Below are 144,179 nucleotides of genomic sequence, written 5' to 3' on the forward strand. Positions count from 1 at the left end.
GCACAGAGGAGAGCTGCTCCTCCACATCAAAAGTAGCCAGCTGAGGTGGTCGGGCATTATCTTCCACAGCAAGTCCAATATTTACTGAAGAGTTAAAATCCTGCTCTTGGACTGGTCTCACATTTTCAAGGTTTTTTTGGGTTTTTTAAAAAAATTATCAATATTGTCGTATCCCAAACAATTACCAACCTTCAACATTTTACACAGTTACAATAGACAGCTAAAAAAAAAAAAAAAAAATCCTGTTGATGTGTTTGACTTTATGTCACATATTTGATCAACAAGCTTTCACGTGTTGGGCAATGACCGCAAGAACGAAAGAAATAAAAGCACAAGATGGGATCAGAGTCTACACAGCTGACTGGTAATCTTATTGCTGAGCTCCAGTTTGCAATTGACTGGTGTGTTTGATTGCAGATGCATTTAAGAGCATCTACTGTGAGCCACAGCGGGTTGTTAATTCGGCTCAATCACTGAACAAAACGAGACAGGCACAGTTCGTCCCAGTTTACATGTTTACTTAACCATCAGGCGTTTCACGTCAGAGTTAAATGAAAGGAGGAAAATTAAGCTTGCAGCACCATCAAAAACCCAAGAACAACATGGCCCTGGAAAGGCATATTTTATTTCATTTGTCAATATACTTCAGGAAACAATATACAAAGCAATGATGTGGTCACCTTTTACTGAATGTGTGGTGCAGTTCACTTATCAATAGATAGTTATGGTGGGAGAAATAAACAGGCCTTTGCAACTGAGGACCCTGCTCTTCAACAGTGGGAAGCAAACAAACGAGAGGGGAGCAGGGCAGGGGAGGACGGGGACGTGCCAGAAAAATCGAGTGTGTGTGTCACATGCTTGTTGAAGATAATCTTGTTGGGATTAAAAAAACAAAGTGGGTTCAACAGGTGAATGAGGCTTAAGACTTTCAACAAGGCACTAGCAAATGAACCAAACCTAACACTCCAAGGAAATAACCAGTGCTCGCTTTAGTTTAACATGTTTATTACAATACATACATTTCACATTTGACCTCTTGTTACCCTGCACTAACTCAAGAGGTGCTCCACATACACACCCACCCGCCTGCCTCTGACCCGCTCGCAGTTGTGATACATCTCCTAACCTTGGGTGCTTTTGGGAAAAGAGAAAAAACCCAAACAAAAAAAACAAAAAGTGTGGATATTGTCATGATTTAGCTCTCATCACAACAACTCTTTATAAATAAACCCTTTTCTTATGTTTAATTAAAACTGCACTGCTATTAGCAACTGTACAAAGGAATGAACCAGTGATGACACCTGAATGTAAAAAACAGGAACAGAAACAGTGGGAGGGTGCGGGAGAAAAAAAAACGGAGGGGTGTGATGTCTCAGGAGGAGGTGAGGCAGGGCAGAGGCCAGGGGAGTGGAGCGGGAATGGTCCAAAGCAGCACGCCATCATGTCTTTTTTTTTTTCCCCCCCCTCACTCACTCATCACACCATCAGGCACTGTTTATTTTCAGACTGGGAAATGCAGGGCCACCAGAAAGCTGCAAAACGAATCAGTGAACCACTGGAAGCACAGACCCACACAGAGGGGATGTCTGCCACGCCTAAGTACATGTTACAGTTCACCACGAGAGGGTGGAAGGAAGAGAATCTAGACAGAGTAGATTTGAAGAAAAAAAAAAATTAAAAATTAAAATAAAACCCAAACTACATCGACGACAGTGTGTTATGCTTTATGCTAGGCTTCTGTGTAAATAAATGGCTTCAAACATCCTCCTCTGTTTCCACGCAGGTCACACATGCTCAGTGGTTCAGCGATCTATGAACTGACAAAATGAAGCTGTAAAGTCTGCTGACCAGTTAACATGAAGGAAAAGGCTAGCTAATGAATGTAGCCGCCTAGGCGTTGATTAGTCTGGATGTCAAAAGCTTTGATAGGCATGGCTTTCCATGGCTTCAATCTACAAAACATATTTACAACATAGATAATAACATCTACAAGAAATCTACACCCCCTCCCCGTCCACCCGCCAGCCACGGGTTTTTACAAAACAAAGTCTTGTAAATTGCCCTCCCCCCTTGCCCTCATCCTCCCACAACAGCTCTTCATTTCTCCCTCTTGGATTCCCAGCCCAACGGTCCAAAGCAAACCTGACTACAGCTCCTGTGTGTGTGTGTGTGTGTGTGTGTGTGTGTGTGTGTGTGTTTGTGTTTAGACTGGGCTCAAGAGAAATTGAAATTGAACAACCCGTTCTCCCTCCAGCTTCCGACTATGTGCAATGGGTCTCCCCACCCCCACCCGTCCCCACTCTTCTCCGACACCTGCTCCGACTTGCAAATCAGAAGTTCTCAGACCATAAAAGAATTCTGATTCTTCAGCTTTTCAAGTTCTTTGATTTGCTGTCTCAGAAACAGTATCCTGTGGGGAAAAGGCAGAGAACAATGAGTTATGTGCAGGTGTGTTTTACATCATTAACAGGGACTCTTCTAAAACACAGACCCTCACCTCTGCTCACGCAATGTTGCTTGTATTTCACAGACTCTGACCAAAGACCGCAGGTTTTTGAGCTCGGTGCAGTTCTCGGACATGCAGATGCTGCCCATGGTGTGAGCTTCTTCACGTAGTCTTGATGCCTGTGAGGGTTAAGATGAAAATCATTTGAACGATGCTTTCATGAAGATGTAGCCAAAACCTGTGGAAATGTTAGTGGTACAGACCTGCTTCTCTGCGTGTTCGGCGGGCCATCCCTGCACGTGTTTGATAAGGTTCTCGTTGAAGTGGGCAGCCAAGGTGGGGGTGAAGGAGCAGGAGGGTCGGGCTGCTGAGGGGGCAGGGGGAGCGGAGGCCGAGTTGGAGGCATTGCTGCTGCTGGAGGCGACGTGGTTGGGACCTGGGGAGGGACTCCTCTGACTGCTGAAGTGAGCACAGTGTTGGGGAGAATGTGAGCGATGTGCATGAACAAACTGGCCTGTGACAATCATACAGCAGTGGAGAATGCATGAGGTAGAATGCTGAACATGATAACGTGAGTTTCACAAGGTGTCTTAGTATTATAGTTACAATCGATAGATCAACATAGTACGGTGATCTAGAAGAAAGCTGGCACATTAATGGAACAATATACTGTTTGTGTGTGCAGTGTGAGATTTTCAGGCCTTTGTTTGACACTTGTGAGCAGCATGCAGGCAGCTGACTGATGTCAGGCCAGATCTATCTGGTTCTGTGCTGATTTGCAACAGCCTGATGGTCAGCTGTCCTGGAATGTGATCAAGTGTTTGCAAGGGTCCAAGTACAACAAAATTATTGTTCTGCTTGGTGTTAATGTGCACTTTAAATACGCAACACAATTAACACAAAGCACACTGACTCGAGCAAGAAACACTGTCAACAGCCTGTAATTTGAACTTGCTAACTCATAATGCTAGTACAGTAGTTCCCAAAGTGTGGGTTGGGGCCTCCTTGGTGGGCCGTGATAAAAAACAGAAGTACAGCCTGAATTCAGTCTGTCAGATTGGCCAACTCTGTTGTTGTTTTAAGGAAAAGAAGCAGCTTGACATGGCATAATAGTAACTCTACCCAAATAGGCATTTAAAGCCACTGCAATTTACTTTGGGTAATTTGTACAAAAATAGCTCTCTAGAGTGATGTGAAGCAGTACTTCTGATGGAGTGAGTGATGGATCTCCCCCCTCCTAAAAAACTGAATTCGTCCACTTGATTGCCTGATTCATGCGAGACTGAAATGAAAATATGGTTTCAAGACCCCTGAGATACATATTCTGCACAAAAATGGGATAAATGCTGAACTATATTTACTTTGCTGTGCTGCACTCTAAACTCAGTATGTTACCATGGATATACGTCAGCGTTAATTTATAACAATGTCAGATATAACAGAAGGTTTTGGATTAAGCTTAAGCCCCTTTTCCATTAGCACCAACTCGGATCTCATATTCTGACTTTTGGAATTGGATTTTGAATAATATCTGCGAGAGTCTGCATGTACAAGAGTTAAGCTCAGAGGAAAGTCATGTTCAAACCGGTTCACACTAACACTAAATACACTTCATGCAGTAATGAACACCTCCAATCAAATGACTGTTGCACAAAGTAAATCAAGACCTAGAAATGAATCAAAGAGCAACTCACTGTTCCATCAACAGCCAGCAGAGGGAGCAACAACACCACAAAATGAAAACTGAAAACAGCTTATAAGAGTGAGTGTATTTTCGCTAATGCAGAATTTCCACTCTCTGATAGCAGATGTAGATGAAATCAGTGCCCAGAGATTAATATAACTCTAACAAGATATGTCTTAATTACTTGTAACCAATTCTGCCCTCAAGAAGGGACAACCCAAGCTTCATGAACTCACGCATATTGACACCTAAACCCAAAAAACATCCCTTGTTTCTCTGAGAGCTCACCTACTCATCATTCATGTCATAATTCCAAGCAACCCCCCAAAAAGTGGGATTTATAAAATGAACTGTTGTACAGACACTCACCCTTGGCGCTGGAGGGTGCGTGGGGAAGATGTGGTCGCATCATAACTGTGCTGCTTATCGCTGGAGAGGGGCTGCTGGGATGTGGGCTGGGGGTGAGATGCCTGCTTTGCTGATGGCGTGCTTACCTAAAACGACAAGACAAACAACACGTCATTTCACTGAAACAGACTACTGATATACACAATGGCTTAATCTGAAGCATGTCCGTCTATCTCACAAACAATACATGAAACAGACTGACAGTGTCAATCGTGACTGTAGGTGGATATTTAATAAATTCAAAAGACTTTTCACACCTGTTAACATTCTTTGGAAAGCATTTCACGTTCATAATTGCAAACTATTGATTTTTTCCCCCTCCTCTGACCTTTTTTTCCCCCTTGGGAAATATTCAATATTCACTAAGCTGGGAGTTTTCAGTACCTGCCTACTATCCTACTATCTTACTTTTGGCTGTGTGATGACAGGCTGTGTGCTGAGGAGGGGCTTTAGAGGACCAGCGTTGGTCTGTGGTGTGCTGATCCTCGGAGACACATAGGACCTTGGCGATGAGGCGTCTGATGTTAATGACATTGGTGACTGGTTCGACTGCTGAGCTGCTAGACATAAACAAAACAACAAAGTCACTCTAGGGAATCAAAACAACTTCAAATACAACTTCTAAGTACCTCACAGGAAACACACAGGAAGCCGACGCAGTCATTTCACAGCACACATAAGAATACAGTGGTGGTATAGAAACACTTGTGTATGAGCTTCATTTACCTTGGTTGGATAGTTGAGCAGCTTGAGAGAGGATAGTAGTGATATTGAAAGCTGACGGTCCAGCAGTGAGGATCTTATGAAGCATAGACTGTAATGAAGCTTGTGTGACGGCAGCTGTGAGAACTACAGAGAAAAGAAAATGGACACGCGGTTAGAACTGATGACACGAGTCCTGCTACAAGAATAGTTTAGATACTGCACTGCAATAAGTCTGACAGTCAAAACTCAGATGTCTCCTATAAGCTGGTTTAGAAATTAGAAATAAAAGCAGAGCCTATCAGTTGTGTGTTTACAGTGTTTCTGGTGGGAATATGGTGGTGATCAGTGTTATTCAGCACAAGTGATCCTGTTCATTAACCGAGATCAACTCTATGCTGTGCAATATGACACAGTATGCACGTCCATATGTCTGCTGCTTTGATTGTCAACGGCATCTCTGAATAGTGAAACCCACCTGTGAGAATATAAATGCGAGGACATAACAGGCCCTCATTTATCCCTTTTTTTGTCTTAAAATATATATATATAAAAATATTTTTCTCCTGTATGTTTGTAAATGAGATGTCACACATAAGGAGAGGGAAAAATCTTAAAACTTCAGACCCACACTGCTCTCTCATCATATATAGCTCATTCACATATATTTGTAACAGAAGGTAACAGGGAAATTTGATATACATACATATAAAGTACCTTAGCCCAAGTTATTATGCTACTACAAATACACCCCACGCATAACCTGCTACCACAGACATTTGAATTATTGATCAAAAATTCTCTACACAACCTCAGAAGCCACTGACATCAAGACCAGGAAGTTTCTGACCATGCATGGAGGGTTTCACCCTAACTTCAGCACCCTGAGGCTGTATGCTAAGCTTAAGGAAGACTGGTGAGTGTCAGTACCACAGTCCAGGATGAGATAACGAACACCTACGAATACATCAGGAAGATGGCCCTAACTGCTTAGTGAATACCTCAGGCAGCAGAAACCCAAGAGAGAGGGGCAATAGGAGAACCATCATGGAAGCACAGGCCCCTGCATGGTATGTGTTACCAGCAAATAGAGGAAGTGGCTGACATCCAGAAATCCTACCAATGCCTGGACAAAGCTGGACTGAAAGACAGCACAGAGGCAATAATCATGGCAGCATGGGAACAAGCTCAGAGCACAAGATCCATAGAGGTTGGGGTCTACCACAACAGGCAAGACCCAAGGTGCCCCTGACGCAATCCAGCACATAACAACATGGTACCCCATAACCAAGTGGATGGCATAGAATATAGAAACATCTGTGCAGAGTATGGCCTGAAAGTCTGGAGGTCAAAATGGGAGACCACCCCTTAGGGTGGTTGAAAATGAGCTAAGCTAAGATCCTGTGGAACTTCCAGATACAGACGGACGAAATACTGATGGCTAACCAACCAGACGTAGTAGTGGTAGTCAAGCAGAGATGTCCGTGGTGATAGACATAGCGATACTGAATGACAGCAACATCAGGAAGAAGAAACACAAGAAGCTGGAGAAGTACCAAGGGCTCAGAGAAGAGCTTGAGAGAATGTGAAAGGTGAAGGTAACAGTGGTCCCAGTGGTAATCTGAGCACTCAGTGCAGTGACCCCCCAAAGCGAGGCAAGTAGCTCCAGAAGATCCCAGGAACAACATCCGAGATCTCTGTTCAGAAGTGCGCAGTCCTAGGAACAGCAAAGGACCCTCAAGCTCCCAGGCATCTGGTAGAGGACCCGAGCTTGAAGGATAAAGACCGCCCGCAGGGGTGAGAGGGGAATTTTTTTTATTGAAGTTCCCACTACTATGCCATGGTTTACACCATGAGCTGGTACCACAGTGACTCACACTTGTAAACATTGAAACACCATTATCTTCATCCCGACCCTGGAACCTTGGACTTGACAGAGTCTATCAAACTGAAGCAGGATGACTTCTAAGGACATCTAGCAGCCAGCATCTGGTACATTACAACACATTCTAGACTTAGAAAAGTCTGTGCTGTCGTTCCCATTTTACAATTAATGCATCTCATACCACTCTGACAGCTGAATCTTTCCTTTCAGTGTCACATGGTCAGATACCATGTTCTCATCTAGCAAACTCTTGCCGTGAGGCATTCTTCATCCAGACATCAGCTATGCAAACAGCACCACACTGACGATGTCGAGTTAGGACTCTGTGCTCAGACTGACAGGACAGATTATGACAAAGCTTCTAACAACGGTGTCAGAACAAAAGCTGATAACAGTAGTTAATAATTTCAGTGCCTTCTTGTAACCAGTGGCCATCAATCACCGTCTCTGCTGCAAGTTGAATGTAGACAAGTTGAATATGTCAAGCGGCTCTTAAATCTATTTCTTCTTACCTTCGTTGATTTTTGCCATGTCCACACTGGCATTGTTGAGCTGCAAGGCAGTCTGAAGTGCTGGGAGAAGCTGTCGAAGCAGGGTGGGGTCCTGGAGGAGCGGAGGAGCTGGGGATTGAAGGACTGGAGATACGGGTACTGTAGACGCCGACGACCCAGGTGGGCCTGATGACGGATTCAAGCTCCCAGAGCCAGATGACGACTGAGACTGGGTGGCAAGTGCTGCTGCAGGCTTTTCCACCTGGGCAGACTCTGTGGAGCAAAAAGATAAAGATGCAGTGTCAAAGGTGGAAGTCTGAAATCCATTTCCTCCAATAATTTATGGTCCAACATAAAACACAAAACCTTAAAAAAAACAACAACAACATTCATCTGAAAAAGACCTGTCTAGGAACTATCGTTCACTTTCCAGCACAGGGTGATATGCCAATAAGTGCAAACAAGCCACTGTGATTGCTTCAACATTTAACACATCCCTGCAAGTGAGACACCTGGTCAAACAGTCAGCATGTGAATGCTGCATGTGGTTTTGTTTCTGGTCTTAGTACTTTAAATCAGTGTTGTGGCATTTGATCAGGCTTTACAAGACTTTCTGCTGTTCCAGCTGGATTTTATAGATTGTGTTTGTGGAAGAACAAGCACTACGCCAACACCTTCAGAGGCCTGTGCATGACTGGTTACAGTATGACTGCCCATAAACGGGGCAACAATCTAAACAAAACTGAACCCTTATGATTCAGCTTATTTTTTGTTGGTCTGAAAACCAGAATTCAGAATCTAATTTTTGTCATTTAGTTGTTTATATTAAACGTTTCACAAAGTGAGATGTTAACTTCCTGTATGGTTGCAAACGTAGTAAAAATGATCACAATAATAATTTTAATAGCTGTCTTTTGAAAGACTACAAAGGAGAAGAAGAACTGTGACCAATGTCAGCCCTGAATGGGGCTATTGTATATTTGCATTACTAATATACAATAGGGTTGGGTGATTGGACGAATATATCGACTATCAACGATAGGCTGAGCCCATCGGCAATCGTTTTTACAAGAGTGATTTATTTATTTGCCCATGAGTAAGTTTGCTAATAATGATGGCGTTAATAGAAGCGTGCACCCAAATGCTTGTTGATGGAGTTGATGGAGCTGCAGAAGCTGGTGATAGCCTAGCATACTCAGGCAAATAGTGGACACGTACAAGTTGTGTTTGAGTACTTTGCTCGCACTATACATCTGCACAAGCGGCACACCACTTTGGTTACATCCTTAAGTTTACCTCTTTCATCCCAAATGGGCAACTTGATATTTATTTCAGTGATGTCAGCGTTAACGTGCCGTCATCGTGACTAACGCGATTAATAATTAACCCATCTGGAGAGCAGGCTGAGTCACAAAGTCCCTGAAATGCAACGCATTTCGGGCAGTTTGTCCAAAGTTTGTTCATTCTGCGCTCCAGATGGGTTGAGCGCGTTAAAAATTTTAATGGTGATGACAGCGTTAATGCTAACAGCCCTCATTTTTTGGAGAAATTAGTTGTCCATGTTTGGACTCTCGTGTTGTAAATGCGCAAATCAGTCCGTGCATGATTACATTGCTCCGCCTATCAAAAAGTCAGCGCATGCGCAAATGTATCGCCCGTCGTCGATTATTGGTTGGAAAAGTTTTACATATCGCCCAACCCTAATACACAATACTAGTAACATGGACTGCTGTAGTGAAGCATGCCACTATATGATGATTTCATGTGTTCATACAGTCCTGTTCCATAACCCTCAGGATCATTTAAGAAATTCCACATGACTGTCTACTGCACCCCACCTCAACAGTGATGGCGCACTGCGAGAGACCCTACTTAGGCAGTTCAAAAACCCGAAAACATTGAAAAAGGGAAAGTTTTTCCCTTTGCCATCAGAACGTCATGACCGAAAATGACAATGAAATGCACATTTCTGCACAGATTTGGCCTTTTAAAGGCATGGGGTCCTAAACTTTTGATCAGCTGTAAAACAGCCTGTTTCAGTTTAAGTGTTGTTTTCAATAAATTGGATGCTCAAAAAAATGTTTTGTCTCACTCTCATTTCTTCTTGTTGCATGTTGAAGCTCTACTTGGAACCTTGTTAAGATCCAACCATGCAAATATGATTTTTTTTGCCATTTTTCAAGTGGTCTTTAAGTTTTGATCAGGACTGTATTAGGGCTTGAGTAGGTTCGTTTTTGTCATTTGGCCAATTTAGTCTGCATCCTTATAAACAGGTTCAACACGCTTCAACTATAACTACCTTGTGAAGCACTAAAAGGAGACTCCGCTTTCATTTTTACAGTTTTATAAAGGTGGTGAGAGTGATATACAGACGTTCATAGACTGAAAGCTTGTGATTAGCGAGCGTAGTGCTGTGGAGACCTGCGGCTGATAAGCACCAATGTGGAAACCTCTGTTTTTGTCTGACAATTATCAGCTCACAACCCATCCAGAAGCAATGACAGGCAAGCCTAACGTCACTGTTGTTCACTTTGATCTTTTAAGCGTGTGTTATGAATGCTTGTTTGTTCATTTTTTTACAAGCTGTAAGCATCCTTCATATAATTGCTTCATTACAGCCTGTTAGTTTTTGTCCAGGTAAAGACAAAAACTTCCAGGAGGTAAATTTTTGCACTAAGCAAGTGTGTGATCACCACGCTTTAAATATAGCAGCAATTACCACCTGCTGGGTGTCTGGACGGTTAGAAAATGTTAACATATTACACAACATAACTGTGTTTCTGTAAATCAGAAAGATTTAATGAACAGATCTGTCAGGTATGTCATGTACTCCTCTGTTAAGCAGGAAGCAGTATAAGGAGCGGTTATTAGATATTCAGAAACAGGTTATTCATGATAAATGACATCCTTTTCTCAGTACACCACTTCATTACATGTTTGTTTACTTTTCAGAAGATTACTACTGACAAATGCTCAGCAACATTTTGCCTGGAACTAGCTTGTAGCAGCCTTGCTTAAATTCCTATCACAATAATAGAAGACAACCACGCTCCAGGAAATCATTTACCAGATTGTTCAAACACACAGCATCAGGACCGGCCCACTCAAATAACTATTTCCATCTACACGCAGACAAGTTTTCTGTGTCATTGAGAAATAAGCCAATAACACGGGGACAATAGGCAGACTCGGCAACAGATTGTGTGATTGTGATTTTTAAAGAACACAAAATCTCACATGATGGTGAACAAGTATTTAAAAAAACCTCTTTAAAACTTTGCGCATCTTATTCATATCTGCATTTCAAATTTAAAGTGTGCACAAACAGTCATGCAGTGGTCACGACTTTGGCCTCACAGAAGGACGTCCTGGTGTTTGTGTGTTCTCCCTATGACTGCGTGGGGTCTCACCCATAGGAGGCAACTGCTGATTTGAAACTAGCTGTAGGTATGAATGTGAGCACTAATGGTTATCTCTGCCTCTGCGTTAGACCTGTAAGAGACCAGTGAGCTTTCCTGTACCCTGCCTTTTGCGCCAGAACTGTTGTGATAGGCTCCAGCCCTCACACGAAACTGAACCGAATAAGCAGTAAAGAAAATGGATCGATGATTAGTGTGCAAAGATGAAATTATTTGGGTTCACGAGCAGCTCTAGTTGTGCAAAACAGCTTCATACAAAATAAAAACCTTCCCTGATGTTGGGTTTGGGTCTCTCTGTGAGGCAGTGTAATCAGCCAAAGACTGTTTGATGCTTCACTCTGTAACACAACTGTAGTTTATAGATGTGGCTGTAGTTCCAGCATCTCTAGCGTAAGATCTCATCACAGTCCCTGTTTTTCCAGGGCTCAAATACATATTTATCAGGGATGTGTGTGAGTAACTGACTACTCGATTTAATACTGCTGCCCCCGATACTTGGCAAGAGAAACTGCTGTCTGTTAACCTAAATACATTTTATTAATGACTGATCTTTGGATCTAAGACGTTATACAGCGACTAGCTGCAGCTGCAGGCCCAACAGATGGCAGCACCGGTGTAGCTATGATGGAAACTTGTGAGCATAAAAGATCATTTAGAAGCTAAAAAGTCAGATGGACCAGAGGGAAACAGAATATTCTGACACTGTCTCCATTCAAACAAAGCAACACATGTACACATTCAGCACAAACATGTGGACGCTAACCTGAAACAAAAGAAGGCTGCTAGAATTAGCACAGCTAGAGACCCTACAGCCATACTGCCAACTGATACTGCATAGAGTGCATAATATTTTACACGCACAATTAGGGCTGTCCGATATGACCAAAATCTCATATCCCAATAACTATATATATCACAATATTGATTTTTCTGTAAATTCAGTTAATCTCAGGCAACTCGACTTGTGTGAAGTGTTTTCTGCTGGGCGTTGTGTACCTGGAGTCATGTTTTGTGACCGATGCATGAAACTATATATTTTAGATACAAGTTGTAACAGCTGCCATTTTCTTTGTGAGTATTTATTACATGGCGTGCTGCCAGGAAAACCCTGTTCTAAAGTTTGAGTCAAAGGTTTATTTTGAGCACCTTTTTTGCTTCTCATCCGTAAACTCTCTCCATACTCTCTCACGTGATTCTTGCGTGGGTGGTAGAGAGAAAAAAATATTGCCATTAACAGTGTATTTTGCAACATCACGAAACAAACGATAGTGTATAATATGAAACAACAGATGTTTTCATATCGTCATCCGATATATTTCATCATATCGCACAGCCCTACGCACAATAGCATTTAAAATATGCATCTGTTGCTGAAAAATGTGATTATTAGAACGTGGTTCTAATGGACACTCCATCTCACTGTGCTCAATTTACTACTCATAAAATTTGGTGATTAGACTGATTTTTATCTCCCATTTCATCCACTAGTAAATTGGTTGAAATAAAGACCATTAATATTTACCAAGTGGTATTAAACGCCAAGTGCTTTGGCAACTTTTGCCATCCAAATAAAATAGAAGGATTGTACAGGATTACAATGGGAGTTCTTCGGCTCCCTCAAGAATTCCACTCAGAAAGTAGTCCCAAATCTTGTAAAAAATGCATCTCATATTATCCAGTAGGAAAACAATGGAGCGATTTTGCAGATAAATTACTAAACTCAAAGTGACTGCAGACTCGACCCAACTTGGTTGAGCAGACAGAATGTCAAAATAACAGCTATAATTAGATAAACTGAGATGTGTTCCCTTAACTTCACAGCAGAAATTAATAGCTTTGAACTCAATTAGCTTCAGCTCACTGCCACAGTACACAACGTAAAATCTCAGCAACACTGTTCAGTCATTTGGAGCCTCAGTAGCTTGGTAAAGAGTTCCTTAGCATTGATCCACCAGAGAGCACCTCAACACTATCATTACCAATGAACCAGTAATAATCTTTAAATGTATTTTATTTAGCTGTGTAGAAGGACCGTTACTGATAAACATCTGCCATGCCAAGCAAAGAAACAAACACACAAAAAGTAAACAAGGCAGTTTTGACATAGTATGATCATAAATAGCAGACCCGACTAGAACAGTGCATGATTTAATAGTGTGTGGAACACTTACTAGGTCCAGTAAAGCCAGGGGCTGCCGATGCTTGCATAGCCTCCCTTCTATAGTCCCTGTCCTTTGGGAAACTGTTGACAACAGCAGTCTTTGTTGCCTCTTTTTGCCTCTGTTCTCTATGAAACGCATACAATACAAATTAACCATGCATGCATTCTTTATGTGACAACACTGGGACAAAGTCAAAGCTTATATAATGAAATACTTTTAGCTACCTCTCCAGCCATTCTTTGGGCTTCTCCCACTGGGACACTTCTGTCCTGCAGTTGTAATAGTATTTCTTTCCAGAGGAACTGATGTGCTCTGACCAGTCATCACCAGGTTCATAAGGCTGAAAAGAAATATACATTTAGGAACATGAAGCCAATGAGACAGAATGAAAGTGTGTGTGTGTGTGTGTGTGTGTGTGTGTGTGTGTGTGTGTGGGGGTGGGGGCAGGTTCTGATGCAAGAACTTGTAATACAATCTGAAATGTACAATAGATATTGGGGTGAAAGCAGAAAGCCTAGGAAGGCTGTTTGCAGAGCAGCTTTGTAAGAAGGAGGAAGACTCATTCTAGAGACAGGTTTGGCTGTTAAGGAATCAGATTGAAAAGGGTTGCTTTTTAAAACATTGCTGTATTGTCACTGAAGTTTTTTTTTCTTCTTCATTTCCATCATTTAGAAATAACCTAACAAATTTAATCCAATATTATGAGGTAAACAGATAGAAAAGAGCAGAAACTTGAAGCTTACATATCACTCAGAGAAAAGCAAAGTAGAAATAACTTCAAATAAAAGCACAAGTTTATGAGTGTAAGAGGAGGATTACCCTGATTTATGTGTGACATGTAAGGGAACTTAGATGAAATGCAAGTACCAAAAAACAACACTATTTTTTTACACCTGTGAAATGACACATCAGCAGGTGCTGCTGCCAGGAAACAATTCAGTCTATTGCACAGGATAGACAAGACTTCGGGCCGTTATAGCTTCCTGTGTTAAGGAAGAGGCGATACTTACTGTGTCTGAGGTCTTGCTGGGGTTAGAATGCGAGTTGGAGCTATGAAGGGAACTGTGATTGTGAGAGTTTTCCTGTGGAGAATAACTGGTCCCTGCAATGAAACACAGCACAGCAGAGGGAGAGATCCATGAGTAACACACAAAAACACAAACAAAGTTCACTGGCATCACCGAGTGTTTGGATGAAGCAGACTGCGGCAAGCATCAATGTTCTCTCGGCCAACTTAACTTCCAGGTTGTACTTTAACAAGTAAGCTCCATTAATGTAACAGTATTGGTATAATTTATTCCAGCTATGTGGCCTATCAAATAATTAGAAACTTAAAAATCTGAGAATTAAGCTGCCTACTTGATACATTTGAAGACTGCCAGCACTTCAACAGGTAACAGAACAAGTACAACAATCCGATGGAAACAGTGAACCTGCTTTTGGATATGAACTCTCATCTTTACCGAGATGCTACAAGAGTGTGCATTTTGAGATAACATGCCATAACATTTTTAAACTGCTTTGGTGATATAACTATATGTCAGTGAGGCAGAACAGCAGGCAAGGTACACGTGACAGAAAGGCCTCTGGTGATCATTGTTTCTGCACATGCAGCATAAGGAGATGAATGACTCAGTGAGCATCACTCTGTATAGACTAGATTCTCTAGCGGTGGACACACAGGCATCACTACAATATGCTACTGGTGCAAAATGAAAGTTTCAGCTTATAAACTTTACTAGCTTGTAAATCATCTCTTTAATAATTTTTATTAAAAAACCTGACTAGCATCTTAGGTTTACAACCCAAGAAATAATTTGAGCATATTTCCAGGATAATTTTTGTGACATACGGCCGGTTAGACAGATCAGTCCCATCCCATACTAACACTATCCATTTAGAAATTACACCCATAGTCTCTTATTTACAGATGCTCAAAAGCAACTGGACAACTGACTGAAAAGCAGTTTGTATCATTTCACTGGACCTCTCAGGTCCAATGCAATGTGGATGCAAGCGAAGGCTGAATATCCAAAACAGACATATTAAACAGATACTGGGATCCGGTCTCAATGCCCGACCCTAGAGCAGGGCGATATAGCCAAAAATATTTATCACGATATATATTTGAAAATTTGCGATAACAATATAACTGACGATATAATTGATGCGAGACAAAATACAACTCCACAACTTTACTAGCGCAAAAAAACCCCCCAAAAAAAACCCCCCATCCATTTATTTTCACTTAAACAAGCAGCTGTTTTTTTATGTGCATTAGAGCTATGTAAAAATTAACAGTACAAAGGAAAATTCCCTGCTGAAAGTTTAACCAAAAGGCATTTCCAGTAGAAATGGGCTGACATACCCTGTGCATAACATGTATAATACCCACTGAAGTTAAAAAGCGGTGCTCTGCAACATTAAACTGCAGTGTGCCAAATAAAAAAGTCAAATACATATTTTTCGGACTATAAGGTGCACGGGATTATAGGACACATTAAGCAAAACAAAGCAGTCAGATAAATCAAACTTTATTGAACTCATTCTTCTTGCTTCGTCCACTTCTGTACCATTGATTCATTAATGCGGTTTTCTATCACAGCTGCTCTATTCCCATGTTGTTGCAGTATATTAATGACTAACCTTCTATTGTGGATGGATTATCTCAGTTGTTCTCCTGACTGAAGTTTGGTCCGTTTGCATCCTGCCATGCAATTGCATTTGTCTCTAACCATCAGGAACCTTCATGTTAACTTTTATCGAGTGGAAAGGTGTTAGCGTTCATCCTCCAGCTTCACTGTTTATGTTATGCTAGCATAGCTGTGTCGCTAGTGATCACATTATATACCACCTAGCCCAACTTCAGTAACCTTACAAACGTCACTGCTGTTTAGTTTCCCGTCTTCATTTATGTTGGAAGTGATAGCAGAGCTGTACGTTTGAATTTTTTCAGAAATCTCTCAGTCAGAACATGCTATATCATGCTTAGGTAACTAGCGAAACTAGCGAGCTAACATCCACTAACTTCCTGCTAACTTCTAACTCCGTTAAATGTAATAAATTCTGTTTTCATGGATGCCTGGATGTTAAACTTAATTGTTACACCTGGTAAAGCAGCAATGCTGATTGTTTTATTAAAGATGAAAGAATTTAGACAGTTTTTAACTCTCAGTGATGCTGCAGTGTTCGTTTGACTTTGGGACCTGAAGCGGACAGAGTTTAGGACCCAGATTACTCCCAGATTTACGAGCACCTTAGTCTGACAAATACGGCAGTAATGATGGCCGCTTGCATGTTCTACAAAAAAAAAAAAAAAAAAAAAAAAAAGTGCTTTTGTGGGTATCTGACAGACAAACACCAAACCAGTTCCACATCACTGAAGTGGCACCATTTTTACAAGCCTATCCGGTCGTTAAGTCTGAAAGTCACTAGCCGTGTCTGGGCCTAAACTCCGCTGCAGGTCCATATATCAAACGATCACTATGGCATTACTGAGAGTTGAAAAACTGTCTAAAGTCTTTCATCTTTAATAAAATGATCAGCGTTCTGCTCTACCAGGTGTAACAATTGAGTTTAACATCCAGGCATCCATGAAAATGGAATTTATGACATTTAACGGAGTTAGAAGTTAGCAGGAAGTTAGCTCGCTAGCTTCTATCTAAATACAATATAGCATGTCCTGACTGCGGGGTTTTGGAAACAAATTAAAACGTACAGCTCTGTTATCACTTCCAGCATAAATGAAGACAGAAAACTAAACAGCAGTGACGTTTGTAGGGTTACTGAAGTTGGGCTAGCTGGTATATAATGATGTGCTACGTGACCGCTAGCGACACAGCTATGTTAGCATAATATAAACAAGCTAACTTTTTCCCCACTCGATAAAAGTTAACGTGAGTGTTCTCGGTGGTCAGGAACAAATGTAATCGCATGGCAGGATGCTGTAAAAGGACCAAACTTCAGCCAGGAGAACAACTGAGATAATCCATCCATAATACGAGGTTAGTCATTCATATACTGCTGCATGGGCTGGGCTGTAGTTACTTCCTAAGGTTTTAAAAACTGAGCTTAAATAAATGATTAGCGGTAATAAAACCGAGGGAGGTCAACAGTGATCACTGACTGTGCTTTTTGAGGAGGAGCTTTTTGAGATTAAATAGAAGAAAATACAAAACATTAAACATGTTAACAACACAAAAGCCATGTTATACGCAGACTACTTTAGGCCCGGAAGTAGGATTCGTCACGTCATCACTTAACGACCGGATTCTGGTTCATCCGTCTCACTCAACGATCCACTTTCTCCCTTCTCATTCTCTGTTGCTGCCATGCTTTTTCGGCCATGTGCGGTATGAAAACAAAGGCACTGCGCATTTTACCCATATTCTATCACGATATTTCATTTTCTTATCGTTGCCTAACATTGTACCGGTATTACCGTGAACGGTATAGTATGGCCCAGCCCTACCCGACACTATACACACCCTCCTCCCACCAAAACCCCACCTGCCAAATACCTTCAAAAGTTGCCCAATTGTACTGTAAAAAAGATGATAATTAAATAAAAATTAATGCACAAGGTCAAAAACTAAGAGATATATTGACACTTTCGTTGACGAATAAAAACGAGATGAAAATGATCAGGAGAGATGAGAGCCAATCAGAATCACAATTAAGTTGTGTAGAGAGGCGGGACGAGTTAAATGAGTGAACATGTGGAGTAAGTTTCACTGGTTGAAAACAGGATATATTTCAGTCAACTGAATCAACTTTACATTTAGTCTACGATAATCTTATGATATTTAGTGAACTAAAACAAAGAATTTAGAATCCCAAATTATGACTAAACTAAATTTTCTGTCAAAATTACACTGTCGGACCAACTGAGTATCGGTTCACACGAACTCAATCTGTACCAAATTTCTGTACCAGAGCATATCTGGGTTTGAGGGAAAACAAGCGCAAGACCATGTTATATCACTCAATGTTGAGGAAATTTTTTAAATTCACCAAAGCACAGTTAATGTCTGTCACCAACGTGTAAGAGGACATCATCAGCTTTACTGACATCTTCGGGTAGTTATGTAGTTGGCTAAGGTGCAGTTTTCTTCCTCCTTGGCTCTTTCCTCCATCAAGTCAAGAAATGTCAACTCATCTGCTCGTGCAAAATGAATTTCATCCTGTGTGATCAGATGTTTGTGCATGTTGGAGCATTGGGCATTTTCCCCTCTTTGTTGTGATCAGTGATTACTTAAAAAAGTACTCCATTACACATCACTCACTGAAGAAAGTGATTCGTTTAACAACATTACAATACTTTGTTTCTCTGTAAAATGACCTGAAACCCTTCATCTCAAAATTACCATCAACCTCTGGGGCGCCTCTGTCAGTGCGCCCCAGGGTGGCTGTGGCTACAATGTAGCTTGCCATCACCAGTGTGTGAATGTGTGTGTGAATGGGTGGATGACTGGTTGTGTAGAGCGCTTTGGGGTCCTTAGGGACTAGTAAAGCGCTATACAAATACAGGCCATTTACCATCGACCAATTTAAGCCCGAGGCTACTATTTATGTATCAACACAAAGCTGGCAACCCAAGGCAAACATGAAAACCAGTCGCCACAATGATTCTACTTTGGAAGCATGAACAGGTAGAAACAGGCTGTAGCCTCACAGCTCATCCCTTTGTTAGCTGTTGAAGTTCAGTGTCTGTTTGCTAGGCTGGGGTCAGCATTTACTCAGCTTTAATTTGTGCAATAAAAGTAATGTCCATATACACGCTGTAGACTGTGCCACTATTTTGCTTCTCTTGGACAAACTGAAACAATACACAGCTATTCAGAAGAAACTGCAAATAAGGAAAACATCATACAGAATTTAAGACCGATTGTATTCCCTTACTGAAACCTCCAACATGTCAGTATGACATATCGACATATTAAAAGTGTTGACTCAATCACATCTAGCCGAACACAAAAACTGCTACAAAACAGAAACAGGAACCATAACCAAAATTTAGATTTTCTACAGGAGAGAAAAAAAAATACAAACATACTGCCCAGTGGGTTATTTTTCCTTGACTTAACACATCTCTGCGCTGTCACATCATTTCACTTAATTTGGACTGGTTCTTTCTACTAACCCTCACAATGCTAAGTAAGAAGTGTCCACAACTATTTACTCTGAGGCTGTAAAAGTTTGTGAAAGGATTCCGATACGAGTTGATGAGTCAGTGAAGCTCACCTCTGATGGATGACAGAGATACTGAGATGAGTTGAGGATCGCCAAAACTTTGCCCATCAGTAAGCATTTTAGTGAGAGTAACACTGCTATTAGCTGGTTTCAATTAAATTTTCTTTGAGGCCAACAATCCACTCATAAGATTTGCGAATGTGATTAAAGTATTTATCAGAGGCAAAGTGCGATGTTTAGGACACTCAAACACCAGCTATCATAACTTTGTTTATAACCAGCTGTTGTTGTTGTTTAACCAGCTTGTTGTCAGCTGTCCACAGATGGAAGGGTAGCATTTCTTTTCCGTTTAAAAATCAGTAACTGCGACAATGTCTGGAAATTCTGGACATTGTTTATGCATGTTTTTGTGTGTTAATAACTTTAGTTTAGGAAACAATGTTTCAGGTGGAGAGTAGGAGGAGAGCAGAGATGAAAAAGGCAGATGACACTTTAAAGCAGTTTTTAAGGCAAGTTTGTTTAGAATGTTTATCAGATTTATCTGGTATGGCGCGCTAATAATATTAGCATTTTTCATTTGAGAAACCCAAGAATTCAAAGCCTTAACATCAGCTTCACTGAGAACACACACTGTCCCTTCAAGTGTTGAGTTGCTGTTTTCTGAGTGAGTTCCTTGCCAGCTGTGAATGTAAATTTTCAGCTAGCAGGCCTTGTCTGAACGCTTTCAATTTCACATCTTTGCCTGTAGGAGACTATAATCTTACAGAGAGAGAAAAAGAGAAAGCAGACCAGGTGTTGCTGTTCAGATTGGATGTCGGTCCATCTCTGCAGTGCTCCAGGCTAGTTATTTTGCACTGATTCAAACGTAGGGCTTCACATTATTAGACTGCTGTCATTGTAGATTCTCCCACATTAGAAATGCTTTATATGCAGAAATCTAATTGGAGCACCTGTAATCCTGCACTGAATTTTTGGCTCTGTGGTTCATGATGGAGAATCTTGTTAACCCTAAACTGTCTATGCATTTGTCTTCGTCACAGTAAAGACTTCATGAAACGGCATTTTAGAAACATTTCAAATAACTGAAATTGCAGATCAAACATTGAGGGAAAGACAAGACACACAGTTTGTAGGGGTATGGATAGGGCTGGGTGATATGGCCTAAGATTCATATCGCGAAATAATTTGAAGCATGTGCGGTAACGATATATATCGCGATATATTCTTTTCTTCTGTATAACGTATTTCCCACACTATAAGGCACACTTAAAATCCTTTAATTTTCTCAAAAATCGAGAGTGTGCCTTATGTATGAATTCTGGTTGTGCTTACTGACCTCAAACCGATTTTGGCGTGCATAAATCTGTTAAAAATGTTTGATGGATTGTCAGAGCATTATGGCTGCCGTAGTGAGGAGCTTCGCGGAGTAATCTGGGTCCAAAACTCCGTCCGCTTCAGGTCCCAAAGTCAAACGAACACAGAGTTAAAAACAGTCTAAATTCTTTCATCTTTAATAAAATCATCAGCGTTGCTGCTTTACCAGGTGTAACAATTAAGTTTAACATCCAGGCATCCATGAAAACAGAATTTATTAAATTTAACAGAGTTAGAAGTTAGCAGGAAGTTAGCTCGCTAGTTTCCACCTAAACATGACATACCATGTTCTGACTGAGAGATTTTTGAAACTAATTAAAACGTACAGCTCTGCTACCACTTCCAACATAAATGAAGACAGAAAACTAAACAGCAGTGACGTTTGCAGGGTTACTGAAGTTGGACTACCTGGTATATAATGTTGTGCTACGTGATTGCTAGCGACACAGCTATGTTAGCATAACATTAGCACAGTGAAGCTGGAGGATGAACGCCAACTTTTTTCCACTCGATAAAAGTTAATGTGAGGGATTCTGGTGGTCAGAGACAAACGCAATCGCATAGCAGGATGCTATAAACGGGCCAAACTTCAGTCAGGAGAACAACTGAGATCATTCATCCACAATACGAGGTTAGTTATTAATATACTGCAACAACATGGGAATAGAGCAGCTGCGAGAGAATTCAACATTAATGAATCAATGTTATGGAAGTGGAGGAAGCGCAGTTTTTGGCTTTCCCCATATTTCAAAAGTGCTTCATCTCTTTGCTATGACTGTTGCCCGGCATAATTTGCAGATGATTATGGTTGTAGCCGCTGCGATGCTTTCGACCAAAACAGGCGTAGCTTGATGACATCATCAACATGCGCTATCGCGATAGAGCGGTATAGTCAAAATCTATATCGTTGGCCAAATTTATATCGTTTATATCATATATCGTTTATATCACCCACCCCTAGTATGGACACACTTCCTACACTTAAAAACATGCAAAATGGATCTTTGGTGCTGGAATGTAATGAAATGTGGCCAATGCCTAAAGGTCAAACAAGTTAGCAAACAGCTGTTTTCATCTGGAAAAGAAAGACACATGCTGTCCTTATATTGTGAGAGCCTATCCATCATGTGGCTGCTTGCATGCAAACTTGTGGCACTGTTACTAGTGTTCAAGTAGCATTAGTTTGCTGTAGTGACTTTTTATAGAAAAGTGACCAGGACAGCTGACACACTCCGATTCCAGAGAGGAGAGCATGTCTGAAAAGGAGCTCAAAACACCACAATACTCCACGCATGGACTCAACTGCTTGCGTGCCAGTTACTCAAAGTTTACCAAAAAAGTCCACTTTGACAAAACTGTACTGAAATAATGTTGTTAAAATTAGCAGTTGACCAAGGCGAAGAAACAAAAGCAGTTACTCCCCTCCACAAAACGTGTCCTTCAAGACTTGAATGTCTGTGCAGAGTGTGGTCTTACTCTGGTCTGAACTTTAATTGTACTCGCAGAACATCTACCTGTGAGGTTGGAAACCACGATAACCATTCATTCAATCAAATGCAACCTGCAGAGACTAATGCTCAGTGGTTAAAATTAAAGCACATAGCAACAGCTTAACAACGCGTTTATTTTAAATTTGTTTGTTCAAAAACTACCACGGCCGGATTACCCACAGTGTAAAACCTGACAGCTGCAGTTTCAATACTGAAGCACTCCGTTGTAAGAAAAACAAAAAAACAAAACAGCGCCTCACTAAGAGAAAGAGCACCTGTTTCTGGAGTAATTAAAGAGAGCAGCTTTATTTCTTTCTAAACTCATTTTATTCGCCGCTCTCACCTCCATCCCTGTCTCTGGCGCGGTGCGTGTGGACACCCTTTGCTCTACTGTGTCCCGTGCTGTCGATGTGCTTGTTTTCAGGGCTGTCAGACCTCCTGAGCATCTTGCAGGGAGGGGTGACGTCTGAAGAGTCTCGCATCTTGTCATGCCGGTGGTCCCCTCCTGGATGGCTCTTGGATGAGTATTTGAGAGTCTGTAAACACAAATCAAACGCTTTACTAAAAACCTCACACTTAAAATAGGCCTACACTTCTGTTATCACCATTAGCAGGTTTCTAAAAGCAGCCATGGTGAGCAGTGTCCTCAGCTCTTGAAAGTACTGTCATGTCATTTCATTCAGTTTGAATGATGCAGAAATTAATTAGCACGAGGAAATGCATACATATATATATATATATATATATATATATATATATATATATATAAATCGAGCAGCTTATTTATCGACTTCGTCCCTTCTATAAGCTTATATTTAACAGCCACGTTAATTGTGCCCGTATTTCTGCTCATAACAACGTATGCATGCAAACTAACACATGTTAAATGACGAAGTAAACAACATTTTATTCGACCTATGAGTATTAGCTCGCCATTTCACTTGGCTATCGCGATTTGAATTAGGTAGTGAATTCACTGGTTTGCTGTATAAATATCAAACACTTTGATATTAAGGAAGCTTAACTGGCTATATCCTTAAAATGACAGATTGCGGTCAGGCCCTAATCGGACTGGCTAGCAAGCAAGCTAACAGTAACAATCTATCATTAGCTTTCAGCTGTAATAAAACTCGCCCGTACCTTTTTCAAAACAGCCGACTTCGACGAATATGTTCACTCTGTCAAGTCTTTACTAGCAATGCTAACGTTAGGATATATTTACAGGGCTTAAATGGAGGCTTTAAGCAAACCTTTCTACTTTTTGTGTTATTTTCCGCACTGACTGGGGCCTGTTGTGCTCTCCAGAAGCCTGCACTAGAGTGTCCATTTTAATCTTATTTGCTGCTAGCAAGCTAGCAGGAGACGCTTGGCTAACAAGTACCTGATAGGGCTGAGAATCTCTTCGGTCGCACCTGCAAAGAAAAAGGAAACAGTTGTGAATTTTAAGCTTCAAATGTCAATGTTCAGAAATCGGTGAAAGCCCCGCAGCGAGTGAGGGATACAAGTTTCCACACAGTTATTTTGGTTTCAGTAAAAATGGCGGATTGTCAAAGCGTAGCTATGAGGAAAAGGAAAAAAAATGTGAATAAGTAAGGTTAAAAGGAGGTGTTTACCCATCGCCGAGTCTCGGTTGTTTCCTTGCATACATTACCATCAATGCCGTGTTAGTGTGATTGGAGTGGGATGTGAAAGACTGATAACTGCACTATGTTTTCGTGTTGATTCAGCGACCTGAAATCGCCAGTTATTTTTCAGCCTAGCTTCTGGGTATTGCAATGCTAAATCGGCTGCACTGGTCGAAAGAGCGCCCTCACTCAGTCCATCTCCCACTCTGGCTCACAGCCGTGTCTCTAACAGCCGAGCAAACGTAGCAGAGAAGCTGAGCTGAGACCGGGGTTGCCAGATAGGCCACATCCACCACTAGGAGCACGCCTTCGTGAAGTCAGAAAATGTTTACCAAGTCATGCTAATAACATTATATATGTGAGGTTTTGTTGCTCTCTGCCATGTACATATATTTGTTTTGACAGTTTTAAGCTAATACTGTTAATTTTACTTTAACATTACCGAATGTGGATATGTAAAACTTACACATAAATTATTTAACGGCGCATTAAAATCACCTCGCGTGCCAGCACTATGACGTCACTGATAAGTATTTGGAAAAATAACGAGTATATATATATATACATTAACTACAATTTTTTTTACAGACCTGGCAACCTAGCTGCAACCGCTGCAACTACACACACCCCCTTTTTATGGCAACATCCGGGCCACAAAGCGACTGGAGTCCCCTCAAAACTTGCAAAAACGTGAATCTGTGTTGCTGCATCGGAGAAATTACTATTTTCTACCCAGAATTTTGATTTAATGCACGTGGCTCTTGTGGTCCTCCATACTGAATAAACGATTGTGAATAAATATCATGTTGACAGATCTGAGACTGCCAGTGACTTGTTCTCTCCTGACATCTAGTGGTTGTACTTTGACATCGCAGGTGATATTCATCTAAGCGTCAGCAATCAATAAAACTGCACTACCTAAAACACGGTTTATGGTATACCACAAACGACTGGGAAGATTTTGAATGACTGACTTTCCTTTGTCAGATTAACAAATGAAACAGGGGCCATTTTTTTAAATTACTGTACTATTCTACTTTCAGTCGACTTTTTAAAAAATCTGTCTGTCAAAAATTTATGAAAGGAATATAGTAATGATAAAAAAAGACAAATCCAAACATAAATATATAAATCCCCAAAGGAATCGTTATGGACTATAATAAACGCGTACTACGTGAAGCCATTTCCTAACACAGAGTTTGACCAGGTTGTATTAAAGTTTCAGAGTGAGTAGCTGTCACAAGGGGGCTGCAGGAGTCCATTGTTCCCAGACAATGCAGCCCACATCATATCCCAAGCCCGAGGACAAAAGAAGCTGCAGTTAAGCATTTTGGCTCACAGTGCAAATTAATGTGGGGACAAGAGGCCACAAACAGGGGGTGTTTCTATTGTTAGCATATTTCAGGAACTTTTTCACACACGTCCAGTGTTGCGTGTGACCATGTGTATGATGTCTCTGAGCTATATTAAAATGACATTAATTAATTAATATATTTATTTACGTATGTGTTTATTTGTTTTAGGAATAAAGCAGAATTAAATCAAATCACTTCTGGCCCTTCATTGGGCAACTTGTTGCTTTCTATCTTAATATGACCGATAGGGGGAGATATCACACCACTTTTATGGCTCTAGTAGGAAAGGTACAAAAACTCACCTGAACACTAGATTCTTATGGGTTTTGATTTTCTAGTTCCGTTTTTTTCAGCTTTTTTTTTTAAATAGAAAAAACAAAACAAAAAAGTCCTACTATGATACTTGTCGATAAATGAAATACTTCACTCGTTATGATTAAACTGGCACACATAACCTTTGCCTTGGATGCACTTCTGTAAATTTCCCATCAATGTGTCCATAAACATATTTCCTCAGCGACCTGATTTTTAATTGTAATTGTGCCTCCTTGCTTACTACGGAAAGGCAAGTTTACAAGGCGTTTGCGGATGACGGACAACGAAAACAAGCCAATTAAAATGTAGACTGAATCTCTGGACACACCTCGATAAAGCACTGACCAATGAACGAGCGGATGGGGTTGCCTGGGTGGTGAAAGCTCCGCGCGGCACAGATCTCAGAGCAGCTCTGTGTTGTTGCACGCCCTCCCGCTAACGCTGTGTCTAAATATACAAACCGCTTCCAAGTCAGCCCCTTGACAGAGCACTTTACGATTCTTGGAGAGTGGCACCGTCTGCCGAGGCGTAACGTTTTGAAAGCTCAGCACACACCGCAGAGAGCGGGGATGAGTTAAGGGTCTACAAAGGAAAGAACAGACGGTTTTAAAAGTGGGAAACAAAACCAGTGAAAAGTTTTGCCCTCGAAAGAACCAGTGGAGTAGCTACACCGTGGCCATTCAACTCCGAACTCCGAGTGAGTAGAACCATCACGTTATTTATCCTCACAGCTGTCAGAACAATGAAAACAAACGAATATATTTGTATTTAAAATAAAAGCTGCCGTGAATATTGCAGTGGTTCCATGGGGGAAAAGCGTAAGGCTATAGGTAGCGAGACTAGCCGTGTAACAGTGTAATAGAGTTGCTTTGTATGCGCTAACCTAACAGCGAACTTCAGTTGTTACCAACCTACAAAATATAAAAGTAACCATCTGGGACTTGTGCCAAATTTTACACGGTAAAATTGATTAATTCGAAGGAAATGTTAACCTCGTCCCCTTCTGTCGATATCATATGCGCAGTGAAATGTGAAATTCATTCCTAATATCGCCTTTTTAGTAAATAAAATTTCACCTGACGGCTTTTCTTGGGTTTCCGCGGGGAAGTGAACGCAGCTGCGTTGCAGGGCCCACAACAATGTTTCGAAATGACAGTGATAAGTTGTTATTAGTGATAGCAACATGCACGGCTACACGTACAACCTAATGACACGACACAGGTAGTCCAGCCTGGTAAAATACACACAAACCAAGCATAAAGACAACCTTTCCACAAGCACACACACCTACAACGTAAAGCTCCTTCTCCCTCTATCCACGCCTTGTAGTGTGGACAGAGGGAATACAGAGCCCTTGTGCCCTGCGAAGTCAAGTATGGTGACACGGAGCTTGACACTGGCTGACATCGCCAAGCCTCTGACTGGGCTGCCACACCGGGAGACTCAGCACTTGGCCAGCTGCCACCGCCTCCCAGTTCAGCCACTGGTTTTGCATATTTTGAATGTGCATAATCATGATCGAGCAGGTGTATGTGTGTTTTGTCTCACACAATTCCTTCATAATCCTTATTGCTATGCCTTCATATAATTATAGCTCACACCCTTTGTGCATCTTTACTTAAGAGTGCCTGATAGTCCAGAAGTGAAAGTATCTTCCTATAATGGGATTCTTGAAGTGGCCAAAAGTCAAAGGGACCCAAGACACCAGTATAATTTGCCGAATTAAGCTGTTGTTTTCAATTCCTCTTATTCCTCTGAGTCCCTTGAAAGTTAAATTCTGCATAACCACTGACTCCAAATGTGGCTCTCATGTAAAAGAGGAAGTGCAGTGATGTTTGGAGGAAACAGTTCATTAAAAACAAAGCTGGACTTCACTGGCAAAAATCCCATTGAATTCAAGGGTTTTCCAAATTTAAATCAATGTCTAGGTGACTTAATTTCAAATAAACCTCTCACTGCTTGCTGGCAGGTAAAGTGCCTGAACTGTGTCCCATCACTCAGTAGTGATTTTGTTCGTATCCTTCTACCACATTTGTGGTGCTTTGGCTGAGAGTGAAAAGGAAAAAAAAAGACAGTAAGAGGATGACCTTCTTTTCCTCATGGTTCACTGCCACTGAGGGGACGTTCTGAAGAGCTGACATTCCTCTGTGTGGTTTATTCTACAGTTTTTTGGCCACCTATTGTGCGCTCACTAGGAATAACCCAACTTTTTTTTTTTTCTTCAAATCTTGTCTAGAAAAGGGTAAGAGGCCTTTAGTCTGCATTCCAAATGGGCAGGAAAAGTCTCTCAGGAGACTTTGTAAGTATTTTAGTCAAGTTCATTACTCAAGCTTGTTTGTGAGGTCAGCAGTCGGGCATCATGACAGAGGGTTTCATTAAATCAGGTTTGTCATGGTTAGTGGGTGGGACTCTTAGTGATGATTGAAGGGGTCAAGGTACAAATGTTTGCATCCTGGAAATTGACTGTGCAAATCCCTGCTGCCAGATGATTTTCTTTTGTTTTTTGTGCACATAGTTCTCTGGAGTGTGTATATGGGAGCAGCGGAGGTTAGGGTGGGGTCAAATGCTGTGACTCAGACGAGGCTCCGTGTAGGAGAGTTTGACCCGTGGTGGTTGCCTGAACAGGTGTCTCCGAGCTGCAGCTCTGCATAGCTCGCATTCTCAGGGTTTTGTTCCTGGCGTGGATGGTCACTGAGCTGGGGGAGGGAGATGTGGGAACTGAGAATGCTATGCATAGAAGGCTTAACTCCCAGAATTCACCCTGGCAACCTGCTGACAGAGACAAACGCTTCCTGTCCCTACACCAGCCTGGTCTATGTTGATGAGAAACCTATCAGCAGCTCAGTGCTGTGCCCACGGCCGGAGACAAAGCTGAGATTTGGTTCGGAACTGCTTGTCAGCAGGGAGGCTATTTTCTTGGGGCTTAAGGGTGGGTGGGATACAGTGGTTTAAGACTCTTAATCCAAGCATTAGTTTGGATTACTATCAGCTCTCAGAGTCATGGGAAATTGCCTTGTGTGAAGACAGTTCATTGGAGTTTGCCTGACCACTCTATGTCTGTCATGTATCTATGACTCTCTTGGGTGTCCTGTGGGAGATGCTTCAGGAGAATGGGGTACTGGGCCTGTTGTTAATGCTGCAGGTTTTTAAGTATCCCGGAATCTTGTTCACAAGTGGGGGAAAGAGTGGACAGATGGATTGGTGAAGCATCTGCATCATCTATTCAGATTTTATGAGGAGAGAGCTGAGCCTAGAGGCAAAACTGTCAATTTGATTGGTCTGTTTAATTTCATGAGCTAATGGTAGCAACTGAAAGACACTTATGCCTGCCTGGACACACACTTATAGACCTGTTATACCTGTTGTTAGGCTGTGTTGTTAGGCGCGTGTCGCCACATTTCTATAGCAGTTCTACCAGCACTGAGGGCGTGGTTACTTTCTGCAGTATTTTCATGAACACTAGGTGTCACTACTCAGACAAAACCTTCACATCAGCGCTGCTGTACAATGAGAATAAGTTAAAACTGGAAGCAGAAGTCTCATTTTTTTCAAACTATTGCAATATCGTCCTCTGTATAATCTGTGAATCCACAAGCTTCTGTACTCGTGGAGCAATAAAATGTTGGTAAAAGCAGCCGCAGAACCTACATCTGCTTACAAAAACTGAGAGGTGCACGACAGGCTAAAATGACACCAAAATCTAGCTCGCACCAGTGGATGCTGCATCACCCTTGTCGTACGGCGCCATTTGCGAAGGCAAGGCTGACAAGCTTCCCATCTGAGATAGAATCACAAGGTCAGCGTGTGAGGTGTTTCAGACATGGCCAAAGAGGAAAAAGACCCTTGGGCAGAGTCGGGATATACTTTGTCTCTCAGCTGGCTTGGAAACATCTCAGCATCCCCCGAGCAGAAGCCTGGTGTCACGGGAGAAGGAAGTCTGAGCAGCTGTGCTCATACACCAGTCTAAGCACAGCTGTAAGCATTTGACTTGGAAGAGAAACGCTGGGAAAATAAGTTTATTAAATAAGTGTTTCACAAATGTTTTCTTCTTAAACACCTCCAAGAATTGCTTATATTTAATATGAAAGGTAATAAATTAAGTCTAATTCAAGCAGTAGGCAGGTGTCTGCTAATTGTGAATGTTTGGAGTACAGTGTGCAGCTCCTCTGGCACTGAAGTGAAGCACAAGACTAAAAAATCCACAGAATCATGAGAAAGACATGGTGTTATTGTGGACTCTTTTAAAAGTCATTGTGTTTCAGCAGTACTTCCTCTTCATCAAGCGCTGTGTTCTCTTCGCTCAGGTCTTTGAGCACTGCCTTGTGGCAAACCTACTTTACAGCTGGCCATTTGCTAAACTTGGCATCATACGAAATATGAATACAAGTATGCTGTTTCACTAGCTTAATCCATTTATACAGTCTGAAGCCAGATTGATCAAAATATTTTTACACCTCGCATGTAGATTTGTCAAGGGTCTTATATAGCACATTGTCCATGATCGCACATGTTGCAACCCATGTTGTGAAATTGACAGCTGAGAAGTGATGAGATTGTTAAAGCTAGTTTCCCAGAACTAGATCAACAATTCTGACATCAGTGGAAGTGATCCTCTCTGACTCAGTCTGTTCTTACTTCATCACTGCTGTTGTTGTAATGATCCAAGCAGCATGCATACTGAGAACAGGCTATCCAATGACACATCAGTCTCTCCGTTCATTCATTCATTCATTCATTCATTCATTCATTCATTCATTCATTCATCTACCCACCCCAGCCATTCTTTCATTACACCATTCATCCATCCATCTATTTATCCATCAGTCCTACTGTCTGTCTATAGTGACCATCTTTCTGTAATCTCTGAGTTTGCAGTGGACTTGTGAGCCTTCTGCCGCTCTGCCAATCCCAGATGGATACATTAAACTGATGTGCTCGTCAGGGTCCCTGGCAGGGGTCATGGTTGATGAGCATTAGTGATGCTGTGTTCTCATGCCCCTGCCTGCCTTGCAGAGGTGTAGAGTTTCTCTCAGTACCACCTAAGCCTCTGCTGTGCTGCGGTGGAATGAGCCCACCTAGCAGATGCCAGCTATCAGACACCGACGGTCAACTGCGTCACATTCCAGCCTGTGTACATGAAACGCTGCGCTCACTGTGCAGGCATGCAGCCCTCCTTACTCACTGCGGCCCATTTTTTGATGGAGAAAACAGAGAGACTGAATGAATGACAGCACTTAGTGAAAATAAGTTAGACCCTAAACCCTAAGGGAGAATGTCAAGCCATGTGCTACTGTGTAAAGGTCTAAACATGATTAGTAGGAAAGTGATATCTTGTTGTGGGATGCTGTTTTCTTCTCATTTAGGTCATAGGCAATTAAGACATGCACGTGTTCAGCTACATCTCTAACCTAATTTGATTTACATTTAAAGCCTTTGCGCTAACAGGAATATGTACAGTAAACTCTATATGCATGGTTTTCTTTTATAATTAGTTCAAAGACAATGTTGCACAGTCATGTAAAGACATGATGCATGTCTGTAAGAACTTGTGTGCAGTCAGTGAGGGCTAGAGGCAGAAGAGGGTACCCTTAACTGATGTCAGGCTTATTTGTCAAACAGTGTTTTATTGATGAGAGTTTTCCATGCGTGGCCCCTGCTTAGTGTTACTATGCCTGTTCCGCTTATGGCAGCGCCATGAATTATTCAGTGCGCTCGGGGCAAATAGAACTAAAACAGCCTAAACTGTGCGCTTGTTGGTGGTTTAGTTAAATAATGCAGTTTATGTAACTCTCTTTAAATGTGAACTTAATGACTTTTGTGGATCTGAATAGGAAGACTTTTGTTTTTGCTATTTGACCTGAAGGCTTCAAGTTTACTCCATCAGCATGACAAGATCTTCGTCAACTGTCAGTGACGTTCATCACTGCTGTATTAATGGCCATGATATTTAGAGTGTTTGGAGCCCTTAGTTACCAAACATTTGTCCTGTGACCCATGATTTCCTTGCTCGCCTTTACCTCTAACAGCAACTTGACAGTAACTTGAGCATTTGATTTAATTAATGTAAGGGTAATGTAACACCATTTATGATGCAACACGCACATAACACACTGATGTCAGCACAGTCTTCCTTGCTTGCTGCTGTGAGAGCATCAGATAAAACAGATAACACAAGCGAACATGACTTCTTTTCCTAAAACATTGCCTTCTTTTTTTTACATGGTGAAGGGTCCTGTAGAGCAAGGACACAAAATAAAGAGATTAAGTGAACTTAATGTTAATGTATTTCCTTTTTTCTGCTACCTTGGGCTTTCTGGCAAGGAATCTGAGTTCCACTACAACTGCTCTTGTTTTCTTAGCCGCTGATCATTTATATTAAACAGCACGAGGTGAGATGGGTTGCAAAGAAGTTTGCAGACTTGCAGCCGTTGTGGAAAGGCTAAAATAACAGTTTCAATTGCATGACCTGTATGTGCTTCACCAATTGACTTGAAGAAGGGAATGAGTTAGGGTATCCATTGATGTGGGCTGCTATTGGCCTGCTAGATCTAAAGCTATTCATTCTGTAGTGGATCGGTGCATTTAAGTAAAGCATGTTTCATTTACTGATGTCACTCAAGATGTCTTCACCTTCTTGACCTTGCTGCATTGTTATCATTGATGTGATGAGTGGCAGGGGACTTAGTACTTGGGTATGCTCTCTGTGACTGTGGGTGGCATCTTGCACAGACCTCCAGAATGGTGCTGATTAGGCTAAGAGGTTTTTTCTCTTCTTTTTCTCCTGTTGCCTGTTTTCTGTCAGTTGGCAGGGACCCTTTCCAGAAAGCAATGCTGTTTTTCACGGGTACATCCCCCCTCTTTTGTGTGTGGGGTGTCTCAAGTAGTGGGAGCTGTAGTTCTCCACACTTGTTGCTGTTGTCTCCTGCCACCTACTTCTGGCTGCAGGGGTAGCAATCTCAACTACACGCCACTACATGTAAATCTTTGGAGGTGTGTGTGTGTGTGTGTGTGTGTGTGTGTGTGTGAATGCATGTTTTTGTCTCTGAGCTGGAAAGCATGTTCTCAGGCTTCTGTGTGTGTTTGTGTGTGCCTGTATCGGACAGGCATTCATTCATTCATTCATTTTTAGCCCACGAGCCCCACTCTGTGTGTGTCTACTCCCTTGTTGCTCATTGAACACAATTAGGGCAATTCGACTGTGAATAAACCCTTCACAAGAGTCTAATAGGACTATTAACTATGCAATCTTCACTCTTTGATGACCCACATGATAAAGGCTATTCAGTCTAAATGATGGCAGACAAAGGGACAAAGGGATTATAAACTATTTAAACCAGCAGGGCAGTGTGCTACGCTCTGAGCTCTGTTAGTCTTTTTTGTGAGAGAAGGTTTGGTGAGACCTGGAGAGAAAATAACCCTAATTCTTTCTCAATATAAGGATTACACAAGTGAATAGTCAATAGGAAAACCTACATGTTATACGCACCACAGTAGGACTTGGAAAAACTAAATTATTTCGCACTGAGCTTATGTGACTACAGCTGTGACTGCTACAGTGTTTTAATGACTGTTCTGGGCTGTTATGAACTGTAGCTTCCTGCATGTACAGCATGTTTCTTGTGACATTGTATGCTTCTGTTGTTTTCTGCAGTGTTGTTTGGTAAATTTGACCCATGTCCCTTTGTCAAATGTCCCTTTGTTTTCTAATACTAATACATTGTTGTTTCATGCTGCTGTTATCTAAACAGGTTTTGCCACATTGAACCTAAACTGCCTTCACATTGCATACATGATTCAAACCAGCAGGAATGACTGCCTCAGCCTAACATTTCCACCAGCTGAAATGAGGTTGGTTTTTTGGGGGTTTTTTGGGAACCATCCTAAAATGTAAACAGCTGTAAGCACTCCCTGCTGCCTGTGACACAGAACCCTCATATCAAAGCACCGCTAACTTAGCTCACCACTAATTGCTGAGTAACCTTCGACTGTATTTTCTTTTTTTTTTGCTCTGGTGAAATCAAAGTATGATATTTATAGTTTGCTTTGGATTGTCAGTTGATAACAGCAGGCGTATGGTGTTCATGGAGCACCGTGTGTTGGTGCAGTTGACTCTCTCTGGCGGCACCATAATGCAGCTGTTAGTCTATTTAGATTTGAATAGAGTTTGAATAGATGTGCAGTGTGGGGATAGGGTTTGGGTCACATGCTTGCTTTATGATAATGAAACTTGTTCAGAGAGTTTTGATTGATATTATACTACATCACTTGAGATCTCCTTAACTTGTTTCTGTATTTCAGCTTTCTATTCAGAAGTGCTTGTATAGCAGCACAGTGGTATTAAGGTAGTGAGTAGATTTGTGACCTCCCAATCAGATTGCATGCTCTTTTGAAGTAGGCTAGGTTTCTTTAAGGAGGGATGCTTGGCATTGTTAGTATTAGTTTTCTATCTGAATGCATACAGAAAAGTTTGCCTCCATTTTGAAGGGTTTTTTTTTTTCATGCTAGCAGTCAGCTAAAATTCCCCCCTCACATATTTTCTTATTAATTACAGTCTTTAATAATTCCCACCACCCAGTGACTGCCTAATGAAGTTTAGTGTCCTTTGTCAGAGGCAAGTGAAAAAATCTGCCAGTGGAACAAGTGAAAAATCTCTAGTTTTTCTATAGTTTCAAGATTTACTGTGCTTGATCCATTATTTGAGAACCTCTGCGACAACATGAAATACACATTAAAATAAAAGCATATAATTGGACATCGTACTGACCCAGGTACTGCTGGTTTTCCCTGCAAACCCAACCTTTAACAGTTGGTCATTATAATGGCTCTTTCTCTGTCCACTCAGTTTCCTCTCTTATTTCCAGGGTCGTTGGCACCAGACGGACACAAAGCAGCTCTTTATTTGTCTGTTTTCGAGTTGACTCTTCAGCTAATCTGACTGACCATCAGCAGCAGCTTCTGTCACAGGGAAAGACAGAGAAAAATCCTGAGAGACAGTGAAAGAGGGGTTGGGGTGGCATGAGGGGTGATGACTGGACCATTTGGCATCCAGTGAACAGAGGAGTATTGTGTGCCAGTGAGCCACTGTAGAACAGCTTGCTTCTTTCTTTCTTTCTTTCTTTCTTTTTTAATACAGGAGGACAGCGGTGTTAAATCTCCAAAACATCATAAGGGAATCTGCCAGGGATACATTTACCAACAATACACCTCAACCCAAGATTCTCAGAAGCAGTTGACAAGACAAGACTATGATATGCATATAAGAAAAGCTGCTTTAGTTCTCAGTTAGGTTTATGTGAAGTAGCTGTTAAAGGAGAACAAAAGAATTTACTGGAGATGTTTTGGTCACTTATTAATCTGTCGCCCCAAAGGTCAAGGCCAGTGTGGAGGAAAAGATTTTCCCTTAAACTTCATTTAGTAATGCAATTTTTTGGTGTTGACAAATAAATATGAAGCTGTAACTTGATCTCTATGAATAGACTGGACTATAGAGTTGGTATTTGATCAAGAATGAAAAAAATCGTCCTTCCTTTCTCTTGATGACCTCCAGATGCTGGCAGAGAAGGGAACTTTGTAAGTTAAGCTTCCAAAATGTTTAAACAGATGAAAGTTCGCGTTTTTAAACTGAGATACAAATCACCTAAAACTTTGTCTCTAAAATTGTTAAAAAGTGACAAAAATTGTCTTTATCTGATTAGTTAAACAGATGAACTGTTCATTTTAAGCGTATTTTGTTTAATCCAACTGACGTCCCTTTCTCTGACCTATAGGCAAAATCAGTAATGGCACTGCTATCAGTTAAAATCTTATTGATATCCATCTTAAGTATTAAAGAAATCTTTTCACAACAACCTAGACATGTGTCCTCCTTCATTAGTACCTTTAATGTATTTCAGTAGACACCCCATCACATGAGAAACCTGTGAGACAGATGCTGGAAAGGATTGTTTTAGTTTTACTGGTTTTGACTACACTTTCAGTGGTTTCAGCGAGGGCTAGGTTCTGACGCTAACAGCACTCGAATGTGTGAACGTTGTAACCACATCCAGCTGACTATGCTTCGACTTCAAAAGACCAAACTGCAGTGTGAAAAAATGCTATGACCTGTGATATTTCAGTATGTTGTTACTTACACCACTTTTGTTTATTTCCTTTCTTTATGTCCTTAACTGGAGAAGTTCATACAAGTTCCTAATGGTGCTGAAAACTGTATTAAGGGAACAGAAAGCAGTAGCTACTGATAGAGGAGAGGTGTGTAGACCATAGAGTCGATATAAAAAATGACAGGAACTACTATGACATCACCTCCTGGTTAAGAGACTCACAGCAGCTTAGTATTATCGCTGCTGGTTTTTTGGAACCAGATCTAGGGCTGGGCTATATCATACCGGTGTAATGTTTGGCAATGATAGGAAAATGAAATATTGCGATAGAACATGGGTAAAACGCACACGCACAGTGCCTTTGTTTACATACGCACATGGCGGCGACGCAGAATGAGGAGAGCGAAAGCGGATCGTTAAATGAAACGGATGAACCAGAATTGGTTTGTAAAAATGCTGCAACTTCAGTGGTGTGGAACTGGTTTAGCTTTCGTCCATCAGATACACAACAAAGCACTATTTTTGGTAGTGCATGCTAGCAGGGCGTCGTTATTACAGTGTTTTTTTGGAAAATACGGCGCACTTAAAATCGATCCTTTGATATTTCTGAAAATCGACAGTGCCCCTTATAATCCCGTGTGCCTTATGTATGAATTCTGATCGTGTTTACTGACCTCGAAACGATTTTATGTGGTACACGGCGCTGGAAAATCTGTCACATGTTTTAGTACAACTTTGCTAAGCTACGAACCCGCACAGCTTGATGGATTGTCAGAGCATTACGGCTATTGTAGGCAGGCGGCTCACGGAGTGATACATACTGTGCTTCAACATAATATTACTGTATTGTGTGTGTATAACTGCTTTTTAAGTTTTGTGGATATATACATGGTTATGCTGAGGATATGTCAGCCAATTTCCACAGGAAATGCCTTTTGGTTAAACTGTCAGCAAGGAATTTGCATTTGCACTGCAAATTTTTTATATAACTTTAATGCACATAAAAAAGATGCTTGTTTAAGTGAAAATACATTGATGGTTTTTTTTTTTGCACCAATAAAGTTGAGGAGTTATGAAGTATTTTGTCTAGTGTCAATTATATCGTCAGTTATATCGTTATTGCAAATTTTCAAATGTATATCGTGATAAATATTTTTGGTCATATCGCCCTGCTCTAACCTGATCTTACCTTATTTGGACCAGATGGTAGAAGTTAGAGGTGGGAATCACCATACATCCCACAATACGATATTATCACAATACTTAACGCACGATACAATATTATTGCAATTTTTTAAAATATTTTGTGAAATTCAGATTCTGTACATAAAGGTAAACTTTATCAATATTCATTTTATCTAATATCAAAGTCTCACACTCAGTCTCTCATTTCAGTCAGTTTTATTGTTGACAAACTGAACGGTTTGTATTACAGTCTAGTCCAACTTAACTGAATGCAACCATCTGGTACAATTATAGCTATTCTGAACTATGCAATTTATGAAAACTATGCAGCCCATTCAGAAACTGAAGAATTTGAAAGTAAATTAAAACAAAATATAATTTTACATTAAATAAAAAAGTTTTAAACTTAATTAAAATAAAACATGTCTTAAATTAAAATAAGTAAACTGTCATGTTTATTGCTGCCAAAAAAAAAGTTAAACACATTTGGACAGTGAAGGAATGTCAGGATTCTTGCTCAGAAAAAGGATCAACATGCTCTGAAGTCAGAGCATGTTCCAGTCCATAAAAACTTTTTTTGTAACAAAATATCGATTTCTGCTGTCCCTGTATCGATACATTATTAGCAAACAAAATATCACGATACTACACAGTATCGATTTTTTCTCCCACCCCTAGTAGAAGTTATTATCAGTAAAGTGTACTAAAACAAACATTAGGACATCTATTGGTGCCAATTAGGACTAAGTAACATTCATCAGTAATAACATCACTACAAGTCATAATATTTATCAAATTATTACACTAATAAAGAGTCATTAGGCACTAACATCAAACACAGTTTTGAAAAGCAGTTCAGTGACTCCATTTAGTGTAGTTGAGGCCTAGTACACAGCGATTGGCTACAGCTGCCTGTAACCCATTATTGCATGTATCTTCGCTTGATACATGACACTCCAAAGTTTTACATCTAATCAGAATCTTAGTTAGAAAACTGCACGTTTTTCATTTTCCCAGACCTTAGATAGGGCTGAGTTTTCAAAGCTTCAACAGAGCTGCTGGCATTTAGACTGCAGAGCAACATCAGTAAACACTAAGCAGTGTCTAAGCAACTGTGAAAGTGCTTTTGAGTAACTGTGTGTATGCATCACCAAGTGTATTGTGCACACTTTGGTAAATTTGCTTGCATGTTAAAGGTCACTCATCAGTTTGCTCTTTTCTTGTCAATAACATCTGTGACAGCAGTGTGTACTCTGTGTAATGCACTCTTGTTCTGCACAATAAAACGTGGGAAATTCCGGGTGCAGACACCAAGCAGGCCCTTTGCCACATCATTAAGCTTTTGACTTTCACCATTGATTCACACACATCCTCTTTCATCCCTAACAGTTCTTTTAAAGCTGGGGAAGCCTAATAACGCTTAGAAAATGCTTTAGTTCATCTATGTGATTTGAACAGACGGGAGTGTGAATGGGTGAAGTGAATGGCTCGTTGCGTAACGAGGTATTAGAACATCTAGCCTGGCCATCATCCACAGAACTAGGGATCATCACTGGTGGCACTCAGCAGTCCACCGCCTCTCTGAGGCTGTCAATGGTTTTTTAGGTTTTCATTTTTAAAACAAAAGTTTCAGCTCGATACAGTGAGGTTCTGCCATGTTCACCACCCAGGCAACTTCTTTCAGCTTTGCATTTATAGTAAAGATAACGGCCAGGTACTCCTCCACTATTCCATTATCTGGACTTTTTCAGCCAAAGGAGGTTATTTCCAAGAAAAAACTTTATCTAGAAACATTCAACATGTGTCAGAGGTTTGCAGTGATAGCAAATCCCATTTGCACTTGGAGAAATATGTGGTTAGATGGTTTGAATATGTTGGATCCAAAGTAAAGTTTTAAGGTTGTTTTTTCTCTTTGGTGTGTGCCAGCTGATACCAGCTTTAGTTGGAAACTGATTTTATTTGTTTATTTAGCATTCTCAGGGGTCTTGAACTGGGTAGTTTTCCTTCTTACTTGTGCATGACTTCCCAGTAAAGCCCAAAATGTGGTTTCACTAATACAAGGTTTGTGTGTCGAATGAGGAAAAGCAGAAAAGCAGCATACACCAGCACAGCTCAACACAATTTTAGTTGGATTTTTGAACAGAATAACCGCTGGTACCTATCAGACATCTCTGAGGAAGTTCATAGAAAGAACTAATATGCAGGTACAAAATAAACTGGCAGTTGGGTGGTCAACAGGAAATGTTATACTTTGACCAAGCAATCAGAGGCCTAAAACTATAAACATCAGACATTAGGAATCTAATTAGGAAGCAACAGCAGGAATTATACAAAGCACAGTGGGTCTCATTCAGTCGATATGCACAAATCTGAGTTTAATCTGCAGTTCATTGTTATTTTCACACCTTAATTTGTTCATATTCAACAAACTGATTTAAAACTGCCTCAGACCATGTGCAACAAGAATCTTATCTTTCATTAAAACTGACTTTCAACCTTGTTTAATGTCCTCACGTACTATCACAGATGTCCAGAATATCCCAGAATATGGATGTTTTTTAGTAACTTTCTCTTATTTGGTTGACAGATCAGGTGTCCCTTGTAGGGCTGGGTATCGTCACTGATTTCTAGAATCGATTTGATTCTGATTCACAAGGTCCCGAATCAATTCGATCCACAATTCGATTCAATTCGATTTGTATCTGGGAAATTTTGCCTCAGACAGTCAGAAATGTTATAATTAAGATCAGTACATTTACACATTTTTGTATCTATAAAAAGGAAGCTGACACTTGCAAGACTTTATCAAAGGTGTGAGCATCACAGCAGAGGCCTTTGTGTCAAAGTAGCTGAAGATAAAACACAGAAAAAGATGATGGTGGGATCTTATAAAAATATTCTGCAGTAGATCAAAAACGAAAGAAAACCATTAATCAACATATGAACATTACCGTTTCAATTTGTTCAGTAGCCCATTGAACAGCAGAAATTAGGTTTTCTTTTCGGAAGTAAGTAAAAGGAAAAAACAGCGGCCGACAGCGCTGTAAACAACAGCAGTCTTGTGCGTTGAAGTATTGTGTTCCTGCTCTCATTCACTGTTTTAGCTGTTTGGTGGTTGTTGACATTTTGTGAGGTTTCACCTGAGATTCTGGCATTTCGGGCAAAATAAATTTATATTAAAACATCGATTCAGGGTTTTAATGAATCGATATCACGTTATCCGAGCTAGAAACGATTTTAATCGATAAATCGATTATCAAAACCCACCCCTACTCCCTTGTCCACCTTGGACCTTCTTGTCCTCCTCAGACTCTGAGCCCGAGCTTTGCTTTTTATTTGGAAGCTTTGGAAAGCTGTTCCTTTTGTGGCTTCCTCCTAGGACACTATTGTCTAAATTTCTTCAGTTGGTCTTTCTCCTGCTGTCTTGCCTTAACAGGCTTCTCTCTTACAACATCACTGCCACTTTCTTTCCTTCACCTTGAGGTAAATCTGTTTGCTCATACAGTTAATTGGAGACATGAAAATGCTGATTGCACTATCCTGTTGGTTTAGAATTATGCTGATTCACTAATGCATTTGCATTTCATGAATCTGACAGTAAATTCGCATACGCACTTATTTTTTTATGCAAAATAACATCATTTCTATGCACATATTAGTGAATGAGGTCTATTGCACTGACAAAGACTGAGGAAAAACACACTTATTACACATAACAGTTAAAGGGCCAATCAGACACAAGTGAACTCAATCAAGACAGTATCAAGGACAGAAAAGGAATAAAGAAGGGAACTAAAAACACAAACGGGAAAACAAACCTTGAAAATAAAACAAGGATTAGCTAAGAGAGGGACCAGTGATGTAACCAAATTACAGTTTTCCTTCTCATTGAGAAAACACTCATAAAACTAAGCAGGACAAGAACTAAGAATTAACACAAAGGAAGAAAAACTATGGATTAGAACAGAGACCATGTTTAATTACTAAGGCCAAGACGGGTTGAATTCCCTTCAGCAGGCAGGAGAAGTGTTTACATGTTCAGTTCTATTTAACCCTCTAACCTTGTAACTGAATCTGAAAGGTAGAAAGGACCTACACCTAATTACACAATCCTCTCTGAGTTCACAGTAAAACATGCTTACAGCATGTAGAAACCTTTTGTAAAGCTTTTTTTGAAGCTTGAGAACTTTTTTCTTTTATAATTGTAGACTAAGTAACCTGTATCCACACAGCTCCGATTTCACTAACAAAGCAACAGGACGATGGGAGCCAGGCTGCGATGGAAACTGATCCCATTTTGCTAGAGTGGAGGAGGAAGTGCTGGCTGTACGTCATTGTGTGTGTGGAATGTGGAGGAGTGTGGGGATGAGAGCACTTCAGAGAGTGGGATGAAAAGGGTTGGGAGACGGGAGAAATTAATGGAGATATGTGTGTTGGATTCTCTGTGTACCTGATTAGCTGCTGACAGGTGCTGCTTAGACACTTAGAATGGCTGTCGTAGACAAAAGGGATCATTATTGTCTCTCAGCTCAGACGGCTCAGCACCGTCTGATAGATGTGACAGGACACTGAAGGAAGCTGCAGCTGATTATTTCTGATTAATTCTCACAGGAACACTGAATATATGGTCTGAATATTTAGTTCAAGCACATCAGTGAGAGAGTCAAAGTCCCCCGAACATGATGTTAGAGTTTGGTCTCTGAAAGACTTGTGGTTTTAAATGAGGTGAGTCATGTTTAGAGTTGGGGCACCACTCTGATAATCAATTGAGGCATTGTTCTCCCTGCTTATACCTCCTCTTTCATTTGCAGTAACCAAAGCCAAAATCTGTTGCGTTGCCAGGAAAAATAGAGGTCATAAACACTGCTGTTTTTCATTTATCAGTCTAATATTTTCCCGTACTGCATAACATGAATGTCGAGGAATGTGCTAGCAGGCCTTCTGATCTACCACCCTGACTTCAGCTGATGCACTGCTGCACCGATCTGTTTCCCCTGTTCACTGCCTCAGGTGAATTCTCTCACTTTCCCAGCACTAGAAGCTAAATTCTATGTGAATACCCTGTTTGTCTATCTCCTTAATCCCAACAATGTCTTTGAGTCTAGCCCATAATTGCATGTAAGAACTCGCCCGGTTTTGGTTTTGTTCTCATTCAGTTCTGAAGTACCAGCAGCAAGACAGTCATTGCAAACAGAGGCTTATGTTGAAATACATGGCGGTCTGTGGTTTCCGTTCCGCAGCTTAAAAGCTCTCGACAATATGAGGTGATACAAAAATTAGAGGTCATGGTTTCTAGAAATATATTTAATTTGGCATTGTTCGGCCATTGCCTAAAGCATGTTACTATTTCCCCCCTCCAAAAAAACGTTTCTGCTAAACCTGCACAGGCACATGTGTGAATTGATTCAACATCAACTGATACATCATGTCTGATCTTGAGTCTAATGAATCAAATGTTTTGTAGAGCCAAATAGTTATTGAGATTTTTTTCTCTCGTCCTAACTAACTGAAGCCTTTCGTTGAATTACTAAATAAATAAATTGGTACTCTCTTTCTGGCCAGACACGTGGCAGCAGTTCTGCTATCATTTTGTTTGTATTTGACAACATAAAAATGCAGAAAATGTACACTTTAGTTTTATGACTGCTAGTGAAAGTTGTTTTCTTTATAAATAACTCTCTCACTGAACTAACACAGCCAATCTCAACATGTGTGTGCTTCCTGCTCATATTGCCCTCATATTAAATCATTTTTTGCTTTTTAAAGAACTTATTTTAGCATTGTACTCAACAACAAACAAATCCTCCTAACAAAAAAAGTAACTTCAAGGGCCAAACTGCATTCACGCCAACATGCAGGCCACAAGCAGGGATGACGTGGGCTGCAAGTGACCCCTGGGTTGCGAGTTTGAGACCCCTGATCTACATTGTTGTGCCTACTACATTTATATCTCACATCACCTTATACATGAAATCTAAATTAATTTACAAAACCAGTGTTTTCCCACACATTGACTTAACTTTGATGGGCCTGCCCAAGTAAAGTGGCAAATCATGTTACTACGTGTTTTTTTTTTTTGTTTTTTTTTAATACATCTGGAGGACCATTGCCATATGCGATGATACATTCTTGGATACTTTTATTTTTGCAGTTAGTCTCGTTTTATGACTAGAAACCGGCTTTCAGGCTATTTCAGGTCGTTATTCTGTCTGCACTTAGTATCATTCATCTGCAAAAAACATCTTGTTCCATTGTAAGAAGTACCTGAACTCCACCTTCATGGACCAAAGCTGGTCGCCCCAGGATGGTAGTGCTTCATCTGCTCTAAAGTAATGCCGTCGCCAGCTAAGCAAAAATGTAAATCTGTAGGAAACTCCCAACTATCACAGCCAAAATCTGTGATGGTCTCTATCAGCCTGAGACATCAGAGCAAAGATTTAGTGAGACAGTAAGCCTTGGCGCCCCCATGCACTCACCCCCCATGCACACATGCTGTATTAAACCGCAGGTTGACCTGTGTGTGTTGGTAATTTGGAAGGTGCTGATTGCTGACACTCCATTATGGCTGCTGTCACTCTGCCAGGGGATAGCTATGGTGATACTCCCATTCTCACAGCCAGTGTCTGTGTGAGACGCCGCCCTGCAGTAGAAAAAGCTGCATTTGCAGTCTCCAAGGTTAAGCTTCTGCTCGTGGATATTTTATGACACAGCACAATTGATTCTATAGATCTGTGCCATCTGCTCATGTCTGATGCCTTGGTGATGATATCGTTTTGAAAACGTGATCTGCTGGAAGGATTGGACTCACGTGGTGGCACACACAGTAGCATTGTAGGTGAGTTGTTTTTTTTTTGTTTTTGTTTTTGCATTGTCTGTCTACAGTGCATTTTCATTTCCCACGTTATACTAAGAGCGAGTTGCTTGTTGCCCTGGTGGTACTACCCTGATCGTGGCAGCCTGGCTGACAGTTGTTTTGCTGCCCCCAGAGGAGCAGCTTTGGTGTAATACAGTATTTTCTGCCACCAAAGCTTCCCACACACCATCTCACCACCTTTGTCCATCTGCTCGATCAGACTTTCTCCATCTGGTATGAAATAAAGCAGAGTCAACCTCAGCAGGGTTACTGCTGTGTACGACATGTCATGTTTTCTGGTTCTGTATCCACCATTTAGGGACAACCAAACACAATCTTAGTGTACTGAACTTGTGGGCTATGTTGTCTCCAGGTTAACGACATCCATCAGTCTCCGAGGTACATTTTACTTGCATGCCTTTTTAGTCTAAACGAATTACAGTCCGGATCCAAAGTTTCCCATTTTTTGGAAAAATGGCAAATAATCATATTTAGCATGGTGGGAACTTAACAAGGTTCCAAGTAGAGCTTCAACATTCAACAAGAAGAAATGAGAGTGAGACAAAACATTTTTTTGAGCATGCAATTTATTGAAAACAACGCTTAAACTGAAGCAGGCTCTTTTACAGCTGATCAAAAGTTTAGGACCACACCTCAAAAAAACCCTGTAAACCCCCCAAAACAGAAATCAAAGTTCCAAACATGAACTCAGTAATGAGTAGCTGCACCGTTATTGTTGATCACTTTAAAAATTTGTTGCGGCATGCTTGACGCAAGCATTTCCATGAGGTGTGGGAACATTTCTGCAAGTGGTGAAGACGGCCGCACGTAGGGGATCTACTGTCTACCATGTTTCAAGTGGTCTTAAACTTTTGATTGGGACTGCAAGCGGGCATAAAAAGCTAGGATTTTCAGCAAATAAAATGATTTTAATCTTCTTAAAATGAACTGTGACTGGATGTCCACGTTTGGAAACTACATCTTGAAATATGACAGTTCATCGTGCATATTCAAAGGCTGAAGTGGTTAACACAGAAAAGGGTGGAACAGCTTGCTATTTTAAGATAATATTAGCAATATTTATATAATAACAGCAGAAACCCTTCCTATGGGTAGTTTTTTACCAGGATGCAAGAGTTTTTAAAAATTTTTATTCTGTATTTAATGGCGACATGAAGAAAATTCCAGCTGTGATTCAAATTTTGTTAAGTTATCAATGGCAATGTACGCTGACATGGGAAACACAAACAGAGCATGCAATATCACATTCACAGGGGGATGATGAAGATGAAAATAAGAACAATTGGGATTTATTATGGATGTTTTTTAAAGATGTAAACGTTATTAATCGCTGTATGTGTGACGATGTTCGTGCAAAGTTTCATTGAGATTGGTCTGCCCGTTAAGGGGGAGAAGATACTGACCAATAGGTGATAGTGATCTAATAACTGTATTGGATATTGATTTGACTCTGAGATGAAAAATTGCCTCAGATATCACTGTTAAGTCTTGTCACATGAGACACATCAGCAGCAGCACATTGGCTGCTAGCAAGAGAGCTAATGTAGCAAAGTGACAGCAGCATGGACGTATTTAATTCCAGCTACACCAACAGCTTTTTGTCTGTTTATTTGTTTTAGTGTAAACTCTCTCCCCCTCCTGCATTCACTCACTTTCACTCTCAGTATGCTTGTTGTAACGCTTGTTTGGAAGCTTTTACTGCACTTGCATGTTGTCGCCAACTCCATTAATGGTATTTCACTTCGCCTGCCTCTTGTCAACTCCGCTCCACACACAACGTGTGCATGTGCAGTAAAAAAGGAGCAAAAAGAATAACAGAGGAGAAAAGGGGACACCATAAATAACAGCCTGTGACCCTCACATTAATACCAATTCAGTAAGTTTACTAAATTTAAAGTTGAGGCTGGACGACCTCAAAGATTATGGAACGATTCTCAGTCTCTTCCTCACAGTGGGAATTGCAGTTTGGGATCAAGGCTTTGTATAAACACAATTAGCATTATTGTGAATTGATTTATTCTTGTATCATGAAAGTTCATCTACCAGATGTAGGATGTGTCCTAACAGTTTGTTATAAAGATTGGGTGTTTATGCACCGGGCTTGTGTTAAATTATGAACGTGAGGGGAAAGTGATTCAGTGTACAGCCGCACATCTAAATCCTTTCCTGTCTTATTGGTGATGATCCGGTTCTCTCAGCAGGCTAGTTTTCCCAGCTTGTCTCTCAACATGCATTGTCACGATGACTTGATAATGATGTTGTTAGACACACGTGCACACACGCGCACGCTTGACAGATGTTCTCACATTTCATTGTTCAATGTGGGAACAGTGTAGAGTTTCACCTGATGAGGCAAAGAAACATAGCAGAGCTTAGCTGATAAAGTCATGCTTCATTGCCTACAGTCTCCATATTGAGTTTTGCTGGTTTGTCGAATGCTTTCTGTGCTAGTCGTTACATAACTGTATGTATCACAGGACTTTTAAGGAAATATACTCTGTGGTTAACCAAGAACAATTTTATAGTTTTTGTATAATATATGAAAGCTGAATTCCTGCCAGCTTTTATCTTGAAAGAAAAGTCAGGTTTTACCAGCTTTTCTCTTTTAAGATGGGGACTCTGTACAGCCTCCTATTTATTACTGAGCTTAGTGTAGGTCTCTGCTGCTTCATTTTAGGTCTGGGTCATCTGGAGGCCTTGCTTCATTACTCTGAAAGGGATCATAGAGGGGGTGAGTGGACAAATGACTAACAGGAGGCAGAGGTGGAGGAAACTGCCTCCTGTTCCTCACGGTGATGGAGAAGAGTTTGGTGTGTTTTCTGACTTTTTAACCCCTGTTTTGCAAAGAAGCACTCTGGGTTTTAGTCAAAGCTGGTACATCCTACCTTTTCAAATGGATTCCCAGAAGCCGTTAACACTGAATGGATGAGGCATTAGTCGCACATCTTTGAAAGCTCGTGTTTCAAATTTGTGCAGTTTTTGAGCAAATCCAGTAATTTTGGGAACTCCAGCAGACATGTTTTTATTGACTGTGCAGTTTTAAATGGACCAGGCCATTGCTTTCAGCCACAACACTGATTACTTCTGATTAAAATTTCACTTTGTAGCTCCTGCCTTCACTGGACAGCTAACTTATTGCAAACAGTGTATCTTTATCTGCTCCGAGAAACAATCGCCACCAAATGGCAGGAGTGCTGACCTGACATCCTTTAGTTTGTTCCTTGAATAGCTTCTGTGTGACACGCAGAGAGAGTAGAATTGAGGATTTGGCAGCTTTGAGGTTGCTCGGTGGTTTGGACTTTCCTTGGCAGTTAGAAACTATGTTGGACGCACGTAGGATGACTGTCACCCCGGCTGATTTAAACCTGTGTTTGTGTCACGGAGGGGGCAAGACCATAGCCAAACTGTGGAGGCTTATTGGAGGAAGTGGCTCCAGTGGGTGGCATGGTAACCCCCCCCCCCCCCAGATAGGCAAAAAGTTGAGATAATAACAGCTTCTAGTTAAAACTGCTGTTGGTGTGTGGTTAAAACACATTTCTTCCTGTTTAAAGGAGTCTGTGAATAGTTTTTGTTTTGTGACTGTAAACCACTGATGTGGTTACATGGCTACACAACACATTCCTCTCGGATGTGTTTTGATTATTTTTTCTTGAATATCTTTGTTTACTTGCAGTGAAGCAGAGCTCTGGACACACAGCCGTGTGCTTTTCACTCTGGGGTCCAGTTTTTGACCGAGCTCTTGCTCCACCACCAGCTGGGTGGCATCTAGTAATGTTTGTTTTCCAACATAAGCAGCTTAGCCCTCAGATTATCAGTCGCTGCAAGTGATGTTTCGCAGCAAGGATTGCTTCAGCCATATACCTTCCGTTGTTATTCCCTTGGCGTGCCAGCTTCTATTCTTGCCTCCACCCTCATAGCACCTGTTATACTGTGAGAGGTGGACTTGGATCCTGCTCTGTTATCAGAGTAGATAAATAGTGACAACATAAAAAGATTAAAGACAGTTTTAGTAGTTTTTAAACATGTGGCAGGTGATCAACATTATGATGATAAATCACAAGATGAGATTAAGTGTTGTTTTTATTGTTGGTCAGTTTAGCGTATGCGTCCCAGTATGCTATAAAAGAATTAAATGCTTGCTCACAGTCTGCTAAGGATTTTCTCTTTGCATTGGGCCAGAATGTGCTATAATGCTGTGTCTTCAAGAGAATGACACCAGAGTCAGTAACCTGGAGTTATTGAACCAGCCCGAAATGGAAAATGATCCTGTTACAGTTGCATTTGAGTCTGCGAAGCTCAGGATATTTTTATATCAAGTCAAAAGGCAACATTTCCAAAAAGCCCACCTCTCTGGGGATTAATGAAATAAAAGCCCTATTTTTAGAGCGGACGTTCACTTACATGGCAGTTTTGTAATCTACGAGCAGGCAGATGTCTACCTGCTCAGACGGACTCTTAGTTTATGACTTCTAAGTGAATTATGGGAGTTAAGAGCTCATCACGCAAACCATCACTTAAGCGTTTATCTCTCCATCTCCTGAGCACGATGATGGTGATATTTGTTACTGCAGTAGCATGACCTTACCAGCTCTAGCTCTGACCTGCATCAGCTGCAGTTTTAATCCATGCAGCTGTCTACTAAGGTCTTGGATTTTACTCAAGCTGTACGTCCTCAAAAATTACCAGGTTTTCAGACTTCTGACCAATTTCTTCTGTTTTTTGTTTGAGTGGTGCAACTACAGAGACTGCACGCTGGAGTCTCTTTGCTTTTAAAATACAGTGAATGTCTTACATGTGGACATTGGTGTTGGGTGCCATGGATCAACAGTCAAATGTCTATTTATCTATACATCTCTGTATTTTTCTTGATTAATTAATTTATTTATTATTACAATTACAATATGTAAGATGCTACAAACACCATTACTAAAACAAACTCATAAATATAAAATCTATAAAATGGTTCATAGATCATTAACGCCATATTTGATACATACAGTTTTTTTGTGAGATTTTAGACTTCCACATCATCAGCGTGATTACACCTGGGGTTAACTTGAAATGCATGTCTGTGGACTGTGGGAGGAACCTGCAAGGACATACAAGCAACACACAGGAAGGTCTCGGCTGACCAGGAAGTTTGAAGCAGGAACCTTTTTGTCGCTAACGACAACGTTAGACACAATTTCTCCAATTATGTAAAGTGTTACATATAATATATACAGAAAAGTTTCCAATCCTCTGGTTTATGACAGAATTCCTATGAAACAGATGAAACACCCATCCAAGTAAGTGCAGCCTTACTGATGGACCTGTACGGCTGTAAATGTATCTGACTCATAGTTATCTTTGCTCTGAAGTTGTCTTGACATGGCTAGCTTTGTGCCTCGAATATTACCACAATGCTTGTTGATACTACAAGGGATTATTTATAGTGGCAGTGAGAGTTATTTTGGGCTAAAATGGGCCAAACAGCATTAGAGTGCAGCTAGGAGCGTGAGATACAGCTGGTGTCATTGGGATGAGTAAATGCTACACTTCTTTTTTTTTTTTATTTATCTACCTTTATTTAGGTGATATTCTTTTATATTCTCCTCATTGTTGCTCTTTCCTCTTGCTTTCTACATGTATTAATTATGCACGTGTTAATGGGCTCGCTTCCACTTTCCACTGCAGCTTTGGTAACTCATATGTTAAACACTCACAGTGGGTGGGCGTGTGTGTCAACATGCATGGAAAGTAGGCAGACCGTACTTTAACTTATCGGCCTGTCTGCAGGCCGCATTCCTGCTTTCTTATCGGCTTCATCCCATCCGTCTGTCAAACTCTCTCGTTCTCTCTCTTTCCTTTATTCTATCTGTATATCTCTCTCTCTCACCCCCTCCTCACCTACAGTGCACTCCAGGTAGAGCACTTCACTCCGGTAATATCTGGTGAGGATGTAGGCTACCCGGCAACACTGGCATTTGGAGGGACATAGAGATTAGAGAGGTTTATGGCTACCTGCTGTTCTCTCTCTGTCCCTCTCACTGTAGGTTTATTTTATTTGCTCATCTAATGAATGGAAATTGAAGTGTGTGTGTGTGTGTGTGTGTGTGTGTGTGTGTGTGTGTGTGTGTGTGTGTGTGTGTGTGTGTGTGTGTGTGTGTGTGTGTGTGTGTGTGTGTGTGAAGAAGAGTCATGCATTAGCATCTCCCTCACTATAAATAAACACAATTTCATTCAGGGACTTTGAGTCCTGTGGGGTTTAAGTGAAGTACTCAAGTCAATGATATTATGTGATTAAGCAAAGTGTGTTTTACTCCTCTTTTCTCTGCACCACCACTCCCACTATATCCACCCTCCGCCTTTTTGTTCTCCATCTGATGTCTAGGATCAATGTAATTGGTTAATGACTGGTTCAACACGGTGTGTGTGTGTGTGTGTGTGTGAGAGAGAAAGTGGAATGTGTCAGTGGCAACTGATAGTCACTTTGGCCTCCTCTCCTTGTTGATGGGTCAGAGACAGACAAAGAGCTGCTATGTCTGCATGGGAACCAGAGGGGAGTGACAGGAGGAGAACAAAGAGGTGGAGGAGGAGGTGTTAAGGACAAGCAAGTAGCTGACTGTACACTGGAGCATTTGAAACAAATGTACTGTATATTTGTATTTTTAATGAGTCATTGTTTATAGGCTTTATGACATGGCAATTACTCTTTCTTCTGTTAGGAGTATACAAAATATGTTGAACATTTGAATATCATCAGAAAAGAGATTTAAAAAATACAATTAGACTGCACAAGACTTGGACTATATCTTTCAGGTTTTATGGTAAAAATAATTTTTTCTCCTGCTAAAAACTTTATAAGCATTAAGTAACACACTGTTCCTTTCAGCAAGGTTTAATTTATGCAGCATCAATTAACATTAACGGCCGCTTCAAGGGGCTTGTGATGTAAATGTCCTACAATATTAGTGAGAAAACCCCAACAAGCAGACACTCTCCTATAAGCAAACACGGGGGGAGAAAGAACTCATTTTAAACAGGAAGTGAACATGTTCAGCAAGATAATTTGATGCTATGAGGTCTTTAAGATAGAGCTGTAATCAAAGGGTGACATGTATTCATCGTGGGCATATGTGAAATAATCTGTGAAATAATGACATCTGATCTAGATAAGAACCTTCAGGAGCCTAATATCTGCTTGAAATGACCATTTATCTGCTTTCTTTATATGCCTCTTTTGGCAGATCAGGGTTGAATTAAGTGTTCAATGAAAAAAGCTCAGATAATGTGTACAACTGGCAACTTGCTCAAGTCTTGCAAAATGATTGCACTACAATACTCTTAATCAATTCCTTTTTTTTCTTCTCAAAATCCATTGTAATCTGATTTGTTAATAAGAATTATAATTTTCTGTCTTTGTGTGCCACCTTAACTAAATGAGCATCAAGAACAAAACTGCCTCCTCTGTGGAGGAATAATGGGGCCCTGCCTGGCAGGCAGTGGATGAGATTACCGATCCCTGTATTTACTGGCACACTGAGGCACATCTTGAGGTCATGATGGGGACACTCACACACAAAAAAAATACACAAACTGAAGCAACAATGTGAATGTAAGCTGTCAGCTATTCTCCAAAGTAGTTTTTGCTCCTGGTGGCTGAGCAGTGAAAATATTTAGTGAGCTGATTGCACCATCTAGTGGTTATTTGTTGTTATTACGTTTTGAAAAGACTACACTGTATTGCGTTTACTAAGCACTTTATCTGGACCTTTTTGTTACATTGTGTATGACAGAAGGAAATATAGTTTGATTGATACGTTTCTATAGTATACTTAAAAGCATGTTTAGCCAAACAGAAGCAAGGCTGTATGTAAAATCAAAGTCAAATAAAAGTTTCCAGTTTCGGAGAAGACCAAGATAAGACTTGTTTTTTTTTGTGCCAGGGTCAAACTGGTTAACACCCTTTCTGTCCCTTTACTATTGAGTTGTAGTGTAAATTAAAAGTGGGTGGAGCGCAGTCAACCCTTAGGCAGGAGGAACTCGAATTTCAGGTCTTTCCAGGTGAGCTGACACACCTGGCGGGTGGGTATCATCCTGTATGGGAGGCTCTAGTGTTTTTGTGCACGTCTGAGTATCTGCTGCTGCGTAGAAAGCTGTTTCTGTTGAACGAAGAAGGTGATCTGGTAAGTCCCTGCAGAGCTTTTGGCCATTTCTTCTTGATTTGTTATCTTGTGTAGAACATCTTTGTCATCGGATTTTGGCTGGTTGGCTTACTGAACCTGTTTTTGCCCTGCACATGTATTCAATCATGTGCTCATGAAGGTTTCTGTGGTCAAATGATTTTTGTGTAGACAAAGTGACTTTGCTTGTTCTTTTTTCACTTTCTATCAGTATTTGTACAGTTCATACTGATTGATACGATTACCCTGTTACTATGAGCTTTTATTACATGGGAAGTGTTACAGTTTGGAGTGCTGCTGCAAAACATTTAGTGTAGTTTTTCTATAGGAAACATTGAATACAGTAGAGAGTTGTATATTGATTTTCTTGGCGTGTGTGTGTGTGTGTGTTCATGTGTGTACATATACATAAGCAGAAGTATTTTATGTGGAACAACTGGACAGTCATGAGGAACACATGGCTGAGTGCTGATTCTGTCTGAGCTGTCAGAAAAATCCCACCTGAGCCCGAGAGATGAGAGCTCACTTTTCACATTTTCCTGTTAACTGCTTACAAGGACGCTGCCCTTGATATGAACTCTTCTACATCTTGGTTTACACCGATATTCCACATTTGCTAACCCAATCCTAACCTAATTTACATATGTATGCATGGACTTCTTCCTATTGCTCATTGCATTGTTATTACTGCTCCCCTCCTCCTTCATAGCAGTCAGTCATTGCAGGAACACAAACCATGCCAGGTACCGCCAAGTCTTATTTTAAGCAGCCCCGATCCCTCATAAAGCTAACGGCTATTAAGCAGAAGACGCATGGCACACTCCAGAAAACTCAACCCTGTCCCGCCAACGCCACGCGCCTCATGCTTAATAGGAATGGACGTGGTGACACTTTGGCAGGGCCACAGCGAGGCAGGAGAAAGACATTATTCAACAATGTGTTTTTCCACAGAAGAACCAGAAAACGGCAGAGGGCTGCCATCAGAAGGATTTCTCAATTTCTTTCTTTCCATTTCAGAATGTCATGTGGATAAAAATTCCCAAAGACCACGCTTTAATACACTGCAATTATGCACAGCTCATTGAAATGGAGTTCCACTGTGTGTAAATGAATGTTCGCCTTTACCACAGCTGGTTAAGCTGCAATTATGCTCTTACAAGTGTGTCATGTATGCTTGTGTGCATCGCCTGTAACTCTATCTACTTCTGTCTGTCTGACTTTGCACATTGTGGTTCCTTCAAGTCAGTATGATTTAGAGTAGCTGAAATACAAATTGATTTCTTTCTTCACAGTCGCCCCGATACCAACACCCCAAACCGAAGCTTACCAATGGGGCTTCAAGTTAAAAAAACACAGTTTTCCATAAAAAGCACAGCTTTATTCCTCGTTTTAAACCCACGAGCTTGTAAATCTCTCATCTTCAGTGTCTGTAGCAGAACCTCCCTCTTTTTAAACATCATCACAGGACTAATGTTTGGAAACCTCTTTTTGTGGACTTGAAGATTGTGTGCTGTCTGCTATCATAACTGACCTTTATGGGAACACACAAGAGCAAGCAAAAACAACATAGTGTACCCTTCAGCATGCAGCTGTTGATTACTGTCTGCAAATTTAATACCTCAGCAAGTCTGTGGCCTTGGATGCTGCAGGAACTATGCAGTGGATTTAGATGATAGTTGGAGGTAAAGGGTTAGGGAATCACCAGTGATTACACAGACCTCAAACTGTTTTATCCTTTTAATATATATTTGGTACTGACTAAAACATCTAGTAGGATTGAGTGTCTAAGAAGTGTCGAATCTGAAAGCTAACATTAAATATTTTCATCAAATTTGTGATCACTGCAGTGATTGCTTTTATTTAAATGTCACAAGATGAATTTCTTCAATCTAGCTGACAGAACGGTGTTGGTAAAAGGAGCATGTGTTGCACAGGCTGCTGAATAGATTTTCTGTCATATAAGGACCAGTGTAGATAAACCCTGAAGCCTGATCAGCAGACACTGGAGCTGCTGGATAACTTTGGAGCTAACTGCTCCTTTGAGCTGTAACCAGAGCAGGTGTGACAGGGCTGGTTTTGGATGGTCATCAGTTACGCAGTGGAGACGAGTGTCATTCATGGTGGCCCAGTAAAATCCAGTGCCAGGAGCTGGCCTTGCTGTTACTGGATGTGGGAAGAACAGGACAGACAGAAAATCCAACATCCCAGTGGGTGCCTGGGGAGGATTCAGTGGCGCTGACCTTCGTTGGCAAAGTTGACCTCTCTTGTGTCCTGTCGTTGCTCTTCCTGTCAGGCCCAGATGGAGACAGCATTTCTCCCAGTTGAACCCTGAGAAAGCATTCAGAGGATGACACGTTTTTCTCCTGTTTCTTTACCTGATGAAGTTCTTGATGTCTTTTGGCCATTTGCTTTGAGCAGTGATCTTCCAATGTCCCGTCTGCTCAAGAAAGAGGAGAGGAAGCTAAAGATTAAATAACAAAACTGTCTTCAAGTTTTAAACTTGAAACAGACTTTACATTTCTTGATAGGCAGTGAGAAGTTTCAGGCACTCGAGTGTTTTTCTCTGTAAGTCATTCACCTCCTGACTGTTTCTTTCTCTAACTTCATCAGCATCCAGCTGAGATTCAGATTGTTCCACCGATTCTCCCCGCAGGCCCAGCAGAAAGGATTGTTTTTGAAAAGAGAAGAAGAAAAACAGTCTGTGCACATTTCCATCACCCAGATGTGTTTTCGTACATGCAGACAAGATCTTCTGACTTACACACATACAGGTGGTTTGTTGAGGAAAAGTCCTTCAGGTTGCACCCCAGCTGGGGTTTTTAGGGTGAACAGTCCCTGCAGTTGCAATAGTTCCCACTAGATGGTGGGAGAACCATTTGGAGATGTCAGGCTTTACATGGATACATGGAGGAACAGCTCATTGCAACTAAGCAGAGCTTGACCTTTATCAACATGGCAAGGTGTCACTTTACTCCTCCCATGACCATCAGATTTTCTTGTGGTCTGAACAGACACTAACAGTTGAGAATGTGGTCATTCCCCTTCACATGCAACAAAAAATGAAGAAAAAGATGGTGCAGCATGCCTTAAGACTTTTCATGTTTGTTTCTATTTTGCTGCGTAGGCTCAAACTCTACATGTGTTTGTACAGAGCTGGAGGTTTTCTTCCTGTTAAAGATTGTAGTTCCCACTGATGCTAAATGTTTTCTAATACGGCGTTGTCTGATTGTCGGGGTTTTCTCTCTATTATTGTAGGGTATTTAGCTTACAATAAGCGCCTTGATGTGACTGTTGCTGTGATACAGTCTTATATACATAAAATTTATTAAAGGTTGTGGTAAAGTAGCTGAAACTCCAACCCATGCAGAGGATGAACAGAAGGAGAGAAAAAAGGATTAGTTTGAGCTCTGGATAATGGAAAACTATTTCAATAGAATCCAAGAATAAAGACATGGAGTTGGAAATGAGCAGAATACGTGTGTGTTGTCCACACTGATGCACATTAGCTGCTTGGTTTCCTTATGTTGTGATTCAGGGGGATATATAAGCTGAAAAGTAGCAGCAGAAAAAGTAATGCGTTGTAAACACCAGAAGTAAATTGTGAACACACTGTCAACGCACATGCACTGGCTCACCTACAGAGACAAATATATGTTTTATAATATATATATTTATATCCATGGTTACAGATGCCAGTGTAATCCCTAAACACATACTCAGACATATACATCTATTCTGCCACAAGTAGGCTCAAAATTCTTGTTCTCTTGCAGGGCTCTATGGCATAAAGCCCATCCTCAGATTCAGCTGGAGATTGCTTCCGAGGAGGTCCTGACGCCATTTTCCACAGTCTGAGGAGAACCAGGAAGTAGCCGGCAGGAGGCATGCCTGCCCTGGCCACCGGAACCGGCCATGAGCCAGGTAACGGACCCTCAGGCAAGGAACACAATCAGCAACACTACTAATATGTGTCATTTAGAAGAAATTGCTAAAGGACTTATTTGATTCATGCTATTATGTGGCTCCACAGCATACAAATAGAAGAGTATGAATGCAAGTCTGACCTCAGCTGAAAAATGAATACATCTTTATTTAAATGTCAGTATAGCCTGTTGGTGCGCCCACCACTTCAAGGGGAGCCCAAATTTAATTTCAGTGTAGAAAAGAATTACTATTCGTGTGCCTCAGGGTACTTTTTCTTCACTCGAGTGGACCATGTAAAACTGCGGTTGGAAAATAAACCAAAGTCTATTTTCGCTCCATTTTGTGCCCAGCTCAATGAAAAGCATACTGCTGTGAATTTACAGTTTAACAACATAGAGCAAAACGATGTTAAAATACATACACCGTGCTCTCGCCTTCCAGTTGTGAGGAGTGCGTGTGTGTGATGTCAGAACGAGGAACATGTCAGACTTGTCATCACAGAGACAGCTGGCAGAAATCACCACCTCTCCCCTCAGGAACGCTTTCCTCCTCTCAGACCGGCTTAATGGGCGGCTACATCACTGTGCACGCACACACAGAGGTCTTGACAAGCTCCGAACAGCATGAGGACAAAAGGAGGAGAGACATTAAGTCTTACGCTGATGGATAAAGAGCGTGTGTTTTTCTGTGTCCAGACTTTTAACAGAGTAAAGAGCACCAGGGTGGCTGTAGCTCAGGTGATAGATCAGGTCAGCTACTCATTGGAAGGTTGGTGGTTCGATCCCTGGCTCCCCCTAGTCTGCATGCCAAAAATCCTTGAGCAAGATTCTAACCCCCGGTTGCTCTCCAATACATCCGTCGCAGCGTGAATGTGTGTGAATGTTTGCTAAACATCCCTGAAGTATAGAAGAATGAATGGGGGGGAATGTGGCATGTTGTGCTTTGAGTGCTCTGGGAGAGTAGAAAAGCGCTATATAAGAATCAGTCCATTTACTAGTAACCAAAGGTCCTGTTGTTCTGGAAATTTGTAGAGGCAAAGTAGAAAGCCGTGAAGTTGTGTGTGCAGGTGAAACCTAATGAGCATTATGGATGAATGTTGTGTTACAGGTTGGGAGAAGTCATAAATGCTTGTGGTTAGCCTGGCATAGGGAGTGACCGACGTTCGCACAGATTACTGGTAGTATTACTCCTGGTATCCTAAGAAAGCTGTTGATTTAGGAGCCAAAGTTCTGTGAGAATGATGGAAAAAAGAATTCATAGTTTTCAAGAAAAAAAGCAACCATTTAATTGATAAATACATTTTTAGATCAGCTGTGACTTAAAACTACAGCTTCAAAATGTAATAAGGAAATAACATCTTAAAAAATATGATGACTCCTGGTGCACCACTGTTGTTTAATCTGTTTCAATACAATCTGTACTTCCAGCTGGAAGACATATGATAGATAATATTTTATTGAATTTCCTTTCTGCAATGTAGTTTTATATTTGCCATGCCCTGGTTTTAAAGGTTGCTCTGCTACCACAAATAAGCCACAAAAATGATGATGATGAAACTCTGCAGAATCGTGTGACGAGTGAGAGGCCAAGCACGAGAGAGAAGAAATGAGAAACTGAGATAAACTAAAGTGAACGGCAGTTATGGCATGGGGAGAAAGGTTTGTGCTATGCTGAGGTTTGTTGCACCCATAGCAAGGTATTACGCGATCACACCTTCCTACCACACGAAGAATGAACAACATCCATCCATCCATCAATCACCCTGTATCGTAGTTAAGCAGCAGCAGCCTGAGCAGAGAAGCCCAGACTTCCCTCACCCTGGCTGCCTTATCTTTAGTCAGAGAAAGGAGGCTCTTCTAGGGGACACCAAGACTTCAACAGAGCCAATCAACAGATATAATCTCTCCAGCAAGTCATTGGTCTGCTCTGGGGTTACCCCATGGTAGGACATGCCCAAAATACAGTGGGGCAAAAAAGTATTTAGTCAGCCACCGATTGTGCAAGTTCCCCCACTTAAAATGATGACAGAGGTCAGTAATTTGCACCAGAGGTACACTTCAACTGTGAGAGACAGAATGTGAAAAAAAAATCCATGAATTCACATGGTAGGATTTGTAAAGAATTTATTCGTAAATTAGGGTGGAAAATAAGTATTTGGTCACCTCAAACAAGGAAAATCTCTGGCTCTCACAGACCTGTAACGTCTTCTGTAAGAAGCTTTTCTGTCCCCCACTCGTTACCTGTATGAATGGCACCTGTTTGAACTCATCATCTGTATAAAAGACACTTGTCCACAGCCTCAAACAGTCAGACTCCAAACTCCGCCATGGCCAAGACCAAAGAGCTTTCGAAGGACACCAGGAAAAGTATTGTAGACCTGCACCAGACTGGGAAGAGTGAATCTACAATAGGCAAGCAGCTTGGTGTGAAAAAATCAACTGTGGGAGCAATCATCAGAAAATGGAAGACATACAAGACCACTGATAATCTCCCTCGATCTGGGGCTCCACGCAAGATCTCATCCCGTGGGGTCAAAATGATCATGAGAACGGTGAGCAAAGATCCCAGAACCACACGGGGGGACCTGGTGAATGACCTGCAGAGAGCTGGGACCAAAGTAACAAAGGTCACCATCAGTAACACACTACAACGGCAGGGAATCAAATCCCACAGTGCCAGACGTGTCCCGCTGCTGAAGCCAGTGCATGTCCAGGCCCGTCTGAAGTTTGCCAGAGAGCACATGGATGATACAGCAGAGGATTGGGAGAATGTCATGTGGTCAGATGAAACCAAAGTAGAACTTTTTGGTATAAACTCAACTCGTCGTGTTTGGAGGAAGAAGAATACTGAGTTGCATCCCAAGAACACCATACCTACTGTGAAGCATGGGGGTGGAAACATCATGCTATGGGGCTGTTTTTCTGCCAAGGGGACAGGACGACTGATCCGTGTTAAGGACAGAATGAATGGGGCCATGTATCGTGAGATCTTGAGCCAAAACCTCCTTCCATCAGTGAGAACTTTGAAGATGAAACGAGGCTGGGTCTTCCAACATGACAATGATCCAAAACACACCGCCCGGGCAACAAAGGAGTGGCTCCGTAAGAAGCATTTGAAAGTCCTGTTGAAAGTCCTGGAGTGGCCTAGCCAGTCTCCAGACCTCAACCCCATAGAAAATCTGTGGCGGGAGTTGAAAGTCCGTGTTGCTCGGCGACAGCCCCAAAACGTCACTGCTCTCGAGAAGATCTGCATGGAGGAATGGGCCAAAATACCAGCTACTGTGTGTGCAAACCTGGTAAAGGCCTATAGTAAACGTTTGACCTCTGTTATTGCCAACAAAGGTTATGTTACAAAGTATTAGATTATTCTGTTACTATATGTTACCTTATATATGTAATCAAAGTAGTTGAATTAGAATACTGCTGTAGATCATATTATACCCTTTAATATAGAGGGTGTGATCTGTATGTAGTTTAGTTCTCATTATACTTTTGAGTTAACAGAACATATTCACATATTAGTTCATTAGATAAATGTGCATCACTCTGTATCCTTGATCTGCTGGGAATGTGTTACACTGTTTTCTTGACATGCTCTATTGTTGAATCATAAAAAGAAGGTTGTAAGCAGGAGACTTGGTGTCTAAGACAGGGGAGATAGACCACATTCCATACCCCCACCTTTCAGAAGAGCAGAAAGACAGGGAGCCGAGGTCATAACTTAGGCGCCGTAAGAGAGAAAGAATGTAATGTTTAGGCTTTTACGACTAGGTGGGGGCCACCAGAGACTATAAGAAGCTGAATAACCCGTCACCATTTTGAGACTGCTGTGACCCTCTTCAGGCAGGTCTCCCCATCATGATGGTCCTTATGCTCTTAAGTGTTGAATTGTATGGAAATAAATGATTGTTGATTGAGCATAAATACACCGAGTATTGTCCTTCCTTCAGCCCAAAGATTCAAAGAATTGGGAAATTTCAACAAAAGTATTGAGTTGTATTTTTGTTATTGACCAAATACTTATTTTCCACCCTGATTTACGAATAAATTCTTTACAAATCCTACCATGTGGATTCATGGATTTTTTTTTCACATTCTGTCTCTCACAGTTGAAGTGTACCTCTGGTGCAAATTACTGACCTCTGTCATCATTTTAGGTGGGGGAACTTGCACAATCGGTGGCTGACTAAGTACTTTTTTGCCCCACTGTACTTCATCTAGCAGGCATCCAGATGGCATCCTAGTCAGATCCCTTATTTATCTGACTCCTTTAAATGCGGAGCAGCAGCTGCTCTACTCCGAGCTCCTCATCCTGTCTCTAAGGGACAGCCCAGCCATCCTGGATGGGAATTGATCAGAATTTATTGATTCTGATTCCATTATCAATATCAGCTGTTGTCACCATTGTTAAGTAGGATCTCAAAGACATTACATTTGTTCAAATTAATTACAGACTGTATGCTCAAAGGTTTGTGCTCGTCTGTTTGTAATCTGTTGAAGTTCAGGGTCTGGGGTTGCCATTCACTCAGCTTTAACATCACTTTAGGTTCTTGGCTAGCTTAGCATTAGCATGTTGTCTATGCAGATTCTTGCAAAGAGCCAAAGTTGTGTTAAGAGCATAGTACAGTTGTTTCTGTCCTGGATATCATTTGCACTTTAACACCCGCTGATTGTAGAGCAAGTGCAAGTGGATAAGTGGAATCGATAGGCAAACACATTAACAGTTCCAAGGACTTGGACTACTGGGAACTGTTTCTCTACAAGAACTTGTTATTGATTCCCATCCTTAATTAGAATGAAACTCATTTTTCTGCCAAATCTATCTTTAAAAGTGAAAGCCCAAAGAGGAACCAACATTTAAAATGAAAGAGGTAGGAACTGAAAAAAAAGGAGAGAATAAACTCAGACAATAACACATAGACAAAGAGGACATAGAGTAAAGGAAGTTACATTCAACAACACAAAGGCTTATACAAACAAGCACTTCCATAGATTTATTCAGAGGTAAGAGAAATGAATCTAAGCTAAACTTCAGGAGGAAATAAAGAATATGGTACTTACACTGTGACACCTGACTTTAAAAGAATCATGAGAAGAAAACAGACAATATGGTAGGGATGGTGTCACACACATTAAATTACTAATGTGTGTTTTTTAAAGGGAGTTCCTGACTTGATGAGTGGGAAAAAATGACATTTTCCATACCTATGATTTGTTGCCAAAAAGCCACGCCATTGTTTATATAATAATTCATATAAATTTAATAACTTGAAAAATGTTAACCTCTAAAAACTGTAAGTATGTCTGTAAACTTCAATTTGTAGATACATTTCATCAAAATGTTTGTGTTTTGATGTGTATTTTCCTGAATTTGTATGCAGCACACATCCCCACATAGCAAAATTTGTAAGGCCCGGATCTGGCCCACACATTGTGCTTACACGTGGCACACATACCACAAAGAATGACGGCCCTTTGGTGGCCCAGATCAGGTTACCAGAGGTGGCCCACACATGGGCCAGCACAGGGCCAGTTGCAGACACACTGCTGGCCCTGTGCTGGCCCAGAACAGTTTCACCTCTGGCCCCAGATATCAGCCTAATGTGTACCTTAATCAAGCCATGTAATAACAACATGTGCTGGAACATAATAGAACAAAAGTAACATGACGAAACTGTGTTCAGACAGTGAATGGACTGATTCTTAACTCAGTGCTTCCTAACTACATTCGTACACATTCACACTCTTGACATGCAGACTGGAGGAGCCAGGGATCGAATCACTAAGCTTCTGATCAGTAGATGACCTGCTCTACCTCCTGAACTACAGCCACCCAGTGGTAAACATGAGTAAACTGTCACTAGGTTTTGGATAAAGTGTACACTCATAAACCTGTCAAACCTGCATTTGAAACGTTGGCTACCATAGCAGTATAGTATTGCAACATGGCATTTGGGTCTTCTAACTAAAATAGGAAAATAGGAACATAAATAGTGCCATCATTGCCAGACCTGGCCCACATCTGGTTGACATACACCCTGCCATGACACCAGTCAGTCAGAAGTGCCAGCTTGATCCCAGATCCGGGCCAGACCTATTTTCTATGAGCCTGGGCCACATACACCAAACCACATCGGGCCAAATGTGGCATGCCATCACATAAACAGTGCCATCTATGCCAGGCCTGGCCCATATCTGGATGACATATCACTTACCATGCCGGAAGTCAGCCAGCAGTGCCGGCTTGACACCAGATCCGGGCCAGACCTGTCTGCTATTTGGGCCCTTGTATGTCATCTGACAGTTCTAGCTTATTAAACTGGCAGGTCATAGTGACAAATAATGGGGTTTTGAGATTTTCCATCCAAATCCATCAGTCTGCAACTTCTGCTGTCACCCTGTTCCCACATTTATACTCAAAACATGTCAAATCTGTCAGCAAAACACCAAACACATGCCTGACAAAAATTCACGCTCCTCAGTGTGATTGCAGTTATCCATCAGTACATCCTCTTCTGTAATTTCTTTTATCAAAGTTCACTGAAAACCGTTTTTTTCAGCAAGTTTGGCAAAAAAAAATTCAAATAAGTATCTTTTACTATCAAGTCTACTGCTTTGTCAGTAAAGCTGTTGCTTGAGGCTGTCTTTCCTCCTCTCTCAACTGGAGAACAGGAAGGTAAATCAAGCCTCAAGTGGATTAGTGAACATGACTCTCAGACATGTTCACAAGGCAGTGTTTGAAATATGTTGTCACAACACTATTCCCCCAGCAGTCTGGCAAACCTCGTAAATCCCCCCATATATTGAGGGGGGTCCATAATTCACCGAGCACCTGGGAGAAAGACAAAACCCAGCGTTCATTTCCTCTATTCAAACGAGTTTGTTTTCATCAGTTCGTATTTTGTAAGAAGATCAGTATAGTGTGGGAAGTGGGCTCCCTTAGCAGCCCTTTCTACACCCATCACCTCATCCCATGTCTCTTTAAATCCTTTAGTTGAATATATTATGTGAGATGTTCTGTAGAGAGTTCCAAGTTGTAAATGATTGAGAGGGCCAGCTGCCCTCAGTCGGCTTTTGTTAGCTACAAAGCAAACTTTCTGGTGATGAGGACACCAGAACCTGCATCTGGCCTGCATCATTATCTTGGTCTCTCTTCCCCCCTTTTTTTTTCTCCAGAGAAACGGTGAGGTATGAGGCGCTAACACTGCACAGGAATCATGTCAGGGTTTAGAGAAAAGGACAGGATATCATACTGATGTATCCTGGTGCCCAACAGCAGCAGATGGAGAGCGTGACATAAGCTCTCCCACAAAACGTCCAGAGCTGCCAGTACACACTGACTCTAACCTGGTCAGAACCCAGTTCAGTCAGTCGCTCGTCCAGCAGTCAACGTCAACCATCAATCAGTCCTTTTCAGCTCTGACTTACTCTGCTTCTGTCTGTGGTGATTTTTTGCTCTCTCCTTTCTCTCTGTTGCCCTGTGCTCTGATGAAAGACACTCTCAGAGAGGTAGCCAAGCTACTTGTCTTTGTTTTGACGTTTCAGTGACTCTGCTGTGGATATGTTTAGAACTTCTTCACGTGATCAGTGTTAGTTCAAAGGCTTTAAAGCACCGTGTGGTTGTGTTTGTGGAGTTTGAAACTGGGGGGCCTTTTCTGGAGAATTAGTGAAGGGGTCTTTGATGCAGCTTGACTGCATTCAGTATGAGCCTGACCTTTAATGCATCACCTAGTTTGGTGGATCACAGCCAGGCTGAGGACCAGAAGTGAGCAGCAAACAAGTATCTGCTACCAGTCTCCATCAGCTGTGCTCCAAGACTGTGTTGTGTTTGGATGTAACCCCACTCACTCACTGGTTTTGTGCTCTCTCCGTCTTGAGTGCTTCACCTCCCCCCTGCTTAATCTTGAAACCATCAGCTCCCCAGTCTGGTTCTCTTTAAATTGAATTTGAAATCTTCATTCTTTTTATAAGCTGGGTGAGTAAAACCCTGAAAGGCCTCGTGGATTTCAGCATCCGCTGTTCTGAGAGGATTCAGATTTATTCCCTGTTTTTTTTCAGTTGTTTCTAATCATGGACAGAAGCGTCCCTCAAACAACAGGAAGGGCTGGAACAAAAGCAAGAAGTAAAGGCGGGGGAAGGGAAATAGTTTATTGCCTTTACGTTTCCTCTTCTTTCCAGTGGCAAGAAAGGGAGGGATATCATCGTCTGTTTTGTCGCTCGTAGAAGTTTGAACCATACATTTTTGTTTCTGTTTTTTTTAATGCGTAATAGAATCAGCATGGAAGGAAAAGGAAGAGCATCCACAGATTATAATTAGAGCTGTAGTCTGTGTAAGTATGTACTCCTTCCTAAAGGCACTAGTACAGGACTTTGTGTGTTTTGTTTTTACGTGTGCATCTGCTTTCTGCCTGACTCTGGGTGTGTTGGGTGTATATGTATTCATGCACACATACAGCACTTGTGTCTTTTGCTGTGCATGCAACAACTCACACCTCCCACTACCACACTGACCCCTCCTGCTTCCTCTTTCCTTCTGCAGGTCTGTATGAGCTGCTGGCGGCCCTGCCATCCCAGCTGCAGCCTCATGTCAACTGCTCTGAGGATAACACCTTCCTTCAGGATATGTTTGGAGAGAGAAGTCTCCACTCACTTGTTAAGGTACAACAAACAAATAGAGTTATAGGAATTTCGCCTACATATTTTTCAGAAAATCACGTGTTGTTTAACTCATATATGCACGCACTGATAACTCTTAAATACACTTAAAACACTTAAGTAATTTCATTTAAGTGCTATACATATGAATACCTCAGTTTAACCAAGCCTAGCTTTAATTGCACATGTAGATTGTGTACAAAGTTTATTGTCAAGAAGGCAGACAACTAAATTAGTCACATAAAAAGTCTTGAAAAGAGGAGCCCCCGGCCTCCAAAGCAATTATTATTCATGAATTACAGTCCTATTGCACCATCTACCTGCCCAGATCTTCTAATTCCTTCCTCTACCAGCAGGAAGGGGCCTGTGGTTTGGTTACTGCCTGTTAAACTAGATAGCTGCAGAGATTGGGGAGAAGGTTTGTCTGAAATCTTTCTCTGATTTTTGTTGTTAAATAGAGAACAATTTTCCCCCCTAAACATGGGGTAGTTTCCTGCAAATCGGCTTTCCATTCTTTATTATTCAGTAAATAAATGTAATAGCTGCTCGACTGCTGTGTCTGACTGATTAACTGAGCCATCCTAGTGAGCCAAATGGACAGACGGGCAGACTTTAAAACGCACACAAGTACTAAACAACCATCTCGTCTTACTCAGAAACCAGATGCAGCATTCAGGCTAACATCATGGACACACCATTAATAAAACCTTAATTATCCTCTTCCTAAAGCTCGGCCACCAAATCTCCACAGTCCACCTTTATTTGGGATTTGTGTAAGGTTGTAGAGGGGATACGAAAGAATGGCTAAACAGCAGAGAGAAAACACACACATCAAGTTAATCTGACAGGCTTCCCAACCCAGGTCGCTCACTGGTTGTAATTGCCTCACCTGGGTAATTACAACCAGTTGTTGGTCACTCTGTCTGGAAGGAGAGAGACGGTCCAGAGGAGGAGGTGTCACAGATGGAGAGAGAAACAAGAAAGAAGTAGAGAATTCAGAGTAACATGAAGACTTAAACCAGACATATGCTCTTTCTGTCTCTCTCACCTGTACTCACCAGATGGTCGGGACGTCTCACATCCATCCTAATCCGATTATGTTACAGAGATGAAAGAATTATTGTCCGATATCATCTTTCAGCTTTTATTTACATCTGTTTGTTGCTAGAAAATATTCTCATGACACGAGCCAGGTGCTTATTTATATTTTAAAAGCCTCACTTGAATCCAAAATATATCCCCTTCCTTGCACTGTCTTACTTTGGATTTAGGCTGCCTTCCAAATATTTTCATTAAAGTTCAATGGTCGACTGCAGCCCAGATTTACCGGATCAAGCACGTTGTTCACAAACAAGTACCTCTGAAATGAGCCAAAAGTGGCTAGATGATGATAGATGAAGCCAAATGCAAGGTTATGATAGGGACAGGGGAAGGAAGACGGAAACTCCATATTGCAGCAGACAGGTCACAGTATGCTGTTGACTACTGAAAAACTTTTTGAACCATGTCAAGCACACTGGAGGGACAATTAAAACAAGAAGAAAGCTACAGGTCAACCAGTCCCTATTCTATCATTTTGTATTGTCTGTATTGGTAATCAAGGAAAATCCCACAGCCATTACTCCAGTTTCATCCATCCCTCCATCCATTCTCTGCTGCTTTTCAGAGTTGCGGGGGGACTGTGGAGCCTATCCCAGCTGTCTTAGGGCGAGAAGCAGGGTACACCATGGACAGGTCGCCAGTCTGTCACAGGGTTTTGCTCCGGGTCACTTTGAAAAAGATGTTCAGCTTGTAAAGGATGTGATGTTTTCTGGGCAGAGGTCTTAAGCCTGCTTAAATACTATGTTTTATGTCTTCGGGTATTTTGAAAAGTCTCCAAAGTGTGCAACCCTGACCCTAAACATTACATTAGTTCATGTTAGCAAACTAGTGACAGATTATTTCAAACCAATAACTCAGTGGAAAGAAAAATAAAACTAGTTAGCCATAATGTTAGGGCTTATAGATGATGTTCACAAGATGCAGTTAGCACTGTTTTATATAGTGTTATAGAGTGATTTGACCCCCATTTATCTCAGGATTAATTCTGAGATAATTGGGGGTCTAAAAAAGTTTACAGCATGACAGGTTGCCGAAGCATCAACAGCAGTCCTAACATCCATCAGCATGTCCACAGGGGAAAAACATGTTTACCTCCACGACACGCCTAATGCACCGTGTTTTATTGCTGAGTAATAACGGCTTTATGCAGGATTTGAACTTCTAAGCTGACCTTGAAACATGACTGTTGTGCTGGCCAAGACAGAGTCCTAACAGGCTGTGATTTATCTCGGCAGACTGTATGGATAAGTCCAGCTGAAATGGCTGTAGCTGTTTAAGGCCAAGATTTAAACTGGAATCTTGATGGGGAGAGACGATGTAAAGACATTTCACACGTCGTTGCGTCGCGTTTACTTCACTGGAAAGTTATAAAAGTGATTTTGATGGGTGACATTTGGTGTTTGGGTAATGTTTTTGAATGACATCATGTTTTGGATTTTGGTGTTGGTCCCTGGTGATTATCGAAGCCAGATGACAGCTTGAAGAGACTCAAATCAACTCATCTACGCACGCTGCTCATGTTATTGCTAATCAGAACTTCTGCCAGGGCCAAAAACATTGAGGTCAAATACCGTCCTGTGAGTGTGTCAGAACATTCAACTGTCAGTGATTCTGACTTGCTTTCCTCCGTATTTACAGTACTGCTACCATCTAGCTTTAAAACATAATCACTTGTGTTGCGAGGAGTAACAACTATGTCTAACATTCCTAAAACAGATGTTTTAATTGCACAAAGCATCTGTAGCCGTTCAGTGTGACAGCAAACAAACTGCTTTTCTTGTCTTTTTCTGTCCTGCTGAGTGATTTTCTGTCACACATTGTCACTGCTCCATCTGTGTGTGTGTGTGTGTGTGTGTGTGTGCGCACTCCCGCATGTGTGGATTTGGCCCTTTAGATATAGAAGTGGTCCAGAGCGTCTCTGTCACTCTCTCCTCAGCCAGAGGCTCCTCTGTTCCACCATCCTCCTGGAATGCTTTCTAGGACATCCAGCTGGAAGCTCCAGGCTCGGGGCCCAGCTATCAGTCAGACCCGTGGCCCAGATCCCCTTCACCATGCTGGGCCTGAGGAAGGAGAGACGCAGGAGTGGCTGCTGGGAGGAAAGCTGTCCCTGTCTGTTCCTTGATGGGACCTGACAGCAGCCTGTAGGCTGTCAATGCATTCCTGCGCAGCTGCTTTTAAATCACAAATGGGATATCTGTAGTGTTTTTTGTGAGTCTGTGTGTGCGTAGGCACAGTTGTGCAACTGTGCCTTTGACGTTGTGTGCGTGGGTGTGAACGTGTGCTTTGTGTGTATATAAATTATTCCATCTCTGCTCCACATATGATGAAGTGGTTTTGCGTGTATAAATGAGTGAAAGTGAGCGCACGAGTCAGGCTTACTTTCCATTTTAGCAACTCTCCAGAGACGCAGCTCTGTCTCTCAACACTGTGCAGTCACAGCGCTGAGGCTGATAAGGAAATGTTTAGCCAATTTCACCAGACTGTTGAAATGATTTGGAATCATCACGGGGCCACTGGGACATATCGAATGCATGGTGGAAAACTGGATTGTTTGTACAGTGGCTAAGCTAACTGAAATACTTAGTGGATCGAGGGAGTGAAAGATCTTTGTGTGTGCTTTTGGTATTTAAGGACATGATTTAATGAACTCTGTGTATGTACAAGATGGTGCTGATGAAGGTTGTACATGTTTTCTCACATGTCTGTTTGGAGACGTGCACATGGCTTCCAGTGTGCACACTTTTTCTTCCACATGTGCTCACTACTATCTCAATAACTACCTTAATAATGAATACAATCTGTCCTTTCAGATCCACGAACGGCTGCAGCACTATGAAGAGAGCAAGCCCGCCCCTGTCCTGGAAGGAGCTGCACCTCTGGCACGTGACGTAAGTGTTTTAAAAAACATGTTTAAACTGATCGATCTTTTTATTGGCTGGGAGGCAAATGAATCGATTAAAGGAACCTTTGGTGAACAGTGTCTGTCTAGATGGGTTTCGGTTAATGGAGGTTTAATTTATTGACTAACATAAAATGACACTTCAACCCTCGTCTGGCCCCGGCCGTACTGTCTAGAACTCCCAGCAAGTGACTGCCACCGCTCAAGTGAAACCAGCATGGCCAGTGCCGTTGGTGTAAGCAAGTGAGACACACCACATCATCAATAAATAGTTCAAATGATGGCCACTGATCTAGAACTGTATGGTTGTTATGGTTGACTTGTATCCTTCTCCCTGTTGGAAAACCGTTTTCCTCTTCTGGCTGACTTCCAAACATCTTAATACAAACTCTGCTGTTACTTGGACAGATCACTTGGTGCCATCAGAGAGCATTGGTCTGCATTTTATTCCTGCAGGGTCAGATACGAAAAATACAAACACAGAGAAAGGGTTCATCAGTGTCAAGTGGCTTTCATGTCAGTTTTTACTGTGTGGGATGGCTTGCTGCTCCTTTCCACACTCCAACCAAGTCCAGGAGGATCTTCCATAAATCAGTGATGCTCTCAGAGCTCCCATTGTTTCCAGGTTTAACTGACTGTTTTCTTTAGTTCTTGAGATTCTCATTGGAAAATGATCTGGTACAATAGAAGATTTATCAAAGGGCAGGTGCCAGTAGGTGGGAGTTCTAGGCCACATGACAAAGTGTGGCCTTGCCTCCAGCTGCGATTTACCTTATTTAAGACAAGATGAAGCTGCAGATAAATCCTGTAACTGAAAGAGCTGCATTTTTATGTCTTAATACAATATGATACAAATAGAAGATACACCAACATAACTTCTTTAGATAAAGCATAACTAGTATGTTTATCTCTCTAAATGCAAGTCCTCTATTCATTACTGACACAAAGCACACCTTGCAGAGTTGAACTGTTAATTACAAACCTCTACCATTGGTTTTTCATTATACAGACTGCTGTTGTCTTCTTGTCGAAGCATTGAATGTTCACATGCACACCTGAAAAAGAGAAGCATGCTTAATGGTCTGAGCACAGTTGTGTGAACATTGTGTCCTTGACTATTTTCAGGTGTCTGATGAGCTGGAAGGCAAATCAGCCAGTCAGGATGTCAAAGAGCTTCTTAAACTGCTGGCAAACCCACATGTAAAGGTGAGTAAAGGATTTGCTTATTTTGTACTGAGCAGGTTTTAACAAACTAAAACCACATATTCTCTTTGTGGAGGATTGTATTATTCCATCCAAAAAACAGCAAAGCATTTGGCAATTCTGGCTCTGGATCTTTGCTGTTTGCACAGCAGCCACATTAAAGCGTTACAATCATCGTGCTGTACACAAAATAACACGCCTGTTAGATCCAGGCCTTGTCTCGTTTTCTTGGCTGCCGTTGCTGACCTCGTTAGCCAGATGCAGACAGCTACAAAATAAATTTACACATTTTTATTTTCTAATGCATAACTGGGGCCATCCATCAGGGCCTCCAGGTGTCTCAGCCAGACAGAGCTGCCTTCACGACGGCAGGATAGAAGCAGAGTTGGACAGGCTCCGTTTTTAATGCGCTGTCGTCATGCTTGTTTGGGCTCTGCCAGAAACAACAGCTCTCTAGTTCTCCCCCAACATAGCACACACACACACACTTACAGTACATGCAAATATTTAATACCTATCAGTGTCAAACAGCAGGAATTCAAGAGATGGTGGTTCCCAAACATGGATTTTTCAATGTCTGAGCTGGTAATTATGATTCATTTCCTAAATTCTCCAAACACATTAAGAACAACTACATTAATCTGTTCAAAGACAAGTGTGGAGCATGTGTTTTTTACAGGTGCTATAGGTACAGACACACATATTTCACCAGGCAGCACATATTTTAGACATAGAATCAGCAACTCCACACACACCTCCAGCAAACTGGTACTCATTTGGCTCATTACTATGTTTTTCCCCTGCACCTAACACATATAATTGCTGCTGTAGTTGTGCAGTGGTCTCTCAGCTCCAGTGCAGAATGGGGTCAGCCAAGCAATTCCCCACCAAACAATGGAAAATGTTCTTTCTGCTACTGCTTCCTCCATTGCTGGCTGGTGAATTTTGGCAGACGGTGTAGCAGCACAAGCCAAAGAAGACAAGCTGGAGAGGAGTGGCATTTTATCTCTGAAGTAGGATCAAAACCAACCATTTTTAAAGATTTCCTGGCTGTGAGATTTTCTTTACATGTGTTATTCATTTGGGATTCTCTTGATCGAAAGAAGTTATTATTTTTAGTTATAATAAGGTAATACAGACTCTTTGCCTTCCAAAGACTACTCACATAGCTCCAGTTGTGTCTCCTCCTCTCATCTGCTCCCAGTTAGCAACATCTTGAATGCTGTACTGCAGCATGCTCCCATGTCATAAAACACACTGCTTCTCTTCTCACCATATCCTTCTCTTTCTTCCCTGTTTCTCTTGCTCTCCACCCCTCTACTTTTGTCTGGCACTTTGGTTGGAAGATGTTTTTCTCAATTTTTTCCCCCCCTCTAAACCACAGAAAAAGCAGCACGCATCTAGCTGCATCTTGGTCCGGACACGCGGTTGTTAAATACTTTGAAAAATGAATGTCTCCTGAATGGCATCATTCCCGTCTGCGTCCCGTCTCTTTTTATGCCTGCTCGTGAAAGTGTGAAATATCTGAGCTGAGAACTTTGCTTTTGAGTCTTCACCACCTTACCCTGCAAAGTGTGGATTTTGTGGTGGTCACATTTGCAGCTCTTGCTGAGCAATGGTGCAGGGCGAGCCTGGGTTGCCTTTAATCAGAGAGATGTATGGAGGGAGAGCACAGGCCTAATGGCAATTAATGCTTGTTCATCTACAAGCTCTGGCCTTGAATGCTTTCAAATCCATCACCCAGCACATGAGGGAGACAACCCAATTCATAACCATCCTCCCTGCAGTCTGCAGTGTCTCTGTCCTGCTTAAAAAAGGAAGTGATAGATCGGACTCTTAATAGCATGCATGGCCATACTTTATTTAGCTAAGTGGACTGGGGTAAAGTTGAGGCCTTCGTGGCTTGACAGATAACCCTTGCCTGTTTTGTGTTTCCTCCCATAAATCCTATTTTCTCCTTTTTCTAGAGCCTCCTGTCCGTCCACGACGCAGTTGCCCAAAAGAAGTATGACCCCGAACTACCTCCGCTGCCTGAAGACATCGATGACGATGAAGATTCTGTGAAAATTATAAGATTGGTCAAGAACAAGGAGCCACTGGTAAGTAACTTAACAATCATCCTGTGTGCAGTATCTATCTGTCTCTACGCCTTAATTTTCATCTTTACAGTGATTTTAGGTCATTGCTGTTTGACTTGCACATCATAATGTCATAAAGGTAGAAATGCTGTTATAATGACTATTCTTCTTTTATAGGGAGCAACAATAAGACGTGATGAGAGCACAGGTGCCATCACTGTGGCCCGGATCATGAAGGGAGGGCCAGCTGACAGAAGTGGTTGGTTCCAGCCTTTTTCTCTCTTTTATAAGTTTGCCTGTGTGTGTGTGTGTGTGTGTGTGTGTGTGTGTGTGTGTGTGTGTGTGTGTGTGTGTGTGTGTGTGTGTGTACTCGATTCTACTCAGTTTTCTGTCATTTTCTGTCACTGTGTAGCACCTCAGTTTACATAGGGTCGTTATAGCAACTCATTTAAAAGTCCCATGATGTCATTTGTATGCAACACAAACCCAGCACACAATAGTGGACATGGAGGCGTTGGTATACCTGTCCGATCACACTGTTGGTTTTTCTGCACCCATTTCCCTGGATGCCGTGTTTCAAAAAGGGCAGTTTTGATGTTTGTGAAGGAATCACTTTCATGACTCATCAAGTGACATAATTGACTGGCATCACATGGTGGCATGGAGTCTGTTGACGTCACAGTTTCAGATCAACTCAGGTTGCTCAAAACGACTGCTCTAGTAGGTATCAGGTGCTGCCATCTAATAGAAAACCCTAAAAAACAGAGTCAAGTCAAGATGAGCAAAGTAGATACTAGTGGAAAAGAGCCATACAAGTCTGTAGTGTGGAATATATTGGGATTGCACAGAATTTAGTACCTCGCTTACATCAGGGCGTTAAAATAATAGAATGCCAGAATGACTGCAAATTAGTAACGTCTGTTTATGTGTGGCAGGTTTAATTCATGTAGGGGATGAACTGAAGGAGGTCAATGGAATCCCTGTGGACGACAAGAAACCAGAGGAAATCATTCGTATTCTGGTAAGTCTTGTCTTTCTATGGACGTTTGTGAGACTGAGGGTTTTTCAGCTCCACTCCCTTGGTACCAGCCTTTGTTTATAATGACAGAAACCTCCCCTTATCAACTCATCCACGACCCAGGCCTCCCATTGCCGTGTTGATGGCCGATAGATCACATGCAGAGTCTCTGTGGATGAGGCTGATGATGTGTAGTTCCTCCACGCAGCTTTGGTCACAGGCCTAAATGAGCTCTGTCATGTGCCTGGGATCTTAAACTCTTAAGGCCTTCTCAGACACAAAAGTCTTTGAGCTCTCAACACTCCTCCTTTACACCCCTGCACTGTACTCCCTAATTCTGTCAAGAATGGTTATACTATCCCACTAAACCTTCCTTTGTTGAAAAATCAATGCTTGACGCTATGTCACTGTAACTAGATTAGGTCTCTTATAAAATACTTAAAAGGATAGGAAAACTATCCTTTACAATTACTCCAACTTCTGTTCCTACATTATTTAGGCACAGTCACAAGGAGCCATTACCTTTAAAGTTGTCCCTGGTGCAAAGGACGAGGCATCTATCAAGGAGCCACAGGTAGGTCCTGTCTTTCTCTGTTATTTGGTTTATCCACTTGTTAAGTGATTTAGACCCTTTGATAGTGGAAAGTCATTGAAAGACCATCTTGGCCATCACTTGCAGCGTTTACCATCGATTGCTGTAATCTTTTGAGAATAATCACTCTGAGCTTTGGTGAATCACCTTTAACCATGATGACAATGTTTTAGAAAGAAAACATTTTATATACAACATAGTGAACTTGTTCCTGTTGTGTCTTCAATCCTCCTCTTTGTTTTCTTGCCTTTCCCTCATGATGATGTACAGATGTTTGTGAAGGCGCTCTTTGACTACGACCCAAAAGATGACAACACCATCCCATGTAAGGAAGCTGGTTTGGCCTTCAAGAAGGGTTGCATCCTACAGATCATGAGCCAAGATGATGCAACCTGGTGGCAGGCCAAACACGAGGGCGACACAAATCCTCGTGCTGGCTTAATACCATCCAAACAGTTCCAGGAGAGGTGAGAAACACAAGGCTGACCTTATTGGCTCCAGTGCTGTCACTGTCATAGATGTTCCATCTCCTTTCTCTCCCTCTTTAATCCATGTATTCTTGCTTCACTCTGCCAAAGTAGTCTGGGTTTCCACACATTTTCTGGTCCAAAGTGAGTAATGACAGAAAATGATAGTGCTGGTACCAATCCACATTGAACTGCAAGTGGATGGAAAACACACACCAGACCTACACAGAGAAAGAGGAAGGCTGAAGAGTAAAGGGATCGAGTAGAACATTTTATATTCAGGTTTATTATTCTACTTTTTTCAATAGAAAGATGTTCTGTTCTTCACCTCCTCAATCTTTGGTTTCACCAGTCTCAGCTGACAGAATAGAAATGAAGGATATTGTAGAGCAGGGTTTCTGTAGCATAGCAGAGTGTTTATTATTCCCAGAGTGACCATGAAAACTGATGGTTTTCTTTTTTCTGTTCTTTCCTTTTTCTTCTCTTTCTTTATCCATCTTTTTGCTTTCAGGAGACTTGCATTTCAGCAACCTGTTACGACTCTTTCGTCCCTAAGGAGGTCTACTAGACGATCATGTAAGCATATATTATTTGCTGTGTTAGCGACTAATAAACCACAACAAGACAGTTGTCGTTAACAGGTGGATGGGAGGAAGAGAAGAATGGCAAAAGTGAGGAATGCTGGTCAGGACAGTTTGTGGAGTTCATTTCTGAAACAGACTCATCCTTCTGCTGATTCCACCACTGGAGTCTTTCGTGTAGTTGTGTAGTTCATGCTGGTCGTCTGGAGAAGCAATTTAGATTTATCTTTGTTTTCATTTTCCTTCCTGTCTGCTCAATGTTTCTCCCTCTAAATTTCTATCCAGAGTCTGTTCCATGTGTCTTCTACAGCCTCTTTGTGTGTTGTTCACTAAGTCCACAGCATGTCTTTTATCCTGCCTTCCTTTGCTCCCCCCAACCGGTCACGGCAGATGGCCGCCCGTCCCTAAACCTGGTTCTGCCAGAGGTTTCTTCCTGTTAAAAGGGAGTTTTTCCTTCCCAATGTTACCAAAGTGCTTGCTCATAGGGGGTCATATGATTGTTGTTGTAGTCACGCAGGAGCTTTAATATGAATTAGGAGAGGGTTTGCCCTCTGGCTGTTACTCTAGCTAAAGAGATGATTGATTTTCTAAAAGCTGTGCATAATGCAGATAACAAAGATAAAAGACAAGTTCATGTGAACTGGTATTGTCACTTGGCTGCCTGGCTTCTAATTTGGATAATCACTTATACTCTTGGGGTGATGATGATGAGGGTAATAACAAGGATGGTTTTGATGGCAGCCTGTTATTCAGCAATTGTCCGTGATTGACTCCAACTGCAGAGTTCAACTCCTTATCATCACTGCCGGAAAAGAGAATGAAGACAAACAGTATTACAGTATTATTACATTATTACCCAGATTTTTCCAATGTAAACATTCCTGGCAGCTCACCCATGGACTTGATAAAGGTGGACTAATCATACATCTTTATGGCAGTTTTCATCACATTCTTTCTTTAAGGTTTAGTTTCAAATAAATTAGATAATTAAATCTGGCTAAACTCTTATTCACAGTACAGTAATTCTCATCCTTCTTAAAACCACATTTTGAGGTCGCTGTCCCAACTTAAGATGCCACATTAGAGCAGGAAGAGGGCACCATCAGTGGGAAAACTGACCTGGCCACTGACATTTGAAACAAGATGTCAGATAAAGGTACACACACTTCAGAACAGCTGCCGCTCTCGTGCCTGATGCGTCTAGCCTACAAACAGCCTTGCACAGATAGGTCTTGACTGTTGTTTTGGTTAGACATTAATTCTGGACATGCTGAACAACACTCTGGAAAATGAATGCAGTGATGTAAGGTGAGCTTCATACTGTTAAATACTTACAGAGGACTGTATCAGTATTACAATATCAATCATTTGGAGGCTTATGAATCTAAATGGCTTTTTTCCCCCCTGTAAATAGTGACTGCACCACAGACATGTACCGCAGATTGTGTATCACTAGGTAACAATGGATATACATTTCTATCAAAATAGGAGCAAATAGAAAGTAAATGTTTGTTATATTCTCATAAAACCTGAACTCAAGCTCCACTTACTGGTGTTTTTGTAACCTTTTAGTAGCAGCATGGCTTATGAAGGGTTTCTGTACGTGTTCTTTTTAAACCCAACCTTAAAAAAAGAAAGAAGTTAAGGATAAGATTTCCTCAATGAGTTCCATCAATTTATGTCATGACAGCTGAGTGTACTGCAACTTCCTCTCAGGAAGACCTGACGAGTGTTTCAGAACCAAGTGGAACTTGAGTTATTTTATTATTTGAAACGTAGATAGTTAAACTAGTGATACCATTAGAGTGATACTGGGAGTTACAGTGTAGTGGTCAAGCTCGGTATTTTTCACAAACATTACAAAACTGAAGAGAATTGTTTGCTTTTTCAGTGTTTTGTGAGAAATGACTGAATTGAACCTGCATAGGATGTTTGTGGATGTGGCACTCAGCTTTAAAATGTTTTATAATGTTCTCTCTGTTGTCTTTTGCTCTGCTTTTCTAAGATGATGTGACAGTAGAGTTTGGTAGGTTTCTTCTTATATTTCTTCCTCATCCCTGAGTTATGTTTACTTTCCTAATCTAATATTTTGTTTAGTATTACCTAATTTCCATTCCTTGCTTCTCTTGCACTCAAAGCTGAAGAGATTGAAGGTACTACTTTTCTGACATCCTCCACCGAGTAGGACTTTACTAACCCAACCATCTGTGATTGGTTCCCCTTCATGCTATTTGTGTGTAATGAGGTCCACTTCTTACCTCATCTCCCCAATTGACCCATTAAAGCTATTCACCATTTAAGAGTAACATTAGTTGTCACAGTCAATGGTTCCTCATAGATTTTATTGACTTTAACATTTTACAAAGCCTCATCTTTCCTCGACTCATTTTCACAAATGTGGACATCATTTTTGAGAATCATCCCGTCACAAGTAATATTTGTTGGACTCAGTCACAGCACAAACTGATTCACTGTCTCCAAGAATCGTCCAACACCACAGCCAAGAATGTAGTGGCCTGTAAGGCTAAATGGGGCTTAGTCAGTTAGCTGGGACCATCAACATTTTTCAACATTGTTAGTTCTGTAAAGAAAAAGAGAGTATTTTGTTTATTTTGGTCAACTTTAGCTGCTCACTAGATGGAGGTTATATGTAACCTGTCCTTGAATTTACCTCTACATGCGTGGCTGTCATTCTGGGCAAAAGGCCAATATTTAAAAATAACGAACACACTATAAAATGTAACTCAAGCAAAATTTACCCCAAACCACTCTGATCACTCTCTTCTTAACAGCACCTGTGTGTTTTTCCCTTTATCATATTTAGAGGGCCGCAGCTCATTTCTGACTATTCTCTTTAACTTGATTTTGTGGTTCTCTTTGGCTCCTTTCTTTTCATCACCAGAGGATGCTGATTATAGTGGTGGATTTCACCTAGGTGAGAGATTGTCTTCTTTTGTCTTCTTGCCTTTTCCTGCCAGATGTGGTCATTTCACTGTTACAATAAATATGAGGACAGTGGCCAAGTACAAGTTTTGTTTTTTCCACATGAATCCTTCATATATCATCTTCTAAGAACTATTAAGTCATACATGTTTCACGGGACGGAACAGTTGTTCATACCTTTGACCTGTTCTTCTAACTCACAGAGCACTTGTGGGGCAAATAATTCACTTCTTAAACCTTCTTACATAATTCACTTTTTGGACTTTAATAGTTTTGTACTTTCTCACTGTGCTGTGCTATTTGTGCTCCCATGCTGACAGCATGAGTGCACTGGCAGATCATGTCATGGATTTGCAGTATGTAGTTATCCTGTTCTGCCTCTGCTGTGGGTCTGAGGACTTCTTTGAGAGGTTCTGGTTGGAGTTGGCTTAAAAGAAAGGTTTGTGTGCTTCGCTGCATTGTGGAGGTCCGGATGAAGGCCGGTCTTGCTGATGTGGTTCCAGTCAGACTTAATGACAATTACCATGGCCCACTTTGGTTCTGCAACCACTTTAATTCCAGAGAGCTGCTTCCAAATCCCTGTCTTGTACAGAAAATGTTTCCCATCGTGTTTTTATTACCACTGTCATTTGCACATTTAGACTCCAGATTTCACAGGATATCCAGAGCACACGCAAGTTTATAAATACTACATTTGAGTCATGTCTGCCAAGCTCAATCAGGGTCACTCCCAAAGCCGAACTCTGCCAAACATTATTCCATTTTTTTGCCCAAAAAAAAGTCCAGCACCTTGAGTCCAGCAGCCAAGAACGAGGTTTAAATGAAATGAGAGAACCTCGGGAGAAGAAGTAAAAAATAGTGAGTTATAATAACATCTTCTCTATGAGAGTACTTGCTGCATGGCTTTTCAGCCTGTTGGATGTGGTTGTATGATTTAAAGTTGGCCTGTCCCTAAAAGTTTGAAATCTTAGAACTTACAGATGCTTTTGCAATGCTGCTGAGGTTGCATGGGGAAATAAAGGAGTGGGAGGGGGCGGCAGTTGTTGTCCTTAGTTTTTGGTTTGTTTTCTCCCCATGCCTCTCAATGATGCAACGTCTGTAACTTCCATTGCCAGAGTCATTCTTGAGCACAACTTTGGGATGAACAGATTCCTGAATTTACAGCCTGCAAACTTGAGAATGATATCTCCTTAGTAAGCACTGTTTAGAGGCTACTTCGTTACTGTACTTAAGTAGAACCTTCAGGTATCTGTACTTTACCTGAGTATTTACTCTTATTCTCTACATTTTTGCACAAATATCATTTTTAAAACAGGCTCGTTACTCTAGACTCAACAGTATCAGCTGAAATTGAGTCGGAAAAAATGCGTTTGTCTGTATGTTTTAGTCAGCTTGTAGCTAGTGTTACAAAAGAGGAATGAGTATAAAGGGAGTAACCTTGCTTCACAACATAATGTTTCTACAACATTTCTATCAGCTCAACAAACATCAGCAGACTCAAGCTGTTTGTGTGCTGTTCGTCTCAGTGTGTTGCTAGTTAAAGGTCCAGCTGCTGTATTTCACAAGGAGAGAAAAGAAAGAGAGCTAACTTCACTCAGAGACGGAGAAAGATAAGAAAGTCAGGTCAGGAGAGAAAGAGTAGAGATTATTTTTAAAGCTGATCTCTGCTCTGGGACATTTAATGACCTGCAGATTTAAAGGTTACATGTCAAAATTTTTAATCACATATCACATATGTGTTTTGACAAATGGGCTATTTTCATTGTGTGAGTATACTAACTTTGTCTTTCTATAATATCATATTTGCAGAATAAACAGGTTAGCTTGCATTAATGTGGTGAAATCACAGTAAAGCTCTGTGTTGGGCTGATACAGAGCAGCTGTGGGGGTCAGTGTTAGGTTACATCAAGTGTAGAGATTAATTTACATTTAAGCTGATGACGCTTAGATTCATTCACTGATTTCAATCTTTACACCAACTTTCTGTTTTCATTTAACTGTTTGTTTGTGGAAGTAAAGTCGCTTCCTGTATGTATCTGTGTGTAAGTGTGCGTCGTCCCAGCTTGTGTTAAATATGCTCATCTTTTTCCTTCACATTTTTGCACTTCTACTTTACTGAAGGGGCTTTGAATCAAAGTAGAGATCGGAACTTTGTGCCAGTTCCTTTCTTTTTACTAACTTGTTCGTGTTTGGATCATCTTATGAGGCTTTCCAGAACAAATGAGCAAGCTTCGTTTACCCATACCTGACTTGTTCTAAAATTTGGAGCACATTCATTGTCATCCTCTCTGTGTAATACAGTTTCCACTGGTATGGAAGACAGGATGGTTGTTGTTGTTGTTGTTGTTGTTGTGTAATTAGTTACCTGTGTTATTTTAGTGAGTGTGTCAGCGGGTGCAAGAGGTGAGAGGGACTGTATTTTGGATGATGATAGACCTATGATGAGTTTTCACCTGTTTGATGTCACCTGGGGAAAGTAATGTTTGTGTGGAGGTGTTTGCCAAGATCCTGAAACAACTATAAATTGGAGTCCACAGTATTTGTATGTGTACATACGGTTGTGCTGGATTTTACACTACTGACAAAGAATTTTCTTTTTTTGTATTGATTGATCTGTTTCTTCTGTCTCCTCTTTTGGCTCATGCTGACCTCCAGCTGGGTTCAGGAGAAGCTTTCGCCTCAGCAGGAGAGACAGAAAGACCACCAAGTCCATGTACGAGGCGAAGAAGAGTGAAATGTACGACATGGCTGACGTGCCCACATACGAGGAAGTCGTCCCGTACCGCAGGCAAAGGGGAGACAAACACAGGCTGGTGGTGCTAGTAGGTGAGTAAAGAGAAATTTAAGTTCTCAAACTCTGATGTCGCTGCTTACCTCACACACTGTTGCTGTTAGGATACCGAATTTAATGAAAATCCTCACCTTCAATCTCATTGTCACATAGAGACGACAGAAACAATAAAGGTGGCCCAGCTCTGCAAGAGAGAAGCTGAATATTATGTTTCTCTATCATCTGTTCCTAAGAAGTGAATATGAATAACCAGAAAGTAACTTTAGATCTTTTGGATACAAATTTTCATTAGTTCATCATTTGATCCTATTAGACATTTGAATTTATATTCTCATCATTAGTGTTTGAGGTCTTGAGTTAACCTCGGCAACTCTAACCACCAAGTACAGACGAAAGAAAGTTTGAATGTCTCATATCATGTTATGGATGTGATAATAACGTGATGAGGAGTTTGGCAGAGTTTATAATTAGATGTTTGTGTGTAGGACCCACAGGTGTCGGCTTGAGTGAACTGAAGAAGAAACTGTTGATCTCTGACCCCCAGCACTTCAGTGTGACCATTCCACGTAAGTGTCCTGTAAAAGAGACATTGGGTGTCAGTGTGACTACCTGTGTAAATAAAGGTTAAATTAAAAAAAAGGAAAAAAGATAACTTCACTCTTCTGATTTAAGCCCACCAAACTTTGGCTGAACAGTACAGTTCATTTGTCTTTCGCTCTGCATATTTCTTTGTTCTTATCTCTGCGTCTTATATGTGAATGTGTGCTTTATACTAGTTAATAGAATAGAAGTTAATTCGCTGACCATTAAATGTGGTGTTCCCAACAATCTCTTTTCTCTTTGTTTCATCCCAAAGAAACCTTTAAACATTTGTGTGCCGAAACTAAAGTTTCTGTCTTTCTTCCGTTCTGTGCTTTATCTTGAATTGAGGATGCAACATAAATGAAATAAAATAAAATGTAATAAAAACGTGGCTGTATTATTCTCACTGTTCTCACTATTTGAAATATTTCTTTACATAGAGAGATTTTTTTAATTATTGAAAAAAAAAACTTTTATAACCAAGTTTTATGACTTTATTGTCTTCCCCCAGCCAAAGTCTGACACTTGAAATGTCCCCGGTATTAAAATCCCATTGGCGTGGCCTTTTTCTCTCCACACAGCCTGTTAATTGTTCTCAAATGTGACCTGTGCTGCTGTTGTTTAATAGAGCCCAGACAGTCTGATTCAGACCCGTATAGGAAACGTATGGCACAGGTCCTGGCTCTCATTGAGAGGAAGGAGAATCGGAAAGTGTCTCGTCTCGCTCTTTTTGAATGTTTGATCGCTGCCAGTGGACACATGGATATGTTTAACACTTGCTGTTGTTTCGGGTTAAGCCCAAAAGTGTTGCTTCTTTTTGTCAATTTGAAAACCGGAGCTTTGGAGACCACCGGCTCTCTCTCTGTCTCTCTGCTTGTTGCACACAAGGAGCATTGCACTATTCATTGCAATGACTCACAGGCATCACTCCCTCTCTTTCCATCTTCATCTTCTTTCACTCAGACACCAGTCGACCCAAGAAGAACCAGGAGACCGATGGTGTGGATTACCACTTCATCTCCAAGCAGCTCTTTGAGACGGACATCCAAAACAACAAGTAAGCAAAACTGATGAATTCAATCACAACACACATTCAGACTTTATGCAGCAGAGATGAACAATTGATATTCATACTCTGGCCAAAACAAAAGTACTTTTTCCCTGGGAAAAAAAAGAGAACAACTTTTTTGGATATCCTGCTGTGTGTAGATTATATGTTTGTACGTCTCTATTTCAAACGGCCTTTCTTTAAGGTTTACTACAATGGAGAGAACAATTCTGAATTGTTTTGGTTTATCACCATTTCTCAAAACTCTAATCTCAGAAATCACAGTGATTGTAGAAAATTAATTATAAAAATGAAAGTTGAAAGTTGCTGTTTAAAAAAAAAAATCCTGCTCTTATGAGGATATATAAAAAAATCTTAAAAGCACAAATTAACATATCTAATACAGTGGAAAAAGGTTTGTTTGTTTTATGTAAACTAGTTTAAAAATGTCCTCCTGATGCTCATTTCAAGATCTATATTTTCTTTCTTGGACAATATATGCAGTTAAAAATAATCCTTGTCTCGTCACAGTCTAAAAGAACCTCTTTTAGCTCAGGTACAAGGCCTGAGCTTTAACTCAGATTACAGTAATTACTCTTCTAAAAACTGACATAATTATTTGAAACTTTGTCCATGTGTCCATCCAAAGATGTGCGTTCGTGCTTTTTCTCATCACTCTTCTTTTCATGTCTCAGGTTCATTGAGCATGGCGAGTACAAAGGGAATTTCTACGGCACAAGTCTGGACTCGATACGTTCAATCCTCTCAAAGAAGAAAGTGTGCCTGCTGGATGTCCAGCCTCATGTGAGTGACACCTTCTTTCTCACCATCCCTGTACTGTATTCTTAGCCTGTTTTGGAAACTACCTGTCTCAGAAGCAGATCGCCCTGTTACTTTATTTGAAGATTTCCTCTTTGGCTTATGTCACCATAAACCTCCACAGTAATGCCATTTCTCAGTTATTGACCAACTGAGTGAATGATGGAAGCTGTTTCCCAGTGGTTCCGCTGCTGCCTCTCCATTAAGTTTTTTATCCATCTTGTTGTGAGTTGTGGGTCTTGACCCACTGCTATTAGCATAGCAAGAAGGTCAGATGATCATGCCAGAACCAGACACCAGACACCACCTCTAATCAAATCTCATCTCTCTCATACCTCTGAAGGGCCTTTCAAATTGGACGCACCTACCACGAGCTGGAGCGAGTGGCCTAAAATTTGTCTTGCAGTGGTTGTTGCGCTCTTGTACGTCGAAAACTCGATGGACCAGCTATTTCTCATCCATAAAAAAGAAAGCTTTGGCACTGTCCCCACAAGTGAACACTTGTGTTGTTTCCTCCCAAAGTCTCAGTATGCATGTCAACTTGTGTCATGAAGTTTGTTGAACTCGGAAACACACACAATCAACTTTTCCTCCTTGTTTTCATTCATTGTGTGGTTGAACTTAGTAGGGCTGTTTGCTTCGTTTCTGTTGGTCGTACGACGGTACGTCGCAGCAGTCAAAGTTTAACCAAGTTTAACCCAGTTAAACGTTGACCCTTGCATGCAAGAGTACTCTTACCGGCGCACTTGCTCTTTAAAACTGTTATTGAGTGGCGCAAGCAATAGAAACAAATGGGTTTCAGAGCTCTGCACTTGCCATATCCTATGTGAAAGGCCCTTGAGGTACCAGATTGGCATGTTATTTCAGAAAACTGTCACCACAAAGAAGAGACAGACACAAAGATCAGGCATAAATAAAAACATATATATCCTCCACTATCTTCCAAAAGAATTTAAAAGCTGTGATGAGTTAGTGTGAGTAGTCTTTATCCCTCAGATTGGTGTTTGTGAGTCATTTTTAAATGACAAAAACTATAAACATGATTTCAAAGTTCTAGATTCACTCAGAATGATGGGAAGTCATCTGCTCTGTGGTCATTATTAATTGTTCTGTCCAACTAATAAGTCATTTATGCAAAGACTTCTTCATTCTAGAGAGGTCAATAAGTTAAAAGGTAATTTAAGATTTAATGCTTCAGCAAAACAGAACTATATTCGGTTTACAATGAGAGAATGGAAGAAAAGCCTCAACTTTTCATGTCTGAGGAACTTAAGGCAGAAAATGTCTTTGCTTAAAAATAGAAGGAAGATTTTAATTTTTAATATCTTCTCGATTGGAAATCAGCAGACTGAATCTGTTAAACTGGACTTTGTGACAACCCCATAATCCAGTTCATATCACTATTACAAGTGGACCATGAATTGGCAACCTTTTTTTTTTCAGGATTATATTTTTAAACGTTTTGTCTATTAATTTTTTCACAGTCTGTTTATACCATACGTGACACACTTTGTGATTACGTCTTAATGTGCTGCCAAATGCCTAACTCCTTTTTCTCTGCATCCACTTTTATTCTTTTCAGCTAATAAAGCATCTTCGAACAGCAGAGTTTAAACCTTTCGTTGTGTTCGTGAAGCCCCCGACCGTCGACAGACTGAGAGAGACCAGAAAGAAAACCCAAATTATATCAGGCAAAGACGACAAGGACTCCACCAAACCCTTCACGGTAAAAACTTATTTCTAGTGTGTGGGTTGTACATGGCTGATAGTTTATATCGTATGTTAATCAGATATTACCTCCCTGCTTAAGTTGAGATAGAAAAGCAAGAGGAAATTGTTACTGTGTAACTGTGACTTGGTCGGGTTTAAATGTATCTTTCTCTCTGTCCACACGACCTGTTTTATGTGATTTGTTCTGATGTATTTTTTGCTTGAGGTACATCGTGATGCTTGGTTGATTCAAACAGATGTTTTCAAAGTGCAGCCTTGGGGCAAATGGCCGTTCTGAAGACCAACAAGGAACGAATACAATCCTGTACATTTCATTCAAGCACGGTTCACGTGATACTGTGAAATAAAAATATTTCTCTTCAGTTTCAACAGCTCTATTTGAGCTAATATAGCAGTTAAACCTTCCTAAAGTTGTCAAATCAAGCATAGCATTACTTCAGGCAGGACATGCAGTCAAATTAAGCTGCAATTCCAGCAGATCTTAATTCCACATCAGTTGATGACTCCACTGATACATTTCTAGTCATAGCTCTATCAACTCTATACTGACACCAGAATGGACCATAGAGAAATTACAAACTGGTACAAATTAATTTCCCAAACACAACCCCATAAAAATTAAAAGCCTGGTAGTCAGACCCGATCTGAAATGACCTGAAAATAAGCAGTCTCTGGCAATTATATTACGATGAACTACAAGTCACACACATGCAATCTGCAGTGATACAGTCACAGGACTTTAGTTGACCTCTGTAGAACAACTGGCAATATTTCAGGGCTTCTGGTATAGGCAGCAGACATCTGAGCCAAAGGGGTCATTGTTTAGGAATGTAGAAAACTTTTGAAAGCTAATAAAAAGCTAATTTGTCATCAGTCGATAGCCAGTGGTTTCATTTCCACATGTGTTGATTTACCTTTAACTCACATGTCAAATCAAAAGGTCAAACATTACTCTGTTTAAAAAAGTTACAACACATATGCCCAGAGCTGATAGTTAGTCAAGTCATATTCACACAAAATATAATAGGATCCGACTTATTGAGGCATAATTTAGTGCATTTATGGGTAATAAGTGTTGAGGAAAATGCTAGAGTACAATACACTTTCACCTAGAACATGCAGTGAATTTATGGTTGAAGGTCAGCTTGTTAAACCTTGATACAGACACAGCATCAGCTTATATTATTCACACAGGTAAACATAATTCTGTCTCAGTCCGCTCCTTATTTCCCAGCTGGGTCTTGAGAACAATAAGCTTTAGTTGTCAGAAGCAATCTGGTTGTGAACAGTCTGTTGCAGTTTTAACGTCCCTTTATTAGCTTCTGTTATTCTCTCATGTAATACAAATATACTTCTATAAAGCTGTGTGACAGCGGGCTGTATTTCAACCAGCTAACAAACAAAGTCTCTGTGTAAATGTTCATGTACACTGACAGAACCAAACCCATCTTATATTTACTATTAAATGAAGGGAAGCTGTTGTTGGGCAAGTCGTCCCAGACATTTTCAATCCAACGCTAGCTGTATTTTTCTTTGCAAGAGACAGGTCTGCTTTAATGATAAAGGCCGAGGAACAGTCGTCTCATTGTTTCAGTCGAGCTGGCTGGAAGCGTGATGTGAATACAAGCAAAACAATCTGATGTAATGCAAAATCCCAGCTGTAATGTGGTTAGCATAGAAACTGGCACCCAATCTGAAAGAACCACAGGCATTTCAAAGTGATTTGAGGAAATCTCTTTGGTTTCTGACACTTTTTTAAAACGCAAAGACAGGTGGGTTTTATTGGCACAACAAAGCAGGTGTCCAGCAGAGAACGTGGTTGCTTGTAAAAGAGGATACTGAGGCTGACACGTGCTGCTTCATGCCACTGAAATGCGTAAAGATTTATAGTCCTGTAAGGTAAAAGCAACAAATGTATAAAGGCTATAAATAAAAGAATTACAATAAAAACAGAGGGAACGTTCACCTAAACTGTGACTCAGTATTTAGTTGCTGTGCAATGAAATTTATCTATGCTGTTACAAAGTACTTAAACAGGCACAAGATGCTACATAACTTCTTGTGGAAATTAGGCCACCTAGTGGGAATAAACGAGTCCCGGGTGTGCTTTTTCTCAAGTTTGGTCCCCCAGAAGAGGCATCATCCTAAACCAATCTTTTCTTTTTAAGTTCTCTGATTTTCTATTCATCTTCCAAACCCAGCTTGCTGTTCCTTAAACGGCTTCCTGCTCAGATTAATGTTCTTGTTGGGCAGACAAAAACACAGCTAATCCATTATGAAGCAGAAACCACCAGAAACATTCTGAAGGAACTGCTGGCAAAAGTCCCTGTAAGAGACAGCTTCATCATGACAACGTGTAAAAGCAAAGCTGTCAATTCATCCGTGGATCTATGTCCCTCCCCTCATCTATGGTCATGAACTTTGGGTAGTGATTGAAAGAACGAGATCACAGATACAAGCAGCGAAAATGAGCTAAAGTCCAATTTAAAGTTAAGTGTTCCCAGTAAAAACACAGCACCCTAACCTACCAAGAGATACCTGGGCTCATTTAGAAAGGCAGTATTTACTTGAATGATAAATGATAAAATAAGTTCTCCAAAAGTTGATTCTGTTCATCTGGACGTAGCGTTCTCAGTGGGAGAAACGTTTCATCAGTCACTTGGATGACTGACGAAAGAGATTTTATTCGTTTTGTGTTTTTAACTTCCATCTATTTTGTCTCTTCCCTCTTTTCCCAGGAGGAAGACTTTCAGGAGATGGTGAACACGGCCCAGACAATGGAGACTCAGTACAGCCATCTCTTTGAGATGGTTATAGTCAACGACAACCTCGATGTTGCCTTCAGCGAGCTGCAGTTGGCACTAAAGAAAGTGGAGACAGAGACGCACTGGATTCCAGTCAGCTGGACTCACTCCTGAGAGACATACTGACTGTAAAAGGAGAAAAGGGAAGCGCTTTGACAAAAATATGCAGGTTTTCTATCTTTTTAAAAAAATATTTGCCAGGGACGGTGTTGGGAAGTAAATCAGGAATAAAACAGTGCCTGGCTGCTGTGTCGCCATACCTGAACTGCATCGAGCTAAAAATAAGCTTCTGCCTGGGATCAGGTTGGATTTAGACCTCAGCTGTGGTCTGGAAGCTCCAGGTCTGACCAGATGTGATCAGGTTGTGGCTGCAGGCTTCTTTCCAGAATCTAAGACTTTGACATTGATCAGGGTCTCAGTCTGGGTCACACATCCATGGCCACAACTTGGAGCGCCTTGGTCCAAACCGGAACGTGGAGCGAGCTTGGAGCATCGTAGCACCAGCAGTCCTGCCAGCACATCAGTAAACCGGCCAAACAGGACTCCTTTAGTGGTTTTATAACATTAGACCATTAGAAACCAAAGGGATTGATGTATTTCTTCTTCGTGGACAACTTACATGTGTTTGTCTGTAAAAGAGCACAGCACCAGGGAAAAGAGGAGAAAGGAAAACATACTTGCCTTCTGTCTTACTAGACTTTTGTACATCTAAAATCTTCCATGACTGTTATTCCAAGCAAAACACTGTCAGGTACACTTTTGAGAAAGGGCAATAAGTGTAATTTTATTTAAAAGAAATTAATATATTTTCTAATATCTGCTTGTAGTCCTTTTTATGCATTTTATATACATTTATGACTTTAATATGATCTTAGCTGTAGCCATCTCTGTGACAGCCTCTTTTTACTAGAAGCATTTTTTTCTCTCAATCTAGCATTTTTTTGTTCGTCACCCTAGTTTAGTTTTTTGGCTCTGTCAGCTCTACTTGGCTTTATTTGGCTCTATTATCAGCACTGCTACAATTCTCCTAGCTCCAGATTTTGCTCTCTTGTTGATTCTGGGACAAGCTGACCTCCTTTAAATTAAGGGGAGACTATAATTCCAGCTACATTTTTATTCACCAGAATTCACACAAAAACAATCCATATTTTATTTATTTATGCTTTGGGCTGTTGTTTTGTTTTGTTTTGTTTTTTAACTTCCTGCTCCTTAAAAGTATACTTTCTTTGATTGGTTGCCCCTCACCTAGCCTGTGCAAACAGAAACTAGTGCTCGTATGCACTGCCTCCCAGAGATGACCTTTTGCATATTTTGCATATTTAGCAGTGTTTAATATCTGCTTAGTATATGACAAAATACAAGCCAATGGATAAGTTGTCCTTTATACATGGAGGTAGAGCGCAAGGATAGTTGGAGACTGGAAACAATTAGGAGGAGCTAGCCTATGTCTGCTAGTCTTTCTGAACTTGTGATTTTAGTACATTGTTCATCCCTATTAATAACAGTTAGTTCATATTGAATTCATCTCTTAATTTCTGTGCTTGCTCGGCTGATTGCCTCCAATCTCTAGCTGCATTTAAAACTCTAAGAGTGCTATCAGTCTTCCAAAGTCTCAGTAAAAAAAAGCATTAAGCATATTATCCAAACTGTCTAAATGATTCCTTAAACTCTATATTTATTCTTTTTTTTCTTTACTCTAAGAATACTCTCTTACTCTGCTGAATGTCCAGCTCAGGTTGTATGTTTCCAAATTGTGCATCATTTATTTCTCCCTTTCCACCAACTGTGACATATACAAACTTGATTTGTGTCCTTTTTTTTAAGTGTAAGCATGATTGGTTATACTGCTCTGATGTAATATGATTTAAATGTCTTTAACTGCCATACTTTGTCCCAACATTTTTTTGTCTTTTTGTTTATTCAGTTTTTCTACCTCCCCACCCCCCTGCTGCCCATCTTACAGATCAAAGTCACATTTGTACAGTCTCCAGAAAATACCTTTTTAATGTCTCCCTGTAATGATATACTCTTTAAGTGGCACATTGTATGAATTTACATTATTCTTGATAACTGCTGCATTTTTTATTAAAGAAAATACGACTAAACTTGTAATTGCAATGTCCCCAAATTAACTCATATATGTTGTTAGCCAAGCAAAGAGTGAACACAACTTTATGTTTACCAGCACAATCCCTACTTCTCTTTAATAAAATGTTGCATATTTTGTGAATAAAGGTAATGAACAGGTGGAGGTGGCGAAAGGGGGGGGGGGGGGGGGCTCCTAAGAAGAGGATTTAGCCGCCCTCCGCTTGATGTTCAAAAGAAATCCTGTACTGATCAAAATCAGGTTGACTTAACCCAAACACCTTCCATGGTGCTCACTTTGAGAGTAGAGCAGAGCAAAGGAGAGTTAATGGTGTTGGGCAGAGAAGTGCTAGGTGGGGGAAGAGGAGGAGAAGCCACTTACTCAGTTTGTCCACACATTGCTGCTGATGTGTTTCACTCATTCCTGCTTCATAATTAGGATACTAGAGTAAAGGGGGACACAAAATGGCTGCTTTCACATACAGTAATGTGGCACTAACCCTCCACACTCCCAAGGCTGTACGCACAAGTGAATGAATGGGCAAATACGTTTTTCCCCCCCAAAAGCAATCAAGGTCAGTGGCTCATTTTTAATATGCGGAGATGTACTGGGTACTGGCAACAGCACCTCCAGGCTGTCTAAAGCTTGCACAGTGATGGGTTTAGGAGGTGCTAAGTAAGTGTATTTGACCAAATTTTCTCTTAAATTGTTAATACCACAAGTTGCTTTGCATCTTTTAAGGAAGACACTCTAGCCCTCCTGTTGTCCTCATGTCCTGTACACGCCTAGGGTCAAAAATGACCCAAACTCACTAAAAATCTAAAATCTGAAGAACCTTTACCCACTTGTCCCACACCTCTGTTATGGGAGCTATGTCTTGATGCATGTTCAGTCATCCAAGTAAGTAAATCCCCAAAAGTTCTGTTCATCTGGACGTAGCGTCTTCAGTGGGAGGAACATTTTGTCACTCCTCTAAGTGACGACTTTGAGTCTCAGCTGACTGCAGGATTTTCACAACCTTATAAACAGTACCTTTGAACAATGACTGAAACTAGCACCACTGAAAGAACAATGGGCTGTGAGGTCAGTTCCTTGATTATTAATGATTATGGAACCGACCTCAAAGCCCATTGTTCATTCAGTGGGCTAGTTTAAGGCAGCTAGTTTGTCATCACACATATTGCAGGTCTTGACTCGAGGTTATCAAACTGTATCATCCTTGAGAAAGTGTGACAAATTTTCAGTGGCATTTTGGTACTCACTGTATCTAAGAGACACACGTGGCATAGCCATAGTTATGGCTATTGCCAAGTTATGGCAATAGCCATAACTTCATGAAAAAAATCACAATTATAAATTATTTCCCAACACACATAAGATCACCCAGCAGCTGTGTTTTCATACACCTCTCACATGCAAACTATCACACAGAGTGATTTTTATAATTATCTCATTTGTTACACACTAACCTTCCACAGGCTAAATCCTGAACATTTCATAGCTTTTTATTTTACTGGTTTATGTGACTTACTAAACACAAATATTATCCGTGAAAAGTTTACTACACTTCTGTGATCATTAAAATAACAAAGTAGTACAGTACAGGAGAACTGGTGCCAGAGGAACAACCTCCTTCTAAACGTCAGTAAGACAAAGGAGCTGATAGTGGACTTCAGCACTAAGCAGGAGAGGAACTACCAGACCCCTGTCATCAACGAGTGCCCAGTGGAGAGAGTGGACAGCTTCAAATACCTCGGAGTTCACATCACGCAGGACCTGTCATGGTCCTGTCACATCAACACCATGGTGAAAAAGGCCCTTCAGTGTCTCTACCACCTCAGACACTTGAGAGACTTCCAACTGCCCTCCAAGGTGCTCAGGAACTTTTACTCGTGCACCATAGAGAGCATCCTGACGGGAAACATCTTAACCTGGTTCAGGAACAGCACCATGCAGGACAGACGACGAGCTCTACAGAGGGTTGTGCGATCAGCTGAGCGCACCATCCGCTCCGAGCTCCCTGACCTGCACTCAATCTACAGCAGACGGTGCTGGACCAAGGCCAGGAAGATCGTGAAGGACCTCAGCCATCCCAACAACAGACTGTTCTCTCTGTTGAGGTCAGGAAAGCGATTCCACTCCCTGAAGACCAACACAGAGAGACTGAGGAGGAGCTTCTTCCCGCAGGCGATACGGTCTCTCAATCACATCACCACATAATACTGACCCACACATATGGTTCTTACACACACACTGGACATTCCGGACATTTGTTTACACTAGTGGGCACTTCACAACTACACTGCGTGGTCATCTAATCAAATCACTCACTTAGTCACACGTCACTTAAATAAATCACTTTTAAGCATTTTTGCACTGCACAAGACACTTAAATATGTGGATTGCACAACCCTGGACATTACATTTCTTTCATTACCATTTATTACTTGTACAGCTGCTCTTATTGTTCTATATTTCTTCATATATTCTTATATATTTTCTATATTGTGTATTTTGTTGTACAGTTATTTTATTTTTAACTTTCTTTTTTTTTTAATTTTCATATTTATTTCCTATCCTATTCATAGTCTTTTATTTTAGGTCACGAGCAGTTGTCTAAGCATTTCACTGCATATCGTGCTGTGTATGACTGTGTATGTGACAAATAAAATTTGAATTTGAATACAGTAAGTGATTGGGTCGCAGGACATGACTTGTAGGCTCCTAACATGTTCACCAGCAGCTGAAAAGATTGCCAACTTCAGTAAGTGACAACAACAACACTTGACACCACCTTTCTTCTTCTTCTTCTTCTTCTTCTTCTTCTTCTTCTTCTTCTTCTTCTCTATATAAAAAGTCGTTTTCTATCGTCATGTGTCAACTGAAACAATTGGTTTTGTGAATTTTGACTTAACTCGCTTGCCGTTTCGTTTACCAGTGTCATGGCAACAAAAGTGGGAGGGGCACTTACTAGAGCCGATAGTGGTCTTGTTTCTATGGACACTGTGGTTGACTAGCTACCAGTAAAGGTGTTGTAAAGCAAGTTAAAATACACGGTAAGTTTGTACTAATACAGGTAAAAAACAGATAGTCATAACTTCATGACAGACAGCGGAAGAGACTTGCTTCATGGTGAATTAATGAGGAATACCTCGGTGTGGTTTCAGTTGTTGTATCTAATATTAGCTGAAGACCATCGGCTTTTCTAATAACGGGACTCTGTAGCATAAAAATACGCTTAACTGTAGTCACTCCTGTCCCAAGAAAGTGTGCTGGTGCTCTTCACAGTCTCGTTAACGCCGTTATTATAATACATTACTTGTTTATTTTTGCATTGCTGTCCTCTAGCGAGTTTTGATTGTTGGATATGTCTTTCTTTTGTTAAAGTTCTGCAGCTAACACAGACGTAAGGGTCTGGCTCTCTAGATTGTATTTAGCTATAATAATGATGGGAGGAGGGAGGGGATTATATAGTGTATATAGTACATGCCATTTATTTGAATGACCCACTATGGCCATCATGATACCAGTGCAAGCATCTGTCTTCTTTTTTTTTTAAATTATCCATGAATCCATCCAGAAATATTTATTTATTTCCTGTCATATCCAACAAGCAAACCAAGACTTAAAAGGCTGTTTTAAATGGTTCCTTTGTTAATGTTAAGTTTTAGAGTATCCCAGACACAGCGATGGGGATATCATTGACCAGGGCTGCCCAATGGACCATGGTCAGCTCCAGTACTGCAAAGCTGGCATCCACACCAATGAATGAGTCCTTGTTGAAAGAAATCCTGCACTTTGTGGAGCACTTTAGTTCCCAACACCCACAGGAAGCTGAACATGTGTTTGAGGAGCCACTCCAGTGGAGTACCACTTTAGTGCCGTCTGATTTCAAAACAGACTACGACATCAGGTTGGTCTAATCATGAAGTGGGCAGCTGGCTGGCTCTCAGTATTATGTGTCTGTGCAGGATTTGCTGTCACCATGGTCTCCAAATGTTTTTACCTTAGACATACTCAAAGCTGCATGTGGACTGTAATTAATTTGTTTTTCAGCTTCAGTAAGATTGAGAACGTTCCACTGTATTTCATCAGAAGTACAAAAACAAAGACTCAGATCTCCATTAAGCATTTCAGGCAATTAAAGTTTCTTTTTTGTTTTATTTCCTACTCAGTGACTCAGATGTTCAGTCCCACGAAAGAGATAGTGAGGGCCATCCACTCCTGCAGCTCTCTCCACCGACTGTTTATGTACGCAGCTTCAGCCAGCTCTCTAAACTGCTTCATCTGGCAGATGATAAGAAGTTGGTGGAGGTTCGGGCATGTCTAGAAGGTAAATTTGAGTCCAATTTGCATCCTAAGCAGTCCAACCACCAGCATTCCTCCATAACCCACAGACTTAATGTGTTTGTCCTCCTTGTTACTGTGTACAGCCATCCAATTATGCCACCATTGGTAATTCTTTCTCTGAACTAATATATATTTCTTTAACAGATGGACACATGATGAATATAGTAATACTTATTTCATACTGCCAGTGGATTTGTTATGGAGAGATAATATTAGCTTAGTTTTGAAAAGAAACAAAGTACAGTCAAAGCCAGCTGTTTTTATAGTTCAGAATGAATCCAACTCATAGCATTTGAATTTGAATCGCTAAACCTCCCCTCTTTTGTTGTTCAGAAAACAAAGAGCCCCTGGTTAAGATTCTTGGTAGGAGCTTTTCCTCTGACCTGGCGATAGAAGCCCATGACGATGCAGTAAGTGTGGTAGACAGGACGAAGGAGGAAGGCTTATCTAAGGACTTGGAGGTCAAGGTCAAACTGTTTCAGTTGTTCCAAGACATGGACAAACAGATCCTTGACAAGCTTCTTAAAGACATATCAGAGTGAGTGCTCCACAATATTTCCATTTAGACATGTTCAAGCACATTTGAAACAGCCTATCTGATTGGACTAGGAAGCATATTGAAAAAAGTAACTACTAATGAATTATTGTTTTGTTTTCCTTAATATTCACAAAAGACAAGTAAGGCTGAACCCCAAAGCAGTGAAGAATGAAGTGGAAATCCTTCAAATGTTCTGCGGTGGAGGGGATAAAGGGCTGTTGAAGTCGCTGCGATACACATCAGGTTTGAATCAGTTCCACATTTTACTGGAATACGAGGAAAGCAGTCACTGTTAACTCTAATGCTGCATAAAAGCTGTGTTCTGCTGCTCTCAAAGACATGAGAGACAGATTCCAGTTTACAAAGTCATTTTTCAGCTCAGGTATTTTGCTTCATTGCATTGCATTTAGCAGCATGCACACATAATGACACATTTTATTCTATTCTACAGAAAAAGCAAACAAACAAAAAAAACCCCATTCAAATCCGATTTATATTGCAAGTATAACTATAGACATCATAACCAATGATATCATGCTGCACTGTTAGATGTCAGTAGATTAGCTACTGTAGAAAACATCAAAAACATGAAATTTAGACTGGCTGCACCAGCTGGTGTGGTTCAACTACTGTTTGCGTAAAAAGAAAATTGTTACACACTATATTTTTACTTTAATTCAAAACAATTTATATAGTGCCAAATCACAACCATCACCTTTATTTTGTAAGCTAAGCACCTAAAATAATACAGAGAAAACCTCAACAATCAGACAGCCCCTCTATGAGCAAGACAGCAGAGAAATTTAAGTGTTTTAATATATTAATATTTCATACTTTAAGGCTGCCTGTTTGTTTAAGGGAGATGAACAACACATTATAATTTTGCATAATTATATCACAGATGATAGACTAAATAAATAGATTTTAGGTAGATGCTTGTGCATTCTTAAAGTCCCTTCACCTAATTTATTTAAAAGTATTTTATAGCATATAACACCTTTAACTCCAGAAAATCATAAATCAAAATATGGATATTACCTGTCCACAGATTCATGGTGACATAGCTGCTCTTTTAACTGTTTGGTATCTTCGCTTTGTTTGGTTGTTGTTGAAATGGTTTACATGATTTTCTGGCTGAGATTCGGAGGTTTCTATGGACACTACTCACGTCGGCACTTATATTTCTGACCTCTTGTTATAACCGATTAAACGCGATCTCCTCCCTTTTGCCCCCATTTTTCTGGGCATGGGTGCTTAAAAAAAACAAACATCTGTCTCCTATTTTTGTGTCACATAGGAAAGAAGCATCAATACCTGATAAGAGACTTATTAATTTGGCCTTGCTGTGTATTATTGTGGTGTTTGGTGCAGTTTTCTTGTTTTGTGGGGTTGTTGTTTTTTTCAAGTGGAGATGAATATCTCTAACAAGTTCATTTGTTCACATTTGCATATCTTAATTTTTAAGAGAAATGTGTTTGAGTTTGTATACTATATGCATATAAGGCAACCATTTCCTTTTTCAGTATTTTTGTGTGGTGCATTTTTCTCTGTTTTAACAAGAGGCACAAAGTACATTTAAGTCGACCTAAGATGGTTTGTTTTAATTTTTACATGGTCTTACTGAGGTGATGCAAAGTGAAACAGGCATTCTTTTTTTTTGGTAATGTGCTGGAAAAGCTTGAAAATGGACCTTGAAAGTGCTTGAATTTGATGCTCAAAAATGCGTATGAACCCTGGTTAGAACCCTAACTTGAGTTCAGGAGATGAGGCTTGAAGCTGAATTCTTTTTTTCTGTGAAATAAACTCGAAAATCAACAGACTGTACCTTTAACCATTTCCAAGGTTATTAAGTTGGCTTTCTTGTTTTTGTTTTCAGACTTTCAATTTTCAAATGGCTATCGTGCCCCCCTGTGGAGACAGGTGCAGGGTGACATTTGCTACCTTGTGATTGAGCCCTGTGACACTGAAACCCTCTACATTACCTGTAGCACTGCTGGGAGTTTTCTCAATGGGGTAAGACTAGAAGTGAAAGGTACGGAAGAGGATTAGGGCCACTGGAAAAAAAAAGTGGGCACGTCTTTTTTTTTCTTCTTTTCCTGAATTCTGAGAAAAAAGTCAGAATTCTAACTTTTTTCTCAGATTCTTTTTCCAGTGGTCCTAATCCTCTTCCGTAGAAAGGCAGTGTGGTCCACATTGTGATCTTTTATATTTCTATGTAAATATGACTTAAAACATAATCATTTCATTTTCACACAAGCTTTCAGATATGTTCTAACCTCAGCTCAACTGTAACTTTAACTAACAACAGCTGACATGTGAGCCACAATAAATTGTGGTTTTTGGAATAAAAAAAAGTTAATTTAACTTTGTTTTCACAGGGCATAAAACAGGAGGGGGAGGAGAATGGATATGAGCGAACAAGTGATGCTTATGAAGACCTGGTAACACTTCTGAAGAGCAGATCTCCACATTTTGCTGATAAAATAAACCAGGTAGAGTAGAATTATAGCAATTAACATAAACATATTAAGGTGTGTCTTTTTTTTTGCTGTGAATTGTAACTCTCTAAGCAAAAGTGTGTGGGTTCTCAAATGCCTCTTTGTCTTATGAACCTTCTCTCTAATCCTGTGATTTTATGACTGATGCTGTGTGATTCATATCTGTACACAGAGTTGGGATTCTGTAATCCAGGCTAAAAAATTTCGTTAGAGACCAAACAGACAGCAAAGCAGGGTATGCTTCTGGACATGACTTCAATGACTGAGCAGTTGTTAGTATATGAACCTGCAGTGTCCCTGTTTTTTTAACTTTTTATCAGACTTTGCTAATCAGTCAATAGTCTGCACCAACTCCCAGTTTATATTAGCATGTTGTACTACTCTCAGCCATTTAAGCTGAGTGAATGAATGTGAATTTTTTGCAATAGTGCAATACTATACATCTGTATATATGCCCAGATATACTGATGATAAGTGGACTACTGGAACTACTACTTGTCCATGTATGCCTTATACATGGACAAGGACTGACAACACAGAATTGATGGATGCTACTATTCCAGCCAATGCAGTAAGAGATCAGTTATCTTTAACACATGTGGGAACTATGGATGAACACAAAAGCCAACATCCACACTGCCCAAGAAGCACCTGGCAGCTCACTGCAATGACATCAATAAAAGATGAAGCTGGAGTTTAAGAGGCTATTGCACAGTGGAAACAGTAGTGAGCAATATGGACATAATGAACCAACTGTAGTAAAAGAGACCAGCAGAATTGAACTAGTTGATACCCAGCTGCCTACAGGGACAGAAGGATCTAATCTTTATCAGAGGAAAAAGATTGTGCCCAACCTCAAGTAGCCACTCAACCAAGAGCAGGAGTCCCCGGCTCACTGGCAAAATCCCATCAGTGAGGGAACATTACATCACCAGGATCATTAGCGAGGATATCAAGATGTCATTCAGACTGGGAACGTGTAGGCGAATAGCTGCAAAGAGAGGGAAGGTGATCCAAACTTGCTAGAAGATAGAATATCAGATAAAAAGTGCAGCTGCAAGTACCTTCTTATCCCACAGGCCAGTGGGAACTGAGGTGAAGTGAAGGCCTGCCATAGCCAAGTACCTCTAGAAGGTAAAAAAGGTTCTGAAAAGCAAACTGAACAGCAGGAATAAGATCATATGCTGATAGGGCATATGTATTGATGGAATAATAAGCTGGCCACAGGAGGTGATAGGTGGCATTGATGCCAAGACATAAAAAACTCCTTACAGTGCATTGAGGTCTCCACCTGAAGTCCGTGAAACCAACCCCCCTCTCTCTCTCCCTGCTTTCCTGTCTTTCTTCACTGCATCTGTCCAAATAAAGGCTAAAAGCAAAAAAAGGACAGCACAGAGACATTGTGTATAGGAAACATCTGTGCCGCATATGGACTAGACGTCCCCAAGTATCAATGGGAGAAACCACCAAAGTTGGCTGAGAACAACAGGGCTAATTTCCTGTAGTACTTTTGAGTTCCAGGCAGACAAGTACGAATTTGTCCATTTCTCATATAGTAGAACTGGAGAAAGTTGGTTAGCCTAGTAAAGTCAAACTGTGGGTTTGTATATTGACATACGTTTCCAATAGCACTTTGTGTTTTATAAAACACAAGCCAATGAAAAAAGCAATTGGGCATGCTTGGCTCTAGCTAATGCACAAACACAGCCCAAATAAATAAGTCCATATATTGTTGAGTACGGGCTCTTATGTCAATTTTGTGTTTTTAATTATAACTTTTTACTCTTTCGTGGTTTTTATATGAGTCTTCCTTGAGTGGCATGACCAAGACTTTGTCAGACATAGAGTTGCAAAAATGGATGGAAAATACAGCACGCTGATTGACAAGAAGTCAAAGAAATGCTAATCAGCTTAATCAGAATAGCTTTTTTTATATAAGCAAGAATTTGAGAAATGTACAGTCAGACTACAAAGCACTTTACAGTCAAATTTCGCTTGTTTTGTTGCAAATTGGAAGAGGTATTTACACTCATTCTTCAACTTCTCGCTTTCCCCCTTACCAGCAGGCTTCTGCAGTTCAAGAACTATCAACAAAAAAGGAAAAGACTGTGAATGAGCAACTACAGCTTGAGCTGCACACAACACGTAGGAACATATGTGAACCAAGACCAAGTGGTATCTTGTCTACATGTGGGTATGTGATGATTCCTCACTTAAGAATTCTTCTGAATATTCATTGCATTGCAGGTATTCTTCTTGAAGAGCAGATGAACTTTGATGACCATGATGCCAAGTCTTTAATGCATGTGTTTAGTGTATCTGCTAAGATGTTATAAAAACATCGTTATATGGTTTAGAAATTCAAGGGAAACCCTCTTTGCTCTCTGCTAAACACAAAACTTAGGAATAAGTATGAGAAAAGAATCCCCAAAAGATCTATCAAATTTGGTCTTTGATTGATAAATAGATCTAGCAAGGGCTGAGCTGTTGCAGCTTTACCTCAGGATATTTGTACCCATCTGAGGAGAAACTGGTCTTTTTAATCTTAATTGCTTAAAAAATGCTGAACCCTGTCCTGAATTGTTAAATAATGATTATGCCAGAAAAATGACCATCTCAAAATAGAAGTAGGTATAATGAGTCTTATTTCACATCATTACAGTAAAACAGAGGAAAATAAAGGCCATAAGAGTTCTGAAGAGGAGGAAAAAAGTCTTAGACAAGGAGCCAAGAGCAAAATAAAAGCAGAATTCTCTGCATCTTCTTCACCTGGACACATGTCCTCCCAAAAACGGTAAGATCTCTTTTGTCAAAACCTACAAGGGTTCCTTCTTGCACTGCAGCTGGGCTAAATTAAACTAAGCAGAGGTTAAAAGTGCAAGGGATCTGATTGTAGCCATGAAGCAGCTATAATGACTCTTATTTCACCTCATTATAGTAAAACAGAGGAAAATAAACCCCTTAAGAGTTCTGAAGATGAGCACAAAAATCTAAGACAAAGAGCCAAGAGCAAGACGAAAGCAGAATTATCTGCATCTTTTTCACCTGGACACGTGTCTTCCCAGAAACTGTAAGTTTTCCTTTTAAGAGTTTCCTCTAGATCTGCAATTGGGGTAAATTCAACCAAGACGTTAGACATATAGGGTTTTGATTGTATGTCTAATTAAAAAGGCAGAAGTTGCTCTTGTGTATTTTAGGAAGACATCAGCAGGAGCCCTGCCAGGGGAACTTTTCAGTGAGAGCTCCACTGAGAGTGAAGAGGAAGAGGAGCAGCCATATCGCCATCCAGAGACTAACACAGACCTGCCCTCTGAATACTGGCAAATCCAGAAACTGGTTAAGTATCTCAAGGTATGATAAGTTCACTCTGCACAACAGAAGCAAACTCAGGTTTCACAAAAACCTCTTTGTGTGTGTGTGTGTGTGTCTGGACGCCACACAGCACAGTTATTTATAGTTTGCCCAGTAGTCATTTTATAATATCATTACCATTAGATGCTGAAACCTACCATGAGCCAAACTGAACACCAGGAATTCAGCAAATCATTTTTTTTCTATCAGTGTTAACCAGCACAACGCTAAACACTTAAAGTACAAGGCTGTGGCATCAATGAAACAGCTCCAGCATGTGTAGCATTATGAAAAAAAACAACAGAGTAAGAGGGAAGAGCAGTATAAGAGAATGGAGAATTCTTAATGTTATTTCCTCCTCTCCTACTTTTTAATTCATTTGTGTTTGAAATTATTGTTTCAGGATGGTGACCAGATAGTCACTGTTGACACTCTTTGTGCCATGATGGACTTTAATTTGATGCAGGAGTCATGCCAAATGGCTATCCAGGACACAGGTGGCCTTAAAGTCCTCCTTAACTTGCTGGATACAGATGAACACAAATGCAAAGTGAGTTGCCATGACAAAGTTGGACCTGCATGGCCTGCTGGCATGAACAGAGCTGGCCATGTGTGCCAGCCTGTGTTTTAGTTTCAGAAACATGAGTGCAAGGTAGAAAGCATGCTGTTTAAAAAATGGGGTAGCAATTATTCTATAGCATTCCTAATGAGATGTGTGGGTTGGTGCTTTTCAACTGGGTTGTACTGCAACATTTTATCTACTTTTAGTGGAAAGTTTTGCTACTTTTTTGGCTACTAGAGACCTCTTGTAGGCATAAGTTTCTTTATCATAAAACAAACATAATTTTTAACTGGTTATATTTAATATTAATGTGTGTTCTTGTGATTAGATCGGATCTCTAAAAATACTGAGAACCATCAGCCACAACTCGCAAATCCGTCGGGTTATTGTTGACATGAAAGGCGTGCAGAGCATAGTGAAGATCCTGGACTCACCAGTCAAGGAACTGAAGGCCTTAGCTGCCGAGACCATCGCTAACGTGGCCAAGTTCCGCAGAGCAAGAAGAAATGTCAGGTTATATGGTGGTATCAATAAACTGGTGAGTGTAAGCACAGTAAAATGCAAGTTCAGAGTGTGACATGGCTCAAGCTCTACAATCCCATGGTGAGGAATGCAGCAGGAAAAAACACTGCAGATTTGAGCCTGATCTTTCTGTACTGGTAATAACGAAAAATGTCCAACAGTGGCAGATTTTCCTTGAAAACACAGGTCAGCTTATTTATGATGTAGTATTTCTTTGTAATAACCTCAGAAAACCTGAAAACTTTGAGAAAAATTCTGTTTTATTCTGATGAAATCCATATATTAACATAGTTCAAAGGTTTTTTTTTGTTGTTTTGGCTTCCTTGAAGTAAAGAATTATGTTCCCTTTTCACACAATAGATGCCTGATAGTGGTCATCAGTTTTTTTTTTAAATTAGAAAGTGGGTGCTGGGTACCAGATAGAATGTCTCCTACATCCTCTGACCTGCATTTGTGATTATTGATGGAGGGATCTTTGACTGGACTGCCTTCCTAATTTAGCCACCATGTCTTGTTTATTTTGTTCAGCTCCAAATCAAATGAACACAGAATGATGGCTTTAAATGGTCACACTGGGCTTTTCAGCATCAACATCTATCCTGACAGTTTTCCACTCCTAACTTCTCTGTTGTTTTAATTCTCCCTGAATGAAATGTTCTAGTAACAGAACTTTAATCCCACCCATCATGACCAAAAATGAGCTATTTCCATCTGGAACCATCAATTATTACCCAAATCTAGCAAATAAATTTTTTGAGTTTAGTTCTTGAATTTGTGTTAGGCTCACAGATCTTATATGTAGAGAATATCAGATTAAATACAGAGTGTGTTTGCTTGTCTGCACACAGCTTCATCTGTGTGTTTATATACATGTAAGTTTTGGGGTGTCTATATCTCCAATCAGGTAAAGCTGCTGGACTGCCTTCCTAATTTCGCCAGCCTTACTCCCAGCCAGGAGGAGGATATAGAGGTGGCCTGTTGTGGGGCTTTAGCATTATGGAGCTGCAGCAGGAGCACCAAGAACAAGAAGGCCATTCGGAAGGCTGGGGGTATCCCTCTGCTGGGACGCCTGCTCAAGTCTCCACTTCAGAAAATGCTTATTCCAGTGGTTGGCACCCTACAGGAATGTGCTTCAGAGGTGAGAGGGGCCTAGGATTGACAACAAGTCGTCAAATTAAAACATCTATTCAAAGTGTTAAAACAAATACTGCAAATCATTTTTATTAAATGACAATGCCAGTAATTTCCCTTTCTTTTTTATTGTAAATACATTTATAGAACTGATAATAGTTTTGCATTTTCTAATTAGTTTTTATTTTTATTTCATTTTAACTTTAAAAAAAATTAAAATTTAGTTTCAGAGTTAACTTTCTTATTTACATTTTCTTTGTTGTTGTTTTAAAATGTTTAGTTTTTAGTTTCTGCTGGTTTTCTACTAGTTTCAAAGCTTGTGACCATAGGTGAGGGTAGGGACGTAAATAGACCGGTAAATCGACAGCTTTGCTTTCACATTTAGCTTTCTCTTGACCACGACGGACGAGTACAGCAGCCGCAATCTATTTGTCAATCTTCTGCCCCTGTCTTCCCTCAATCAAGGGAACAAGAATCCCTCCACTTGGGACAGCAACGAGCCCCTTATCTGGAGGGGTCAAAATATTTACCCTATTTCTGCTGATGGCCATGGCCTTAGACGTGTAGGAGTTAATTCTCATATTCACTGGTTCATGCTCGACTGTGAATTGCTCCAGTGTGAGCTGGAGACCACCGCCTGCAGCCAACAAGACCACATGAGATACTGGGTGCCACGAACCGTAACTTTCCGATGCTTGGTTGTTCAAACAAATTCTGTGCTTAAAGGTTATGAACAAAATGTGTGACATAGGAGAGCACTGGATGAGCACAAAACAATTCTGACTTATTGTCATTCTTTCCTTAACTCTCCCCACAAAGTTGGAAGCATGAACTTGTCAGAAATGCTTTGGTATGCTGAAAATGTTTTAATTCCTTCTACTGGAACTAAGGGGCAAAGCCCAAGTCCTGAAAAACAACCACACACCATAATCCCCCATCCACCAAACTTTACACTTGGCACAGTGCAGTTAGTCAAGTATCACTCCAACCACCAAACCAGACTCTTCCAGCCAGAGAAGCATGATTTTTCACTCCAGGCATGCTTTCCAACACTTTGCATTGCACTTATAGATGTAAGGCTTAATTGGAGCTCCTCGGCCATGGAAAACAAATCCATGAAGCTCTCTATGCACTGTTCTTGAGCTAATACCACTAATAGTTGACTGTCGGCTGTCTAGTAGCTAGGAAGTATTCATGGCTGGACTTGTTGCACAGGTGGCATCCTATCACAGTGCAACGCTGGAATTCACTGAGCTCCTGAGAGCAACCCATTCTTTCTTTCTAATGTTTATAGAAACAGTGTGCATTCCTAAGTGCTTGATTTTATATACCTGTGACCACAGAAGTGATTGGAACACCTACATTCAGTGATTTGGATAGATGAGTGAATACATTTGGCAATATAGTGCAGGTCCAATAACAGAACACCATTTGGTTTTACTATTGTTGCCTATATGAGTGTGGAAGTCTCCTAGTAGGAAAACAGAGGCTCCAGACAGAGCACTGTCGAGCACACCACCCAGCAACTCCAAGAAGGGTGGATACTATGGGTACACTGGGTACTCCAAGCGCAAACAACATCCAGGACCTATTCCCTGGCTTGCAGGTGCAGGGATCAAACGCTCTTGTCCACTGATTAAAACTCTAATTCAAGGATGCCCACCGCAGCCCACCACCTCCCATTGAAGGCAACTCTAGACTAGAACAGAGTCCAGTCCTTCTCTAGGAGACTGGTTCCATAGCTCAAGCCATGTGTTGAGGTGAGGCTATATCTAGCCAGTATCTCTCAACCTCACACACTAGTTCAGGCTCCTTCCCCACTAGAGAGGAGACTGGGAGGCTGGGACTCAGTCGCCAGCCTCAATAGCCACCAATTGGTCCTCCATGGCCTTCACTCTTGGCTGCTGCCTGAGACACACTGAGCCTAACCCTACAGCACCTCATGGTTCATTCATGGTTATGTGATCTGTTTATTCTTGTGTCACTACAGGAGAGCTACAGGAATGACATTCAGACTTTAGGCATGATCAAAGATTTGGTCAGAAACCTAAGCAGTGACAACGATGAGCTACAAATGCACTGTGCCAGTGCTATCTTTAAGGTACCGTGTTTCTTGTCTGTGTCTTGGATCCATTGGAGAATAAAGGATTTGGACTAAAAGAGTTCTATACAGTGTTAACATAGCTCTCACTTCTTTCTTTTTGCTCTGCAGTGTGCAGAGGATAAGCAAACCCGTGACCTGGTGCGCAAGTATAAAGGTCTGCAGCCACTGGTCTCACTGCTGCATAAAGCAGACAACAAGCAACTTCTGGCTGCTGCTACCGGAGCAATATGGAAATGTTCCATAAGCCAGGAGAATGTAACTAAGTATGAATACCTCAGACAGCACAGCGGTACCACTCATTAACACACACAGATTTTAAAAGAGAATATAAAAGAGACACGAAGAACAATGTATTCATAACTTTTTAGTGTTCCTTATTAGATGTAACAGATTAGTATGACTTTGACAAATCTCTTGATGAAATAGTTTGATAGCAGTAAAACACTGAATCGTCCACATATGCCCATGCCTTTCGAACATATGTTTGCCAGAATGATGCAGTCTGTGAACACATGAGTAGCAGCGGTGGATATAGAACGCATCCTGCCGACTTCTGTGCATGAGGGACATTATACCATCACCACATGTTATTTTTATAGATTTCAGTTTTTTCCACAGCTAAACAAAAGGATCAGCGTGGATGCTGATTGCATAGACGTCAGGATGTGTTGGTTATTCCCTTCAGTTTAGCAAATGAACTCATAAGCTAGTCTGTTGTAATAATTGTTATGATTTAAAAAAAAAAAAGTACTATATGAAGTTGAAAGCTTTTTCCTGAGGTGAGAAAATGCATTTTTTCTTATGTGTAGTTCAGATTTTAGTGGAATTCTAAAAATAATTAGAAAAAGGGTTCAGTAGCACTCACAAGGCTTTCTGCACTTCATATATCATAACTGACACAATGAAAGCTTAACTGGCCATGACTAATTTAGCAGCTTAAAACACTTGTTGTCAGTACAGGGTCTCTGCCTCACTTAATGAATTGTCACACTATAAAACAGTTATCCAGCTACCGATAATGATAATAATAATAACAGAAGAAGCGCTCAGACAGTGCAAACCTCAGCCAAGGCAGCTCACTCTCTGGGCTGTATTTACTTTCAAGGAAACAGTATTGTTCCTATCGTTTTCTTTGTTCTTTGAAACTGAGGTCAGAGGTCAAATGTTACATGATATTTGGATGAAAACTATAAAGTAATATTTAGAATTCCCATATGCCAGTATCACTTCCTAAATGTTTCCACTACAAACAATGGCAGTAGAATTTTAAGCAGTTTACGACATAAAAGACATTTTATGAACATTTGACCATGAAAGAGAGGTGAGAGGTCCAAAGTAATGTGATATTTAGAATCTCTTATATGCTGTTATCATACAAACAATGGCAGTAACAAACATAGTTTTAAATAGGTCTTTGTACGGTACTTTCTCTATGTTGACAATACACTCTACACTTGAAGCTATTTACCAATTTTTGACCAATTAATGATCAACTCAACCTTTGAGACCTCGGAGGATGTTAGCCAAACTTTAATGGATAGTAAACATGACCCCACTCTACAGCCTTAGACATTTTTATAAGGATTATAAAAACAATTTTAGTGTTTACAGAAAGAATGACATGCATGCATGCACACACGCACAAACACTTTCACGTACATAACCTCCATGGGAGAAGAAATGATGCCATTAATCTTATGTAAAGCACATTTAGTGACACTACAAAGACTAAAAAACACTTTGGTTGTCCTCACTCTAACTTTAACTTATCACAAAGGTTGACAGCGTTCTCTCATTTTGTGGTTTGGTTTCCGTGTGTTGTGTTATGTTGTGTTTTTTGGATGACATGCACAGCTGGATATGAATGAAGGTGAAATTGGCCGCCTCTTCGGGAGGAAACCAGCATGATGTACAGCAAATGTTTTTAATTCCCACTTGAATGTGTAAGTGGATCTGTTTTTTCGAACTCTCTCAGGCTTATCACTTAACCTTCTAGGACCTGGCGTCCACATATTTGGACATCACATTTTGGGTTATTTAGACCAAAATACTCAATTTTGCTCGACAAGGGCCTGATATCCACTTACAAGGACATTATACTGCTACTGTTCTATCAAAATTTTAAACGAATATCCTCATATGTGGCTCTTATTTTTCTTAAAAACAAAAATAAGGCCCCAATGTGACCAAATATCAAAGAGAAATGAAAAATGCATGCCGTAGAGGAGTGCGGGTCTTAGGAGGTTGAAATGTCTAGGTCAGGCAAAAGTTTGGAATGAAGCGACAGAGCCATTACTGTCAAAAAGGAAAGGCTGTTAATGGTAACAGGGTTTTAGGGGCATGCGCTCATTTCAGAATCAGTCACAGGCTGAGTGGCGTACTGAAATGACAATCATTTTTGAATATGTTTTGTTACAGGAGTATTGAGAGGGAAGTCGACTTTCTTCTCTTTTCCGTCATTAAGTTCATGGTCAAATGAGACCCTGTGGCCCACTGCAAACAACAGGATGTTTTTTTCTTTTCTGTGACTGATGATTTACATGGTCTGGACAGCAGCACATATTAGCCATTTTCTTGATTAATGATAATACAGACATTGATTCCATGGTGCAGTTAAAAGGCAAAACTGGAGCCACACAGTGTGCTGGCTGTTGACATTTTACATTTATTTTTGACTTGGTTTTCTTCCCATTGTAGATATGCATGTGTTTTCCTAGTATTTCATGCTGGATTTAGTCAGAAACGGCATGAAAGGAGAAGGGGAGTAGAGGTGGGTTGCAGTGTGGCTTGCAGATGCAACTAAGTCAATGCTAAGTTTGAGTAGTATGCCCTGCATGGGGTTCTAGACATAGTGATAGTCATCAGTCTGTTGTTCAAACCACTTCACACCGTGGTCCAGACATGGTTCAGACTAGTGAATGGATTAAAAAGTGAGATAAGAAGTACTTTATTCATCCCCTGACTTTCCACCTATGTATTTTTTTGCTGCCAATGGTAGCACAAATGTTTACAGTTCCCAGTCTAGCACAACCTGGTAAACACTACTAAACTCTTAGTGTTGTTTTACATTCTTTGGTTAATATAATTAATTGCTAAATTATTCTAAGTGATATCATACAACCCCAGTTTTGTCTTCTTTCCTTAAAGGTTTCAAGAGTACAAAGCCTTGGAGATCTTGGTGAATCTACTAACTGATCAACCCGAAGAAGTCTTGGTCAATGTAGTGGGAGCCCTGGGAGAATTTGCCCAGATACCTGCTAACAAGGCTGCCATCCGTGAGTTTGGAGGCATCAAACCACTAGTTAAGTTGCTCACAAGCCCAAACCAGGTATCTAGATTTTTTTTCTATTTTTGCATTAATGGTGATGCCATGTTTACAACTTGCTCCTTTACCGATTCATCTTCCTGTAATCTAACCAGGCGCTGCTTGTGAATGTTACCAAAGCAGTGGGTGCCTGTGCAACAAATAAGGATAACATGGTGTAAGTCTGTCTCTTTCTGTACATCACAAGTACAATTTACACAAGACAAACTGCCTGTTAAAATGTGATGTGTCTGACTCATATATTCATACACTCACATATTCTTGACAATACGGTCATACCGTTTTACAAAAGAATGACATCAAGTCAAGGATCTAAACACGGTATCATTAACTGGTCATGCATTGATGCTTCAAGAAATCTCCTGTTTTTTACATTTGTAATTATGCAGGTAGGTTACCCTGTTATCCCCGGCTTAATGACAGGTTTTAAAAGCTTTGTTTATTGTACCTGCTGTGTTAAATGTGGTTGTGGTTTAATTCCCAGTGTTTTACTATCGGCCTGCAGTCACTGTTAGGAGGTGAGCTGGTCAGACTAACATACCTAAACCTAAATACAACTTAATGTCAGAATTCACGTTGTTAGTTATCTATTAGTGCTAACTAACAATAAACCCATTACATGTGTTTGGGATAAAAAGCCCAATAAAAAATTGTTAGTATGATAAAATATAGCCAGTTACTGTGGGGAGTTTCACACAGTGGGCAAAATGTGTTTACAATTGTTTATTTGTTTGTTCATTCCGTCTTTCATTCCCTCTTTTCTCACAACACTTCCATGTCTTTCTCTCTCTTCAGAATCATTGACCAGCTTGATGGAATCCGTCTGGTGTGGTCGCTGCTAAAAAACCCCAGTGCAGATGTTCAGTCTAGTGCTGCTTGGGCTCTTTGTGCATGCATTGAAAATGCAGAGGTATGTATTTCTTTAGTTGTCTGTGACTTAAAACTGGGTCTTTTGTGTCTCCTGTTTGTGTGAAGTGAAGCACATATTTATCCTGTAAACCAAAGAGTTCTGCAGTGTTTTTGCCAGACTGAGTAAATATCCTGTGGCATGGCTTCTGATTTCCCAGCTGAAAATCTTCTCTGAACATGCTACCAGCTCCAGAGGCACACAGTTGGGGTGGCTGTAGCTCAGAGGACAGAGCAACCATGCACAGAATAACATTAACCGTGGTATGTTAAAAGCATAGAAAACATATAAACTTATGAAATGCTGTAAATTAAATATTGATGTACCCACTGTGTCCAAATCCAGTGGACTACCACCTTTAAACCTCTAGCTCAGCAGTTTGGACATTTTTGTGTTGTTATTGTGTGCCAATATTTGAACAAGGTTATGCTAAGTTGTGTGGTTAGCAAGGCCAATCCATATTTTGGACCAGTGTAGATTCCAGTTAAATTGAGCTTTAACACAGAAAATAATTTAAGCATCAGTTACTCGTGTTGTTTGTCAGAGTCCACTTCAGTGATTTGAAAGTTGATAGATCGATAGATCGATTTATAGATAGATAGATGATAGATAAAAATTAAAATTAAAAAGAAAAAAAATGTGGAGGAGTTCAAGTATCTCGGGGTCTTGTTCGCGAGTGATGGGAGAAGGGAGCCGGAGATCGACAGACGGATTGGGGCTGCAGCTGCAGTAATGCAGACGCTGCACCGGTCCGTCGTGGTGAAGAGGGAGCTGAGTGTAAAGGCAAAGCTCTCAATTTACCGGTCGATCTACGCCCCTACCCTCACCTATGGCCACGAGCTGTGGGTAGTGACCGAAAGAACGAGATCGCGGATACAAGCGGCAGAAATGAGCTTCCTCCGAAGGGTGGCTGGCCTCTCCCTTAGAGATAGGGTGAGAAGTTCGGCCATCCGGGAGGGGCTCAGAGTGGAGCCGCTGCTCCACATCGAAAGGAGCCAGCTGAGGTGGTTCGGGCATCTGACAAGGATGCCTCCTGGGCGCTTCCTGAGTGAGGTGTTCCAGGCATGTCCCACCGGGAGGAGGCCCCGGGGCAGACCCAGGACACGCTGGAGAGATTATATCTCTCGGCTGGCCTGGGAACGCCTTGGTGTTCCCCCGGATAAGCTGGAGGAGGTGGCTGGGGAGAGGGAGGTCTGGGCCTCTTTGCTTAGGCTGCTGCCCCCACGACCCGGCCTCGGATAAAGCGGATGAAGATGGATGGATGGATGGATGGATGGATGGATGGATGGATGGATGGATGGATGGAAGAAAAAAAATGTAAATGCTTGCATTCTGTTTTTATTTACATTTTAAAAGGCATCCTGATATTTTCTGGAAACAGGGTCGGGCTTTGTTAGTACTTATTCACTGGATCCACTGGACTGGATTCTTAGGACTGCTCCCCTATTGATCATCTTCTGTGTTCATTTGCAGCTAATAACAGACTTTTTGACTCTAGGATGCAGGAGAAACTGCACGCTCGCTCATCGGTGGATTCCAACTGATTGTTAAATTGCTGAGCTCAACAAACAATGAGGTGCTGGCAAGTATTTGTGCTGCCATCTGCAAAATAGCCAAAGATGAGGAGAATCTGGCAATCCTCACTGATTTCGGGGTTGTCCCATCGCTGGCCAAGCTGACTAACACAGTAAGAACACCTCACAGCTGGAGAAAAACAACAGGGTTGTAGTGTTGTTGTCAGTATTCATATACCGTCTTTATGCTGAGTTTAGGTGCTCTTTAATCACTCACTGCTGTATGAATCCAGCTAATGAGGGGTGCATTAGTAGACACAACTTGTTCTGGGCAATGTAAAAAATGCTGTCTGGGATTCAGTAGCGTCTTATTTCTCTCCAGACTCATGACAGGCTCCGTCACCATCTTGCTGATGCCATCGCACAGTGCTGCATGTGGGGCAGCAATAGGGCATCATTTGGTGAGGCTGGAGCTGTGGCACTACTTGTGCGTAACCTTAAGTCAAAAGAAGGCTCGGTACAGCGGAGCACAGCCATGGCCCTGTATCAGCTGTCAAGGAATCCCAACAACTGTATTACCATGCATGAAAAAGAAGTAGTTCAGGTCAGTTACAGTGCTGTGGTACCTAGATATCTGACTCCAAAATTCAGTCACATTCAAACTGCTTTTTTGTTTCCTCCATTTAGACTTACATTTTTATTAGATTTTTTTTAACGGGTGGTAAGAATGTGCCAATTTAAGAAATACTTTTTAAATCTGTGTCTATGTTTGCCCTTATTAATGTACCAGTTAAGAGTTGCAACACTACTCCATAATGTATATTTGGATTTTAATCACATGAAACACAAATGTTTCACACACACTCCTCGACACTGAGCAGACTGCTTTTGTATTTTTCTACAAAATAATGTGGTTATAAGTAGAAGAACAGCAGTTTTTTAGATTTTAACCGGACTTATTCTGTAAGTTCACAGCTTTTTCATCCACAGGCTAGCTCACTTCATCTTCTGGTTTTTCTGGGAAAATCCTAGGAATGCCTTGCCTCTGCTTCTTTGCTAACCACACCGATGTGTGGACTGGTGTATTATAATGCATCTCATGCTTTGAAATGTGATGTGTTTCTGGTGTTTTAATTCAGTTTTGAGAAACACTCTTTAGTAAATGAGATTTGTTGGGAATACATTCTTCTGCTGGTTGTCAGCTCTGTCCTGTATACTTCCACAGCCACTGATCCACATGATGGGATCCGATGACGAGGAGCTTCAAGAAGCTGCTGCCGGCTGTGTGCGCAGCATCCGACTACTGTACATGGCTAACAGGAATGCTGAGTTATTCACTTTTAGAAACTGATCACAGCAACACCGCTGGATATGTAAGAGGGACTATACAAAAATGATCAGCGCAGTTATGTAATGTGTTACTTTAAAGAACTGTGTTTTTCCAGGCTTATCAAATTTCGTTTGGACCATTTAATTGTTAGAAAAAAAATTCCTACCTTTGAAGATCTCATTTGTTCATATTTTTTTTGCTTTGAATCAACATCTCCTCTTTCCTTTACAGGTATCTCTTTCACCTCTCCCTAAAAGCCAAAATTTGCTCTCAGTTTAGTTCAGGTTGAATAAGTGAACGTGCCTACAGAGCCGTCATGGTTCATTACTCAACCCTTTGGCCTGAGACATCGATCAGTGAAAACTGTGGGCCAATAAGGAGCGTCACATGCCTTCTGAAGGTGGGTGTCATGTTGAAAAGGAAGTGTATCCTGTTCAATGTCTATTTTAAAAATGTATTTATTTTAAATATATCTACATTTCAGAAAATCTCATCATTCGAAACTGAGTAAATCCAAAATGTTTCACTTAATCACTTTGTCAAAAGATTAAAATTTCTTGTATTTAATCTTCCAAAATTTGGTGCAGTTATATTCTTGTCTGGTAACAATAATAGACTCAGCTGGCTCTTTTCTTTTCTCGCCTTTAAAAAATGCTACATTGTCTTCTTCCACACATAAATCAATGTATGTTTTGAAATAAGTCAGATACAAAATATCACATTCTGCTTTATTAAACGGTATTCTGCCATGTTCAGATTTTTGAAAGGTTTAAAAATAGGTTACACGTTTAAATGAAACACGAAGTTGGTAAGAATGAATTTGTTCAACTCACAGACAATGAAATCAAACAGAAATCAGGGCATGAAATGTAAACATTTTTATTGACATTAACTTGAAGCGCTGAATTAGTTGTGTTTTCGGTTCAATTCAGTTCACTTCAATCTGTAAGGGAAAGTAAATGATGGTCTTTTCACACTGTAAGGTTTCCTTACAGTAATACACTGTAAGGAAACCTTACAATGTATTACTGTAAGGTTTGGTACCTTCCAGTGTTAAAAAGAAAACCCCAGCAGACACACCCCTCTGAGCAAGCACTCGGCGACAGTGGGGAGGAAAAACTTTCTTTTAAGAGAAAGAAACCTCCGACAGAACCAGGCTCAGTGAGGGGACGGCCATCTGTCGCGACCGGTCCGCGGAGTTTCATAAATGATCCAATTAATTAAAGAGCCATTATGATTTTAAAAATGGCTCCAATTAGTTTTTAAGAAATGTTTTCAGTTGATTTCCCTACATTACAGAAACCTTATTGTGTCTTTTGCTCCGGCAAAAAAAATTGCGTGCAGATGCTAAAAATTGGCGGATGGAACCCGGTTTCTTAGATAATTTTGCTATTTGGTTTTTGAACACGTCCACGATTGTTTCCTCAACTATTGGGTACTGTAACTGCATGAACAGGAGAACGTTCTCAGGCGTTTTATACTTTTTGCAAAGAGATTTGTAAACCAGCTTGCTGAGGTTTTTAAAGTTCTCCAATGGAACTTTAACACATTCTTCTTTGAGTTCTTTCCAGACTACAGTGGTAAATCTGTTTTGGATGGCTTCAATCATGTCTGGGGGCATGAAAATGCCTGCCTTATCAAAAGCACACCTAATCACGTCCCCATTACAGAGTTCCACAGAAAGTCTGTATTTTTCTTCTTTCTCACGTGATTCAACTTCACACGTGTCTGTTAATGCCAATAGGTGTTGTTTGAACACACAAAAAACTGTGGTGTCACTCAGTGATTCATCTAAAGCAGTTAATTTTTCATTTAGATCACTGAAAATGTCCTTGGCAACCTTTTCCAGCACTTCTGGGCCTAAAGGCACTTTAATGTTCTGGATTTCAGCCCAGACCTTCTCCAACAAACGTTCATGCAGAGAATCGGAAGAGGGGGACACTGATATTTTAGCAAACTCTGAAAACACAGTTTGAATAAGTTTGCTCAGCCATATTTTATCCTCAGAGTTGTTTTCAGCCGGCACGCTTTCATGTTTAACAGGGGATTTCTGTGGGGTTGGAGCTTTTACAGAACTAGATGTATATTCAGAAGATGGAACCAGGTGTTTTTTGAATGTAGAAATGATCGTTTCTTGGTGTTTTTCGTCTAAAACCATGGTGGAGAAAACAGCATGCTCTGGAATAGCCAGCTCCTTACAGATGTCAGAGAAAATGACAGTTTCCACATTTTCTGCGATTTCTACATCTTTAGACTCCAGCTCAGGCCAGAGTTTGTCAAACATTTTTTTCTTGTAATTTTCAGCAGAGAGATGTGCTGCTTTTTCGGCCTGAAAAATCACACCGTCAATGACTGACTGTACGGTGTAATCCATAGGAACGTCACAAGATGTTACTGGATTTTCTATGGCGCTTTCAACTCCGTCTGCGGAGCTGACAGAACTTGACTGACGCCTACAGCGCATCCACGGGTTTTTGAGTTTTTTCTTTAACCCACCGCCACGTGCAGTCTTCCTTCGCTTGACTATTTTTCTGCCAGCAGTGGCAGAGGAGACGTCAAGTTCAGGGGTGGCCTGGGAAGACCCCTGGTTTGCAGCTGTCGACTGCGAGCACAGGGTCACCATGTTTGCCACAAATTGAGAGAGCTGTTGTGTGGTGACCTTGTCTGCGCGACCTAACATAAACTCGTCCCACTGCCCCGCTGTAATGTTGTCGAACAACTGGCGCACAAGTGATTTCACAGCACTTACTGTGTCATCAGTTGTACAATTATCCAGATTACTCCTAGCTTTTATATTTTTCATTGTGTTTAAATTTCTCTTTGCTTCGTGAAAATTTATTCTAGGTTTGTTATTAAGCAAGTAACTGCGTTTGAACCCAAGCGGTGTGTGTGTCTAGACATTGCCTTGCCTTCTATATATAGATTCACGTCGCCTGTGACGTGACTACTCCTTTGATCCCTGGTTGTGATGTCATTTGATCTGCGTTTAACCCCGCCCACCCTCAAAGAAAAAACGAGAAACTGTTGCCTAGCAACCGCTACACGCTGTCTGAGCCGCAGAACCGTTTGTTTGTTTGTTTTTTGTTTTTTTTGTAAAAGTAGGGAAAAATGAATTGCATGGGTCTAAGGCATGCATGCCAACCGTCCCGATTTCTCCGGGAGTGCCCCTTCCGAAAATCTCCCGGAGCCACCATTCTCCCGAATTTCTCCCGATTTTCCACCCGGACAACAAAGTTGAAAAACCATATCCCAGAATTCAAAGCACGGTCCAGCCAATTCCAGTTTCCAACAATGGCGGCAGCTACTTAGTGTTAATATTACTCTTATTATTCTTTCTGGGTCGCAAAATAAACTTTTAACATATTTTCAGGCGAGAATGTAGGTGTGTAAACCTTAAATATCTGAGCCGGCGAGAGCAGCAAACCCCCGCGGTTTTCGCTACTCAGGTTAAACATGATAAGTCACTTGGATAACTTAAAAATGTTATTGTCTGGCTTTTTTCAGTGTTTTATTTATTCGTGAGTAAATCGGTTTGGCTGAGATGATTAGAGTCAATAAAACTTTATTAAGCCCTCTGGAGGATTCCTGAGTATTTCACACAACTGAATAAACGTCAAACAGAAAACCGATTAAACAGAAGTGTGAGATGGTCGAGAATTTGCGCCAAAGTCCGGTTATATTTTAGATAGCAAGCAGCAGACGGCAGAGTTGATCTCCACCGAGAGAGCTCGTGACGTAATTCTGACCGTCCAATTTCACAGTCGCTCACTTCAGCCTACCTGGCTTTCGGAGGACCCGGCGCACTTAGACCGCGAAGGCCTCGGGTGGATATGGCCTCTGAATTTTGACACCCCTGCTGCTTCCAGCCGGACAATAACAACTATGAAATTTAACTTACTTTATCCGATAAATAAACACTGTAAAATTAAAGTTTTGTTGTTGTTTTTTAGCATATATATATATGTATATGTATATATATATGTATATATATGTATATATATATATATATATATATATATATATATATATATATATATATATATATATATATATATATATATATATATATATATATAATTTTTTATGTTTGTGTGCCACCTTAACTATATGAGGATCAAAAGCTAAACAGTCTCCTCTGTGGCCCCTTCGTATCATTAGGAATAAGGGGCCCTGCGTGGAAGGCAGTGGATGAGATTACTGATGTCTGAACACAAAAATACAGATACTGAAGCCGCAATGTAAACCTAAGGTACCTACCATTCTCCAATACAGGGTTTGTGTGTTATATTTTCAGTGGGCTGATTGCGCCATCTAGTGATTATTTTTTATCATCACATTCTTAAAAGACATCTGCAGTGTAGCATGCTTTACTTAACTTTACTTAACATCTTATCTGGACATATTTGGAGTTTACAGTGTTATTATACTATATATATATATCTATATCTATATATATATATATATATAGATAGATAGATAGATAGATAGATAGATAGATAGATAGATAGATAGATAGATAGATAGATAGATAGATAGATATATATGGTGTATCGACATCTAGTGTATATAATCAGTGTGACTTTTTCCCTTGAAAAATCTAAATAAATTGCACAATACATTTTAAGCAAAATTCCAGATGTAGCAAATACTATAAAAATTAAGAATACATTTTATAACAAATTTGTCAAATGGTTCAATAATCTCAAAAGAAAAAAGGAATTTGCCTTTTCTTTTCTCTCCTTTAAAAAATGCTACATTGTCTTCTTCCACACATAAATCAATGTATGTTTTGAAATAAGTCAGATACAAAATATCACATTCTGCTTTATTAAACGGTATTCTGCCATGTTCAGATTTTTGAAAGGTTTAAAAATAGGTTACACGTTTAAATGAAACACAAAGTTGGTAAGAATGAATTTGTTCAACTCACAGACAATGAAATCAAACAGAAATCAGGGCATGAAATGTAAACATTTTTATTGACATTAACTTGAAGCGCTGAATTAGTTGTGTTTTCGGTTCAATTCAGTTCACTTCAATCTGTAAGGGAAAGTAAATGATGGTCTTTTCACACTGTAAGGTTTCCTTACAGTAATACACTGTAAGGAAACCTTACAATGTATTACTGTAAGGTTTGGTACCTTCCAGTGTTAAAAAGAAAACCCCAGCAGACACACCCCTCTGAGCAAGCACTCGGCGACAGTGGGGAGGAAAAACTTTCTTTTAAGAGAAAGAAACCTCCGACAGAACCAGGCTCAGTGAGGGGACGGCCATCTGTCGCGACCGGTCCGCGGAGTTTCATAAATGATCCAATTAATTAAAGAGCCATTATGATTTTAAAAATGGCTCCAATTAGTTTTTAAGAAATGTTTTCAGTTGATTTCCCTACATTACAGAAACCTTATTGTGTCTTTTGCTCCGGCAAAAAAAATTGCGTGCAGATGCTAAAAATTGGCGGATGGAACCCGGTTTCTTAGATAATTTTGCTATTTGGTTTTTGAACACGTCCACGATTGTTTCCTCAACTATTGGGTACTGTAACTGCATGAACAGGAGAACGTTCTCAGGCGTTTTATACTTTTTGCAAAGAGATTTGTAAACCAGCTTGCTGAGGTTTTTAAAGTTCTCCAATGGAACTTTAACACATTCTTCTTTGAGTTCTTTCCAGACTACAGTGGTAAATCTGTTTTGGATGGCTTCAATCATGTCTGGGGGCATGAAAATGCCTGCCTTATCAAAAGCACACCTAATCACGTCCCCATTACAGAGTTCCACAGAAAGTCTGTATTTTTCTTCTTTCTCACGTGATTCAACTTCACACGTGTCTGTTAATGCCAATAGGTGTTGTTTGAACACACAAAAAACTGTGGTGTCACTCAGTGATTCATCTAAAGCAGTTAATTTTTCATTTAGATCACTGAAAATGTCCTTGGCAACCTTTTCCAGCACTTCTGGGCCTAAAGGCACTTTAATGTTCTGGATTTCAGCCCAGACCTTCTCCAACAAACGTTCATGCAGAGAATCGGAAGAGGGGGACACTGATATTTTAGCAAACTCTGAAAACACAGTTTGAATAAGTTTGCTCAGCCATATTTTATCCTCAGAGTTGTTTTCAGCCGGCACGCTTTCATGTTTAACAGGGGATTTCTGTGGGGTTGGAGCTTTTACAGAACTAGATGTATATTCAGAAGATGGAACCAGGTGTTTTTTGAATGTAGAAATGATCGTTTCTTGGTGTTTTTCGTCTAAAACCATGGTGGAGAAAACAGCATGCTCTGGAATAGCCAGCTCCTTACAGATGTCAGAGAAAATGACAGTTTCCACATTTTCTGCGATTTCTACATCTTTAGACTCCAGCTCAGGCCAGAGTTTGTCAAACATTTTTTTCTTGTAATTTTCAGCAGAGAGATGTGCTGCTTTTTCGGCCTGAAAAATCACACCGTCAATGACTGACTGTACGGTGTAATCCATAGGAACGTCACAAGATGTTACTGGATTTTCTATGGCGCTTTCAACTCCGTCTGCGGAGCTGACAGAACTTGACTGACGCCTACAGCGCATCCACGGGTTTTTGAGTTTTTTCTTTAACCCACCGCCACGTGCAGTCTTCCTTCGCTTGACTATTTTTCTGCCAGCAGTGGCAGAGGAGACGTCAAGTTCAGGGGTGGCCTGGGAAGACCCCTGGTTTGCAGCTGTCGACTGCGAGCACAGGGTCACCATGTTTGCCACAAATTGAGAGAGCTGTTGTGTGGTGACCTTGTCTGCGCGACCTAACATAAACTCGTCCCACTGCCCCGCTGTAATGTTGTCGAACAACTGGCGCACAAGTGATTTCACAGCACTTACTGTGTCATCAGTTGTACAATTATCCAGATTACTCCTAGCTTTTATATTTTTCATTGTGTTTAAATTTCTCTTTGCTTCGTGAAAATTTATTCTAGGTTTGTTATTAAGCAAGTAACTGCGTTTGAACCCAAGCGGTGTGTGTGTCTAGACATTGCCTTGCCTTCTATATATAGATTCACGTCGCCTGTGACGTGACTACTCCTTTGATCCCTGGTTGTGATGTCATTTGATCTGCGTTTAACCCCGCCCACCCTCAAAGAAAAAACGAGAAACTGTTGCCTAGCAACCGCTACACGCTGTCTGAGCCGCAGAACCGTTTGTTTGTTTGTTTTTTGTTTTTTTTGTAAAAGTAGGGAAAAATGAATTGCATGGGTCTAAGGCATGCATGCCAACCGTCCCGATTTCTCCGGGAGTGCCCCTTCCGAAAATCTCCCGGAGCCACCATTCTCCCGAATTTCTCCCGATTTTCCACCCGGACAACAAAGTTGAAAAACCATATCCCAGAATTCAAAGCACGGTCCAGCCAATTCCAGTTTCCAACAATGGCGGCAGCTACTTAGTGTTAATATTACTCTTATTATTCTTTCTGGGTCGCAAAATAAACTTTTAACATATTTTCAGGCGAGAATGTAGGTGTGTAAACCTTAAATATCTGAGCCGGCGAGAGCAGCAAACCCCCGCGGTTTTCGCTACTCAGGTTAAACATGATAAGTCACTTGGATAACTTAAAAATGTTATTGTCTGGCTTTTTTCAGTGTTTTATTTATTCGTGAGTAAATCGGTTTGGCTGAGATGATTAGAGTCAATAAAACTTTATTAAGCCCTCTGGAGGATTCCTGAGTATTTCACACAACTGAATAAACGTCAAACAGAAAACCGATTAAACAGAAGTGTGAGATGGTCGAGAATTTGCGCCAAAGTCCGGTTATATTTTAGATAGCAAGCAGCAGACGGCAGAGTTGATCTCCACCGAGAGAGCTCGTGACGTAATTCTGACCGTCCAATTTCACAGTCGCTCACTTCAGCCTACCTGGCTTTCGGAGGACCCGGCGCACTTAGACCGCGAAGGCCTCGGGTGGATATGGCCTCTGAATTTTGACACCCCTGCTGCTTCCAGCCGGACAATAACAACTATGAAATTTAACTTACTTTATCCGATAAATAAACACTGTAAAATTAAAGTTTTGTTGTTGTTTTTTAGCATATATATATATGTATATGTATATATATATGTATATATATGTATATATATATATATATATATATATATATATATATATATATATATATATATATATATATATATATATATATATATAATTTTTTATGTTTGTGTGCCACCTTAACTATATGAGGATCAAAAGCTAAACAGTCTCCTCTGTGGCCCCTTCGTATCATTAGGAATAAGGGGCCCTGCGTGGAAGGCAGTGGATGAGATTACTGATGTCTGAACACAAAAATACAGATACTGAAGCCGCAATGTAAACCTAAGGTACCTACCATTCTCCAATACAGGGTTTGTGTGTTATATTTTCAGTGGGCTGATTGCGCCATCTAGTGATTATTTTTTATCATCACATTCTTAAAAGACATCTGCAGTGTAGCATGCTTTACTTAACTTTACTTAACATCTTATCTGGACATATTTGGAGTTTACAGTGTTATTATACTATATATATATATCTATATCTATATATATATATATATATAGATAGATAGATAGATAGATAGATAGATAGATAGATAGATAGATAGATAGATAGATAGATAGATAGATAGATAGATATATATGGTGTATCGACATCTAGTGTATATAATCAGTGTGACTTTTTCCCTTGAAAAATCTAAATAAATTGCACAATACATTTTAAGCAAAATTCCAGATGTAGCAAATACTATAAAAATTAAGAATACATTTTATAACAAATTTGTCAAATGGTTCAATAATCTCAAAAGAAAAAAGGAATTTGCCTTTTCTTTTCTCTCCTTTAAAAAATGCTACATTGTCTTCTTCCACACATAAATCAATGTATGTTTTGAAATAAGTCAGATACAAAATATCACATTCTGCTTTATTAAACGGTATTCTGCCATGTTCAGATTTTTGAAAGGTTTAAAAATAGGTTACACGTTTAAATGAAACACAAAGTTGGTAAGAATGAATTTGTTCAACTCACAGACAATGAAATCAAACAGAAATCAGGGCATGAAATGTAAACATTTTTATTGACATTAACTTGAAGCGCTGAATTAGTTGTGTTTTCGGTTCAATTCAGTTCACTTCAATCTGTAAGGGAAAGTAAATGATGGTCTTTTCACACTGTAAGGTTTCCTTACAGTAATACACTGTAAGGAAACCTTACAATGTATTACTGTAAGGTTTGGTACCTTCCAGTGTTAAAAAGAAAACCCCAGCAGACACACCCCTCTGAGCAAGCACTCGGCGACAGTGGGGAGGAAAAACTTTCTTTTAAGAGAAAGAAACCTCCGACAGAACCAGGCTCAGTGAGGGGACGGCCATCTGTCGCGACCGGTCCGCGGAGTTTCATAAATGATCCAATTAATTAAAGAGCCATTATGATTTTAAAAATGGCTCCAATTAGTTTTTAAGAAATGTTTTCAGTTGATTTCCCTACATTACAGAAACCTTATTGTGTCTTTTGCTCCGGCAAAAAAAATTGCGTGCAGATGCTAAAAATTGGCGGATGGAACCCGGTTTCTTAGATAATTTTGCTATTTGGTTTTTGAACACGTCCACGATTGTTTCCTCAACTATTGGGTACTGTAACTGCATGAACAGGAGAACGTTCTCAGGCGTTTTATACTTTTTGCAAAGAGATTTGTAAACCAGCTTGCTGAGGTTTTTAAAGTTCTCCAATGGAACTTTAACACATTCTTCTTTGAGTTCTTTCCAGACTACAGTGGTAAATCTGTTTTGGATGGCTTCAATCATGTCTGGGGGCATGAAAATGCCTGCCTTATCAAAAGCACACCTAATCACGTCCCCATTACAGAGTTCCACAGAAAGTCTGTATTTTTCTTCTTTCTCACGTGATTCAACTTCACACGTGTCTGTTAATGCCAATAGGTGTTGTTTGAACACACAAAAAACTGTGGTGTCACTCAGTGATTCATCTAAAGCAGTTAATTTTTCATTTAGATCACTGAAAATGTCCTTGGCAACCTTTTCCAGCACTTCTGGGCCTAAAGGCACTTTAATGTTCTGGATTTCAGCCCAGACCTTCTCCAACAAACGTTCATGCAGAGAATCGGAAGAGGGGGACACTGATATTTTAGCAAACTCTGAAAACACAGTTTGAATAAGTTTGCTCAGCCATATTTTATCCTCAGAGTTGTTTTCAGCCGGCACGCTTTCATGTTTAACAGGGGATTTCTGTGGGGTTGGAGCTTTTACAGAACTAGATGTATATTCAGAAGATGGAACCAGGTGTTTTTTGAATGTAGAAATGATCGTTTCTTGGTGTTTTTCGTCTAAAACCATGGTGGAGAAAACAGCATGCTCTGGAATAGCCAGCTCCTTACAGATGTCAGAGAAAATGACAGTTTCCACATTTTCTGCGATTTCTACATCTTTAGACTCCAGCTCAGGCCAGAGTTTGTCAAACATTTTTTTCTTGTAATTTTCAGCAGAGAGATGTGCTGCTTTTTCGGCCTGAAAAATCACACCGTCAATGACTGACTGTACGGTGTAATCCATAGGAACGTCACAAGATGTTACTGGATTTTCTATGGCGCTTTCAACTCCGTCTGCGGAGCTGACAGAACTTGACTGACGCCTACAGCGCATCCACGGGTTTTTGAGTTTTTTCTTTAACCCACCGCCACGTGCAGTCTTCCTTCGCTTGACTATTTTTCTGCCAGCAGTGGCAGAGGAGACGTCAAGTGCAGGGGTGGCCTGGGAAGACCCCTGGTTTGCAGCTGTCGACTGCGAGCACAGGGTCACCATGTTTGCCACAAATTGAGAGAGCTGTTGTGTGGTGACCTTGTCTGCGCGACCTAACATAAACTCGTCCCACTGCCCCGCTGTAATGTTGTCGAACAACTGGCGCACAAGTGATTTCACAGCACTTACTGTGTCATCAGTTGTACAATTATCCAGATTACTCCTAGCTTTTATATTTTTCATTGTGTTTAAATTTCTCTTTGCTTCGTGAAAATTTATTCTAGGTTTGTTATTAAGCAAGTAACTGCGTTTGAACCCAAGCGGTGTGTGTGTCTAGACATTGCCTTGCCTTCTATATATAGATTCACGTCGCCTGTGACGTGACTACTCCTTTGATCCCTGGTTGTGATGTCATTTGATCTGCGTTTAACCCCGCCCACCCTCAAAGAAAAAACGAGAAACTGTTGCCTAGCAACCGCTACACGCTGTCTGAGCCGCAGAACCGTTTGTTTGTTTGTTTTTTGTTTTTTTTGTAAAAGTAGGGAAAAATGAATTGCATGGGTCTAAGGCATGCATGCCAACCGTCCCGATTTCTCCGGGAGTGCCCCTTCCGAAAATCTCCCGGAGCCACCATTCTCCCGAATTTCTCCCGATTTTCCACCCGGACAACAAAGTTGAAAAACCATATCCCAGAATTCAAAGCACGGTCCAGCCAATTCCAGTTTCCAACAATGGCGGCAGCTACTTAGTGTTAATATTACTCTTATTATTCTTTCTGGGTCGCAAAATAAACTTTTAACATATTTTCAGGCGAGAATGTAGGTGTGTAAACCTTAAATATCTGAGCCGGCGAGAGCAGCAAACCCCCGCGGTTTTCGCTACTCAGGTTAAACATGATAAGTCACTTGGATAACTTAAAAATGTTATTGTCTGGCTTTTTTCAGTGTTTTATTTATTCGTGAGTAAATCGGTTTGGCTGAGATGATTAGAGTCAATAAAACTTTATTAAGCCCTCTGGAGGATTCCTGAGTATTTCACACAACTGAATAAACGTCAAACAGAAAACCGATTAAACAGAAGTGTGAGATGGTCGAGAATTTGCGCCAAAGTCCGGTTATATTTTAGATAGCAAGCAGCAGACGGCAGAGTTGATCTCCACCGAGAGAGCTCGTGACGTAATTCTGACCGTCCAATTTCACAGTCGCTCACTTCAGCCTACCTGGCTTTCGGAGGACCCGGCGCACTTAGACCGCGAAGGCCTCGGGTGGATATGGCCTCTGAATTTTGACACCCCTGCTGCTTCCAGCCGGACAATAACAACTATGAAATTTAACTTACTTTATCCGATAAATAAACACTGTAAAATTAAAGTTTTGTTGTTGTTTTTTAGCATATATATATATGTATATGTATATATATATGTATATATATGTATATATATATATATATATATATATATATATATATATATATATATATATATATATATATATATATATATATATATATATATATATATAATTTTTTATGTTTGTGTGCCACCTTAACTATATGAGGATCAAAAGCTAAACAGTCTCCTCTGTGGCCCCTTCGTATCATTAGGAATAAGGGGCCCTGCGTGGAAGGCAGTGGATGAGATTACTGATGTCTGAACACAAAAATACAGATACTGAAGCCGCAATGTAAACCTAAGGTACCTACCATTCTCCAATACAGGGTTTGTGTGTTATATTTTCAGTGGGCTGATTGCGCCATCTAGTGATTATTTTTTATCATCACATTCTTAAAAGACATCTGCAGTGTAGCATGCTTTACTTAACTTTACTTAACATCTTATCTGGACATATTTGGAGTTTACAGTGTTATTATACTATATATATATCTATATCTATATATATATAGATAGATAGATAGATAGATAGATAGATAGATAGATAGATAGATAGATAGATACATATATATATAGATATATATGGTGTATCGACATCTAGTGTATATAATCAGTGTGACTTTTTCCCTTGAAAAATCTAAATAAATTGCACAATACATTTTAAGCAAAATTCCAGATGTAGCAAATACTATAAAAATTAAGAATACATTTTATAACAAATTTGTCAAATGGTTCAATAATCTCAAAAGAAAAAAGGAATTTGCCTTTTCTTTTCTCTCCTTTAAAAAATGCTACATTGTCTTCTTCCACACATAAATCAATGTATGTTTTGAAATAAGTCAGATACAAAATATCACATTCTGCTTTATTAAACGGTATTCTGCCATGTTCAGATTTTTGAAAGGTTTAAAAATAGGTTACACGTTTAAATGAAACACAAAGTTGGTAAGAATGAATTTGTTCAACTCACAGACAATGAAATCAAACAGAAATCAGGGCATGAAATGTAAACATTTTTATTGACATTAACTTGAAGCGCTGAATTAGTTGTGTTTTCGGTTCAATTCAGTTCACTTCAATCTGTAAGGGAAAGTAAATGATGGTCTTTTCACACTGTAAGGTTTCCTTACAGTAATACACTGTAAGGAAACCTTACAATGTATTACTGTAAGGTTTGGTACCTTCCAGTGTTAAAAAGAAAACCCCAGCAGACACACCCCTCTGAGCAAGCACTCGGCGACAGTGGGGAGGAAAAACTTTCTTTTAAGAGAAAGAAACCTCCGACAGAACCAGGCTCAGTGAGGGGACGGCCATCTGTCGCGACCGGTCCGCGGAGTTTCATAAATGATCCAATTAATTAAAGAGCCATTATGATTTTAAAAATGGCTCCAATTAGTTTTTAAGAAATGTTTTCAGTTGATTTCCCTACATTACAGAAACCTTATTGTGTCTTTTGCTCCGGCAAAAAAAATTGCGTGCAGATGCTAAAAATTGGCGGATGGAACCCGGTTTCTTAGATAATTTTGCTATTTGGTTTTTGAACACGTCCACGATTGTTTCCTCAACTATTGGGTACTGTAACTGCATGAACAGGAGAACGTTCTCAGGCGTTTTATACTTTTTGCAAAGAGATTTGTAAACCAGCTTGCTGAGGTTTTTAAAGTTCTCCAATGGAACTTTAACACATTCTTCTTTGAGTTCTTTCCAGACTACAGTGGTAAATCTGTTTTGGATGGCTTCAATCATGTCTGGGGGCATGAAAATGCCTGCCTTATCAAAAGCACACCTAATCACGTCCCCATTACAGAGTTCCACAGAAAGTCTGTATTTTTCTTCTTTCTCACGTGATTCAACTTCACACGTGTCTGTTAATGCCAATAGGTGTTGTTTGAACACACAAAAAACTGTGGTGTCACTCAGTGATTCATCTAAAGCAGTTAATTTTTCATTTAGATCACTGAAAATGTCCTTGGCAACCTTTTCCAGCACTTCTGGGCCTAAAGGCACTTTAATGTTCTGGATTTCAGCCCAGACCTTCTCCAACAAACGTTCATGCAGAGAATCGGAAGAGGGGGACACTGATATTTTAGCAAACTCTGAAAACACAGTTTGAATAAGTTTGCTCAGCCATATTTTATCCTCAGAGTTGTTTTCAGCCGGCACGCTTTCATGTTTAACAGGGGATTTCTGTGGGGTTGGAGCTTTTACAGAACTAGATGTATATTCAGAAGATGGAACCAGGTGTTTTTTGAATGTAGAAATGATCGTTTCTTGGTGTTTTTCGTCTAAAACCATGGTGGAGAAAACAGCATGCTCTGGAATAGCCAGCTCCTTACAGATGTCAGAGAAAATGACAGTTTCCACATTTTCTGCGATTTCTACATCTTTAGACTCCAGCTCAGGCCAGAGTTTGTCAAACATTTTTTTCTTGTAATTTTCAGCAGAGAGATGTGCTGCTTTTTCGGCCTGAAAAATCACACCGTCAATGACTGACTGTACGGTGTAATCCATAGGAACGTCACAAGATGTTACTGGATTTTCTATGGCGCTTTCAACTCCGTCTGCGGAGCTGACAGAACTTGACTGACGCCTACAGCGCATCCACGGGTTTTTGAGTTTTTTCTTTAACCCACCGCCACGTGCAGTCTTCCTTCGCTTGACTATTTTTCTGCCAGCAGTGGCAGAGGAGACGTCAAGTGCAGGGGTGGCCTGGGAAGACCCCTGGTTTGCAGCTGTCGACTGCGAGCACAGGGTCACCATGTTTGCCACAAATTGAGAGAGCTGTTGTGTGGTGACCTTGTCTGCGCGACCTAACATAAACTCGTCCCACTGCCCCGCTGTAATGTTGTCGAACAACTGGCGCACAAGTGATTTCACAGCACTTACTGTGTCATCAGTTGTACAATTATCCAGATTACTCCTAGCTTTTATATTTTTCATTGTGTTTAAATTTCTCTTTGCTTCGTGAAAATTTATTCTAGGTTTGTTATTAAGCAAGTAACTGCGTTTGAACCCAAGCGGTGTGTGTGTCTAGACATTGCCTTGCCTTCTATATATAGATTCACGTCGCCTGTGACGTGACTACTCCTTTGATCCCTGGTTGTGATGTCATTTGATCTGCGTTTAACCCCGCCCACCCTCAAAGAAAAAACGAGAAACTGTTGCCTAGCAACCGCTACACGCTGTCTGAGCCGCAGAACCGTTTGTTTGTTTGTTTTTTGTTTTTTTTGTAAAAGTAGGGAAAAATGAATTGCATGGGTCTAAGGCATGCATGCCAACCGTCCCGATTTCTCCGGGAGTGCCCCTTCCGAAAATCTCCCGGAGCCACCATTCTCCCGAATTTCTCCCGATTTTCCACCCGGACAACAAAGTTGAAAAACCATATCCCAGAATTCAAAGCACGGTCCAGCCAATTCCAGTTTCCAACAATGGCGGCAGCTACTTAGTGTTAATATTACTCTTATTATTCTTTCTGGGTCGCAAAATAAACTTTTAACATATTTTCAGGCGAGAATGTAGGTGTGTAAACCTTAAATATCTGAGCCGGCGAGAGCAGCAAACCCCCGCGGTTTTCGCTACTCAGGTTAAACATGATAAGTCACTTGGATAACTTAAAAATGTTATTGTCTGGCTTTTTTCAGTGTTTTATTTATTCGTGAGTAAATCGGTTTGGCTGAGATGATTAGAGTCAATAAAACTTTATTAAGCCCTCTGGAGGATTCCTGAGTATTTCACACAACTGAATAAACGTCAAACAGAAAACCGATTAAACAGAAGTGTGAGATGGTCGAGAATTTGCGCCAAAGTCCGGTTATATTTTAGATAGCAAGCAGCAGACGGCAGAGTTGATCTCCACCGAGAGAGCTCGTGACGTAATTCTGACCGTCCAATTTCACAGTCGCTCACTTCAGCCTACCTGGCTTTCGGAGGACCCGGCGCACTTAGACCGCGAAGGCCTCGGGTGGATATGGCCTCTGAATTTTGACACCCCTGCTGCTTCCAGCCGGACAATAACAACTATGAAATTTAACTTACTTTATCCGATAAATAAACACTGTAAAATTAAAGTTTTGTTGTTGTTTTTTAGCATATATATATATGTATATGTATATATATATGTATATATATGTATATATATATATATATATATATATATATATATATATATATATATATATATATATATATATATATATATATATATATAATTTTTTATGTTTGTGTGCCACCTTAACTATATGAGGATCAAAAGCTAAACAGTCTCCTCTGTGGCCCCTTCGTATCATTAGGAATAAGGGGCCCTGCGTGGAAGGCAGTGGATGAGATTACTGATGTCTGAACACAAAAATACAGATACTGAAGCCGCAATGTAAACCTAAGGTACCTACCATTCTCCAATACAGGGTTTGTGTGTTATATTTTCAGTGGGCTGATTGCGCCATCTAGTGATTATTTTTTATCATCACATTCTTAAAAGACATCTGCAGTGTAGCATGCTTTACTTAACTTTACTTAACATCTTATCTGGACATATTTGGAGTTTACAGTGTTATTATACTATATATATATCTATATCTATATATATATAGATAGATAGATAGATAGATAGATAGATAGATAGATAGATAGATAGATAGATACATATATATATAGATATATATGGTGTATCGACATCTAGTGTATATAATCAGTGTGACTTTTTCCCTTGAAAAATCTAAATAAATTGCACAATACATTTTAAGCAAAATTCCAGATGTAGCAAATACTATAAAAATTAAGAATACATTTTATAACAAATTTGTCAAATGGTTCAATAATCTCAAAAGAAAAAAGGAATTTGCCTTTTCTTTTCTCTCCTTTAAAAAATGCTACATTGTCTTCTTCCACACATAAATCAATGTATGTTTTGAAATAAGTCAGATACAAAATATCACATTCTGCTTTATTAAACGGTATTCTGCCATGTTCAGATTTTTGAAAGGTTTAAAAATAGGTTACACGTTTAAATGAAACACAAAGTTGGTAAGAATGAATTTGTTCAACTCACAGACAATGAAATCAAACAGAAATCAGGGCATGAAATGTAAACATTTTTATTGACATTAACTTGAAGCGCTGAATTAGTTGTGTTTTCGGTTCAATTCAGTTCACTTCAATCTGTAAGGGAAAGTAAATGATGGTCTTTTCACACTGTAAGGTTTCCTTACAGTAATACACTGTAAGGAAACCTTACAATGTATTACTGTAAGGTTTGGTACCTTCCAGTGTTAAAAAGAAAACCCCAGCAGACACACCCCTCTGAGCAAGCACTCGGCGACAGTGGGGAGGAAAAACTTTCTTTTAAGAGAAAGAAACCTCCGACAGAACCAGGCTCAGTGAGGGGACGGCCATCTGTCGCGACCGGTCCGCGGAGTTTCATAAATGATCCAATTAATTAAAGAGCCATTATGATTTTAAAAATGGCTCCAATTAGTTTTTAAGAAATGTTTTCAGTTGATTTCCCTACATTACAGAAACCTTATTGTGTCTTTTGCTCCGGCAAAAAAAATTGCGTGCAGATGCTAAAAATTGGCGGATGGAACCCGGTTTCTTAGATAATTTTGCTATTTGGTTTTTGAACACGTCCACGATTGTTTCCTCAACTATTGGGTACTGTAACTGCATGAACAGGAGAACGTTCTCAGGCGTTTTATACTTTTTGCAAAGAGATTTGTAAACCAGCTTGCTGAGGTTTTTAAAGTTCTCCAATGGAACTTTAACACATTCTTCTTTGAGTTCTTTCCAGACTACAGTGGTAAATCTGTTTTGGATGGCTTCAATCATGTCTGGGGGCATGAAAATGCCTGCCTTATCAAAAGCACACCTAATCACGTCCCCATTACAGAGTTCCACAGAAAGTCTGTATTTTTCTTCTTTCTCACGTGATTCAACTTCACACGTGTCTGTTAATGCCAATAGGTGTTGTTTGAACACACAAAAAACTGTGGTGTCACTCAGTGATTCATCTAAAGCAGTTAATTTTTCATTTAGATCACTGAAAATGTCCTTGGCAACCTTTTCCAGCACTTCTGGGCCTAAAGGCACTTTAATGTTCTGGATTTCAGCCCAGACCTTCTCCAACAAACGTTCATGCAGAGAATCGGAAGAGGGGGACACTGATATTTTAGCAAACTCTGAAAACACAGTTTGAATAAGTTTGCTCAGCCATATTTTATCCTCAGAGTTGTTTTCAGCCGGCACGCTTTCATGTTTAACAGGGGATTTCTGTGGGGTTGGAGCTTTTACAGAACTAGATGTATATTCAGAAGATGGAACCAGGTGTTTTTTGAATGTAGAAATGATCGTTTCTTGGTGTTTTTCGTCTAAAACCATGGTGGAGAAAACAGCATGCTCTGGAATAGCCAGCTCCTTACAGATGTCAGAGAAAATGACAGTTTCCACATTTTCTGCGATTTCTACATCTTTAGACTCCAGCTCAGGCCAGAGTTTGTCAAACATTTTTTTCTTGTAATTTTCAGCAGAGAGATGTGCTGCTTTTTCGGCCTGAAAAATCACACCGTCAATGACTGACTGTACGGTGTAATCCATAGGAACGTCACAAGATGTTACTGGATTTTCTATGGCGCTTTCAACTCCGTCTGCGGAGCTGACAGAACTTGACTGACGCCTACAGCGCATCCACGGGTTTTTGAGTTTTTTCTTTAACCCACCGCCACGTGCAGTCTTCCTTCGCTTGACTATTTTTCTGCCAGCAGTGGCAGAGGAGACGTCAAGTGCAGGGGTGGCCTGGGAAGACCCCTGGTTTGCAGCTGTCGACTGCGAGCACAGGGTCACCATGTTTGCCACAAATTGAGAGAGCTGTTGTGTGGTGACCTTGTCTGCGCGACCTAACATAAACTCGTCCCACTGCCCCGCTGTAATGTTGTCGAACAACTGGCGCACAAGTGATTTCACAGCACTTACTGTGTCATCAGTTGTACAATTATCCAGATTACTCCTAGCTTTTATATTTTTCATTGTGTTTAAATTTCTCTTTGCTTCGTGAAAATTTATTCTAGGTTTGTTATTAAGCAAGTAACTGCGTTTGAACCCAAGCGGTGTGTGTGTCTAGACATTGCCTTGCCTTCTATATATAGATTCACGTCGCCTGTGACGTGACTACTCCTTTGATCCCTGGTTGTGATGTCATTTGATCTGCGTTTAACCCCGCCCACCCTCAAAGAAAAAACGAGAAACTGTTGCCTAGCAACCGCTACACGCTGTCTGAGCCGCAGAACCGTTTGTTTGTTTGTTTTTTGTTTTTTTTGTAAAAGTAGGGAAAAATGAATTGCATGGGTCTAAGGCATGCATGCCAACCGTCCCGATTTCTCCGGGAGTGCCCCTTCCGAAAATCTCCCGGAGCCACCATTCTCCCGAATTTCTCCCGATTTTCCACCCGGACAACAAAGTTGAAAAACCATATCCCAGAATTCAAAGCACGGTCCAGCCAATTCCAGTTTCCAACAATGGCGGCAGCTACTTAGTGTTAATATTACTCTTATTATTCTTTCTGGGTCGCAAAATAAACTTTTAACATATTTTCAGGCGAGAATGTAGGTGTGTAAACCTTAAATATCTGAGCCGGCGAGAGCAGCAAACCCCCGCGGTTTTCGCTACTCAGGTTAAACATGATAAGTCACTTGGATAACTTAAAAATGTTATTGTCTGGCTTTTTTCAGTGTTTTATTTATTCGTGAGTAAATCGGTTTGGCTGAGATGATTAGAGTCAATAAAACTTTATTAAGCCCTCTGGAGGATTCCTGAGTATTTCACACAACTGAATAAACGTCAAACAGAAAACCGATTAAACAGAAGTGTGAGATGGTCGAGAATTTGCGCCAAAGTCCGGTTATATTTTAGATAGCAAGCAGCAGACGGCAGAGTTGATCTCCACCGAGAGAGCTCGTGACGTAATTCTGACCGTCCAATTTCACAGTCGCTCACTTCAGCCTACCTGGCTTTCGGAGGACCCGGCGCACTTAGACCGCGAAGGCCTCGGGTGGATATGGCCTCTGAATTTTGACACCCCTGCTGCTTCCAGCCGGACAATAATAACTGAAGGAAACGGTTTCCAGGGCCTAATCCGTGGATCGGCTTCCTTCGAGGCGTGGACGTCTATCAGCAGAGAATGTACCTTAGTCTGTAACACAGTCAAATATATTCTCAAGCAACATTCAAGCATGCCATTCAGCGTGTTAGTACGAGCTCGGGAGCAGCTTGGGAGAACAAGAAAACAGAGACTGCTTTAGATTGTCTTCCCAAATTGACTCAACTTTATTCACAAGTACAACAGTTTATATAGAGGGTAAAATTCATGAGACAGCAGATTATCAGTTTAAACCAGTACAGACCAAGATAAGGGAGCGTCTTCCTGCCCTTGGGTGAAGAAGCATCCTTTGTGTAGTTTATCAGTTCAGCTACAATTGTGATTATCTCAGCGACATATTTTCAAGGCACAAAATAAAGAGTTCTTTCATTAGTGAATTCTGAAACAAACCATCTGGCCTTCAACAGGCGTCTCCTAAGAGATTAAGAAACTAATGTAGCTGAGGGAGTGATCTCTGTGGTATTTCAACCTTGTACCAGCCTGTGATTCTCACACATCAATTCTTGGGTCAAAGAGAAAAACACTGAAACAAAGGGGCCTTATTGAATGACAGAGTTTTCCTGTATAATGTCACTATAAAACAATATCCAGTAAATGCTCCCATGGTACTAAAATACCTAACAATAACGATGAAATTTAACTTACTTTATCCGATAAATAAACACTGTAAAATTAAAGTTTTGTTGTTGTTTTTTAGCATATATATATATATATATATATATATATATATATATATATATATATATATATATATATATATATATATATATATATATATATATATATATATATATATATATATATATATATATATATAGTATAATAACACTGTAAACTCCAAATATGTCCAGATAAGATGTTAAGTAAAGTTAAGTAAAGCATGCTACACTGCAGATGTCTTTTAAGAATGTGATGATAAAAAATAATCACTAGATGGCGCAATCAGCCCACTGAAAATATAACACACAAACCCTGTATTGGAGAATGGTAGGTACCTTAGGTTTACATTGCGGCTTCAGTATCTGTATTTTTGTGTTCAGACATCAGTAATCTCATCCACTGCCTTCCACGCAGGGCCCCTTATTCCTAATGATACGAAGGGGCCACAGAGGAGACTGTTTAGCTTTTGATCCTCATATAGTTAAGGTGGCACACAAACATAAAAAATTATATATATATCTATATCTATATATATATCTATATATATATATATATATATATATATATATATATATATATATATATATATATATATATATATATATATATATGCTAAAAAACAACAACAAAACTTTAATTTTACAGTGTTTATTTATCGGATAAAGTAAGTTAAATTTCATCGTTATTATTGTCCGGCTGGAAGCAGCAGGGGTGTCAAAATTCAGAGGCCATATCCACCCGAGGCCTTCGCGGTCTAAGTGCGCCGGGTCCTCCGAAAGCCAGGTAGGCTGAAGTGAGCGACTGTGAAATTGGACGGTCAGAATTACGTCACGAGCTCTCTCGGTGGAGATCAACTCTGCCGTCTGCTGCTTGCTATCTAAAATATAACCGGACTTTGGCGCAAATTCTCGACCATCTCACACTTCTGTTTAATCGGTTTTCTGTTTGACGTTTATTCAGTTGTGTGAAATACTCAGGAATCCTCCAGAGGGCTTAATAAAGTTTTATTGACTCTAATCATCTCAGCCAAACCGATTTACTCACGAATAAATAAAACACTGAAAAAAGCCAGACAATAACATTTTTAAGTTATCCAAGTGACTTATCATGTTTAACCTGAGTAGCGAAAACCGCGGGGGTTTGCTGCTCTCGCCGGCTCAGATATTTAAGGTTTACACACCTACATTCTCGCCTGAAAATATGTTAAAAGTTTATTTTGCGACCCAGAAAGAATAATAAGAGTAATATTAACACTAAGTAGCTGCCGCCATTGTTGGAAACTGGAATTGGCTGGACCGTGCTTTGAATTCTGGGATATGGTTTTTCAACTTTGTTGTCCGGGTGGAAAATCGGGAGAAATTCGGGAGAATGGTGGCTCCGGGAGATTTTCGGAAGGGGCACTCCCGGAGAAATCGGGACGGTTGGCATGCATGCCTTAGACCCATGCAATTCATTTTTCCCTACTTTTACAAAAAAAACAAAAAACAAACAAACAAACGGTTCTGCGGCTCAGACAGCGTGTAGCGGTTGCTAGGCAACAGTTTCTCGTTTTTTCTTTGAGGGTGGGCGGGGTTAAACGCAGATCAAATGACATCACAACCAGGGATCAAAGGAGTAGTCACGTCACAGGCGACGTGAATCTATATATAGAAGGCAAGGCAATGTCTAGACACACACACCGCTTGGGTTCAAACGCAGTTACTTGCTTAATAACAAACCTAGAATAAATTTTCACGAAGCAAAGAGAAATTTAAACACAATGAAAAATATAAAAGCTAGGAGTAATCTGGATAATTGTACAACTGATGACACAGTAAGTGCTGTGAAATCACTTGTGCGCCAGTTGTTCGACAACATTACAGCGGGGCAGTGGGACGAGTTTATGTTAGGTCGCGCAGACAAGGTCACCACACAACAGCTCTCTCAATTTGTGGCAAACATGGTGACCCTGTGCTCGCAGTCGACAGCTGCAAACCAGGGGTCTTCCCAGGCCACCCCTGAACTTGACGTCTCCTCTGCCACTGCTGGCAGAAAAATAGTCAAGCGAAGGAAGACTGCACGTGGCGGTGGGTTAAAGAAAAAACTCAAAAACCCGTGGATGCGCTGTAGGCGTCAGTCAAGTTCTGTCAGCTCCGCAGACGGAGTTGAAAGCGCCATAGAAAATCCAGTAACATCTTGTGACGTTCCTATGGATTACACCGTACAGTCAGTCATTGACGGTGTGATTTTTCAGGCCGAAAAAGCAGCACATCTCTCTGCTGAAAATTACAAGAAAAAAATGTTTGACAAACTCTGGCCTGAGCTGGAGTCTAAAGATGTAGAAATCGCAGAAAATGTGGAAACTGTCATTTTCTCTGACATCTGTAAGGAGCTGGCTATTCCAGAGCATGCTGTTTTCTCCACCATGGTTTTAGACGAAAAACACCAAGAAACGATCATTTCTACATTCAAAAAACACCTGGTTCCATCTTCTGAATATACATCTAGTTCTGTAAAAGCTCCAACCCCACAGAAATCCCCTGTTAAACATGAAAGCGTGCCGGCTGAAAACAACTCTGAGGATAAAATATGGCTGAGCAAACTTATTCAAACTGTGTTTTCAGAGTTTGCTAAAATATCAGTGTCCCCCTCTTCCGATTCTCTGCATGAACGTTTGTTGGAGAAGGTCTGGGCTGAAATCCAGAACATTAAAGTGCCTTTAGGCCCAGAAGTGCTGGAAAAGGTTGCCAAGGACATTTTCAGTGATCTAAATGAAAAATTAACTGCTTTAGATGAATCACTGAGTGACACCACAGTTTTTTGTGTGTTCAAACAACACCTATTGGCATTAACAGACACGTGTGAAGTTGAATCACGTGAGAAAGAAGAAAAATACAGACTTTCTGTGGAACTCTGTAATGGGGACGTGATTAGGTGTGCTTTTGATAAGGCAGGCATTTTCATGCCCCCAGACATGATTGAAGCCATCCAAAACAGATTTACCACTGTAGTCTGGAAAGAACTCAAAGAAGAATGTGTTAAAGTTCCATTGGAGAACTTTAAAAACCTCAGCAAGCTGGTTTACAAATCTCTTTGCAAAAAGTATAAAACGCCTGAGAACGTTCTCCTGTTCATGCAGTTACAGTACCCAATAGTTGAGGAAACAATCGTGGACGTGTTCAAAAACCAAATAGCAAAATTATCTAAGAAACCGGGTTCCATCCGCCAATTTTTAGCATCTGCACGCAATTTTTTTTGCCGGAGCAAAAGACACAATAAGGTTTCTGTAATGTAGGGAAATCAACTGAAAACATTTCTTAAAAACTAATTGGAGCCATTTTTAAAATCATAATGGCTCTTTAATTAATTGGATCATTTATGAAACTCCGCGGACCGGTCGCGACAGATGGCCGTCCCCTCACTGAGCCTGGTTCTGTCGGAGGTTTCTTTCTCTTAAAAGAAAGTTTTTCCTCCCCACTGTCGCCGAGTGCTTGCTCAGAGGGGTGTGTCTGCTGGGGTTTTCTTTTTAACACTGGAAGGTACCAAACCTTACAGTAATACATTGTAAGGTTTCCTTACAGTGTATTACTGTAAGGAAACCTTACAGTGTGAAAAGACCATCATTTACTTTCCCTTACAGATTGAAGTGAACTGAATTGAACCGAAAACACAACTAATTCAGCGCTTCAAGTTAATGTCAATAAAAATGTTTACATTTCATGCCCTGATTTCTGTTTGATTTCATTGTCTGTGAGTTGAACAAATTCATTCTTACCAACTTTGTGTTTCATTTAAACGTGTAACCTATTTTTAAACCTTTCAAAAATCTGAACATGGCAGAATACCGTTTAATAAAGCAGAATGTGATATTTTGTATCTGACTTATTTCAAAACATACATTGATTTATGTGTGGAAGAAGACAATGTAGCATTTTTTAAAGGCGAGAAAAGAAAAGAGCCAGCTGAGTCTATTATTGTTACCAGACAAGAATATAACTGCACCAAATTTTGGAAGATTAAATACAAGAAATTTTAATCTTTTGACAAAGTGATTAAGTGAAACATTTTGGATTTACTCAGTTTCGAATGATGAGATTTTCTGAAATGTAGATATATTTAAAATAAATACATTTTTAAAATAGACATTGAACAGGATACACTTCCTTTTCAACATGACACCCACCTTCAGAAGGCATGTGACGCTCCTTATTGGCCCACAGTTTTCACTGATCGATGTCTCAGGCCAAAGGGTTGAGTAATGAACCATGACGGCTCTGTAGGCACGTTCACTTATTCAACCTGAACTAAACTGAGAGCAAATTTTGGCTTTTAGGGAGAGGTGAAAGAGATACCTGTAAAGGAAAGAGGAGATGTTGATTCAAAGCAAAAAAAATATGAACAAATGAGATCTTCAAAGTTAACGGAACGCAAGCTGATGAATGATTCAAATGAGTTTTTATCCCAATGAGCTTGTTTAATTGGTTGTTAAAAGCCAGAATTGTGATTTAAATCATAATTCAATTCATCTCCCAGCTCTGTGATTAATTACTGGATTATTAAAAGTATACTCATCACTTCTCGTAGCACAACAATAAACTGTGAAAAATGAATGAATGAAAATCTGTGGTCTCAAAGAATCACCTGTTAGGACATTAAACATTGTTGAACTCGATATGGCCAATTTGTTTGTGTTGAGCTTATTCCTTGGTCATTTGGTGAAGAGGCTTCTGTGTGAACCTGTGATGACAAAAGTGCTGAAATTAAATTGTGCGTTTTTATTTTACTGTGAATGACAAACAGGAAGTTGGTACATGCAAGAATGAAATGTCCCCAGTAAATAGAACAGAACTGCCCTTTTGTCACGGTACTGGCTTAACCATCATACACCCTCTCTGTGCTGTTTGAGTTTTTGGTTTTGTTGTCTGTATTAGAGTTTTCCAGCAACAAAGCTGCCGTTTTGACTTTACTCCCCATGTACAAGTCCTGGTGAGACCTTTACTGTCATTGTACATGTACAACGAAATTGAGGATGCTTCACACCAACTGCAGGAATAAAATATTCATTGTAAGACAGCAGCAATTTAAAAAACAAAAACAGAAATGTATACAAAAGGAGAGAGGAGCACACATTTCACTGTAAGGTCTAGTCCAACGTAAGATCACTAAGTTAGGACAACTTAGTCATTGCAAGTACACAGTAATAAGAATAACCCGATTAATCTCAGTGTGAAATACCAATTGTATACCCACTAAACACCAAGTGCTAATAAATTAAAAGAAAACATTTTTTTCTTACACAAATTAAATGCAACTAGATCACATGATGTTTTTTTCTCATATTTCTAGATTAACACTGCAAATATAATTCAAAAATAATTAACAACACTTCTTGTAATGGAGTTAAAATCCAAATTTTATTTTCAAAACAAAAAATATATCAGCCAACATACTGGACACTGTTCTGCTGCACAACAAACAATATATTGCCACTATTAGAGCTTGTGTTATTTCACTATATTTTAAATGTTATCAATTTTATATACTATATTTTTAGTTAGACAACCTGAAACTTTAAGCTTACAATGAAACTTAGTCTCAGATTTAATTAATCTGAAACTAAGTTTAAGCTTCCCATAACTTTGTATTGCAAGTTACATTACCGATATAGTCTATATAAAATGTATTGTTTACCTACAAATGCAGTCTGTAGTTCAAATGCTTTTTTTGCATTCAAAAAACAGAAGCTAATATTCCAGTCATGGCATTACTGCCAAAATGACTGTCATGGATTTAGGTCGTCCAAATATAAGTTGATTCTGTTCATCTGGACGTACGCTACGATACGTCCAGATGATACAGTAGTGAGGAGTAGATTTCTTCACAGTAGATGTCATTCTAAAAGTGCGGTAACTACGTTTTTAGGATATAATCCACCCACTGTTATCATCGTCAATGCCCTGTACCAACACAGAGCAGAGCAGCTACTTGAACGCTACTCTAACAGAGGTCGATTATCTTGTTAATAATTTTACCTCCTCACTATTTATGACTGGTGAGTAGAGCTACAACATCAACTCATAAAAGATCACTAAAGTGAAATTACACAAGATGAAAAATGACAATATATGAATTTCCTATGAATTCATTATCATGTGAGCCCTTAAATGAAAGTCTTTCTCGAAGTCTGCTTTTCCTGAGCTGTAAAGGACTCAGTCTCACCTGTGAATGGTAAATGCACTGATTCTTATATAGTGCTTTTCTACTCTCCCGGAGTACTCAAAGCACTCTATACAACATGGCTCATTCACAAGCACTTCTATACACAAGTGCAAACTAACCTGCATTCACATCGGAGGGCAATTTGGGGTTAGTATCTTGCCTAGGGATACTCGCCATGCAGACTGGGGAAGCCAAGGATCGAACCAACGACCTTCCGATCAGTAGCTGATCTGCTCTACCACTTGAGCCACAGCCATCCCTGTGAAGAACGCGTGCAGACAGCAGATCAATTATGAGTACAGTGGCTAAATAAATGTTATGTGACTCGTGCGCATCAATGCAGTAAACTTCAATTCTATTCTATTCAACTTGTAATTTCTAGTTAAATACTGAAATCTGTCCTGACAAGAGAAGCACCTTTGAGCTTTCATCATTAACATTGCGCTAATTCCGTGCAACAAAAGTACAGAAACTAAACACCCAAGCAGTATTTTTAAGTTCCAACCTGTGTCACCATTTATGACATTTAGTTTTCTATATGGGGTTACAGGTGAGAATAAAGAGCCATGCAAACTCGGTCCAGTTCGTTCAAAGTTGTATACGTGTTTGTCCTCTACATCATCCCTGTCCTGAGTCTCAGTAACGTGGCTCCATTCCTGCTGCAGTGTGAGCGCAGTTACCTTGTCCCGGCTCCCTCCTGAGTCTGAAATACTACTCAGAGTTGCCAGCTTGTGAAAACCCCCTTTGGCTGGTATTTAGTCCTTCCGTTTGGAACATAATACTGCAAAGCAATATTATAACTAGTCATTAATGAAGCCTGAGTAATTATAAATTAGTAGACCTGAGTACAGATTATGTTCAAACTTGAAGAGTTGGCTGGATTTGTACAAAGTGAAATGGTTGGCAATGAACAGATGCAAGGATATCACTGTTATAGCCTCATGCAGTAAAGAGCATGTATGCTATATCACAAGACACAATAAGATGACTGATCAAGGTTTTCACTACCTCATCAATACGAGGCATTTTGTAGAGGGTCAAGCAGCTGTGGCAGTTGTTTGACTTCAAATGACAACTTTAATATCCACATTTAACTTTCAACTTTTTTCTCAAAATGAACATATTTTTTTCTTAAATCGGTCCTAATACTCTGTTGTAGGCACCTGAGCTGTAAAGTAGGAGCTCAGGATCAAAGTTCCCTGTTGAAATCGAAACAAGAAAGCCAACAAATATACACTCGTCGATCAAGGTAAAGCAGTTTATTTGAAACCAACAGATAGAATATATCTGAAAGACAGTTCAGACAGTTCAGTGAACACTTTCGTTATTAGAGCAGAAAGTGTAGGAATTTTTTTTCTAACAATTAAATGGTCCAAACGAAATTTGATAAGCCTGGAAAAACACAGTTCTTTAAAGTAACACATTACATAACTGCGCTGATCATTTTTGTATAGTCCCTCTTACATATCCAGGGGTGTTGCTGTGATCAGTTTCTAAAAGTGAATAACTCAGCATTCCTGTTAGCCATGTACAGTAGTCGGATGCTGCGCACACAGCCGGCAGCAGCTTCTTGAAGCTCCTCGTCATCGGATCCCATCATGTGGATCAGTGGCTGTGGAAGTATACAGGACAGAGCTGACAACCAGCAGAAGAATGTATTCCCAACAAATCTCATTTACTAAAGAGTGTTTCTCAAAACTGAATTAAAACACCAGAAACACATCACATTTCAAAGCATGAGATGCATTATAATACACCAGTCCACACATCGGTGTGGTTAGCAAAGAAGCAGAGGCAAGGCATTCCTAGGATTTTCCCAGAAAAACCAGAAGATGAAGTGAGCTAGCCTGTGGATGAAAAAGCTGTGAACTTACAGAATAAGTCCGGTTAAAATCTAAAAAACTGCTGTTCTTCTACTTATAACCACATTATTTTGTAGAAAAATACAAAAGCAGTCTGCTCAGTGTCGAGGAGTGTGTGTGAAACATTTGTGTTTCATGTGATTAAAATCCAAATATACATTATGGAGTAGTGTTGCAACTCTTAACTGGTACATTAATAAGGGCAAACATAGACACAGATTTAAAAAGTATTTCTTAAATTGGCACATTCTTACCACCCGTTAAAAAAAATCTAATAAAAATGTAAGTCTAAATGGAGGAAACAAAAAAGCAGTTTGAATGTGACTGAATTTTGGAGTCAGATATCTAGGTACCACAGCACTGTAACTGACCTGAACTACTTCTTTTTCATGCATGGTAATACAGTTGTTGGGATTCCTTGACAGCTGATACAGGGCCATGGCTGTGCTCCGCTGTACCGAGCCTTCTTTCGACTTAAGGTTACGCACAAGTGGTGCCACAGCTCCAGCCTCACCAAATGATGCCCTATTGCTGCCCCACATGCAGCACTGTGCGATGGCATCAGCAAGATGGTGACGGAGCCTGTCATGAGTCTGGAGAGAAATAAGACGCTACTGAATCCCAGACAGCATTTTTTACATTGCCCAGAACAAGTTGTGTCTACTAATGCACCCCTCATTAGCTGGATTCATACAGCAGTGAGTGATTAAAGAGCACCTAAACTCAGCATAAAGACGGTATATGAATACTGACAACAACACTACAACCCTGTTGTTTTTCTCCAGCTGTGAGGTGTTCTTACTGTGTTAGTCAGCTTGGCCAGCGATGGGACAACCCCGAAATCAGTGAGGATTGCCAGATTCTCCTCATCTTTGGCTATTTTGCAGATGGCAGCACAAATACTTGCCAGCACCTCATTGTTTGTTGAGCTCAGCAATTTAACAATCAGTTGGAATCCACCGATGAGCGAGCGTGCAGTTTCTCCTGCATCCTAGAGTCAAAAAGTCTGTTATTAGCTGCAAATGAACACAGAAGATGATCAATAGGGGAGCCGTCCTAAGAATCCAGTCCAGTGGATCCAGTGAATAAGTACTAACAAAGCCCGACCCTGTTTCCAGAAAATATCAGGATGCCTTTTAAAATGTAAATAAAAACAGAATGCAAGCATTTACATTTTTTTTCTTCCATCCATCCATCCATCCATCCATCCATCCATCCATCCATCTTCATCCGCTTTATCCGAGGCCGGGTCGTGGGGGCAGCAGCCTAAGCAAAGAGGCCCAGACCTCCCTCTCCCCAGCCACCTCCTCCAGCTTATCCGGGGGAACACCAAGGCGTTCCCAGGCCAGCCGAGAGATATAATCTCTCCAGCGTGTCCTGGGTCTGCCCCGGGGCCTCCTCCCGGTGGGACATGCCTGGAACACCTCACTCAGGAAGCGCCCAGGAGGCATCCTTGTCAGATGCCCGAACCACCTCAGCTGGCTCCTTTCGATGTGGAGCAGCGGCTCCACTCTGAGCCCCTCCCGGATGGCCGAACTTCTCACCCTATCTCTAAGGGAGAGGCCAGCCACCCTTCGGAGGAAGCTCATTTCTGCCGCTTGTATCCGCGATCTCGTTCTTTCGGTCACTACCCACAGCTCGTGGCCATAGGTGAGGGTAGGGGCGTAGATCGACCGGTAAATTGAGAGCTTTGCCTTTACACTCAGCTCCCTCTTCACCACGACGGACCGGTGCAGCGTCTGCATTACTGCAGCTGCAGCCCCAATCCGTCTGTCGATCTCCGGCTCCCTTCTCCCATCACTCGCGAACAAGACCCCGAGATACTTGAACTCCTCCACATTTTTTTTCTTTTTCATTTTAATTTTTATCTATTATCTATCTATCTATAAATCGATCTATCGATCTATCAACTTTCAAATCACTGAAGTGGACTCTGACAAACAACACGAGTAACTGATGCTTAAATTATTTTCTGTGTTAAAGCTCAATTTAACTGGAATCTACACTGGTCCAAAATATGGATTGGCCTTGCTAACCACACAACTTAGCATAACCTTGTTCAAATATTGGCACACAATAACAACACAAAAATGTCCAAACTGCTGAGCTAGAGGTTTAAAGGTGGTAGTCCACTGGATTTGGACACAGTGGGTACATCAATATTTAATTTACAGCATTTCATAAGTTTATATGTTTTCTATGCTTTTAACATACCACGGTTACAAATGAATATAATGTTATTCTGTGCATGGTTGCTCTGTCCTCTGAGCTACAGCCACCCCAACTGTGTGCCTCTGGAGCTGGTAGCATGTTCAGAGAAGATTTTCAGCTGGGAAATCAGAAGCCATGCCACAGGATATTTACTCAGTCTGGCAAAAACACTGCAGAACTCTTTGGTTTACAGGATAAATATGTGCTTCACTTCACACAAACAGGAGACACAAAAGACCCAGTTTTAAGTCACAGACAACTAAAGAAATACATACCTCTGCATTTTCAATGCATGCACAAAGAGCCCAAGCAGCACTAGACTGAACATCTGCACTGGGGGTTTTTAGCAGCGACCACACCAGACGGATTCCATCAAGCTGGTCAATGATTCTGAAGAGAGAGAAAGACATGGAAGTGTTGTGAGAAAAGAGGGAATGAAAGACGGAATGAACAAACAAATAAACAATTGTAAACACATTTTGCCCACTGTGTGAAACTCCCCACAGTAACTGGCTATATTTTATCATACTAACAATTTTTTATTGGGCTTTTTATCCCAAACACATGTAATGGGTTTATTGTTAGTTAGCACTAATAGATAACTAACAACGTGAATTCTGACATTAAGTTGTATTTAGGTTTAGGTATGTTAGTCTGACCAGCTCACCTCCTAACAGTGACTGCAGGCCGATAGTAAAACACTGGGAATTAAACCACAACCACATTTAACACAGCAGGTACAATAAACAAAGCTTTTAAAACCTGTCATTAAGCCGGGGATAACAGGGTAACCTACCTGCATAATTACAAATGTAAAAAACAGGAGATTTCTTGAAGCATCAATGCATGACCAGTTAATGATACCGTGTTTAGATCCTTGACTTGATGTCATTCTTTTGTAAAACGGTATGACCGTATTGTCAAGAATATGTGAGTGTATGAATATATGAGTCAGACACATCACATTTTAACAGGCAGTTTGTCTTGTGTAAATTGTACTTGTGATGTACAGAAAGAGACAGACTTACACCATGTTATCCTTATTTGTTGCACAGGCACCCACTGCTTTGGTAACATTCACAAGCAGCGCCTGGTTAGATTACAGGAAGATGAATCGGTAAAGGAGCAAGTTGTAAACATGGCATCACCATTAATGCAAAAATAGAAAAAAAATCTAGATACCTGGTTTGGGCTTGTGAGCAACTTAACTAGTGGTTTGATGCCTCCAAACTCACGGATGGCAGCCTTGTTAGCAGGTATCTGGGCAAATTCTCCCAGGGCTCCCACTACATTGACCAAGACTTCTTCGGGTTGATCAGTTAGTAGATTCACCAAGATCTCCAAGGCTTTGTACTCTTGAAACCTTTAAGGAAAGAAGACAAAACTGGGGTTGTATGATATCACTTAGAATAATTTAGCAATTAATTATATTAACCAAAGAATGTAAACAACACTAAGAGTTTAGTAGTGTTTACCAGGTTGTGCTAGACTGGGAACTGTAAACATTTGTGCTACCATTGGCAGCAAAAAAATACATAGGTGGAAAGTCAGGGGATGAATAAAGTACTTCTTATCTCACTTTTTAATCCATTCACTAGTCTGAACCATGTCTGGACCACGGTGTGAAGTGGTTTGAA

At 40.5% G+C, this 144,179-nt stretch overlaps 4 protein-coding genes across 21 annotated transcripts in view; 2 read left to right on the forward strand and 2 right to left on the reverse strand.

Moving 5' to 3' along the window:
• Window positions 1-1,972: 1,972 nt before the first annotated feature.
• waca (WW domain containing adaptor with coiled-coil a) lies at window positions 1,973-24,134 on the reverse strand. 3 transcript variants are annotated; one of them, XM_026179699.2, is made up of 13 exons: window positions 23,867-24,131; window positions 23,635-23,665; window positions 22,597-22,789; window positions 14,208-14,299; window positions 13,422-13,537; window positions 13,207-13,322; window positions 7,638-7,889; window positions 5,265-5,387; window positions 4,947-5,098; window positions 4,500-4,624; window positions 2,710-2,905; window positions 2,498-2,625; window positions 1,973-2,410 (listed from the first exon to the last, which is right to left on the reverse strand). In XM_026179699.2, the coding sequence occupies exons 1-13, from the start codon at window positions 23,905-23,907 to the stop codon at window positions 2,341-2,343; spliced, it is 1,635 nt and encodes a 544-aa protein (XP_026035484.1). In that variant the 5' UTR covers window positions 23,908-24,131; the 3' UTR covers window positions 1,973-2,340. The 3 variants fall into 3 exon arrangements, with proteins under 3 accessions (XP_026035484.1, XP_026035485.1, XP_026035486.1); XM_026179700.2 differs by having other exon boundaries at window positions 2,062-2,410; window positions 4,947-5,095; window positions 23,867-24,134; XM_026179701.2 differs by having other exon boundaries at window positions 2,062-2,410; window positions 2,710-2,902.
• Window positions 24,135-25,989: 1,855 nt separating this feature from the next.
• Window positions 25,990-89,219, forward strand: mpp7a (MAGUK p55 scaffold protein 7a). 10 transcript variants are annotated; one of them, XM_026179132.2, is made up of 21 exons: window positions 25,990-26,245; window positions 55,646-55,808; window positions 64,335-64,453; window positions 68,362-68,439; window positions 69,576-69,656; window positions 71,621-71,752; window positions 71,909-71,990; window positions 72,667-72,752; window positions 73,249-73,323; window positions 73,612-73,808; window positions 74,320-74,384; window positions 75,804-75,845; window positions 76,395-76,415; window positions 76,528-76,542; window positions 77,292-77,324; window positions 79,988-80,158; window positions 80,609-80,689; window positions 81,669-81,762; window positions 82,449-82,557; window positions 84,155-84,298; window positions 87,042-89,219. In XM_026179132.2, the coding sequence occupies exons 2-21, from the start codon at window positions 55,757-55,759 to the stop codon at window positions 87,219-87,221; spliced, it is 1,857 nt and encodes a 618-aa protein (XP_026034917.2). In that variant the 5' UTR covers window positions 25,990-26,245; window positions 55,646-55,756; the 3' UTR covers window positions 87,222-89,219. The 10 variants fall into 10 exon arrangements, with proteins under 10 accessions (XP_026034917.2, XP_026034919.2, XP_026034920.2 ...); XM_026179133.2 differs by having other exon boundaries at window positions 25,995-26,245; window positions 55,646-55,793; XM_080305910.1 differs by lacking the exon at window positions 25,990-26,245 and adding an exon at window positions 51,758-51,875.
• Window positions 89,220-91,373: 2,154 nt separating this feature from the next.
• Window positions 91,374-111,902, forward strand: LOC113029877 (outer dynein arm-docking complex subunit 2-like). Of its 4 annotated transcripts, XM_080305913.1 has the most exons (23): window positions 91,374-92,249; window positions 92,859-93,106; window positions 93,369-93,526; window positions 93,877-94,081; window positions 94,218-94,324; window positions 95,958-96,094; window positions 96,460-96,573; window positions 98,643-98,773; window positions 99,242-99,373; window positions 99,518-99,649; window positions 99,777-99,930; window positions 100,334-100,480; window positions 100,821-101,030; window positions 101,919-102,152; window positions 104,136-104,246; window positions 104,358-104,512; window positions 107,397-107,577; window positions 107,670-107,731; window positions 108,370-108,484; window positions 109,980-110,168; window positions 110,378-110,599; window positions 111,221-111,368; window positions 111,557-111,902. In XM_080305913.1, exons 2-22 carry the CDS (start codon window positions 92,883-92,885, stop codon window positions 111,344-111,346), a joined length of 3,246 nt encoding a protein of 1,081 aa, XP_080162039.1. In that variant the 5' UTR covers window positions 91,374-92,249; window positions 92,859-92,882; the 3' UTR covers window positions 111,347-111,368; window positions 111,557-111,902. The 4 variants fall into 4 exon arrangements, with proteins under 4 accessions (XP_080162039.1, XP_080162038.1, XP_080162041.1 ...); XM_080305912.1 differs by having other exon boundaries at window positions 111,221-111,902; XM_080305915.1 differs by having other exon boundaries at window positions 98,646-98,773; window positions 111,221-111,902.
• Window positions 111,903-136,256: 24,354 nt separating this feature from the next.
• The window catches only part of odad2 (outer dynein arm docking complex subunit 2), a 23,022-nt gene continuing 15,099 nt past the window's right edge, over window positions 136,257-144,179 (reverse strand). For 3 of the 4 annotated variants that reach the window (XM_026180225.2, XM_026180226.2, XM_026180223.2), the window contains exons 17-22: window positions 143,725-143,905; window positions 143,571-143,632; window positions 142,818-142,932; window positions 141,134-141,322; window positions 140,703-140,924; window positions 139,714-140,081 (exon numbers count right to left, since the gene is read on the reverse strand). In XM_026180225.2, coding sequence (XP_026036010.2) covers window positions 139,956-140,081; window positions 140,703-140,924; window positions 141,134-141,322; window positions 142,818-142,932; window positions 143,571-143,632; window positions 143,725-143,905 — 895 coding nt within the window. In that variant the 3' untranslated portion in view covers window positions 139,714-139,955. Of the gene's footprint in view, window positions 136,603-139,713; window positions 140,082-140,702; window positions 140,925-141,133; window positions 141,323-142,817; window positions 142,933-143,570; window positions 143,633-143,724; window positions 143,906-144,179 lie in introns of those variants that run through there. The other variant, XM_026180224.2, reaches the window with a different exon arrangement.

The sequence above is a fragment of the Astatotilapia calliptera genome, chromosome 9 (assembly GCF_964374335.1).
Source record: "Astatotilapia calliptera chromosome 9, fAstCal68.1, whole genome shotgun sequence".
Taxonomy (NCBI): domain Eukaryota; kingdom Metazoa; phylum Chordata; class Actinopteri; order Cichliformes; family Cichlidae; genus Astatotilapia; species Astatotilapia calliptera.

Coding starts and splice junctions, on each gene's coding strand:
- mpp7a (XM_026179132.2), top strand. CDS start 55,757: ATGCCTGCCCTGGCCACCGGAACCGGCCATGAGCCAGGTAACGGACCC. Junction 72,753..73,248: donor AGGAAATCATTCGTATTCTG/GTAAGTCTTGTC, acceptor TACATTATTTAG/GCACAGTCACAAGGAGCCAT. Junction 82,558..84,154: donor TGCTGGATGTCCAGCCTCAT/GTGAGTGACACC, acceptor TATTCTTTTCAG/CTAATAAAGCATCTTCGAAC.
- waca (XM_026179699.2), bottom strand. CDS start 23,907: ATGGTAATGTATGCAAGGAAACAACCGAGACTCGGCGATGG. Junction 5,099..5,264: donor TGCTCAACTATCCAACCAAG/GTAAATGAAGCT, acceptor GTTTATGTCTAG/CAGCTCAGCAGTCGAACCAG. Junction 2,626..2,709: donor CCGAACACGCAGAGAAGCAG/GTCTGTACCACT, acceptor TAACCCTCACAG/GCATCAAGACTACGTGAAGA.
- LOC113029877 (XM_080305912.1), top strand. CDS start 92,883: ATGGGGATATCATTGACCAGGGCTGCCCAATGGACCATGGTCAGCTCC. Junction 93,107..93,368: donor AAAACAGACTACGACATCAG/GTTGGTCTAATC, acceptor TTTCCTACTCAG/TGACTCAGATGTTCAGTCCC. Junction 98,774..99,241: donor GGTATCTTGTCTACATGTGG/GTATGTGATGAT, acceptor ACATCATTACAG/TAAAACAGAGGAAAATAAAG.